Source organism: Herpailurus yagouaroundi, unplaced genomic scaffold (genome assembly GCF_014898765.1).
Source record: "Herpailurus yagouaroundi ecotype Mexico unplaced genomic scaffold, PumYag 139, whole genome shotgun sequence".
Lineage (NCBI taxonomy): Eukaryota > Metazoa > Chordata > Mammalia > Carnivora > Felidae > Herpailurus > Herpailurus yagouaroundi.
In genome coordinates, this window is record NW_024412394.1 from 74035826 (window position 1) to 74163879 (window position 128054).

General features: G+C 38.9%; 1 protein-coding gene, 1 long non-coding RNA gene and 2 pseudogenes across 4 annotated transcripts; 3 read left to right on the forward strand and 1 right to left on the reverse strand.

Moving 5' to 3' along the window:
• Positions 1–12261: 12261 nt before the first annotated feature.
• On the forward strand, positions 12262–16602 carry LOC121029198 (uncharacterized). The gene is made up of 3 exons (XR_005789637.1): positions 12262–12368; positions 13053–13138; positions 16011–16602. It is a non-coding gene; the product is annotated as an uncharacterized LOC121029198 (long non-coding RNA).
• Positions 16603–17511: 909 nt separating this feature from the next.
• LOC121030087 (amine sulfotransferase-like) lies at positions 17512–36518 on the forward strand (annotated as a pseudogene).
• Positions 36519–56183: 19665 nt separating this feature from the next.
• On the forward strand, positions 56184–121509 carry LOC121029953 (amine sulfotransferase-like). Of its 3 annotated transcripts, XM_040474455.1 has the most exons (8): positions 56184–56253; positions 96562–96587; positions 97568–97723; positions 107892–108100; positions 108981–109104; positions 110334–110428; positions 112425–112608; positions 121244–121509. In XM_040474455.1, exons 3-8 carry the CDS (start codon positions 97582–97584, stop codon positions 121363–121365), a joined length of 876 nt encoding a protein of 291 aa, XP_040330389.1. In that variant the 5' UTR covers positions 56184–56253; positions 96562–96587; positions 97568–97581; the 3' UTR covers positions 121366–121509. The 3 variants fall into 3 exon arrangements, with proteins under 3 accessions (XP_040330389.1, XP_040330386.1, XP_040330387.1); XM_040474452.1 differs by lacking the exon at positions 96562–96587; XM_040474453.1 differs by lacking the exon at positions 96562–96587 and having other exon boundaries at positions 97571–97723.
• On the reverse strand, positions 66771–70195 carry LOC121030088 (uncharacterized; annotated as a pseudogene).
• Positions 121510–128054: the final 6545 nt, after the last annotated feature.

Genomic DNA, 128054 nt, shown 5'->3' on the forward strand with positions numbered 1-128054 from the left:
TTGATCTTAAAAGCTGCCACCCTTCTATTAACACTTACACAAGAACAGATATGCTTTTTTCAGTTTCATACCATCCTAAAGTCTAAACTCATTCAGCCCTGGGTGATACACGGAAATGTTGAATGACTATGTTGTATGCCTGAAATTAATTAGCATTATGCTCTCGAGCTCCATTTACATCCTTGCAAATGGAAAGATTTCATTCTTTTTTTTATAGCTGCATAATATTCCATTTTATGTATATACCACATCTTCTTTACCCATCATCAGTCAATGGACATTAGGGATCTTTCCATAGATTGGCTATTGTTGGTCATGTTGCTATAAATAGGGGGATGTATGTATCCTTCAAATCAATATTTTTGTCTTCTTTGAGTAAATACCTCGTATTGCAATAGCTGGATCATATGGTAGTTCTATTTTTAACTTTCTCATGAACCTCCATACTGTTGTCCACAGTGGCTATACCACTTTTTATTCCAACCAACAGTGTAAGAGTGCTCTCTTTTCTCCACATCCTTGCCAATAGGTGTTGCTTCCTGTGATGCTAATTTTAGTCATTCTGACTGGTGTAGTTTTGATTTCTATTTCCATGATAATGAGTGATGTTGAGCATCTTATCATGTGTCCCTTAGTCATCTGTAGAGTTTAGAAAAAAAATCTATTCATGTCTATTGCCCATTTTTTAACTGGATTATTTGTTTTTTGGGTGTTTTGTTTTTATAAATTCTTTACATAGTTTGGACACTAACCCTTAACAGACATGTCATTTTCAAATATCTTCTCCCATTTCAAAGGTCTGGGGCAGCATCTGGATGTTATGACTCCACATTGATGTGGTTCAAATGGGGTTCAAGGAGTTTTAGAAGCTAAGGGACATCAATGGCTAACAGATGGGAGATTATTAAAGTAACAGACCCTCAGTGTGCCTGGGTAGCTCAGTTGGTTGAGCATCCAACTCTTGATCTCGGCTCAGGTCACAATCTCATAGTTTGTGAGTTTGAGCCCCACATAGGGCACTTACAGCATGTAGACTGCCTGGAATTCTCTCTCCCTCTCTCTGGCCCTCCTCCACTCACACTCTCTCTCTTTCAAAAAAAAAATCGAAAGTTAACAAGCCCTCCTCCTTGACACCCCTAATGTAACCCTCAGGGTGTGTTGAGGCTTAAACACAGTTACTCTACTGCGTGATAAAGACAATAAAGCTCTTCCAATTCACTCTTGTAAAGACACTATAAAACAGTATATTCAAGGAGGCCTGATTTAAAGATGAACATCTGCCTAATCCAGAGGCTGAATGGTTTACAGATAGAAGTAGTTGTATGCATGAAAGAATAAGAAAGGCTTGATATGCTGTTGTCAGTCTGCAGGATGTGCTCCGGGTAAAAGTGCCTCCCCATATTTTGGCACAAGTGACTGAACTAACTGCTTTAACTTAAGCACTACTATTAGGTAAAGAGTTAACATTCAACATATATACTGATTTTAAATATTGTTTCTTAATCCATGACCATTAGCTTTCTGGAAATATTGTTTCTTTGGTTCTGCTCCTACTCCACACTGTTATTTTTTACAAGTAATAATCATTACAATAGGAATATTTTTTTTTTTTGTGGTTGCAGATTTGCTGCATGGTTTCCAAATTTAAATATCCTATCCATTTAATGAGGCTTCATCTACTCTTGACAATGTACAATTAGGAGCCTTTCATTTAATCAGATAGGTTGGGATTTTTATGCCTCCTAATAAACAGGGTCCTCAATCCTTTTCAGCTTATAGAAGTTACAAAAGATGAGGCCTTCACTCTCCGACACCCCCTATAAGAATGAGGAGGATAAAAATCCCATAGCAGGGAGATGTAGTAGGGAAAGAAGCGACTTCATTTTAGAAAGGCTCCATCTTGTGCTGTTTTTCTCTAAAGCAACATTTACTCATCTTCTGTATTTTGCCTCTGAATAAGTCAAACAAGCTATGTTCCCACTTCCAGGGGAAAGCAAAAAAAAAAAAATCATTCTCTGAGTCTTTTCCTAACCTCTGTTCTGCAAGGAAAATGTTTGTATGACTTGTCATGAATTTCTGCCCAGAGCCACACATATATGGAGGGCTTAGTTGGCTTGAACTTCATGTCTTGCCTCAAGATCATAAATGTCCCTTCTGTTCCTGACACCAAGAGGGATTAACTTGCCTCATCTCCTTGACCCAGACCAGGCTGGCTCCCTGGAATGGATCAGGAGGGGAAGAGAAATATGCACATGCCCAGGCACCCTGTTGTAGGATACCATAAAGAGAGAGAGAAAAACATCTTGCTTGGGACTCCCCTTAAGCAAACTTAATGACCCACCATAAATCACACACGGTTAATATATATATTTCCCTGTTGGAAATAGGTAGTTGGAAGCCTCACCTAAGGAAAGGATGCTTGGCTCAGGGCCCTCAAAGGGTCTCCAACCTGGCTGTTCACTACGGGGCTTCTCGTAGTGAAGGTTGGAAGTTGTGACTACCCAATTTGATGTATTAAGCCTTCCCTGTTCTTCTCCATACTCTCTCCTTCTTTATGTTGATTATAATTGTTTAATCCCTTATATTCCCTTTCTCTGGTAATTAATAAAGTTTTCCTCCATGAAATAGTGCAGCTATTGTGAATTTCTATTATTCAGAACAACCCCTAACACTTAAGAACATGAAAGAGCCAGATCCTGAACATGTCCCAGCACATGGACTTCAAACAAAACTCAGTGGATGCTGGCATTAACACTCAGAAAATTATAGTATAGTCAATTTGAGACGCTGTTGGCAGATAATTGGTTAAATTTTTAAAAATTAATTGTGAGAGTGATTTCATAGAAAAGTAGAGACATAGTGACACACACACACACACACACACACACACACACACCAAATTACTACACCATACATGGAAGTCATTGATGAGCATCACCTAAAGTGTGACTATAGATTACTCAGAAATCACACAATTCTGGGCCTTCCTAAAGGCCTGCAAAATCAGAGTTTCTAGGGAGTGGGGCCATAAAACCTATATTTCACAAACCAGGAAATTTCTATATAGTGAAGGTACAAAAACCACTGCACAGGTAATGCATATCTTGTTTGAAATACATCCTTTGCCTCATCTCAGGGATGATCACTTGGGGAAGTTAAATGGGATGGATCTACGTGAAAGGCAGTAGAAAGATGTTACTCATGTAAACAGAAACATCTAAGTATATTGTTAAATAATTAAAGTAATTCACTGAGGTCTAATGGATTGTTTGCAGATTACCTATCGAAAATCTCAGTTTTCCCACTGATGAATTGGGGTTGGAATGTTCATCTTTCTTCTTAGAACATATGATGGTTCAATCATAATGTGCAAAAGAGCTTTTATGTTAATAAGAGAAATGGATCACTCCAGGAGAAAGTGGTTCAGAGGATTGGTTTATAAGCCATAGAATGTCCCAGCATCAGGAATCACTGGTACAACACGTGTGCTATGAACAAGGTCTTGCACAAGGACAACTTAATTCACTTCAGACCAATGTTGCCCCACAGTGGTATTTGAGAGGAGCTGCAGCTTAGGAAAGAAATTACATGTGTTTCTTGGAAAAGACGAACACAGCAATGAGAAAATTGAAATTGAATAAAGGCATTGACACCAGGCATGTGCCCCCAGCTGGGCACAAACATACAGAGATACACAAGTGGGTCTATAGAATTATGGATGGCAGCATCTACACCCCTATGGGCCCAGACTAACTGCACTGCTTTCACTCAGCCAGCTTTACTACAAGAAACCCAGATGATGCATGAGCAGGCAAAAATCCGTAAGCAAAGGAGAGCAGTTAGAAAATGTGACTCAAAAATATTCTCCTCCCAATAGTGACAGACACCATCTATGCCTATTCACAGGCAATGAACGAGGCTAATATAAGCACCTTGTATTTGTACCAAATAACTGGTTAGAAAACACAAATACAAGGTGGAGTATACAATATCTCTAAGTGGGAGCTCTCAGGGGTGATGCCAGTTTTTATGTGACATTTCAAGGTAAAGCAATAATTAGCAGAGTTCCAACACAACTCATCATGACAGTTTATTAATTTATGTTAAAAATTAAGGCATGATTATAAAAAAGAACAATATACCAACAGAAAAGATGTCATTTAACATAAGACAATTGATGTACATACAATTGTTTAGAAGAATATAGTGTCTATTTTAACCAGTAGGAAAATGATGGGAATTCTGTAAACAATCTTGGGCCAATTTGTTTTCTCCTAGAAAAGAAATAGACAGGTGTCTTACAACATCAGATAAATATTCAGATTCAATATAGATCAGATTTATGAATACATGAAAACATTTGTGAGAGCAACATTCTAACTTAGATACAAACCTTATGAGCCATAAAATGAAAGGTGGAGGAGAGGGGCCAAGATGATGGAACAGCCTGGAAGTTTTTTTTTTTTGCATCTCTTGTCCCTGAAATGCAGCCAGATCAACAATGAACCATCTTGCACACCTAGAAAACTGATTTGAGGATTAACACAAAAATCTGCACATCTTGAACCACAAAACTTGGCAGGTACCTGGTGCATAGAGGTGAACTGGGGGAGAAAGAAGCCACGGAGGGCAGGGAGCTATTTTTGCTTTTGGAGAGAGGACAGAGACAGGGGGAGAGTACTGGAAAGCACCCCACCTAAAGCAACTAGAGAGAAAAGGAAGAGTACACAAGGGACTGAACAAAACAAGGGAGAAAGGAGAAAGGAGAGGGTTGAAATTCACTTAGGACTCTATAAACAGGGGGAGCACAGAGTCTAAAGCTCCACAGTTTGATACCTGGCAGTGCTCTGGTGGGAAGCACGAATCCCCAGGAGCAGAGAGTGAGGTCCAAGGGGTCCTCGGGGGACATGGGGAGAGGTGGTACCCTTGCTGGGAGGACCTTTGGTAGAGGCTATTCAGCCTCCCCACAGGCAAAGGTCCCAGCGGACCCTGGAGAACAACCACATTTGCTGGTACTGAACAAGGATGTTAAGGGGGAAGCCTGGTGCCAGATATGTGTTGTGATTTTCCATAATCCCTGAAATGCTGCTGCCACACTATCCCGTGAACTTTTTCTGGGGTGGGCTGGCACCCAGCGGCAGTCTCTGGGGATCAGCAGCAGCACGGTCTTGTGAATGTTCCTGGGCGTGGGCTGGGACCTAGCCATTGCTTGGTGAGACCCTCCAGCAGAGGGGCAAATGGGTCAAAGCCGCAGCCCCTCAGGTTGGGATACACAGCTGCATCTGATATAAAACTCAGAAGGGAGGTGCTGCCTGGCAGCCTGATGGCTTGGTCACGGACAGTGTGAAAGCAGGGAGTGGATGGAAGCCGGAGACAAAGGAGGGTTGCTCGTTGCTGGTGAGGGAGAGCACAGAGTTCTGATACTAGAGACTGGGTAGCTGGTGATGCCATTTTCACCCCTCCTGCGCATGCACATACAAGCCTACGTGCGCCACAAAAATACACCCCAGTAAGCTAAGCATCACCATCTAGTGCAGAACGGAGCCGTTCCACTAAGCCCCACCCAACTGGGTCAACCTCGCTTTTCAATAATACAAGTCTCACCACCTGCTTAGTTTATGGACTATAAAGTGTTTCATAGTCTGACTCCTAGGGGAAACGAAGTAATTTCAGTCATATTTCAATCTGTTAGCAGGTCCATCTATTCAATTTGCTTTTTTTTTCTCTTTTTCACTTCTTTTCTTTTTCTTGAATACACAAAGAGAAAATTCAGTTTAATATTCAATTTTAATTAAAAACATTTTTCTTTAATTTTTCACTATATTTTTTACTTTTGTGTAAAGTTTTTCAAATTCTATTTTACTTCTATCATTTTATTTTAGTCTACTACAGGGTATTCGCTTTTTCCAATTTTCAAATGATTCCCTTTTTTGTTTCTTTTTTTCTCTTTTTCGTTTCTTTTCTTTTTCTTGAATACAGAGAGAGAAAAATTCATCTTTATTTTTAATTTTTATGAAAAATATTTTTCTTTAATTATTTTTCTATTATTCTTTGCTTTTGTGTAAATTTTTTCATATGCTATTTTACTTCCATCATTTCATTTTAGTCTACTTCAACGTATTAATTTTTTTCAAATTCTCAAATGATTTCCTTTTTTCTTTCCCCCCGTTTTTTCTCTAATCTATCAAACCATTTTCAACACTCAGACCAAAACACACCTAGAATCTAGCATCATTTATTCAATTAAAAAAATTTTTTTTAATGTTTATATATTTTTGACAGAGAGACAGAGCATGAGCAGGGTTGGGGCAGAGAGAGAAGGAGACACAGAATCTGAAGCAGGATCCAGCCTCTGAGCTGTCAGCACCGAGCCTGACGTGGGGCTTGAACTCACAGACCATGAAATCATGATGCTCATGATTCAGATGCTCGACCGACTGAGCCAAAGCCAGACGCTCAACCAACTGAACCACCCAGGCGCCCCATTTATTCGATTTTTTGTGTGGGTGTGTTCTTATTTTTTTACTTTTAATATTTTTTAATTTTAATATTTTTTAATTTTAATTTTCTACCTCATTAATTACTTTTCTCCCTTCAAAATGATGAAATGAAGGAATTCACCCCAAATGAAAGAGCACGTAGAAACAACAGCCAGGGATTTAACCAACACAGATACAAGCAAGATGTCTGAACCAGAATTTAGAATCATAATAAGAATACTAGCTGGAGTCAAAAATAGACTACAATCCATTTCTGTGGAATTAAAAGAAGTAAAAACTAGTCAGGATGAAATAAAAAATTCTATAACTGAGCTGAAATCACGGATGGATGCCACAGCGGCAAGGATGCAGGAGGCAGAACAGCGGTATAGAGGACAAAATTATAGAGAATAATGAAGCAGAAAAAGGGAGATTAAGGCAAAAGAGCACGATTTAAGAATTAAAGAAATCAGTGACTCATTAAAAAGGAACAATATCAGAATCATAAGGGTCCCAGAAGAGGAAGAGAGAAAAATAGGGGTAGAAGGGTTATGTGAGCAAATCGTAGCAGAAAACGTTCCTATCCTGGGGAAAGACACAGACATCGAAATCCAGGAACCACAGACGACCCCCATTAGATTCAACAAAAACTGACCATCAACAAGGCATATCATAGTCAAATTCACCAAAAACTCAGGCAAGGAGAGGGGCGCCTGGGTGGCACAGTCGGTTAAGCGTCCGACTTCAGCCAGGTCACGATCTCGCGGTCCGTGAGTTCGAGCCCCGCGTCGGGCTCTGGGCTGATGGCTCAGAGCCTGGAGCCTGTTTCCGATTCTGTGTCTCCCTCTCTCTCTCTGCCCCTGCCCTGTTCATGCTCTGTCTCTGTCCCCAAAATAAATAAACGTTGAAAAAAAAAATTAAAAAAAAAAAAAAAAAACTCAGGCAAGGAGAGAATCATGAAAGCAGCAAGGGAAAAAAAGTCCCTAACCTACAAGGGAAGACAGATCAGGTTTGCAGCACACCTATCCACAGAAACTTGGTAGGCCAGAAAGGAGTGGCAGGATATATTCAGTGTGCTGAATCTGAAAAATATGCAGCCAAGAATTCTTTATCCAGCAAGGCTGTCATTCAAAATAGATGGAGAGATAAAAAGTTTCCCAGACAAACAAAAATTAAAGGAGTTTGTGACCACTAAACCAGCCCTGCAAGAAATTTTAAAGGGAAATCTCTGAAGGGAGAAAAGATGAAAATATAAATAAATAAATAAATAAATAAATAAATAAATACCAAAAGCAACAAAGATTAGAAAGGGCCAGAAACACCACCAGAAACTCCAACTCTACAAGAAACATAATGACAATAAATTCATATCTTTCAGTACTCACTTTAAATGTCAATGGACTCAATGTTCCAACCAAAAGACACAGGGTAACAGAATGGATGAGAAAACAAGATCCATCTATATGCAGTTTATAAGAGACCCATTTTAGATCTAAAGACACCTTCAGATTGAAAATAAGGGGATGGAGAACCATCTATAATGCTAATGGTCGCCAAAAGAAAGCTGGAGTAGACATAATTATCAATCTAGACTTTAAAAAACAGACTGTAACAAGAGTTCAAGAAGGTCATTATATCATAGTTAAGGGATCTATTGACCAAGAGGATCTAACAATTGTAAACATTTATGCTACAAAAGTGAGAGCACCCAAATATATAAATTAATCACAAACATAAAGAAACTCACTGATAATAATACCATATTAGTAGGGGACTTCAATACCACACTCACAGCAATGGATAGATCACCTAAACAGAAAATCAACAAGAAAAAAAATGGCCTTGAATGACACAGTGGATCGGACAAACTTAACAGATACATTTAAAGCATTTCATCCTAAAGCAGTGGAATACACATTCTTCCCCAGTGCACATGGAAAATTCCAGAATACATCACATACTGGGACACAAATTAGCCCTCAATAAGTACAAAAAGATCGAGATCATACTGTACATATTTTCAGACTGCAATGCTATGAAACTCGAAATCAACCACAAGAAAAATTGTGGAAAAATAACAAATACTTGGAGACTAAAGAGCATCCAACTGAAGAATGAATGGAATAACCAAAAGCTAAAGAGGAAATAAGAAGGTACAAGGAATCCAATGAAAATTATAGCACCACAGCCCAAACCTCTGGGATGCAGCAAAGATGGTCGTAAGAGGGAAGTATATAGCAATCCAGAACTTCCTAAAGAAGGAAGTAAGTTCTCAGATACACAACCTAACCTTATACCTTAAAGAGCTAGAAAAAGAACAGCAAATAAAACCCAAAACCAGCAGAAGACAGGAAATAATAAAGATTGAAGCAGAAATCAATGCTATCTAAACCAAAAAACAGTAGACCAGATCAATGAAACCAGAAACTGTTTCCTTGAAGAATTAAAATAATTGATAAACCAGTTTGATCAAAAAGAAAAAATTGATAGCCAGTTTGATCAAAAAGAAAAAGGAAAAGACCCAAATAAATAAAATCAAGAAGGAAAGAGGAGAGATCACAACCAACACAATAGAAGTACAAACAATAATAAGAGAATATTATGAGCAATTATACGTTAATAAAATGGGCAATCTGTAAGAAATGTACAAATTCCTAGAAACATATATGCTACCAAAACTGAAATAGGAAGAAATAGAAAATTTAAACAGACCCATATCTAGTAAAGAAATTGAATTAGTAATCAAAACTCTCCCAGAAAACAAGAGTCCAGGGCCAGATGGCTTTCCAGGGGCTTTCCAGGGCCTTTTTAAACATTTCAAGAAGAGTTAACACCTATTCTCTTGAAGCTGTTCCAAAAAATAGAAATGGAAAGAAAAATTCCAAACTCTATGAAGCTAGCATTACCTTGGTTCCAAAACCAAAGACCCCACTAAAAAGGAGAACTACAGACCAATTTCCCTAATGAACAAGGATGCAAAAACCTTCAACAAGATATTAGCCAACTGGATCCAACAATACATTAAAAGAATTAATCACCATGACCAAGTGTGATTTATACCTGACATTCAAGGCTGGTTCAATATCCACAAAACAATCAATGTGATACATCACGTCAATAAAAGAAAGGACAAGAATCACATGATCCTCTCAACAGATGCAAAGAAAACATTTGACAAAATACAGCATCCTTTCTTGATAAAAACCCTTAAGAAAGTAGAGATAGAAGGATCATACCTTAAGATCATAAAAGCCATATATGAAGGACCCACCACTAATATCATCTTCAATGGGAAAAAACAGAGATTTCCCCCTAAAGTCAGGAACACGACAGTGATGTCAACTCTTGCCACTGTTACTCAACATACTATTGGAAGTCTTAACTTCAGCAATCAGACAACACAAAGAAATAAAAGGCATCCAAATTGGCCAGGAGGAAGTTAAACTTTCACTCCTCACAGATGACATGATACTCCATATGGAAAACCCAAAAGATTCCACCAAAAACTGCTAGAACTGACCCATGAATTCAGCAAAGTCGCAGGATATAAAATCAATGCACAGAAATTGGTTGCATTCCTTTTTACCAATAATGAAACAACACAAAGAGAAATCAAGGAATCGATCCCGTTTACAATTGCACCAAAAACCATAAAACACTTAAGAATAAATCTAACCAAAGAGGTGAAAAATCTGTACACTGAAAACTATTGAAATCTTATGAAAGAAATTGAAGAAGACACCAAAAAAAAAAAATGGAAAAGATTCCACGTTCCTGGATAAGAAGAACAAATATTGTTAAAATGTCAATACTACCCCAAGCAATCTACATATTCAATGCAACCCCTATCAAAATAACACCAGCATTCTTCACAGAGCTAGAACAAGCAATCCTAAAATTTCTATGGAACCAGAAAAGACCCCGAAAAGCCAAAGCAATCTTGAAAAACAAAACCAAAGCTGGAGGCATCACAATCCCAGACTTCAAGTTGTATTACAAAGCTGTAGTCATCAAGGCAATATGGTGCTGGCACAAAAAACAGACACTTAGATCAATGGAACAGAATAGAGAACCCAGAACCCAGAAACGGACCCACAGACGTATGGCCAACTAATCTTTGACAAAGCAGGAAAGAATATCCAATGCAATAAAGACAGTCTCTCCAGCAAGTGGTGCTGGGAAAACTGGACAGCGACATGCAGAAGAATGAACCTGGACCACTTTCTTACACCAGACACAAAACTAAACTCAAAATGGATGAAAGACCTCAATGTGAGACAAGAAGCCATCCAAATCCTTGAGGAGAAAGCAGGCAAAAACCTCTTTGATCTTGCCCACAGCAACTTCTTACTTAACATGTCTCTGGAGGCAAGGGAAACAAAAGCAAAATGAACTACTGGGACCTCATCAAAATAAAATGCTTCTGCACAGCGAAGGAAACAATCAGCAAAACTAAAAGGCAACTGACAGAATGGGAGAAGATCTTTGCAAACGACATATCAGATAAAGGGTTAGTATCCAAGATCTATAAAGAACTTACCAAACTCAGCACCCAAAAAACAAATAATCCAGTGAAGAGATGGGAAAAAGACATGAATAGACACTTCTCCAAAGAAAACACCCAGATGGCCAACCGACACATGAAAAAATGCTCAACTTCACTCATCATCAGGGAAATACAGGTCAAAACCACAATGAGATACCACCTCACACCAGTCAGAATGGCTAACATTAACAACTCAAGCAACAACAGATGTTGGCGAGGATGTGGAGAAAGAGGATCTCTTTGGCACTGCTGGTGGGAATGCAAACTGGTGCAGCCACACTGGAAAGCAGTATGGAGGTTCCTCAAAAAACAAAAAATAGAACTACCCTATAATCCAGCAATTGTACTACTAGGTATCTATCCAAACGATACAGGTGTGCTGTTTTGAAGGGGCATATGCAAATGTTTATAGCAGCAGTATTAGCAATAGCCAAAGTATGGAAAGAGCCCAAATGTCCACCGACAGATGAATGGATAAAGAAGATGTGGTATACACACACACACACACACACACACACACACTGGAGTATTCCTCGGCAATCAAAAAGAATGAAATCTGGCCATTTGCAACTATGTGGATGGAACTAGAGGGTATTCAGGGTAGTCAGAGAAGTATTGTGTATTCAGGGTAGAGGGTAGTCAGAGAAAGACAAATATCATATGACTTCACTCATATGAGGAATTTAAGATACAAAAGAGATGAACTTAAGGGAAGGGAAGCAAAAATAATATAAAAACAGGGAGGGGAACAAAGCATAAGAGACTCTTAAATATAGAAAACAAGCAGAGGGTGGCCGGAGGGGTTGTGGGAGTGGGGGATGGGCTAAATGGGTAAGGGGCATGAGGGAATTTACTCCTGAAATCATTGTTGCACTATATGCTAACTAGCTTGGATGTAAATTATAAAAAAAAAAATTAAAATTAAAAAAATTTATGTGATGGGGAATGTATCATTGAAGAGCAAACATTTTTGAGATTTTTTTGGATCTGTTTTAAAACTGCAGTTTGGCAGATTCATATGTTTACACTGTGCTGTGTCCCACCCAACTTGTAAATATTTGATAAATGTTACCTTTTAATTCCTGATAACATTATGAAAGTGTTAGGAAATGTTGTGGCCGATAACCTCTTTCTGAGCCTAAGATTCACATTTACCATGTGGTTATTGATTGACTAGAACAAAATGATTTTGTTTTCAGGGAAACAGAATCTCTCAGAGCCACATTCAAACTTTCCCTTCATTTAGTTGTATGTTTTCCAAGGACAGAGATAAGATTTTTCCCTGTTCTGCTTCTGAAGCAGGTCAACCTGGATCTAGTAAGACCAAATATTTATGGACATATGTGAGCATGCAATTCCCTAATGAAAAATGTGTGATAATATGTCAGAATGAAAGATTTTTGAGACAGTAATGCTGACTGTATGAGTTGGGCATTTACTTAAGCTGCGTTGCTGGGAAGCAGATACCTGGCCCTCCATCAAATAAAGCTTTCTCTAATAAAAAAATAATGGGAAAATGCTGGAAAAGTTTCAAGAAGATTGTAGGGGGATTTAAAATCAAATTTTAAATAACATTACTGTGGGGGCGCCTGGGTGGCTCAGTCGGGTAAGCATCCGACTTCGGGTCAGGTTATGATCTCGCGGTCCGTGAGTGCCAGCCCCGCGTCGGGCTCTGTGCTGACAGCTCAGAGACTGGAGCCTGTTTCAGATTCTGTGTCTCCCTCTCTCTGACCCTCCCCCATTCATGCTCTGTCTCTCTCTGTCTCAAAAATAAATAAACATTTAAAAAAATAAAAAAAATAACATTACTGTGCAGAGACATCTTGACACGTGAGGTCAAAGAAAATTTGGTAATATTTTAAAATTTGGACACTTCATTATCAGAGATTTTATCTCATTTGATACAATGAGAAGGGAAGAGGCCACTACTGCATTAAAATATTATTTACCCTAGTAACTGAATTGTGTGCCTCCTTAACTTTTGCACCCAAGATCAGTGCTCACTCATCTTGCTTTGTCCTTGTTAGGTCCCAAAGGCTTTCAGGGTTCTCTGGCCTCCATTCTAAAACTATTAGGAAGAAAGAGTTGGAGGTGGAACCATGTGGAATTTTAGGTAAGGGGGGCTTCTTGGTGTAAATGAAGGTGCTCAGGGAAAAAAGAGAATGAAGCCATATTATTTCCCCAAGAAGATAATTAAGCTTAAAGGAATTAAAGGCCTAGAAATTACTAGTTTGTGGGTTAGTGCCACATGCATAAAACGTTAAAATTTGGGTTACTTGTGGAACCATAGCAGTTCAAATATATCTACGTATGATATAATCATTAAAATAAAATAATTTATACTCCAGATTTGGTGATATCTTTAATAGATTGATTCTTGTGGAACTCAGTCTATTCAGAAAGTATGGATCCAGGATATTTTCAACCCTTACATTTGGTGGATAAAGCTTTTAAAATAACTTCTTGAAATGAATTTGGAAGTGTATTCTGACATTTAATTTACTTTTCAAAGGTCAGGCAGATACATCTCTGTTTATCTAAAGGCCCTGAAAACAGGATCTGTTACTACAGGTGTTTGTTTTAAAAAGTAAATATTGAAGCTCTGCCCTTGAAAATGACATTAAAGGAGAGCGTTAGGCACATCCTCAAAGATATGCATTAGTGTCTATCTGTTTCCTTGCTATTATCAACTAATCTTACAGAACTCTTTTGAGATCGACAGTATCCCTATGCTATGGTGGTTTATGAAAGGAGCTTGGGATTTCTCTCTGACATTGCTGCTCTTTTGGTAATGAAACAGCACGTGTTGAGTCACCACCTGAGAGCATGAACACAAGGTGAAAAAGTGAAGATTTAATATTTAGTACTTACTGTTTTAGTTCAGCAATGAACTTGGATGTTTTGGGTAGTTGAAAACACATGAGAAGGTTCTGGTGGAAACATGAGAACTGGAACAACAGAATCTCCTACTAACTGGGAGCTTCCACTCACTCAACCTCTGATCCTCAACCTCCTCACCTGTAAATGGGGGATCACAATACTTCCTGAATACAAAAGTTTTTATTAAAAAGCGTAACTAATAAACACGCTGAAATTGGTGCGTTACCACTGAAGTTACCCTTGGGGCTTTGTCTACAAATCTCCCCATGTTTCCCACTCCACCTTTTCCCCCTGCCTCACACAATGAAATTATAGGGAAGAAGTGTACTGCTTTGCTTGGACTGAATGTTTGTGTCCCCCAGAAATTCATATTGTGAAATTGTAGGGGATGATACTAGGAGGTGGGATTTGGGGAGGTGATGATTGGGATTAGCGCCCTTATATATATATATTTTTTTATTTATATATGAAATTTATTGTCAAATTGGTTTCCATACAACACCCAGTGCTCATCCCAAAAGGTGCCCTCCTCAATACCCATCACCCACCCTCTCCTCCCTCCCACCCCCCATCAACCCTTAGTTTGTTCTCAGTTCTCAACAGTCTCTTATGCTTTGGCTCTCTCGCACTCTAACCTTTTTTTTTTTTTTTCCTTCCCCTCCCCCATGGGTTCCTGTTAAGTTTCTCAGGATCCACATAAGAGTGAAACCATATGCTATCTGTCTTTCTCTGTATGGCTTATTTCACTTAGCATCACACTCTCCAGTTCCATCCACGTTGCTACAAAAGGCCATATTTCATTTTTTCTCATTGCCACGTAGTACTCCATTGTGTATATAAACCACAATTTCTTTATCCATTCATCAGTTGATGGACATTTAGGCTCTTTCCATAATTTGGCTATTGTTGAGAGTGCTGCTATAAACATTGAGGTACAAGTGCCCCTATGCATCAGTACTCCTGTGTCCCTTGGATAAATTCCTAGCAGTGCTATTGCTAGGTCATAGGGTAGGTCTATTTTTAATTTTCTGAGGAACCTCCACACTGCTTTCCAGAGCGGCTGCACCAATTTGCATTCCCACCAACAGTGCAAGAGGGTTCCCGTTTCTCCACATCCTCTCCAGCATCTAGAGTCTCCTGATTTGTTCATTTTGGCCACTCTGACTGGCGTGAGGTGATACCTGAGTGTGGTTTTGATTTGTATTTCCCTGATAAGGAGCGACGCTGAACATCTTTTCATGTGCCTGTTGGCCATCCGGATGTCTTCTTTAGAGAAGTGTCTATTCATGTTTTCTGCCCATTTCTTCACTGGGTTATTTGCTTTTCGGGTGTGGAGTTTGGTGAGCTCTTTATAGATTTTGGATACTAGCCCTTTGTCCGATATGTCATTTGCAAATATCTTTTCCCATTCCGTTGGTTGCCTTTTAGTTTTGTTGGTTGTTTCCTTTGCTGTGCAGAAGCTTTTTATCTTCATAAGGTCCCAGTAATTCACTTTTGCTTTTAATTCCCTTGCCTTTGGGGATGTGTCGAGTAAGAGATTGCTACGGCTGAGGTCAGAGAGGTCTTTTCCTGCTTTCTCCTCTAGGGTTTTGATGGTTTCCTGTCTCACATTCAGGTCCTTTATCCATTTTGAGTTTATTTTTGTGAATGGTGTGAGAAAGTGGTCTAGTTTCAACCTTCTGCATGTTGCTGTCCAGTTCTCCCAGTACCATTTGTTAAAGAGACTGTCTTTTTTCCATTGGATGTTCTTTCCTGCTTTGTCAAAGATGAGTTGGCCATACGTTTGTGGGTCTAGTTCTGGGGTTTCTATTCTATTTCATTGGTCTATGTGTCTGTTTTTGTGCCATAGCGCCCTTATAAAAGAGGGCTTGAACTCCATTGCTGCTTCTGCCATGTGAGGTCACAGGGAAGAGGCCACGAAGAAAGGGGATTCTCTCTAGACACGAATCTGCTGGTGTCATCATCTGGACTTCCCAGCCTCAGAACTGTGAGGAACAAGTGTCTGTCCTCACAAGCCATCTAGTGTATACTGTACTGTGATAACAGCCTGACTGGACTAAGACAAATACTCCCCCATCTTTTTTTTTTTTTTTGACATTATTCAGCAAAAAATCGAATCCATGAGAAAACCAGCCATTTAGCAGTGCATGCGGCACTTCTGTCAGCAGCAGTTACACAAATGTTACCTGCATTGACATCTGTAGCAGCCAAACTGCCTCAAGTTAAAACAATTTGAAGCACAGCTCCCTGTGATCACTCGTGGGTTTTGTTGCTGGTGCATCACAGTCCAACTTCTCCCTCTGCCCAGAGCACCTGCCTTCACTCCCTCACCGGCGTTGCTCCTCAGGGCACTTCCCAGTCCTCATGCAAATCTCAGTGTGTGTCCTGGGAGGACCCAAAGTAAAACACCTTATGAAATTATTTCAATTAAAGCAGCCTGGTGTCCAGTGGCAGAACAACACTAGACCAGAACCGGCTGAGGGCAGAGTTTGGTGGGATGGGTGTTGACTAGGGCCCTTGGTGGCCCACACACCCCAAGGAGTGTGAGGGAATTGGGTCCGAGTAGGCCCTGGAAATATGTGGGAGTGTTTTCCCTTGTCACAATATGTCAGATGGGAAGAACCAGTTTTTTTTCTCACAAGAAAAAAAACTGTTGCAGAAACAAAAGGTGTAAAAAGAAATAAACTGTAAACCTTATTTCCTGTACTAGCCTCTTGTTCAGGTTTCGTCTCCCATGCACTCTTTGGTATCTTCAGCTACTCCTGGGTTCTTTTTGTATTTGTCTCAAATTTATGGGGCGCCTGGGTGGCGCAGTCGGTTAAGCATCCGACTTCAACCAGGCCACGATCTCGCGGTCCGTGGGTTCGAGCCCCGCGTCAGGCTCTGGGCTGATGGCTCAGAGCCTGGAGCCTGTTTCCGATTCTGTGTCTCCCTCTCTCTCTGCCCCTCCCCCGTTCATGCTCTGTCTCTCTCTGTCCCAAAAATAAAAAAACAAAAACAAAAACAAAAACGTTGAAAAGAAAAATTTATAGATGTGTGAAAGATTGGCTGAAGGGGGTTTATGCCATCATCCTGGAACAAGAACTAGAGTGATAGAGTTTTGATCTCTGGGTATTAAATGGGGTTTGGGCAAACTATGATGTGTATTAAGCTCCTCTGGAAACAATGGATCTCAGATGAAGTCACGACTTCCCTGGTAGGGTTCTCACTGTTCCAGTATTTGTAATACAGTTGTAGAGAAAAACAACCACCTGTTCCTTGGAACCTGGCCAATCTTAGGTTCATTGCTTACCATTTCCTTTATGCCTGCTCTTTCCAGATAACAATTGTACTGCATTTAAACCTCATCTCAGTCCCCCTTTGGGTAAAATTCCAGATAGAAAAGAGTCCTCATTTAACATCTGTCATTCAACTCTATGGAAATGAGAGTAATAGGGGTAAAATCAGCATCTTGGCAGTGTAAGTTGTTCATTTTTGTCTCCCCTTCAGTTTGCGTTTAACTGGACATCCATGACTGAATAAAAGTGTCTCTACCCAGCATACAAGGATACAGTGTGATCCATGCATCCTCATTCAAAAGCAGGTGGATTGAGAAGCAGAGAGGCTATGGGGCCAAGGGAGGTGCAGCAGCAGGAGCGGCAGTGCTGGAACCAGCAGAGGAGGCAGAGGAGGCGGAAAGCACAGGTGGTAAGTGAAGTCCTCCCGACTGCTCAGGTGCAGCTGGAGGGGCCTGTTGCTCTTCAGCAGCACCTGGGTTTCCAGGAAGAGAACTCTGCGACTGGGACAAAGGACGGAAAGGGAAGAAGGCAGAGAAAGAGAATTGAAGGAAGAAGTGTTCTGCTGTCTGCCTTGGTATTTCAGGAAGAGGTCTGGGACTTCTGAGACTCCTCCCACCCACCCTAGAGTCCTTGGGCACACCCAAAGACCCAAGGGCTAAGCCCACAATTCTCTTGCTGCTGTGCTACCAGATTTTTTTTGTTTTTGTTTTTTAATGTCAACTCTATTTGGTGTGCTCCTAAATTTCGTGGAGAATCAGCTCCTTTAGGAGAAAGAAAATATTGTGCTATGTCATGAGATCTGTGAACCAAAAATAAAGTTTCTGATTGCCAGTCTGTTTAACTGTTACAGTCAATGTAAACAAAGCCTTTTCTACATAAGAAAGGTATTCAAGCCTTCAAGGGAGGTGAGAAAGGCACATTTCATCCACTGTGAAAAATCATAGTTATATGGTATCACACAGAAAAATGACAATTCTCCACCATCCAAATTCAAAGACAAAGAATATTGCAATCTTACTGATATACATAGCAAAACAGCTTTTATGAATTAATTCAATGAGCGCAAGAAAATTTAGAAGGCAGTTTTGTCAACTCAGGCATAAAAAAAAATGAACAGAAGGAGTACTTTACTAAAGGGAATGAACGTATAAAAAAGAACCAAAAAAATTATGGAGCTTACGTACTCAGTGAATGAGATGAAAAAAATTCATTAAGAAGCATTGGAAATATAGCAGGTCAGATGGAAGCAGGAATAAGCTATCTTGTGGACTGGAATTTAGAAATGATTCAAGTGATAGGAGGGGAACTAAGATTTCAAACAAGTGAAGAAACACTGTGTAAGTAATCAGCTATTATAAAAGGCAATATAAGAATAATGATTATACCAGAAGGAGAAGAAAGAATGGGAGCAGACTCTATGTAAAGAAATAATTGCTGAGATCTTCCCAAATGGGGAAGGAACTTAACATACAAGTCCACAGAGCTAATAGAATGCTTTATTATGTCAGTGCAAAAAGACTTTCTCAGTGGCAAATTATAATCAGTGTCAATGAGTATCAATCAATGCTAAAGAATTCTTAAGGTAGGGGAAAAAAAGAATTAGCCCACAAAGGACCTTCCCCCAACTTAAGATATCAGCAGATTTCTCAGCAGGAACTCTACAGGCCAGTAGACAATAGAGTGACATACTCAAAGTATTGAAAGACAGAAATGTCAGACATGAATACTGTATCCGCCAAAGGTGTTCATTTGAACACCTGAAGGAAAATAAGGACTTCCCCAGACACACAGAAGATGAGGGAGTTTATTACTCCTACACTTGCCTTGAAAGAAATACAGAAAGAGCTTATCAAGATGAAATGAAAAGACACTAGTGACATACAAAAAATAAAATCACACAAAACATGATAAAGGTGATATAAAGAGTCAAAATTAGAAAATTAACTCTAAGAATAGTCTGTTAATTAATTATAGAATAAATATTAAAGGAATAGAGCATTAAAAATAACAATGGGGTGCTGGGGTGACTCAGTCAGTTAAGTGTCCAACTGCGGCTCAGGTCATCATCCATGGTTCTTGAGTTCCAACCTCATATTGGGCTCCATGCTGACAGCTCAGACTGAACCTGGATTCTGTCTCTCTCTCTCAGATTCTGTCTCTCTCTCTCTCTCTCTGCCCTCCCAGCCCCACTCACACGGTCTCTCTCTCTCAAAATAAATAAACATTAAAAAAAAATAACGATAGGTGCTACAATTGGGTAACAAATTCATGGCATAATAAAAGGCAATTTGTTAAATCAAAAACATAAAAGGGGAGAAGTAAAAGTGTGGAACCATTGTAGGTAAATGGATATGATTTGGTAGCAGCAGAAAAAGACTAGCATTTTTATGCTAGCCTCAAAATAATCATAAAGCAAAAATCTAGATCTGATACAAATGAATATGAGCTGCTAGCAACAGAAAAAGGCCTAGCATGTTTTAGTAAGTTTCAAGGTAACCATTATAAAAGATCTAGAGCAGACACAAAACATTAAAAAAAGGAAGATTGAGCAAATCATGGTAAAAACCACCAATTTAGAAAGGTATACAGTATGAAAAATAAATGATATAGATAGTAAATAACCAGAAAGTGAAAGATAAAGAGCACTACTAATCCTTACTTATTAATAATCACCCTAATTATAAATGGATGAACTTACCAATCATAAGGCATACAGTGGCTGGATGGATCAAAAAACAAGACCATCTCCTACAGGAGACTTATATCAGCTCTAAAAACACACATAAGCTCAAAGTGAAGGGATAGGAAGATGACTTTCTAAGCAACTTAAAACCAAAAAAGGGTAGACAGCCTGCCATTTTATAGCAAATGAAATAGATTTGAAGTAAAAAATGGTAACAAAAGATAAGAAGGTCGTTATATAATGATAAAAGGGTCAGTACAATGAGAATATATAAAAACCCAAAGTATTTTACTCCCAACATTCAAGTGCTGAAATCTAATAAGCAAATACTAAGAGATCTTAAGGGAGAAATGTATAGCAATCCAGTAACAGTAAAGAATTTACCCCACCATCAGCAATAGATACATTACCCAGACAAAAATCAACAAGGAAACATTGCAATGGAAAATACCTTAGGAGAAATGGACCTAAGATTCCATCTGATATCTGTGAGGTGCACATTCATCTCATTATTCTGCATGGTAGATTATATAATGTGACACAAAACAAATCTTAGCAAATTTCAGATTATCTTCTCTATGTACGAAACTGATAATAGAAAGTGACAAGACCCACAAATATGTGCAAACTGAATAATGCATCTCTGAATAACCAATAGGTCAGAAATAAATCAAAAGGAAAATAAAACATTATCTCAAAATAAGTGCAATGAAAACGCAACGTATCAATTAAAAAAAAAACAACATATCAAATCTTGTGGGGTGCAGGAAAAAACGTGCTGAATGGAAATTTAATAACAATAATCACATATCAAAGGTTAGAAAGGCATCAAATAAACTACTGAGTTTTACAGCTTGAGGAACTAGAGAAGAACAAGTTAAGAGCAAAGTTAGCAGAAGGAAGGAAATAATAGAAATCAAAGATCAGAACAGAAATAAATGGAATGGAGTTCAGGAAAACAATACAAAGAAATAACAAAACTAAGATCTGGTTCCTTGAAAAGATCAACCAAATCGACAAAACTTGACTAGCTAAGACAAAAGAGAGATGACTCAAATAAAATTAGAAATAAAAGAGGAGGCATTACAGTTTACACTACATCAATATATAGGAGCATAAGAGACTACTGTGAACAATTGCATGCCAACAAGTAGTTATTTATAGTGTCTTGAGGAACCTCCATACTGTTTTCCAGAGTGAATGCACAAGTACGCATTTCCATCAACAGTATAAGATGGTTCCCTCTATCTGCATCCTTGCCAACATCTGTTGTTTCCTGTGTTGTTAGTTTTAGTTATTATGACAGGTGTGAGGTGATATCTCATTGTAGTTATGATTTGTATTTCCCTGATTATGTGTGATGTTGAGCATCTTTTTATGTGTCTGTTACCCATCTGGATGTCTTCTTTGGAAAAATGTCTACTCATGTCTTCTGCCCATTTCTTAACTGGGTTATTTGTTCTTTGGGTGTTGAGTTTGATAAATTCTTTATAGATTTTGGATACTAACCCCTTATCAGATATGCCATTTGCAAATATCTTCTCCCATTCCGTAGACTGCCTTTAGTTTTGTTGATTCTTTCCTGCCAAAAGCTCTGTCAAAGCTTTTATCTTGGTGAAGTCCAAATTGTTCATTTTTTTCTTGTTTCTCTTGCCTCCAGGTATGTATTTAGTAAGAAGTTGCTAAGGTTGAGATTAAAAAGTTTGCTACGTGTGTTCTCCTCTAGAATTTTGATGATTTCCTGTCTCACATTTAGATCTTTCATTCATTTTAAATGTATTTTCGTGTATAGTGTGAGAAAATAGTTCATGAGATAAGATGGCAGAAAAGTAAGGGAACCCAGGGCTTTTCTCATTCTTCGAACCCAGCTAGATCAAACAACATCAAAGAATTTTGGATACCCAGGAAATCTGTATGCGGGTTAACAAAACAATATGCAAAATTTCAGTGAGAGACTGCAGCAGGTACGTGGTATGGAGAAGTGAGTTTGGCAAGAGAAGAGGCCTGGTAGTGCAGAGGGTAGAGAACCATTTTTGTGGTAGGAGACAGAGAAAGGGGGAAAGAGTAGTGCATCCAGCCTATGTAAGAAAGCACTTCCCTTAAAAACAGCTAGAGAGAGAGTGCAGGCAAACACAGAGGACTGAACAAAAACACTGTTCCCCAAAACCACTGATGGGGGAAAAAGGAGAGGATTTCCATACTGCCTGTTTTTCATAAACAGCAGAGCACAGAGTTTCAGAGGTCAGTGCCTGGCAGTGCTGTGGCAAGGAAGCAGGCTAGAGCCCCGGGAGCTGGCAGCGTCGTCTGAAGATCTCCTGCGTCACATGGGGAGAAGCGGTTCTCCTGGTTGGAGTGCATTTAGTAGAGGTGCTACAGTTTTTCCTGGGGGAAAAGACTGAGTAGGCTCCATCCAGCCGCCACGTTCACCTGTATAGGAATAAAGACACTGGCTGAGGGTAGCAAACCCTGGTGCCAGCTGTGTGTTGAGATTTACCATAAATTCTGAGCTGCTGCTGCAGCTGGCCTGGGACAGGTCTGCCCTGGCCACAGGAAGGTGAGTCCCTCCCCCAGAAAACCACTGCTGGTCAGAACCATGGGGGTCTTTGAAGCATGGGATTTGAAACACAGCTGCGCCTGAGATGAAACTCTGGAGAGAGGTGCTGCCTGGTAGGCAGACAGCTCAGACACAGACCTGGGGAAGGTGGGAAGCTGGCGAAAGGGAGGACACAGGACAGGTAACTGATCCCTCTTCTGTGAGGGCAGGAACTTCCCTCTCTGGAGAGTAGAGAATTTTACCTATAGCCTACCTGCACTGATTGACCCCACTGAGCTAAACACCACCCCCGAGTGGAGAACAAAGCCATTACCCCAAACTCCACCCCCCTGTGCCTACCAGGCACATCTCCACTAGAGAAAGTCAGCATGAGAATCAGAGCAGCAGGCCACACCCCAAGAAGACCAGCACAAATCACTTCCAAGAGCTACTCTACTGATGATAGACTGCTGCAGTTTCAGCACTAGGGGAAACTAGATCTAGCTTCATTTGGGTTTTTGGTTTGTTCATTTGTTTCTGTTGTTGTTGCTTCTGTTTTCATTCTTGTTGCTTCTCTTTTGTTTCTTGTATACAGAAGAAGCAAAGTATTTATTCTTTTTATTCTTATTTTGTTGTATTTTATTATTTTTGAATTTGAATTTGAATTATTTAATTATTTATTTTTAAGTTTATTCATTTTATCTTGAAAGAGAGAGGGTGAGAAGGGGAGAGGCATAGAGAGAGGTAGAGAGAGAATCCCAAGCAAGCTCCATACTCTTAGCACAGAGCCAGATGAGGGCTCGATCCCACGAACTGTGAGATCATGACCTGAGCCCAAATCAAGAGCCAGATACTTAACTGAGCCACTCAAGTGCCCTTAACTTTTATATTTTTAATTTTTAATTTTTTTGTTTCTTTTCTCTTTTTTCTATCAAGCCTCTCTTAACAAGGAGAGCAAAACACATCCAGGACCTAACTTCCAATTTTTTTCTTATGGATGATTTCAAATTACATAGCATTGTGGTCTGAAAATATGCATGGTATGATATCGATGTTTTGTACCTGTTGAGGGCTGATTTGTGACCCAGTATGCGATCTATTCTGCAGTCAAATGCTCTCCCCCTGAGCTATACCTCCTGTGATCTATTCTGAAGTATGTTCCATGTGTTCTCAAAAAAGAATGTATAGTCTGCTGCCTTAGGATAAAATGTTCTGAATATATCTGTTAAGTCCATCTGGCCCAGTGTGTAATTCCAAGTCATTGCTTCCTTGTTGATTTTCTGTTTAGATGGTCTGTCCATTGTTGTAAATGGGGTGTTAAAGTTCCCTACTATTATTGGGTTGTTGTCGATGAGTTTCTTCATAATCGTTATTAATTGATTTATATATTTAGGTACTCCCAAGGTCATGGCATAAATATTTACAATTGTTAGATCTTTTTTGTTGGATAGACCCCCTTTATTATCATATATTCATGTCTTGTTACAGTCTTCTGTTTAAAATCTAGTTTGTCTGGGGGCGCCTGGGTGGCGCAGTCGGTTAAGCGTCCGACTTCAGCCAGGTCACGATCTCGCGGTCCGTGAGTTCGAGCCCCGCATCAGGTTCTGGGCTGATGGCTCAGAGCCTGGAGCCTGTTTCCGATTCTGTGTCTCCCTCTCTCTCTGCCCCTCTCCCGTTCATACTCTGTCTCTCTCTGTCCCCCAAAAAATAAATAAACGTTGAAAAAAAAATTAAAAAAAAAAAATAAAATCTAGTTTGTCTGATATAAGTATGGTTACTCGGCTTTCTTTTGATGTACATTAACATGATAGATGGTTCTCCATTGCCTCACTTTCAATATGGAGGTGTATTTAGCTTTAATATGAGTCTCTTGTAGGCAGCATATAGGTGGGTCTTGTTTATTTATCCATTCTAATACCTTATGCCTTTTGATGGAAGCATTTAGTCCATTACATTCAGAGTGAATATTGAAAGTTATGAATTTAGTGCCATGTGGTACTTGTAGAGTTGGTGGTTCTGGTGATGTTCTCTGTTCCTTTTTAGTCCTTGTTGCTTTTGATCTTTCTTTCTCCACTCAAAGTGTCCACTTTAATATTTCTTGCAGGACTGGTTTAGTGATCATGATCTCCTTTACTTTTTGTTTGTCTGGTAACTTTTCATCTATCTCTCTTTTTATTCTGAATCACAGTCTTGCTGGATATTCTTGACTCCATATTTTTCTAATTCAGCATGTTGAACATATCATGCCACTCCCTTCTGGCCTGCCAAGCTTCTGCGGACAGATCTGCTGTGAACCTGATTTGTCTTCCCTTTTAAGTTAAGGACTTTTTCCTTTGCCTTTACAGCATTCTTTCCTTGTCTGTGTATTTTGTGAATTTTACTATGATATATCTTGATTTTGGCCTGCTTTTGTTCATTTTGATGGGAATTCTCTGTGCCTCTTGGATTTGGATATCTCTTTCCTTCACCAGATTAGAGAAGTTTTCTGCTATAATTTGTTTAAATAAACCTTCTGATCCTTTTCCTTTCTCTTATTCTTCTGCAACTACTCTGATACAAATGTTATTATTATTTAAGGAGCTACTGAGTTCTCAGTCTACATTTGTGATCCAGTACCTTTCTTTTATTCTTTTTCTCAGCTTCATTATTTTCTATAGTTTTTCTTCTGTGTCACTGATTTGTTCTTCTTCCTCATCCAACCTTGGTGTCATTGCAACATTCAGTTTTGCATCTCAATTATAGGATTTTTTTTTATTTCAGCCTTACTAGTTTTTATTCTTTTATCTCTGCAGTAGGGATTCTCTAATGTCTTCTATGATTTTCTCAAGCCTAGCTGGTATCCTTATGATTCATGAATCTCCTTTGAAAACAGAGGTCATAATAGTGTGACCATCAAAATATGTTTAAAAATTGCTTGTTTCCCATTTTCTTACAATGATGCTCTGTCTGCACTTCCTGGAGTTGCTTTCCAATTGTGATTCTGAAGCTTTTATTTGTGAGATACTCCTGTTACTATCTATTTTGGGAAATAGAAAAAAAGGACACTTCAAAGTCATCTGGAACAACCTCCAAGTCAACTAAACCTCAGAGTTCAGAGTGTCAAAATAGATATTTCCATATGGCCAGTGACAGATAATAATGACAGACAAAATATGTACATAAATGATGACTCACCGGGTTTGGTTTGCACTTTCTATGTATGACACATTATTTGAATGTTTTATTTCATACTTTACTTCCTTGACTTTTCTTCATGCTTACCAGTATCCATTTTGTCATTATGGACAATTTAATTCCTCACAGCTATATAAAGAAAGCTTCTACAAACCTGCTAAAAGCTAAGACACTGTACTTGAGTTACAGGGGAAAAAAAAGCCAAACTGATGGAGTGGTTGGAGACAAGTGTTTCTGAAGCATGTTCACTTTTAATTTGTACATTTATTTTTACTTTATTTATATATATACACACATTTATACGTATGATTTCTTACTAAAGGTGTCTTTTGTAATTACAAAAATCGTTTTTAACTAGTTTTCTTGTAGCTACATAAGTGGAACACACACACATAAAACTAAGTCCCTGAACAACTGGTGCTTGGGAATTGGGCCAAACTCCACAGGTCTGGAGTCCAAGATGGTAGCTTTTAGAGACAGCTGGTTTTTAGGGTTTGTGAAGAAAACAAGAAATAAATTTCCTTTCTCAGTATATGGCCAACAACTGAAGATACATAAGGGAACACTCCACACATTTTACTAAATTTCTTTAAAATGATTTTGTCTGTCTTTTGCAGGTGACTTGCAAGGGTATTATTTTGGTTGTGAAACCCTTGATATTGGTTTTATAGAAAATTTAAATGATTTTGAAATTAAGGAAGATGGTGTCTTCATAATCACATACTCCAAATCTGGTGAGTTCTGTATTATAATAGCTAATGTGATACTTTTATAATATGGTAACTCTGTATTTTTACTAGTATTATACATGGACATATGCAGTTAATCTATTGGATATTATAGAGTTAACTGAATTTAATATCCTATAAAATAAGGTATCTTACAATGTAGCTGTAAGTTTTTGGTTTTGCTTTTGTTTTTTGAAAGAGAGAGGACACAAGCAAGGGAAAGGTAGAGGAAAGGGAGAGATAATCTTAAGTGGGTTCCATGCTCAGCTGGGACCTCAACGTGGGGCCCAATCTCACACTTGTGAGATCATCACCTGAGTCGAAATCAAGAGTTGGATGCTTGAACAACTGATACACCCAGGCACTCTGCTGTGTTATTTTTGATTTGGACAAGGAAATGGAGAAAGTACTGAAGTAGAAATTGAAGACACCCTATTAAACACTGAGTTGCCGAAGTGGGCTGGGAAAGGATGCAGAAATATTTACCATTTAGGCAGATACTTTGGACATACAGTTGAAGCTGTATTTAATAACTAAGTACATGAGAAGGAAGAAAATTAGGTTACACTAATTTTCATGTTTAATAAACCTTAAATTATCTGGGTAATATTTTGTTGTAGCACTCAGATCAGACTAAAACATATATGTGTGTGTATATATACATGAATGTCTATTCAAGACCTTTGTCCATGTTTCAATTACACTTTAGTTAATTTTTCTATTTGTTGTCGGAGTTCTTGATATATTTTGAATATTAACCCCTTGTTTAATAAATGATTTACAAATACTTTCCCTATTTAGTATGTTGCCTTTTCATTTTGTTAATAGTTTTCTTTCCTGTACAAAAGCTTTTTAGTTTGATACTCCCCCACTTGCTCATTTTTGCTGTGTTGTATTCGTTTTCAGTGTCATATACCCATTCCCACAAAAACAAACAAAAAAACAAACAAAAAAACCACATTGCTAAGATAAATGTCTTTTACCTAAATTTTCTTCCAGGAGTTTTATCCTTCGGGGCCTTATACTCATGTGTTAATGTGTTTTGAGGTAGCTTTTATGTCTGTTGTAATAGAGTGGTTCAGTTTCATTCTTTTGCATGTGCCTGTCCTATGTTGGGAAAATAGGACAAAGGAGCCATAAGTTCATTAACCATACATGGGTTGGTTACTTTTGGACTCTCTATTTTGTTCCATTGATCAATGTGTCTTTTTTGGTGCCAATACAATACTGTTTTGATTAGTGTAACTTGGTAGTATTATTTGAAGCCAAGAAGTCTGATGCATCAGGCTTTGTTTTATTTTCTCAAAACCACTTTGGCTATTTGGGCTCTTTTATGCTTACAAATTTTAGGATTGTTTGTTTTATTTCTATGTCAGATGCCATTGTAACATTGATAGGGATTGTATTGAATATGTAGATTGCTTTATGTACTATGGGCATTTTAACAATGTTGTTTCTTCTAATCCATGAGCAAGGAATGTCTTATCATTTGTTTTTGGTTTCTTCAATGTTTTCTAGCAGTGTCTTCTACTTTTCAGTATACAAGTCTTTTACCTCCTTAAATAAATTTATTCTTGCATATTTTATATTTTTTGATGCTGTCATAAATTAGATGTTTCTTAATTTCTCTTTCTGATAGTTTACTTTTATTGTACAGAAATGCAACTTATATTTGTATACTGATTTCATATCCTGCAACTTAACAACTTAACTGAATTTATTTGTTAGTTCTAACAGTATTTCTGGTAGAGTCTTTAATGCTTTCTAAATATAATATCATTATCATCTACAAATAGACAGATTTATTCTTCCTTTCCAATTTGAAAACCTTTTATTTCTTTTTCTTGCCTAATTTCTCTGGCTAGGATTTCAAATAAAACTAGTGAGAATGGCCATCTTTATCCTGGTTGTGATTTTAGATGTAAACCTTTCAGTTGTTTGCCATTGGGTATGTTGGTAGCTCTGAGCTTGTCATAAATGGCATTTTTTAAGCTGATATATTTTTCTTCCATACCCATTTTGTTGAGACTTGTTATCATGAATGGATGTTCAGTTTTGTCAAATGCTTTTTCTGCATCTATAGAGATATAAATGTAGTGTTTATGCTTCATTTTGTTAATGTGTTATATAACACTGAAATGTGGGTGTTGAATAATTCCTGTATCCCAGTAATAATTAGTACTTGATAATGGTATATTATCCTATCAATGTATTATTGAATTCAATAGTTTGCTGATACTTTGAGGGTTTTTTTTTTTTACATCTATGTGCATCAAGAATAATGGCCTGTAATATTCCTTTCTTATAGTGTCTTTGTCTGATTTTTATCAGGGTAAAGGAGGCCTTGTAAAATGAGTTTGGAAATTTTCTCTCCTTTTCTATTTTTTTTTGGAAGGGGTTGTGAAGGATTGATATTAATTCTTCTTTCTTTTTTATTAGAAAAAGTATTTTTAAATTTTTACCAGAGTAACACTTGTTTTCTTTTATTTTTCTATATAACAGACATGGTCTGCCTCAGGCCATTTGTACTCACAGATTCTTTTTCCTGTAAAATTCTTCCACCAGATATATACCTGGATTACTCCCTTCCTTCCTTTAGGTTCTTATTTACAAATTATATTCTAATGATAATATTTTAGGTGATTATATTTTAAAGTTCAGCTTCACTGGGAACTCCAAAGTTTTTTTTTTGTTTGTTTTTTTGTTTGTTTGTTTGTTCTTTGTTTTTTACTGCTTTAATTTCTCTCCACAATATGGTACTTATCACCTTAAAACATACCACATATTTTCATATTTAATTTCTTTATTTATTACAAGGTGATAGTTAGAAAACTAGTATTGTATTTGCACAGGAAAAAATTGGCCTGTGTAGGAGGAAAGACCCAAAATACAACTCTATGTGTATAAGAGGACTCAATATACATAAATTTAAGCATAGTCTACTTATTAATGGGGAAAGGATAGTATATTTAATGTTGGGAAATCTGGATCACTATATAGGTATCCAGAATACACAACTGGATACCTAAGACCACATACAAGAGTCAAATCCAAGTGTATTTGAGATACTAACATTAAGGACAAAAGTATACAACTATTTTTATCAGAAGAAAAAGAAGAAAATCATTGTGACTTAGGAATGGTGAAGAGCTTCTTAAACAAATGTCCCAAAAAGAAAATGGAGGCAAAACATTTGATAAATTCAATTACCTGAAACTTAAGGATTTTGGATTTTGCTTCACTAAGAATTGTCTGGGCAAAGTGAATAGATGAGAGAAAGAAAGAAAATATTTGCAATATCTACAATTAAAATATAATTAATATATACACTATATTAGGGCTACAAATCAAAAAGTAGGGGACAGGAATCTGAGTATAAAAAGAGGCAAATAAATGAGCTGTTAATTTACGGAAGAAAACCGCCCTCCACCAATACCATCAAAAAACACAAAGTTGGTAAACTATGATATGTTACTTTGCATCTATTAGACCAACAAAAATGAGAAAGGTGAGTAGCTCTGAATGCTGATAAGGAGGGCACATAAATTTGCATTCATTAGCATGTTACCCCTGGGAGAGTAGATTGAAGCAATCATTCTCTGGAGAGTAGTGTGGCACTATCTGGACAACTGAAATACAGACATACCAGGAAATTCCTACCCTAAATATCAGTCCCCAACAAAATCTCATACAGGTGCACAGGGAACATGAATAGGGTGTTCACTGAAATGCTGTTTGGGGCAGGGTGTCCTTTGGAGAAAGTAGACGGTCAGTGCATGAATGCATACCCTGAAACATACACAGCATCTGTAAGGTGCAATGGATCAGAGGTAGCAATAAATGAATGTTAAACCACAGTGCACAGCGACAAACAGAATGGAATGATGCACATGGATTGAAAATACAAACAGGCACAACAATATGTATTACATATGAACACATTACAGCAAAGAATGCACTTTAAACCTCAAAGCCTGCCTGTGTATGGTGGGGGAAGGGGTAGGAATGGAAGCAGGAAATAAGAATAAAAGGAATAAACAGATCAGGGAAGGCCTACAGTGAATCAGGGATGTTAATGTAGCATGAACTGAAGACAAAGTTTAGTATCTCATTATGCTAACACCTGACCACCAAGCAGGCCAAGAAAGAAGGAAACGAGAAAGGAAAAAAAAGAAAAAGGAAGGAAGGAAGGAAGGAAGGAAGGAAGGAAGGAAGGAAGGAAAAGAAAGGGAAGAAAGAAAGAAAGAAAGAAAGAAAGAAAGAAAAAGAAAGAAGCGGCAAAATGTGAAATGTGGAATGGAGGAGAAACTGAAAACAGATACTTGAATTTTTGAACCTCTGTAGAGGTTTTTGCATCATATTGTTGAATCTCTCAAGAACTGTGTTATGACTGATAATCCCTTGAATTATCACAGCTGCCCCCTGAAGCAGCTGTGATACCTTTGATACCTGTGATACCTGTGATACTTCAAGTGATACCTCTTGCAGAAGCAGTATTTGGGAAAAGTAGAAGGATGTAAGAAAGCTGTTTAGAGCTTTCTAACAATGAGTTTTCATTGAATTTGAGCTCCAGCTGTCATAACATGTAGGCACATGTGGTCTTGGTCTTCCGTGGTCAACACTGGAGGACTATAATCACCAATATTAAAGCATTTGGAGGACCAGATAAGGTGCATGCCACATGCAGCTGCCAGCAAGGAAAGTGTGCCCAACAATGATCTTGATGACCAGGTGCTGCTTAGCATGGGTGATTAAATGGTATTGGGATGGAAGGTTAAGATGGAAGGTTAGGATGGGAATTGATGAGGTGCCAGTGGGTTTTCTCATTTCAGAAGTTGTTTGAATCTTTCTGGGACATGTGACTTCTTGTTGGGCTACGTTTAAAGTATTGCCTGGATAGATCAGAAGCATGACCTCTATAGAAGTTGTGTTTTATCTTAATAGTTCCATATACGAAGCATGGAAATGAAGTGTAAGGAATCTGGAGTAGGCAATCACACCCACGTATTCTGTGGCAAATGTCCACTCTAATAGGAATTAAGAGAAATAGTCATCATAAGAATTTCTCACATCCCATTCACGGTAAAAGGTCCAAGTTTATGCATCATCTTTCTCTTCCTGTCTCCATGTAGGTGTCACAGGGCCTCCTTTAGGGATTTATAATAAACACAGTTTCCTTATGTGGACATCATGGGCACTGTAGGAAACATGGGGAAGAAGGGAAAGATGTAAAGTGACTCCTTCAGTGGAATATCTTTTTGTTTTTTTTCTTAGTCCAAGGAGTGGAGTTGCAGAAGGAAATCTGGAGGCAGGCATAGGAGTTAATTTAGAAGTCCCATGTATGAAGCAGAAGAAAGCATAGAAGAGTCAAAGAAAAATTTGTGGACAAATGCCCATGGAGTTTCAAATGGAGAATCTCCTGAAAAGAAAAACAATGGCAATGTTATTTTGTCTTTTATTCATGTTGTATTTTTTATACATTAAAAATCCATTCAGATGAAATTACCAGTATACTTATTTAATAACAAACTTTGATTTAAAAACTGATGGCACATCTATCTACATTTTGGAGAGATTTGTGCATCATTAAAACAACATTTTTGCTTTACAGGGACCATCTGGTTTCAGCAGATATTAAGCTTAATTTATTTTGAAGAACATCACAAAAGCACTGGGAATCTGGAAACAGTTGATCAAATCCCCTTCTTTGAGTACAATTTTCAAAAAATGGATTTGTTGAAAGGCCATCTCCTTGTCTCTTCTTTACCCACCTCCCACATTACTTGGTTCCTAGTGGAGAGGAAGAACAAAAAAAGCCAATGTAGGAAATAGATTATGGCTGCTGAAAGATAACTGCTCTTTTTCATTATTTCATTTTGTTTCATTAAATTGACACTGCATTCATCCAGGTGTTAGCAAATGTGACATTTGACATACTTTAATTTTCAATAGCCATTTGTGTTCTTATCTTACAGTATCTGATTTTTACCTTGTTCCCTTTGTTTTCTGATTATATAGGTAATACAGCCATTAAAAAATGAAAGAGTATATAGGTGTGTATTTTATTTACTTTATAGAGTATATTGTAATATCATATACATGACTTATTACATATCCTTTCAGTTTTTATTTGGCTACATTATTATGCATACATATAACACTAGCAATTCTTTCTTTGCTTTGTGTGTCATTTCAACTTCCTTTTCATACTTCCAGCTATTTTGATTGGGTACCATGGAGGTGTACCTTGAAAGGTAATTGGCAGCCACTAGGCCAATCATGAAGGGAGAGCCATTGCAGAAAAGGGGTAACCCAAAACACAAAGAAGCCTGAATGTATACATGACATGGTTAGGAAACTATAAAGATAAAATAACAGGCTTCATGCAATTGGAAGTTATTATGATAAAAATATGACAAAATGAGAGCATGAAAAATAGTGAATACTTCTTTCTTTGCAAATTACTCATGTATACAGAAATCCTAAGGTCATTATGTGCTCATATTTTCACTTTTCAAAGAATATGGCATTGGCAGTTACAAGTACCTTTGAGGGATTCATCAAATGTTTTCTAGAAATAAAATGTAAGTAAACTTACATAAAGCAAGTAATGCTTGCTGTCCTGAGGTGAGGGTTTTGCTTTTGTTTTTTTCTAAAGAGTGAGAATGGGAGAGAGGGATCAGGTAGTGGTAGAGGGAGAGGGAAACAGAGAATTTTAAGGGAGCTTCACACCCAGCCTGGAGCTAGATCTAAGTACCCTGAGATCATGACCTGAGCAGAAATCAAGAGTAGGATGCTTAACCAACTGAGCCACCCAGGTGCCCCTACCTTGGTGAGTTTTTAAGCTTATTGAATTTGGCTGAGGATACAAGAAGCTGAAGTAGAGTTGAATGGGGATGAGTAACCAACTTATCAAGCCAGGTGGTAGTGTTGTCTTGGAGGACCTTGTTCTCCCATGGCTACAAATTATGCTTCCCTCTCAGGAGACTCTCAAGAATACAAAGTCATATCACCAGGAAATATTTACGTTTAATCACGAAAGAGTGTTTCACAAGCTCAGTGAGAAGCATCACAGTTCAGATCACAGGTTTGGAGTTTTGCACTGCACATTGCAGGGGGCACCTCCCAGGAGCTTCAATTTGATAAAGTTTATTATTTTTCTTCTTTTTTATGGAATTTTTACTTATTTTTTGAAGTAATCTGTATACCCAACATGTGTGTCAAACTCACAACCCTGAGATCAAGGGTTGAATACTCTATCCACTGAGACAACCCTGAGATCAAGGGTTGAATACTCTATCTACCCACCACATTCTTTTCTGAGGAGCCACTATAGCTGGTTGATCAGAAGCCAGTTCTGCTCAAGTAGCATGATGATCTGGAAGAGGAGAACTAATATTAGTCTCTAATGCACTGTGTAGAGCTGAAGTGACTCATCTGGGAGGCTGTATGTTCCATGCAGCTATGTGCTTGGGGAGACCATGAGGAGAAGGATGGAGAGGATTCCTTCCTCTGTTTTCCCTTTTGGTTTTTCTAACCCTATGGTAAAGTGATTTTCTGTCTATATGAAATGCATTTTTAAGGGACTAATTTCTCTTTGAGTTCATGTAATTATTTACTGGTAGACGCTGGATGGTTCTCCCATAACCAGATGCTAGGAGAAATCTGGAATCCAGCAGGACACTTCCTTTTACTTCTTTGTTATTAAAGGTTCCTACATCTTCTAAGACTGTAGTAATTTTCAACATATTCAACATATTTACCTAATGGTGTATCTGTTTTGGGTTTTTTTGTTGTTAATTTTCATGTTTATTTATTTTTGAGAGAGAGAGAGAGACAGAGCGCGAGCGGGGGAGGGGCAGAGAGAGAGGGAGACACAGAATCCAAAGCAGGCTCTAAGCTCTAAGCTGTCAGCACAGAGCCCATGCGGGGCTCGAACCCACAAACTGCGAGACCGTGATCTGAACCAAACTCAGAGGCTCAACAGACTGAGCCACCCAGGTGCCCTATAACATATCTGTTCTTCCCAAAGTGTTAGGAAGTCTTTGGTTTGACCACATCAAAGGTTGGTATGAGCACAAAAGCCTCTTCAACATAGAGTTTGTGATATAGTAGGTGAGGAAGGTGAGAAACATGACGTTAGTGACTTCACCAAAGCTGTAAGCCAGGTTAGCCAGATAAATTGATTGTTCATGCCCAGAACAGCCAAAGGATGACATCAAATTTGAGTTCCCAGATTAAGTTTACCAGATGTTTTCCAATATCATTTCTGTAGTTTTGTGTGTGTGTGTGTGTGTGTGTGTGTGTGTGTGTTTTACCAGCTTTTCATTTACAACTAATACTGGAACTTTCTTTTCAAAATTGTCTGTGTGTGAAAAATTGCCTGTGTATGTATGCAGGCGTGCATATGTTTGATTGTTTTGAGTCAGATAATTAGTCTCCTTTATGGATCACTAAACCTCTTTTCTGTATTATTCATTTTCGTACCATTCTATGTTATGTTTACCACTTGGGGATGCCTCTCTTGGGACACTTAAATGTTGTTTGCATTGTGTATGGTTAAGCCTTGCAAGAAAAATTAAATGAAAATGACTGTGTATGATTAGGAAGAATTCAGTTCCCAGTAACAGGAAACTAAAACTTTTGTTTTTGCCTAAAATAAAAGAACTTCTACTGTCTGTTGACTGAGTCCCAGAGGCAGCTATCCTGATGCTAGCTGTAGCAGTCAAGCATATCCAGAACGTCCTAGAATTTTCTGTTTTCCCTTCATATCACATTTGGTGTGACAAAGGTGTCTCCATTGATAGTAGCAGGATGGTTGTTGTAGCTCCAAAGTCATGTCCTCAGATGAAAACATATATATCAGAAAGAGCAGGAACAGAAACAAAAGTTGTTTTTTTTTACTACCTTTGTTCCCACCTTTTCTCGAAGAAAAATCACTCTTAGAAGTGTCTGTTTGAATTCCTCTTTCTGTTTCAATGCCAAAATTGGGTCACATGACCACCCTAGACTAATCACTTATAGAGGACAATGGGATTCCCATGGAGGTCTTGAATCGATCAGAATCATTACCATAAAGGGGCTGGGCACTGTTGCCAGAACACCCCCAGGGGTCTCTTAGTGGAAAAGAAGAGAGAGCTGTAAGAAAGGCAAGACTAAGGGCTGCCACCTACTGAGTTTTTGTCAGTAGTTTCTGTGACATCTGCTTAAGGTCATAATACCAAGCCTAGAGTCTCTTGTTGAGTCCGCATCACTTACCTATGAGACATTCAAGTATCTAGCCAGGCTTGCACCTTCTTCACAATGTGGCCCCTCCATTGCCTCCAGCCTCATTTTCCATATTTCTCATCTGAGACCTGTTCCCATATAGCTCTGGGGAAACTCAACTTCTGATACTCCTGTGACCTGACATCTCACACCTTCCATGGAACCACAATACTTGTTCTTCTGTCCACACCCCATACGTTCAGGTTGTCTATCTAGAACATTTTTGATTTTGCTTTAGTTCCCAAAACATATTTATCATCTTTGTTGAAATTTTCTCTGAATTCTGTTACACAATCACTCTCTGCCCATAATGGATCTTTGTCCTGAATTCCCAGCACTGATCCTTTATTGTAGCTCAGTTCACTTGTACCATCACACAGGGCAATATCTGACATAATAGAGTAGCTACTCCCCCAAATACTTGCTGTTAGGACAGATAAAATGAAATATGAGTGTTCCTAAAATAAACCCAAATGTTCTCTAAAACAGTGGACAAGTGAAGGGTTAATTTACCAAGAGGGAATAAATAAGTCACTTCTCATGGTCTAACTCCATTTTCTAAGCAGCCTAAGCACTTACAATTTTCACTCCCATAATAATATTTAGCTGCACCTTCTGTGTAAGTCTTTTTATAACGTGCATAATTTATCATACTCTGATTTTTTGGTAGGATCTCAGAGGTTTATGTTAAAAGTCTGTAAATTTCTGGTGTAAGAACTGAGAGAAGAGACATGGATGCTGTAGTGAGACAGGTCACATTTGAGAACATGAAGTATGACCTCTGGAAAATTATGACATTTTACTGAGCACTGAATTTAGGATACAGGTAAAGGTCATTTCCTTCACAAAGGTGAGGTTGAACTGTGAATGGCTGTCCTGCAGTATGTTACAAATGAACCAAACTGTGGCTTCTAAGTTTCTTGGCTGATGTTCCTAACATGGAGCCCTCATGGCCCAGTGCCTTTCTTTAGACAAATGATTTTCCGTGATTTCATCTTGGTGCAATTCAAAAGACTATAATATTTGGTCCCTGAATGAATCTGATGAATAACCTAAAATCACAAGGCTTTCTCCATGGCCCCTGGAATTCTAACAACGCCTAATACAATGTCTGCCACAAAATGGATGTTCATTTAGTGTTAGACTGGTTCCCCCTGTTAGCATTGGCTCAGCACATGACGATGACGTAATGGTGGGCTGCTGGCCATCACTGGCAGCTCTTCTCTGTGATTTATCCTAAACATGCCCCAGGGCTGAATTAACAACACATAGTCACTGTTCTTTTGTTACTGGGCAGAACTAACATGGGCCCACAAGTAAACCAGAATCTTACATCACAAAATGTATAAGAATATCACATTTATCTCAGTATGTCCTACCTCTGGTGAGTGAGTTTTTGAATGAATGAATCCTCTATCTTAGTGACAAATTTGAGCATGTTAGAATATTTTTGTTATTTTATGCAATCTTTCTAAATTGTATTTTATGATATTCTAACTTAGTAGCTGGAAAATCTATAATACAAAATTATAGTCATAAATTTTGCTTTTAATCATAGGGTTCTGTGCCTCTATGTCAAGTAGCAATAATATTGACTTAGAGTTCTCTACATTAGTATCTCCTTCACTTGATGTCTTTGTATATCTTTACCCATTCAATTTAACAATATGAATCAATGAATCACTGGTAACTTGGAGCTGACCTGAAGCGGGGATATACCCTTCCCTTACGCTCAGCACACCCTATCATGTTGTAGACGCTATGACCCTTGTCAAGTGCCACTTTTATTGCACAAGCAATTTGTTTTCTTTGAAAAAAGAAAATTTTCTGTGCATATACATCTTTCACCCACCTGAAAATGAGAGACTCAAATGGCTAAGAAGACAAATAGGAGAAGCTCAATTTTCTTGTGGAAGTGATGCACATCCCACCTGTTTCTTCTGCACAGACGTGTATTTTTCTCTTACATGTAACAGAACGTTACTTGCACCGGCTTTACCACTCCTGCACCGTTTGGGTTTGTGTCTTCGGTTTTGTTATTATTTCAGTTTGCTTCAGTTATTTGTTTACAGTTCAGTTATTTTACAATCGGTGTTCCTTTTTTTTTTTTTTTTTTTGGCCTCTCCTTCTATCAGCCTCTATTTGTCATCACAACTCCGTGTCCCTAAGTTTAAAGTAAGACCAATGTAACCTACAGTGGGTCAGATAGAATAATTACAGGTGAGCCATTCCAAACTGTATGAGCTTGGGCTATATTTAAAAAAACCTTTCTGACCATCCATGTCTTCACCAGTAAGTACTTGCACAAAGACATCTGATTTTTGGAATTTTTAAAGGACTTCTATAAACTATAATAGCCCATTTAGCCTTGAAAAAAATAGTAAACAAGTTGCAGGAGTTTTCTTCTTTTCCAGGTAGCTGACAGCTGACGAATGAGACTAGTTATCTTAAATTACATCATAATTGCCATAATGAGTTTGTGTGCCCCTTGCCATAAGGTGGGACAGTGAAGAGCCCTAGCCATGTGCAGGAGCAACTGGGGCCTAATGGGGCGAGGGGAGTGAAAGTCCAAAAAAAAAAAAGTGTTGGTGTTTCTCCCAACACTGATGCATCACACCCTTCTTCCCAGAACTTTGTTGAAGTAATTTCTTTGCTTTTCCTTCCAGGTGCTTTTGGAGACTAGAAAAATCAGATAACTGTTGAACAGAATGAAAGGTTTGATAAGACTTTCCAAAGGGAGATGCAACATTTTTCCCTTGAAGTTCATCTGAGATATGAATGAAGAATAGAATTCTCAGCAGTGCAAGACTATTTTAAGAAAGCACTTTCAGAAGGAAATATATTGAGTTGCATACTTTCATCCTGGACAGTCATTGGCTCATTATTGAAAAACTTCAGTGATTAATAAACCGTAATATGCCACCTTTACATCATTTGCCGTCTGTGGCCTGTTTTCCATTTTCTGAGATTCCTCAATTTCAGATAAGGAGAGGATTCCTCCTTTGTTTTGCAGTATTTTTATGTAATAGTTTTTAATTTATGTTTAGAAATTCCAAAGCTCTAGAGCAACAAAAATCTTAACATGTTATTGATTTGACTTCTTAAAATAAAAAAACATTTTCATTTATAAAAAACTACATATGGTCTTTCTACATACTTTACATTTTAATTTTTAGGTATTTCATAAGCCAATCTTTCATTTTATGGTTTCTAGGATTTGTGTCTAACTTAGAGTGAGAGTGTTGCTATCACAAGTATTTTCATGTATTCATTAATCATATCTGTATTTAGTCTAAATATTTATCTTGTGCTGTAAGACAACTACCGATTTTTCTTAATAGGTAACAAATAAATAGGCCCAAGATTTCTTGGCCTGTGTCTTAAATAGCCATCATTTTCCTTTTGATTAAAATTATCTTGTTCCAAACAATTGTATACACATGAGTGGGCTTCTGTAAATGACATATTTTCTGTTGGTATACTTTTCTTTTTCATTACCATGTCATAATTTCTAACATAAATTAATAAACTGTCAGGAAGAGTTGTGTTGGAATTTTGGTCAGTATTATTTACTCTTAAAACGTCATTTAAAAACTGACATCACCACTAGCCGAGTCTTCCCATTCAGATGTATTGTACATTCACCATTTATTTATGTTTTCTTTCGGGTCTTTGGTAAAGATATATGGTCCGTTTATAAGTTTTGCTCATTTCCTGTGAAGATTATCCTAAGCAGACCTAGATGGTATCCGTAGCTATTGAGAGGAGGATATTTTTGAGTTACATTTTCTAACTGCTGACTGCTGCTCATGGTTTTTTGCTGACTTCAGCATCATCTGGAATTTTTTTGGTTGTGAGCCTGACTGAGTGAAAGCAATGCAGTCAGTCTGAGCCTGCAGTATTTGGATGCTGCCATGATCAGATTCTGTAGACTCACAGGTGTATCTCTGTGTGTTTGTGCCCAACTTGGGGGTGCTGGCTACCTCAATGTCTTTATTTCACTTTGCTCATTGCTCTCTTCATCTTTCTTAAGAAATGTCCACAGTTGCTTCCCTAAACAGTACTTTAAACAAGGATATATAAAAGAAAAAAAAATAAAAAATAAACAAGGATATAAAAAGCCCTGATTCTTGCATTGGGAGAGGATTTCTCACTCCCATGACCTGCCTTGTTCTACCACTTCTTGCCTTTCTGAATGCCTCTCTCGTAATTCCATAGCTGTGGGGTTAGTGAGTAATGTATATCTTCAGAGAAAATTTCCTTTTGTCCTCCTTGCTCTTTATTTATTCTCAAGCAAGAGTTTGTGTGTGGTAGAGTGAAGGAAACCTTGTGCTTAAAAATATATTTGTATGACACCTTCTTTATACAAGATATTGACTTTAGAATTACATATGCATTATCTCCTTTATTATTAACAAAATCCTTATAATGTTGGTGGTGTTTCATAACTGAAAAAATGAGATGTTGAGAATAAGTGAAATTTCCCTTGGGCAAATAGTGTTAGCACTCTTATTCAAACCTGCTCTGTCTGACTCTAGAAATGAAAGATCCTTAATTCCTTTCTCTTAGCCCTTAGTTTACAATTAGGGATTGAGCTTGATTGAAACTGAGTTTTCAGTTTAACATGACTCAAGTCTGTCTGGTTCATCCCATTCCAGTGAGAGACTGGGAGGTGTGTTTCTCCTTAGTCCTTAGAAATGGAAGTATTTAGCCCTTCTTTTCAGTGGTATGAATTTTAGTTCCTTATTCTCCTGCCCAAAGTTACAAAATCTGGCCTAAGCCCATAATTATCAAATGTGCCCAGAAAAGAAAACCTGCATACTTACCAAGAAAGGGCTCTTCCCTGTCTGGAATTTTAGTTTACCTAGTTCTTCCTGGTTCCAGAGATCTAAGGTGTTTAAAATATAATTGTACTTTAGTTGTTTTTTAAACTAATTTTAGCCAGGGGAGCATAGGCCTTTATGACCTACTCCGTCCTACTTAGGAGAAGTCTCATTCAGTGTCTTCACAACGATTTGACCAGTTTTGGTGGTTTCCTGCCAATATTGACAAGTTGTTGTGGTTTACTGTTTCAGTTGTAGCTGAAATATCAACTTTCACTTTGTGTTAGGAATTTAGCTCTTGGTACTTTCACCCTCAAATATATCTGCGGGGCAACATGGGTCTGACGTATATTAAGTAGTCTTGGTACAAGACATTGCTGATGGCACAGGTGTTGTATCAATGATTCCCGATTCCTGGAAATACTGTGTCTTATAAACCATTCTGTTGAACCACTTAATCCTGCTGTGCTCCATTTCTCTTATTACCATAAAAGCTCTTTTACACATTATATTTTTGAACTATCATGGGGTCTAGGAAAAGAGATAAAATTACCAACTTCAATTCATCAGTGGGCAAACTGAGGTTTCTCTAGGTAATCAGTGAACAATTTTCATTTTAGCTCAGTCAATCAACAGGCTGTTATTTCACAATATACAGTGATGTTTCTGTCTACATGAAGAACATATTTCTACTGCCTTTTTCAAGGATCCATCTCCAAATTTTCTTTTCTTTAATGATCGTCCCTGAGTTCAGGCAAAAGTTTTATTTCAAATAAGATACACAACACTATAATGCCAATTTTTTGGACATTCAGCATATGGAAAAAGCCTGGTTGGTGTGTTAAAATATAAATTTCAAGGCCTTACTGCATAGAACTTCAGATTTTGCAAGGTTTCAGGAAGGCCCAAAAGTCTTTGCTTTGTGGGCACCCTAGAACCACACTTCAAGTGATACTTATCTATGGTTTCCATGTATGTATCTGATGGAAATCTGGTGTGTGTGTGTGTGTGTGTGTGTGTGTGTGTGTGTTTCTGTCACTATGTCTCTATCTTTCTATGATATTATTACATGAGTTAATTTCTAAAAATTTAATCAGTGATCTGTGACTTCTTCTCAAATTAATTTCCTTAGAATTTTCTCATCTTTTTATTTTGGATACTCTGAAATATGTTTTGATGCCCCCAGACTACAGAGGACAGTTATTAAGTTTAATTTAAGAACAGGTTGTTTTTCTGGCATATGTGTTCTCTATAGTGATACTGATTTCCTGAATAAGATTACATTTCTAACCATAAAAATATTTATGATGAAATATAATGTGCATTATAGTATTTGAACAGCAGCTAGATGCATGCAGTTTGAAAAGATAAATCAGTGTCACTGTCTGAGTGAAATAAAATCGACATTGTGGACCCAGAATGCCAAGAATTATTGTTATTTATTTTCCTTGATTGATGATTGCATTGGTGTTCACTTTATAGATTCATTGTGATGTACCTATATGGTTTGTGAACACTGACAATTTATTTTACTTGATAATAAACAAATTAATTTTAAAGAGGAGACAGAACATGAGAAGTGATAAAGGCCTCTTTATTCATATATATGAAATTCAGCTGTAAAATCCTAAAAATGTTCTATGCATCTATGGTGCCAGGGTCTGTGGCATATATGCACCAGGGTTTCCTGCCTACATTTCAGGAAACCTAGCAAGTCCATTCTCCACTGTCTCCACTAATGAGTCTAAGTGAGACAAGCATTACTTGGGTCCTGAGACAATCTGACGGGAACCAAGCATCACATCGGGTTATTTAAGATCCAGAGAATGTACCAGTACTCAGATTGTTCCTACCCATTGGTAATAATAAGTAAACAAAATATTCAATTGTCACCTTCCAACAAGATCAGATCACCTGAGGACATTGTGGTAACTGGTCAATCATTCATTTCTCTCATATTTGTGTTCTGCACAATTTTTCTTCAACATTTACCAAGAGTTGATGAACTCTTTTAGTATTTGAAGGGCTACATCTTCTCTGCCAACAGAGAACTCCACTCAAATATCACAAAAATAGGTCAACACCACAGCGTATCATAGTGAAACTTGCAAAACAGAAAGATAAATAGAGAATTCTGAAAGCAGCTAGGTACAAAATGTCCTGAACCTACAAGGGTAAACACATAAGGTTAAACACATAAGGTAAACACATAAGGGTAAACACATAAGTGACAGCAGACCTGTCAGTGAAACTTGGCAGGACAGGAAGGACTGCCAGGAAACATTCAAAGTGCTAAGTAGGAAAAATATACAGACAAAAATTCTTTATTCAGCAAGGATGTCATTCAGGATAGAAGGAGGCATAAAGAGTTTCTCAGACAAATAAAAACTGAAGGAGTTCATAACTACTAAACTAGCCCTGCAAGAAATTTTAAGAGGGACTCTTTGAGTGGAGATAAAAGAAAAAACCAAAATAATAAAGGCTACAAAGGACCAGAGAACAACACCAGAAACCCCAGCTCTTCAGGTAACACAATAGCACTGAATTCATATCTTCAATAATCTCCCTGAAAGTAAATAAGTAAATGGAATAAATCCTTCTATCAAAGGACATAGGGTATCAGAATGGATTAAAAAAAAAAAAAAACAAGATCCATCTACATGCTCCCTATTAAAGACACCGCAGATTGAAAGTAAGGGAATGGAGAACCATCCATTATGCTAATGGATATCATAAGAAAGTCAGAGTAGCATACCTATATCAGACATTCTAGACTTTAAGAGTCGCATGCTCTACCGACTGAGCTAGCTGGGCAGTTCAGACAATCTAGACTCTAAAACAAAGATTGTAAGAAAAGATGAAGAAGGGCATTTTATCATAATAAAGCGGTCTATCCATATTTATGTCCCAACCATGGCACCCAAATATATAAAACAATTAATCACAAACATAAAGAAATTCATTGATAATAATACAATAATAGAAGAGGACTTTAACACCCCACTTACAGAAATGGACATATCATTTAAGCAGAAATTCAATAAGGAAACACAGGCTTTGAATAATACACTGGACTGGATGGACTTAACACATATTCAGAACATTGCATCTTAAAGCACTGGAATACACACTGTTCTCAAGCGCACATGGAACATTCTCCAGAATAGATCACATACTGGGTCACAAATCAGCCCTCAACAAGTACAAAAAGATTGATATCATAATGCTATGACACTTATAATCACAAGAAAAAATTTGGAGCCCTGAAATACATGGAGATTAAAGAGCATCCTACTAAAGAATGATTATTTTAACAATGAAATTAAAGAAGAAATAAAAAACATATATGGAAGCCAATGAAAACAAAAACACGACAGTCTAAACCCTTTGGAATGCAGCAAAGGCAGTCCTAAGAGGGAAGTGTATTGCAATTCAGGCCTATATCAAGAAGCACAAAAGGTCCCAAATACACAACCTAACCTTACACCTAAAAATGTAAAGGAACAGTGAATAAAGTCCAAAGCCAGCAGAAGAAGGGGAATAATAAAGATTAGAACACAAATAAATGATATAGAAATGAACAACAACAGCAACAAACTGGAATAACAAATCAACAAAACTAAGAGCTGGTTATTTGAAATTAAGAACAAAATTGATAAAACTCGTAGCCAGAGTTATCAAAAAGAAAATCAAAAGGACCCAAATAAATAAAATCATGAATGAAAGGGGAGAGATCACAACCAACACCACTGAAATACAATTAATTATAAAAGAATGTTATGAAATATTATATACTAGTAAACTGGGAAACCTGGAAGAAATGGTCAAATTCCTAGAAACTCACAAACTACCAAAACTGCCATGACTTGACCCGAAATCGAGAGTCCCACAATTGACCAAATAAGCTACCCAGGCACCCTAATATTTACTTCTATAAATAGATTAATTGTATATGAGCTAGCTGTTTCCAGCTACATACCCAAGATGTGCCAGACTGAAGCACTACTTCTTACCACGTGGTCTATACTTCTTGTATCTAAATCCATCACTTCCCTGTGAGATGGACAATGGGGGTTCTATGTTTTACATTAAGCTTTGTCAATGAATTGTAAAGTCCAAAATTTTCATAAAGCATTCTTCAGTAGATTATCATCAACTGAATCTGGTAGATCGTGTCATGAAAAAGTAAGTTGATTTAGAGGTATTTTCATGTTGAAAATTAAACTCTCCTAGTAAATATAACAGCTCTGATTGTACTTGTCTTTGTGTTTAAAAAAAAGCACTGCTTTGATCTCTTTATTGATATTCGGTGATTTCTTTCAGATGGAAGTGCCCATTGCACTTGAGAATAGAGCCAACTGAAGTTTCTTCTTCTTTTTATGAGATTGATAGTTATTCTTCAACACTGTATCCAATTAATTGATTTTAACTTCCTTTGAAGCATATGGGAGGGAAATAGAAGAAAAGGAGCATCTCTTAAGAAGTCAAAGGTTTGTAAGAGAACTGCAGGCTATCATGCACATTTTTGTTAGTGAGAATCCAGAGCTGAAGTAGACTCTCTACCTGCATTTGGGGGTAAAAGTCAAGAGGGTAATTTACTTTCAAATCTTGACTTGATATAAGGACCATAGGAACAGTAACCAATGGTTTTATGTTCTGAGTTGCATATCAGATAAGCTCACTCTAAGTTCTTTTTTTGACAGCTTTGTGGAGGGACTATTTATATACCATAAAATTAACCCCTTTTAAGTGTATGACATACTAATGCTTAGTAATTTAGCGTGCAACCATCACAATTCAGTTTTAGGACAAGTCTGTCAACTTCCCAAAGTCCCTTGTGTCCTTGAGCAGTTAATTTCTGTTTTTGTGCTCCAGACCCAGGCACACAATAAGCTACATTCTGCCTCCATTCATTTGTCTTCTCTGAACATTGAGGTTTATTCTTGTGGTAGCATTATATGTTTGCCATCTGCAGCTTGAAATAATGCCTCTACCTTCTGTGTTACTTCATATTTTTGGTCCAGTAAGGATGTTTTAGGAAAAAAGTGGATAAATACTGATCAAAGGCAAATTCAATTAAAAGGTTACATGAACATTCCCTAGTTGAGGTAAAACCAGGAAGAATGATCAATAACATTTCTTATGAATGCAAAGGATGAGTTCATTGACTATACTGTCACAACTCCAAATATATGTGCCAAGAAGCAAGGAGATGCATTCTTGGAATCCAGGAAAAATGAAAGTGTGCATTTTCAATATTTATGTGCTAGCCCATTGTTTTGCAACATAAAGTAGGTAAACCACCTCAAGTAGCTTGCATTGTTTGCCCTCTAGAGAACATACATATTGGGCGGCAAAGGTAGACATTGTACGAATATATATCAAAATGAGTCAGACACTTCCAGTAATGTAGGGAGTAATTTTTAGAGACCACTGAGTTCTAGCACAGTAAGGAAAGTTTTCCACAATTGGTACAATGGAGTACTAGTCCATATAAATATGTAAAGGGGGTGATATTAGCTTGATGCTACTCTAGGATATGTCAGGGTAACAGGGTAACAGAGACATAGAATGTTGTCAAAAAGGTATATGTGAAGTTTACAGACTTTTGTTTCATGTCACCTTGTCTGGGCAAAGCACGTGGGGGAAAAAAGGCATGAGGTGCATTGGGAATGCACAATTTAGGGCACCCTCCACTAATAAAAATGGAGAAATGCTGGAAAAGTTTCAAGGATATTGTAGAGGAACTTGAAATTAAAATTTTAAATAACAGTGCTGTACTGATCCATTTGACACCTAAAGAAAAAGGAAAAATCAGTTGTATCTTAAAATTTGGATATTTCAGGTGGCTCAGTCCGGTAAGCTATCAGCTTGAGCTTGGGTCATGATCTCATGGTTTGTGGGTTTCAGCCCCGCGCTGGGCTCTGTGCTGACAACTCAGAGCCTGGAGCCTGCTTCCAATTCTGTGTCTCCCTCTCTCCGCTCCTTCCCTGCTAACCCTGTCTCTCTCTCTCAAAAATAAATAAACGTTAAAAACATCTTTTTTCATTTTGGATATTTCACTTATCATAGATTTTACCTTAATATAAATTTTCACTACTGGTTTTAAAATATTATTTATCTTTTTCTTATGGCATTTTTTAAAATGTTTATTTATTTTTGAGAGAGAGACAGAGAGAGTGAGGGAGGAGCAAAGAGAGAGGGAGACAGAATCCCAAGCAGGATGTCAGCACAGAGCCTGATGTGGAGCTCTAACTGAAGAACCGCAAGATCATGACCTGAGCCTAAACCAAGAATCAGAGGCTTAACTCAGTCATTCAGATGCCCCTAAAATATTATTTTTCTTAATAACTGAATTGGCTGCCTCCTTAAATTATGCACCCAAGCTTAATGCCTCACTCACTTACCATAGTCCCTGAGTTTCAAAAGGCTCTCATGGTTCACTGCCTCCATCCTAAGAATATTGGGGAGAAAGGCCTTGAAGTGGAACCATGTGGAGTTTTAGGTAAGGGCAGGCTTCTTTGTGTATATGAAGGTGCTCAGGGAACAAAGAGAAAGAAGTCATATTATGGCCCCAGCAGATAGTTACACTAAAGCAATTAAAGGCCTGGAAATTACTAGGATGTGACCTAGTGCCACATGTCCAAGATGTTAAATAATAGGTAACCAGTTGGACCATACCAACCCAAACATATCTGAATGCTATATAATCACTAAAATAAAATGATTCATATCCAGATTTGGTGGTATCTTTAATAGATTGATTCTTGTGTTACTCTGACTCTTTAGAAAGTATGGATCTGGGGCGCCTGGGTGGCACAGTCGGTTAAGCGTCCGACTTCAGCCAGGTCACGATCTCGCGGTCCGGGAGTTCGAGCCCCGCGTCAGGCCCTGGGCTGATGGCTCGGAGCCTGGAGCCTGTTTCCGATTCTGTGTCTCCCTCTCTCTCTGCCCCTCCCCCGTTCATGCTCTGTCTCTCTCTGTCCTAAAAATAAGTAAACGTTGGAAAAAAAAAATTAAAAAAAAAAAAAAAGAAAGTATGGATCTGGGATATTTTCCACCTATACACTTGGGATAATGTTTTTGAAAGAACTTTTGATGTTAATTTGGAAGTATCTTCTGACATTTAAATTTTGTTTTCAAAGGTCAGATAAATCCGTCTCTATTTGTGTAAAGTCCCTTAAAACATTAGGATCTACTACAAAAGGTGTTTGTTTTAAAAGGTAATTATTGATGCTAAGGCCCTGAACATAACATTCAAGGAAAGTGTTAGGCACATTCTCAAAGATATACATTACTTTCCATCCTTTCCCTTGCTGTCATCAACTAATCTCATGAGATTCTTTTGAGATAGAAAGTATCCCTATTCCCATGTGGTTTTTATGAAAGGAGCTTGGGATTTCTCTCTGACATTGCTGCTCCTTTGATAATGAAACAGCACACGTGGAGGCAGCCCCAGAGCTTGAACACAAGTGGAAAAGTGAACATTTAATAATCGATACTTAATATTTTGGTTTACCACTGAATATTAATATCTTGTTTAATATGAAAATATATGAGAAGGTTCTGGCAGTAAGGGTGAGATTTGGAATAATAGGCTCTCTTACTAAATGTTTCCAATCATTCAGTTAATCTCTGATGGTGAATTTCCTCATCTATATGGTAGGGAATACAAAACTTTGTGAACGTGACAAATGTATTCAAAAAGGACAATAAACATGGTCAAATTGGTGCATTACCACTGAAGTTGTTCACAGGGCTTTGTCTACTAATCTCCCCATGTTTCCCACTCTACCTTTTCCCCTGCCGCACACTATGAAATTATAGGAGCAAGTGTATTCCATGGCCTGAATGTTTGTCTCCCCCCAGAAATTTATACACTGATTTCCTAACCCCCAAGGTGATGATGCTAGAAGGTGGGCTTTTGAGAGGTGATAATCGGGATTAGTGCCCTTACAAAAATGGCCTTGAGCTCCCTTGCCACTTCGGCCACATGAAGTCAAAGTGAGAAGACCATGAAGGAAAGGGATTCTTTCCAGACACGGATCTGCTGGTGTCATTATCTTGGACTTCTCAGCCTCAGAACTATGAGAAATAAGTGTCTGCTGTTTATAACCCACCCGGTCTGTGCAGCCTTGTGTTAACAGCCTGACTGGACTAAGACAAATACTCCTCCATCTTCCTTCTGCCATTATTTCATCAAAAATATTGACCCATGAAAAAAACAAAGCAGTTTTCAGTGCAGATTACACCTCCTTCATCTGCAGTTGCACACATTTTATTTGCATTTGCATCTGTAGCGGCAAAACTGCTTCAAGTTAAAACAATTTGAAGGGCAGCCCAGCTCCTTAGCTCCCTGTGTGATCACTTGTGGGTTTTGTTGCTATTGCATTGCAGTTCAACTTCTCCCTCTGCCCAGAGCACCTGTTTTCACTCTCTCACAGGCATTGTTTCTGAGGGCAGTTCTCAACCCGCATGCAAATCTTAGTCTGTGTCCTGGCAGAACCCAAAGTAAAATATTTATGAAATGATTTCAAGTAAAGCAGCTTGGGGACCCAATGAAAGAACAGCACTAGGGCAGAACTGGCTGAGGGCAGAGTTTGGTGGAATATGTGTGCAGCTGGGGCCCCTGGCTGCCCACCGACCCCAAGTGGTGCCAGGGAACTGGTTCTGGGTGGTGCCTGGAAATATGCAGGAACATTTTTCTTTGTCACAATGTATCAGGGTGGGAAGGCACCAAGGATCCTAGACATTTTCTGTTGTAATGATAGTTCCCCAACCCGAGAACATTTCTGAATCCTGCACAGATTTCTGATGTTACTGTAGATATTCATAGCTCTGAAAATTTGGGATAAGTATCTTATTGTTTCCTTGATTTCATGTGGTGTAACAACTCAAAAATTTTTAGCCATTTTAATAACCACTTACATGCATTTACCATGCACTTGAAAAATGATTCTATCCTATTTTGTTGTGTTCAGAAATTTATCAAGACACTTACAATTAAAAAAAAAAACATTGCTGATAACAATGCTTTATATACATGAATTACAAAGGCAATGTGTCTCCTGTATGCATACATAGTAGTTGCATTTGTGGTGATTCTGCTCAGAGAGGCAAGATTTGGCTACTTATTATGCTTTGTAGTAGTAGAATACCTGTTTGTTTCATATTTACATACACATTATTTTATTTTGTTACATATAATTCTTTATAATTAGGGAAATATATTAGTTTTTTTAATCACGTGTAGTTTTTTTCATGTTGTCTAAGATTTTTATCTCAGGAATATAAAGGTATTACAATTATCTTAAGTAAAAAGGAAATCACAAGGCAGTACCTTAAATGCACTAGAATGTCTAAAATTTTTTTTAAAATGCACCAAAATGTCTCAGTGTTGGTAAGCATGTGGAGCAAATGGGAATCTTTCACACTGCTCCTGGGAGTGTAAATGGTCTGAGTACTTCGGAGAACTCAAATTTCTTGTAAAGTAAGACTCAAGAAATGTAAACAATGAAGCGAATGATACATTTACTCTACGACCTAGTTCTTTTATTCCCAGGTATTATGCAAGAGATTAAAAACATGTATATCCAAAAATATCCAAATAAATATCCAAAAAATATCTTGTACAAATATCCAAAAAAAATCTTGTAGAAGAATACTCATAGCATCTTTATTTGTAATTGTCCCAAATAGGAAACCACTTAAGTGTCCAGCAACTGGTAAAAGGACAAATTGTATTATGCTTATAGAAAAAAAATACTAGTCAGTATTAAAAAGGAATGAACCATTGGTACACAGAAAATATGAATGAATCTCAACCTACTATGTTTAAATGTAGATAATTTGAGTAAGAAAATCAAAGCAATACTTGCCTCTGACGGATGGGAGATTTACTTGACAGGTAACTTGCAAACTTTCTGGATTGAGGAAAATATATAAATTTCACAAAATCCATCATCTACACACTTAACATGCATGAATCTTTAGTATGCAAATTACTCCTCAATTTGAAGAAGGAGTGTTGTGAAAAAAGAGGGGAAATAAACAACCAAACAGGGGAGGGAAATTATGGAGCTGAGAACTGTTTTCCTAAGATAAAGGAAGCTCCGCAACGTCCTGTAAAGGATGGAGAAACACTAAAGGAATCTACTCACAAGAAGAGACCTGGGGTGACAATAAGGAGGCTTCTGGGTCACAGAAACCTGAGACCTTAGGCAGAAGGAGATTCATGGTCACGAGCAGGAGTGGCCAATGTCAGGCGACAGACACCTGTACTGCACACTACACTGTTATGAGAGACGTGTTAGTGGAGGCCTGCAATGCCCAAGAAGGCCGATCATGGGCTAGACTGGGAGAATCTTCCTCCACCGACATATGGACACTTAGCTCCTGTGTCAGATGCCCTTTTGGGAAAGAGGAATAAGAGGGCAGATCTGTGGGAGGAAAGTAATAGCTCTAACAGTGATTTTAAATTATTTTTACCTCAAGTTAGTGATTTCACACTGGAGGAGACAAGTGAATTTTAATCCATATGTTTATTTATTTATGTATTTTGATAGTGAAAAGGAGGATTGAAGGATAAGAAGAGACTGGTTATAGAAAACAGAAAATAATCCTTTCTTTCTTTTTGGCACATACGGCAGGGTCATGGAGTGGAAGCCTTTTACTGAGTGGTAGGAGAATAAAGTATGATAATGTAATTAATGACTTTTCCTACAATCATACTTTAGAAATATTAAATGTTAGCGATATCCAACGGACATCAGCGTCTGTGCTGGAATAAGTGAGATTGATGCAGGCAGGGTCAGAGAACCCAATGGAAGGTTCCACAGAACCAGCCCTTGGCTTCATGCAGGATTGAATTCCAATGTGAACTAGAGAATGTGGAAACAGAATTTCCTGAGTAGCATGAGTTACAGACGGAGAAAACAGTTGGAGTGCCTGGGGGACTCAGAAAGGAGAAGAGAATGAGTCTCCTCTTTCTTTGGGGTTAGGAGTTTATATTAGAAAAGGACATAGGGGGGCGCCTGGGTGGCGCAGTCGGTTAAGCGTCCGACTTCAGCCAGGTCACGATCTCGCGGTCCGTGAGCTCGAGCCCCGCGTCAGGCTCTGGGCTGATGGCTCAGAGCCTGGAGCCTGTTTCCGATTCTGTGTCTCCTTCTCTCTCTGCCCCTCCCCCGCTCATGCTCTGTCTCTCTCTGTCCCAAAAAAAATAAATAAATGTTGAAAAAAAAAAAAGGAAAAAAAAAAGAAAAGCACATAGGGCTCACGTTCTTTCAGGAATTCAATCAATCGAAGGCGAGTGTCAGGTGAACCTTAGGTATTGTTGCATAAAGTACCAAAGGCAGGAATGTTGCGGCCAGTGTCAGCTGAGGTTTGTTTGAAGTTGATGTACTGGAACGTGTTCAAGATCTGGCTCTTCTTGGGTGTTATTAGGTGTTTGGGGCCTAGTACAAAACTCAGAGAATGATAAACTTTTTTGCTTCCCCCTGGAAGTGGGAATATGGCTTGTTTGGCATATTCAGAGCAAAATACAGAAGATGAATAAATGGGGTCTAACAGAAAAAAAATAGAGATGGAGGCTTTCTAAACTGAAGACCCTTCATTTCCCTACTTCATCTCCCTGCTATGAGATTTTTATCCTCCTCATTCTTATAGAGGGGGTTGGAGGTGAAGGCCTCATCTTCTGTAACTTCTTCAAGCTGAAAGGGGTTGTAGACTCTGTCTATTGGAGGCATAAAAATCCCGACCCATCTGATTAAATGGAAGTCTCCTATTTATAAGTTGTCGGTCTTGGAAGAATATATGAGGCCTCCTCACATGAATAGGATATTTAGATTTGGAAGCCGCACAGCAACAATAGCATCCACAGCAAAGGAAGATTCCTGTTGTAATTATTATTTGTAAAAAACAAGCCAGTTGGAGTAGGAACAGAAACAAAGACAATATTTCCAGAAGGCTAATGGGCATGGAGTATTAAGAGGCCATATTTAGAATCAGTATATATATATTGAACATTAACTCTTTACCTAATTATAGTGCTTAAATTAAAGCAGCCCAGCCTCTTGTGACAAAGTATGGGGAGGCAGTTTGACCTTGATCACATCCTACAGACTGACAAGAGCATATCAAGCTCTCGTTATTTCTTCATGCATACAATTGCTTCTATCTGTAAATCATTCAGCCTCTGGATTATACAGAGGTTTATTCTTTCAAAGAGGCCTACTTGAGTAGACTTGTTTTATAATGTCCTTAGAGAGTGAACTAAAAGGTCTTTATTGTCTTTATCAAGCAGTAGAGTAGCTTGGTTCAAGTCTTGCCACACCCCAAGGGTTACATCAAGGGTGTCAAGGAGGATGGCCTGATATTTTCACAATCTCCCTCCAGTTAGCCATTGATGTCCTTTGGCCTCTAAAACTCATTGAACTTCATGTGGGGTCATTATATCCAGATGCTGTCCTAGAATAAGTGTATTAGCTTCTTCAACTAGCAAGGCAGTTGTAGCTTTTACTTGCAAACATCCTGGCCACCCACCCTCTGCTACTGGGTCTAGCTGTTTGGAGAAGGAGACTACTTGACTGAGAACAGAGCCCAGCTTTTGGGCTAGGACACCGAAGTGATTCCTGTTCTATGCCCTATATATAGGGTAAAGTAACATTGACCAAGGCAACTTCTTACTAGATATGTTATTTTTTCCTGAGGCAAGGAAAAAAAGAGAGCAAAAATAAACTATTGGGACTTCATCAAGATAAAATTCTTCTGAACAGCCAAGGAAATAATCAACAAAATTCAAAGGTAACCTTCACAATGAGAGAAGATATTTGCAAATGACATACCTGATAAATGGTTAGTATCCAAAATATGTAAAGAATTTACACAACTCAACACTCAAAAACACAAATAATCCAGTTAGAAAAAGGGCAGAAGACAGGCATAGACTTTTTTCTAAACCTCACAGATGACCTACTGACACATGAAGAATTGTTCAACATCACTCATCATCAGGGTAATGCAGATCAAAACTACAATGACATATCACCTCACATCAGTCAGAATGGCTAAAAATAACAACACAGGAATCAACACATGTTGTGAGGATGAGGAGAGAGGGAAACCCTTTTCCACTGTTGGTTGGAATGAAAAGTGGCAAAGCCACTGTGGAAATCAGTGCAGAGGTTCAGGAGAAAGTTAAAAATAGTACTACCCTATGATAGATCTATCACACTACTAGGTATTTATGCAAAGGAGACAAAAGTACTGATTGGAAGGGACAAATGCACCCTGCTATTTATTGCAGCATTATCAACAACAACCATCTATGAAAATAGTCCAATTGTCCATTGACTGATGAATGGATAAAGAATGTATGTATAGACATACAATAGAACACTACTCAGCCATAATAACGAATGAAATTTTGCCATTTGCAACCATGTAAATACAGCTAAAGAGCATAATGCTAAGCCACATAAGTCAATCAGAGAAAGACAAATACCAAATGATTTCACACATATATAGAGCTTATTTTTTTGTGTTTAGTTATTTTTCTGCACTCTCCGTGCAGAGCCAGACATGGAGCTTGAACTCACACACAGTGAGATCATGCTCTGAGCTGAAAACAAGAGTTGGACACCTAACTGACTGAACCACCCAAGTGCCCTACATATGTAGAATTTAAGAAACAAAATAGATGAAAATAGAGGGATGAAAAGAGAGAGGCCAACTAGGACACAGACTCTTAAGTATAGAGAACAAACTGATGTTTACTGGAGGGGAGGTGTGCAAGGGAATGTGTTAAATGGGTGATGGGTATTAAAGCGTGCACTAGTAGTGAGAGCACAGGGTGTTGTATGTAACTGATGAAACACTAAATTTTACATGTGAAACTCACATACACTGTATGTGAACCAACTGGAATTTATATAAAAACTTGGAAAAAACAAAGTTCTAGAACAAGAGCAGTACTTAAGGCTTGGTGGCAGCTGTCATCCCATTCTAATGGAGCCAAATTGTTCCCCTGCGTGTCTTTATAAAGGAGCCTAGCTGTGAGGCTAAACCCAGGGATCCAGATCCAGTGATGGCATACCATTCTAGAAGCATGTATAGATACTTCTTCATGATGGCACCTTCTTTATGGAATCCCTTCAGCTTCCTCACATCAAGAGGAATTTCTTTTCTTTAAATTGTTCCATATATTTTATGATGAAAAACAAGGGAAAAGAAGCACATTCCTTACTTATCTGAAAGGGTTGTGAAAGGGAGGAGTGATATTGATATGAATTTTATTCTGAATTATCATATGATACACATATATTATTACCATTTTTTAAAATGTAGTCCCTTTTGTCAAGCACAGTGTATATTCCTCAGACTGTCTGTTCTAGTGAGTATGCATTATGTTAAATTTAAATATTTCTTTTGATCATGAAAGAACACTACAGCCCTCTTTCAACCTAATTGAGTAAATTAAGCTGCGCTTACTAGTGCCATCTGGAAATGAAAAATCTACTTCACTTTTAGCCACCATTACTGTTCTGCAATTGTGGCCGTCTCTGGGGACAAATGGGGCAAAAACAAAAACAAACAAAAAACATAAAAATTTATCCCCTCTCTTCCTGACCACTTCCTCAACTTTTGTCTCCCCTACACAAAATGCCTGATTTGCTTACTCTTTGGTATCCTCAGTTAGTTTTGAGGCTTTTTTTTTGTCCAGTGTTTTAAATGCTTTAAATATGGGCTTAAAGTGTTTAATGCCACCATACTGGAACCACAAATTGAATGAGAGTTGATTTATTTATCTTTTAAATTTTTACTTATTTTTTAAAGTTTTTATTTTAATTCCAGTTAGATAACATATAGTGCTATATTAGTTTCAGGTGTACAATATAATAATTCAACACTTCCATACATCATCTGGTGATAAATGAGAGTTTAGACTCTAAGATGTTATGGAACTTTCAGCAATCATTTCTGTTATTGAGGAAGCATTAACAATAGAAGAGTAGCAGCATTTAAGATCAATAACACAAGTATATATAGAGGGAATTTGAATAGAACTTAGATATTTATCCTTTATGGCCATTCTATTTAACCACAAACTGACTGGATAGAGTGTGAACCCCTGAAAAAGAGAACACAAAACTGATTCTGAAGAGCCAACCCCAGGACCTCGCTCTCCCTCTGTGATATAGTGGTATGAAAAGTTTGCAAATGGTGGCCTATTTCAGGGGAATAATAACAGGAAGTGTTGAATGATATTTGGATATGTATCAGATTTGTGTCAAGCATATGATGGTAGAATTTGGGAAAGTGTCTAATGTTGCAAAGTAAATCTATTTACTACTTACAGATGTGGATTTCTTCCCTCCACTTCTCAACTGTTCACACCAAACCTATTCTCAATACCATTTCTTAAGAAACAACAGCAATATTTAAAGACCCTACGAGTAGTACTAATGAAGTAGAAGCAACTGAGGCCATTGTGTTAGTGATCTATAGCCTTAAGAGTATCATGAGTGGGGCAGCAAGCAAATTCATCTTTGTTTTCTGATGTTACTGTAGACTTTGAACTCTACTCAGCAGCACTGAGTAGCACTGTAGCTCTTTAGAATCTAACACCCATTTTTTTGTGGTAAAATCCTCAGGGCTTATCACCAGTTTGTTGTATGATATACTGGTCAGTTACTGATTCTGAGTGAGTTATTGATTATGGCAACTCTGCTAATTGGTGAATCGTTGGATCTGTTCATGGAAACTTACCTTTGAACTGTTTCTCTCTCCATCCAGCAGCAACAATTATTCTTCTCACTGACATTGATACCAGAAGTTAACTCTTCTTTTTAACGAACTCCTTTTGGTGAGTAGTTTCAATCTTGATTGGGGGTGGACATTTTTTGGATTCTCTTTCTAGGTTCTTTGGCTGATATAGTAATTAAATTGGCATAAAACAGATTAATAGGTGAAAAACAAGTTTACCTGCGTATGGCAGCACCATAAGACAGGTAAAGTCAGAGACAGTCCTGCAAGGGGAATACAATTGAGCCTTGTATACCCTAAAGAGAAGGGATAAAAGGGTTAGGAATTCAGAGGAGGAAGACAATTCACAGGAACATGTGAGGAGCACATACTGGGTGAACAGATGTGTGTCCTGCCATGCAGTTGAGTCTTACTGACATAAAAATATATCTCTGGTAATAACTTTCTTCCTGGTACAGACTCCTTATGAAAATTGTTTTAAGCTGTTAAGGAAAAGATGAAAAGCTTTCTGAGTTTCCTATGTCTGTGTTACTTCCTGCTCAAAACAACTACCTGCTAGAGCAATACATTTAGGGGTGATGTACTCTGCTCCCCTTCATGTCTCTGAACTGTATTCATTATGCAGTCTCAGGTTTTGATGATTTTTCTAAACAATACGCTAGATATATAAAGATATCAGCTCATATACATGAAACAAAAATATTCTGTGTCTCTTTTTCTATGCTTGTCAATCAACTTAGCCATAATATGGTTCCAAAATATTTATTTAGAGATTTAAGAACATAATGACACATAATGAATCATGACTCTAGTGTTTATACTAGGTTCTAATATAAGAGGAATGTAAAAGCTTAGAATTTATAGTATTATAATATCTGAATGACAGATTAGTTCAGTTTGGGTTCCCTTGTACCAGTTTTTCTGATCACAATAAATTTTTCCATAAGGTCTAAACACTTTACTTCCCTAGAAAGAGACCATTGATGGTATGTCCCTTTTTGTCTTCTTGTTTTGTTACTTTATTTCCTGGTAACACAGCAAAATTAGAGGAGAAAGCGTGTCCTGTTATTATTATCTTCACATCTCTACAGAAGATCCAGCAGCCGGAGACTCTTCTTCATCACATCTCCTTCCCTGGTGTCCCTTGTAGGTGAAATCTTTTGGCCACAAAATTATTTTGATGTATTTTTCCCACTTTAAAGTATATTCACATCCTCCGTCCCATTTCCCAAGGGATTGTAATTGCAATGTCACTTCCTTTAGATATGAGAGTCCTTTCTCCTTGGCCACCTGGTCATAAAGGCAAATTCCCTTATTTTCAGTGTATTTCCTGGTACTCCTGCATATCAAGAATTAGGCACTGACAGATGTTTTAATCAACTTCGACTGAGTGTGTATCATTCTAATTCCACACCTATTGTGTAATAGCTTCAACATTCTACACTGGGTAAAGTTACACATGTCACATGCCACGGTTGCTTCCCATCCAATGTGCAGTCAGGTAGGGCTCAGATCAGGGCATATGCATCCCCCCTGAAGCCTTCTCTACCCATTTGTCTACACCAAGGAACATGTATGCCATTTGATTCACGGGAGCCGCTGGACAGCATGACCATGATGAATCTCCAATCCAGATGCATTTTTTACAATATTTCTCCCCAGGAACACAAAATAGAAGATACTGTTTTTTTCTACCTTTGTGAAAAGATGATAAGGAACCAACATTCACTCCCCAACATTCCTGTATCTTTCACACAAGTCTTTCATAACTTTTTATCTCACCATTAGAAGTCCTGTATTTTCCACATTTTTATTAGCAATGATCATTCCTCCATCTAAACTTAAGAACCAAATACGTATTTTTATTACTTATTTTTTAAAGTTGACTTATTTATATTTAGACAGAGAGAGCATGAGCAGTGGATGGGGCAGATAGAGACAGGGAGAGAGAGGATCCCAACTCACACTGTCAGTTTATACAGCCCAGCTTGACACTGGATCTCACGAACAGTGAGAACATGATCTGAGCTGAAATCTAGAGTCCCATGCTTAACCGGCCCAGCCACCCAGGCAACCCCGGGCATATGTATTTTTAAATGTATTCTAAACTGACCTCCCTATCTTTACTAACAGTTGATACTTAACTACCTGGTTGTTGATTAGATTTTCATGTGGGAATCACATAAATTCTGTTAGGCACTTAAAAATTTGTTGCACCTCACATCATATTTCTGGTTACATTTTAATAGCATCATGATGAAGTCATGCTTGTACAAAACATGTTTACTTGTTCTGATTGATTGTAATCAATGTTTGCTCTCTGATATTCCAAATGTCACCCTTTGGTCACTAGCAGTCCTCATTTTGATCTCTTTAAACCCTGAGTACCTCTTCTGATAGCAACGTAATCTTGTTTACTTTATTAGAAGATCATAATGTTACAGGCTTGGTTTTACTTTTTTGAAACTTGGAACTGGTTGTACTAATGAGCCAGCTTCTTTATATGCAAGTTAATATTACAGCCCAATGTGGTACCAAGGTGTAAATTGGGTTTTTCCTCTTGAACACTGAGGATAGTACCAAAGATACTCCTTAAATAACTCTTGTGACAAGAACTCATCTCCTGTCTCTTCCTCCACCCTTCGCTGTCTGTACCCCAACTTTCTTCCTTGTCTGTGAATTCATGTTGATGATTCCAACCAATTTTTACCTTTCAAAATTTCCTTTGTAAAGAGAGGCTAACAATTCTACGTATTCCAGTAAGAGTTGACTGTCAAAATATATTTTAAATATTATTTCCTTTTTTCTTCTTTTAAGCCATTTTTTTAAATGTTTATTTATTTATTTAAGATAGAGAAGATGAGCAGGGTAGGGACAGAGAGAGAGGGAGAGAGACTATTCCAGGCAGGAACCATGCTGTCATCTCAGACCCAACACTGAACTGTATTTTATGAACCTGAAGATCATCACCTGAGCTGAAATTATGAATGGGGTGCTTAAATGACTGAGCCACCCAGGCACCCCATCCCTTTTTCTATAATGATACTTGGCCCAGGCTTCCTGGAATTGTTTTCAAATTGTGCAATTCTGACACTCTTATTTTGTCAGCTATTGCTATAGCCAACTATTTGGGAAATATAAAAGGCTCACTTCAGAGTCATTTAGAAGAACTCCCAAGTCACTAAAACCCTGAGCTCTCAGTGTCAAAATGCATTTTTCCATATGTCTTGTGTCATATAATAAAGAAAGACAAAATATATGCATAAATGAGACTCACAAGACTTGGTTTGCACTTTCTATATATGACACACTGTTTATCTGTTTTCTTTCATACTTTTACTTTGTACCATTATCCATATTGTCATTATGGACAATTTAATTGCTCACGTACAATTTCTCAGGCTTCCTGGAATACATTCGTGTCTGTTACCTCATGCTTGTACTACCCCAAAGATGTCACAAGTTGTACTCTAAAGATGCCACAAGTTAGAAAAAAAATTGAAATTAAACATTGCCAAAATTATTACAAACAGATTATTCCTACACAGAAATTATATAAAGGAAATATTCTATGAACCTACTAAGACCTAAGCCACTGTAGTTTCTTTACAGGGGTAAAAAAGCACACCTGAGGAAAGACTGGCTGGTCTGATAGTCAAGTGTCTTTGAAGCTTACATAAATGCGATTTATATATTTATTTTGTGGTTATATATATATATATATATGCTCTTAATCCGAAATCATATATATATATATATATGATTTCGGATTAAGAGCATTATTTAAAAAAATATTACAGTAATTACTCTTAAACTATTTTACCCATGCACACATAAAACCAAGACCTAGTGCATAAATAGAGTTCCTGGGCATTGGACCAAACTCAACATGACCAGAATCCAGGATAGTAGCTTTCAGAGCCATCAGGTTATCAGTGTTTGTATGTGCTAACAAGAAAAAATATACAAGGGCAGACCATATAAAATTCTACTAAATTTCCCTCAAACAATTTATCTGTATTTTGTGAGCAACTGAAATATGGAAAACATAGACACATTCCTATTCAAATTTAAAGGACATTATTTTGGACTTTGTGTGTGTGCGTGTGCGTGTGTGTGTGTGTGTGTGTGTGCGTGCACACACACACCAACAATCATTTGTTTATTTATTTATTTAAATTTAAATCCAAGTTAGTTAACATATAGTGCAGTAATGGTTTAAGGAATGAATTTAGTGATTCATCACTTACATGTAACACCCAGTGCTCATTCCAACAAGTGTCTTCCTTAATGCCCCTCACCCATTTAGCCCATCCCCTCACCCAACACCCTGCCAGCAACCTCAGTTTGTTCTCTGTTTAAGAGTCTCTAACAGTTTGTCTAACTCTCTGTTTTTATATTATTTTTCCTTCTGTTATGTTCATCTGTTTTGTACATTAAATTCCACATATAAGTCAAATCATACAATATTTCTTTCTCTGAATGACTTATTTTACTTCGCGTAATACACTCTAATTCCATCCAAGTTGTTGCAAAAATGGCAAGATTTATTTCTTTTTCATAGGCAAGTAATATTCCATTGTGTGTGTGTGTGTGTGTGTGTGTGTGTGTGTGTGTGTGTTTGCACACATACACACCACTTCTTTTGTGTGTGTGTGTGTGTATGTTATGACCATTTTTTTTTTGTTTTTAAAAAAATAACATTTATTCCCATCACCCTCGGTTTTTAAGAGTCTCTTATGCTTTGGTCTCTCCCACTCTAACCTCTTTTTTTTTTTCCTTACCCTCCTCCATGGATTTCTGTTACGTTTCTCAGGATCCACATAAGAGTGAAAACATATGGTATCTATCTTTCTCTGTATGGCTTATTTCACTTATATCACACTCTCCAGTTCCATCCACATTGCTACAAAGGGCCAGATTTCATTCTTTCTCATTGCCATGTAGTACTCCATTGTGTATATAAACCACAATTTCTTTATCCATTCATCAGTTGATGGACATTTAGGCTCTTTCCATAATTTGGCTATTGTTGAGAGTGCTGCTATAAACATTGAGGTACAAGTGCCCCTATGCATCAGAACTCCTGTATCCCTTGGGTACATTCCTAGCACTGCTACTGCTGGGTCATAGGGTAGGTCTATTTTTAATTTTCTGAGGAACCTCCACACTGTTTTCCAGAGTGGCTGCACCAATTTGCATTCCCACCAACAGTGCAAGAGGGTTCCCGTTTCTCCACATCCTCGCCAGCATCTATAGTCTCCTGATTTGTTCATTTTGGCCACTCTGACTGGCGTGAGGTGATACCTGAGTGTGGTTTTGATTTGTATTTCCCTGATAAGGAGCAACGTTGAATATCTTTTCATGTGCCTGTTGGCCATCTGGATGTCTTCTTTAGAGAAGTGTCTATTCATGTTTTCTGCCCATTTCTTCACTGGGTTATTTGTTTTTCGGGTGTGGAGTTTGGTGAGCTCTTTATAGATTTTGGATACTAGCCCTTTGTCCGATATGTCATTTGCAAATATCTTTTCCCATTCCGTTGGTTGCCTTTTAGGTTTGTTGGTTGTTTCCTTTGCTGTGCAGAAGCTTTTTATCTTCATAAGGTCCCAGTAATTCACTTTTGCTTTTAATTCCCTTGCCTTTAGGGATGTGTCGAGTAAGAGATTGCTACGGCTGAGGTCAGAGAGGTCTTTTCCTGCTTTCTCCTCTAGGGTTGTGATGGTTTCCTGTCTCACATTCAGGTCCTTTATCCATTTTGGGCTTATTTTTGTGAATGGTGTGAGAAAGTGGTCTAGTTTCAACCTTCTGCACGTTGCTGTCCAGTTCTCCCAGCACCATTTGTTAAAGAGACTGTCTTTTTTCCATTGGATGTTCTTTCCTGCTTTGTCAAAGATGAGTTGGCCATACGTTTGTGGGTCTAGTTCTGGGGTTTCTATTCTATACTATTGGTCTATGTGTCTGTTTTTGTGCCAATACCATGCTGTCTTGATGATGACAGCTTTGTAGTAGAGGCTAAAGTCTGGGATTGTGATGCCTCCTGCTTTGGTCTTCTTCTTCAAAATTACCTTGGGTATTCGGGGCTTTTTGTGGTTCCATATGAATTTTAGGATTGCTTGTTCTAGTTTCGAGAAGAATGCTGGTGCAACTTTGATTGGGATTGCATTGAATGTGTAGATAGCTTTGGGTAGTATTGACATTTTGACAATATTTATTCTTCCAATCCATGAGCAGAGAATGTCTTTCCATTTCTTTATACTTCTTCAATTACCTTCATAAGCTTTCTATAGTTTTCAGCATACAGATCTTTTACATCTTTGGTTAGAGTTATTCCTAGGTATTTTGTGCTTCTTGGTGCAATTGTGAATGGAATCAGTTTCTTTATTTGTCTTTCTGTTGCTTCATTGTTAGTGTATAAGAATGCAACTGATTTCTGTACATTGATTTTGTATCCTGCAACTTTGCTGAATTCATGTATCAGTTCTAGCAGACTTTTGGTGGAGTCTATCGGATTTTCCATGTATAGTATCATGTCATCTGCAAAAAGTGAAAGCTTGACTTCATCTTTGCCAATTTTGATGCCTTTGATTTCCTTTTGTTGTCTGATTGCTGATGCTAGAAGTTCCAGCACTATGTGAAACAACAGCGGTGAGAGTGGGCATCCCTGTCATGTTCCTGATCTCAGGGAAAAAGCTCTCAGTTTTTCCCCATTGAGAATGATGTTAGCTGTGGGCTTTTCATAAATGGCTTCTATGATGTTTAAGTATGTTCCTTCTATACCAACTTTCTCAAGCGTTTTTATTAAGAAAGCGTGCTGAATTTTGTCAAAGGCCTTTTCTGCATCGATTGACAGGATCATATGGTTCTTATCTTTTCTTTTATTAATGTGATGTATCACGTTGATTGATTTGTGAATGTTGAACCAGCCCTGCATCCCAGGAATGAATCCCACTTGATCATGGTGAATAATTCTTTTTATATGCTGTTGAATTCGATTTGCTAGTAGCTTATTGAGAATTTTTGCATCCATATTCATCAGGGATATTGGCCTGTAGTTCTCTTTTTTTACTGGGTCTCTGTCTGGTTTAGGAATCAAAGTAATACTGGCTTCATAGAATGAGTCTGGAAGTTTTCCTTCCCTTTCTATTTCTTGGAATAGCTTGAGAAGGATAGGTATTATCTCTGCTTTAAACGTCTGGTAGAACTCCCCTGGGAAGCCATCTGGTCCTGGACTCTTATTTGTTGGGAGATTTTTGACAACTGATTCAATTTCTTCGCTGGTTATGGGTCTGTTCAAGCTTTCTATTTCCTCCTGATTGAGTTTTGGAAGAGTGTGGGTGTTTAGGAATTTGTCCATTTCTTCCAGGTTGTCCAATTTGTTGGCATATAATTTTTCATAGTATTCCCTGATAATTGTTTGTATCTCTGAGGGATTGGTTGTAATAATTCCATTTTCACTCATGATTTTATCTATTTGGGTCATCTCCCTTTTCTTTTTGAGAAGCCTGGCTAGAGGTTTGTCAATTTTGTTTATTTTTTCAAAAAACCAACTCTTGGTTTCGTTTATCTGCTCTACAGTTTTTTTAGATTCTATATTGTTTATTTCTGCTCTGATCTTTATTATTTCTCTTCTTCTGCTGGGTTTAGGCTGTCTTTGCTGCTCTGCTTCTATTTCCTTTAGGTGTGCTGTTAGATTTTGTATTTGGGATTTTTCTTGTTTCTTGAGATAGGCCTGGATTGCAATGTATTTTCCTTTCAGGACTGCCTTCACTGCATCCCAAAGTGTTTGGATTGTTGTATTTTCATTTTCGTTTGTTTCCATATATTTTTTTATTTCTTCTCTAATTGCCTGGTTGACCCACTTATTCTTTAGTAGGGTGTTCTTTAACCTCCATGCTTTTGGAGGTTTTCCAGACTCTTTCCTGTGGTTGATTTCAAGCTTCATAGCATTGTGGTCTGAAAGTATGCATGGTATGATCTCAATTCTTGTATACTTATGAAGGGCTGTTTTGTGACCCAGTATATGATCTATCTTGGAGAATGTTCCATGTGCACTCAAGAAGAAAGTATATTCTGTTGCTTTGGGATGCAGAGTTCTAAATATATCTGTCAAGTCCATCTGATCCAATGTATCATTCAGGGCCCTTGTTTCTTTATTGACCGTGTGTCTAGATGATCTATCCATTTCTGTAAGTGGAGTGTTAAAGTCCCCTGCAATTACCACATTCTTATCAATAAGGTTGCTTATGTTTATGAGTAATTGTTTTATATATTTGGGGCTCTGGTATTCGGCGCATGGACATTTATAACTGTTAGCTCTTCCTGATGGATAGACCCTGTAATGATTATATAATGCCCTTCTTCATCTCTTGTTACAGCCTTTAATTTAATGTCTAGTTTGTCTGATATAAGTATGGCTACTCCAGCTTTCTTTTGGCTTCCAGTAGCATGATAAAGAGTTCTCCATCCCCTCACTCTCAATCTAAAGGTGTCCTCAGGTCTAAAATGAGTCTCTTGTAGACAGCAAATAGATGGGTCTTGTTTTTTTTTATCCATTCTGATACCCTATGTCTTTTGGTTGGCGCATTTAGTCCATTTACATTCAGTGTTATTATAGAAAGATACGGGTTTAGAGTGATTGTGATGTCTGTATGTTTTATGCTTGTAGCGATGTCTCTGGTACTTTGTCTCACAGGATTCCCCTTAGGATCTCTTGTAGGACTGGTTTAGTGGTGACAAATTCCTTCAGTTTTTGTTTGGGAAGACCTTTATCTCTCCTTCTATTCTAAATGACAGACTTGCTGGATAGAGGATTCTCAGCTGCATATTTTTTCTGTTCATCACATTGAAGATCTCCTGCCATGCCTTTCTGGCCTGCCAAGTTTCAAAAGAGAGATCACTCACGAGTCTTATAGGTCTCCCTTTATATGTTAGGGCACGTTTATCCCTTGCTGCTTTCCGAATTTTCTCTTTATCCTTGTATTTTGCCAGTTTCACTATGATATGTCGTGCAGAAGATCGATTCAAGTTACGTCTGAAGGGAGTTCTCTGTGCCTCTTGGATTTCAATGCCTTTTTCCTTCCCCAGTTCAGGGAAGTTCTCAGCTATTATTTCTTCAAGTACCCCTTCAGCACCTTTCCCTCTCTCTTCCTCCTCTGGGATACCAATTATGCATATATTATTTTTTTTTTTTAGTGTATCACTTAGTTCTCTAATTTTCCCCTCATACTCCTGGATTTTTTTTTATCTCTCTTTTTCTCAGCTTCCTCTTTTTCCATAATTTTATCTTCTAGTTCACCTATTCTCTCCTCTGCCTCTTCAATCCAAGCCGTGGTCGTATCTATTTTATTTTGCATGTCGTTTAAAGCGTTTTTTCAGCTCCTCCTTAGTCGCTTGATCTCTGTAGAAAGAGATTCTCTGCTGTCTTCTATACTGTTTTCAAGCCCAGTGATTAATTTTATGACTATTATTCCAAATTCACTTTCTGTTATATTATTTAAATCCTTTTTGATCATTTCATTAGCTGTTGTTATTTCCTGGAGATTCTTTTGAGGGGAATTCTTCCATTTGGTCATTTTGGATAGTCCCTGGAGTGGTGTGGACCTGCAGGGCACTTCCCCTGTGCTGTGGTGTATAACTGGAGTTGGTGGGCGGGGCCGCAGTCAGACCTGATGTCTGCCCCCAGCCCACCGCTGGGGCCACAGTCAGACTGGTGTGTGCCCTATCTTTCCCTCTCCTAGGGGCGGGATTCACTGTGGGGTGGCATGGCTTGTCTGGGCTACTTGCAGACTGCCAGGCTTGTGGTGCTGGGGATCTGGTGTATTAGCTGGGGTGGGTAGGCAAGGTGCACGGGGGCAGGAGGGGCAGGCTTAGCTCGCTTCTCCTTAGGTGATCCACTTCAGGAGGTGTTATGCCCAGAATTCGTGATCCCCAAAGACCACTAGGGAGCCGAGTCTGATGCAAAAGCAAAAGAGCCTTTATTCGAGCTAGCTCGAGCTCAATCCCCTACCTGCACCAACGCAGCGGTGGGATACCAGGGAGAGAGAACGAGTTTCAAAAGCACAAAGGTTTTATAGGGGTCTAGGGGCAGTTGGTGAGGTAACGGCTGTGGCCTCAGCTGATTGGCTGGGAAGGGTCGTGGCCTCGGCTGATTGGCTGGGGAAGGGTCGGAGTCCTGTTACGCAGGTCGCTGGGAGTGTTTTGATCAGGAAGTTTGAATGGGTGAGCGGGAGGTTACTCAAGGGGAAGAGGCGCGGTCTGAGGTTTCTGTGATTTTCCTGGAAAAGGGGTCATGTCGGGGACATAGTCACTCAAGGTGGAGGACACAGAACAAGATGGAGTCGGCCGGCGTAGGCCCGCCCTTTCATTCCCCCCTGTCATGTAGCTTACGGACCCAATCATGGGACCGGCTGCATTTATGGTGACAAGGGGAACAGAGTTTGGAGGTTTACGCAAAGTTCTGGGAAGCAAGTGTCCCTGGGGTGGTCTGGGAGGTCTGATTAAGTATTGTCCCCGAGCTGGTGTCTATGATCTGCCAGGTCATGTTTTGGGGGGTGTGGGAACTCCTGGCAACATGAGCAATGACAAGCAGAGTTAACAGAGTTACCAATATTAGGTGGGTCAAATGCACTGTAGCTTCAGCTTGAGCGGGTTGTGTTGGTCCTGACTGATGGCCCAGCGCATGGCAAAGTCCTTCCAGATGGAGGAGGGGTCCGCCGGCCGAACGTGGGTTGATGGACCCAGGTCGCGATGCCATCTACTTTGAGAGTGGTGGGGGTTGTCAACACCACGATGTAGGGTCCCTTCCAGCGTGGCTCAAGGGTCTCTCAGTGGTGCCTCTTGACATAGACCCAGTCTCCCGGCCTGTACTGATGAGGTGTCGGGGTCGGGCCAGCCTCGTAGATGGCACAGAGGCGTGGCCAAATGTCCTCGTGCGCCCTCTGGAGCCCTCTCAAGGAAAGTTCTTGATCTTTAAACTCAGCAATAAGTTCAGCTCGAAGGCTGGGAATAACAGGGGGTGGCCTACCAAACATGATCTCGTAGGGAGTAAAACCCAGAGTGTAAGGAGTGTTTCTAACCTGGTAAAGGGCGTATGATAGGAGAGTCACCCAGTCCCTGCCAGTCTCCATGGTTAATTTGGTAAGGGTCTCTTTTAGGGTTCTATTCATTCTTTCTACCTGTCCTGAGCTCTGGGGCCTATAAGCACAATGTAATTTCCAGTTTGCCCCCACCGCCTTGGCTACTGCCTGTGTTACCTGTGAGATAAAAGCTGGTCCACTGCCTGATCCTACCATGGCAGGAAAACCATACCTGGGTAAGATGTCTTCTAGTAGCTTCTTAGCCACCGTCTGAGCTGTTTCATGCTTGGTTGGGTATGCCTCCACCCAGCCAGAGAAGGTGTCTGTAAATACTTTCCTGGTTTGACTTCAGTGAAGTCGGCTTCCCATTGGGCTCCCGGTCTGATCCCTTTGAGCCTGGTTTCTTTTTTATTTGATGTGGCTCTCGCGTTGGTGAGTTGGCAGATCTTGCAGGCAGATACAATTTGCTCTATTTTGGTGTCCTGTTGGTGAATCTTGATTCTGGCATGTCAGATTAAGTCTTTTAATTTTCAGGCCCCCATATGAGTAGACCGATGCATGTGCTCTAATATTGAGACTCTGAGCCGGTCTGGCAGCACGAGCTCCTTGTTAGGTGTATACCACCATCCCTTTATCTCCTGGTCCATGGGGAGTTTCTTGATTCACTGTAACTTCTCCTGGGAGTATTTGGTCTGGTCTGGTAAAACTGGGTCTCCCGGATCTGGTAGTTGTATGGTCATGGTGGGGACTGAAGTAAGGGCTACTGCCTTGGCTGCCTGGTCTGCCTTTCGATTACCTCTAGCTACTGGGTTATCAGCTTTTTGGTGCCCTTGGCAGTGGATAATGGCTAGCTTGGCAGGAAGCCATAAGGCCATGAGCAGGTTAAGTGTCTCTTGCTTATTTTTTATAGTCCGTCCTTGTGCCATCAGTAACCCCCTCTCCTGATAAATTGCCCCATGAATATGAGCTGTGGCAAATGCATAACGGCTGTCTGTGTAGATGTTAAGCCATTTTCCAGCTCCCAGCATCAGCGCCTTGGTGAGGGCTATGAGCTCTGCCTGCTGGGCTGACGCTCCAGAGGGTAGAGCCTCCGCCCATACGGTGTCCGTTTCGGTGACCACCGCTGCACCCGCATACCTGTGTCCATCTCGCACAAAGCTGCTGCCATCAGTGAACCAAGTAGCCTCGGCATTGGGGAGGGGCTGGTCGGTCAGTTCCGTCCGGAATCCATGTACTTGTTCCAGGATTCCCACACAGTCATGTAGTGGAGCACCTAGGTCAGGGTCAGGCAGCAGGGTTGCAGGATTGAGGGCTGCACTGGGGTGGAACCGCACTCGTGGAGGGTTGAGTAGGAGGCTCTGGTAATGAGTCACACGTGTGTTGCTCATCCATCAGGAGGCTGTTTCAGGACCCCTTCAATGGCGTGTGGGGTCGTGATCCAGATCTCCTGTCCTACAGTCAGTTTGTCTGCATCCTTGACTAGGAGTGCTGTCGCCGCAATAATTCTTAGGCATGGCAGCCAGCCGGCAGCCACTGGGTCTAGTTTCTTAGACAGGTAAGCCACTGGGTGGTTCCAGGGGCCTAAGGCTTGAGTTAGAACCCCTTTTGCTATTCCCTTATGTTAGTCTACAAAGAGGTGGAAGGGCTTCGTAATGTCTGGTAGGCCCAGGGCTGGGGCACTTAGAGGGCCTTTTTTAACTGACTAAAGGCAGTTTCTTCTTTTTCAGCCCATTTAAATGTTTTCCCCTCTTTGGTAGCTTCATATAGGGGCCTGGCAATCTCAGCAAAACCTGGAACCCAGAGGCGGCAGTAGCCGGCTGATCCTAGGAATTCCCTCACTTCTCTTCGGGAGGTGGGAGTAGGAATCTTTAGGACAGTTTCTTTTCTGGCATCTGATAACTGCCGCTGTCCACCCTCCAGGATATATCCCAGGTAACTTACCCTCTCCCTGAATATCTGAGCCTTCTTCGCGGATGCCCGGTAGCCTAAGGCCCCCAGGGTAGCCAGCAGGTCCTGGGTCCCTCGCTCACAGTCTTTGGCCGTATCAGCAGCAATCAGGATGTCATCTACGTACTGTAGAAGGATGAGGCCAGGATGCTCCCTTCTATACTCACCCAGGTCCTCGTGTAGTGCCTCGTCGAAGATGGTGGGTGAATTTTTGAATCCCTGAGGTAGCCGTGTCCAGGTGAGTTGCCCACTGTAGCCCTCCTCCGGATCATGCCACTCGAAGGCGAACAAGGGTTGGCTCTGGGGTGCCAGCGGCAGACTGAAGAAGGCATCCTTTAAATCTAGTACAGTATACCAGACCCTGGAGGGCGCCAAGGAGCTCAAGAGAGTATATGGGTTGGGAACAGTTGGGTGTATGTCCGCGACCCTCTTATTTACTTCCCGGAGGTCTTGTACCGGTCGGTAGTCGTTTGTGTGAGGCTTTTTGACCGGCAGTAGGGGGGTGTTCCAGGCAGACTGGCAAGAAACTAGTACCCCTAGGCTTCGTAGTCTCCGGATGTGTGGCTGGATCCCCTTCCGGGCCTCCTGAGACATGGGGTATTGTTTGATCCTTACCGGACTCTCTCCTGGCTTGAGCTCTACCAGGACTGGGGTCCTGTGAGCGGCTAGTCCCATCTCCCCCGTCTCTGCCCAAACCGAAGGGAATTCTTGTAGCCATCAGTCTATATTATCCTCTCTCGGGAGCGCCTCCTGGTGGAGGCGGTATTCATCCTCCAGTTTCATGGTCAGGACCTGGATGGGGTGGCACTTGCCATCAGTGACCTAAGGCCCCCCTTGTCTGAAAGTTATCTGAGCTCCAATCTTGGTCAGTAAGTCCTGTCCTAACAGAGGGTAGGGGCATTCTGGTATTACCATAAAGGAGTGGGATACTCGGCCTATTCCCAAATCTACTGTTCTTCGGGTAGTCCATGAATACTGGCTCATACCAGTTGCCCCTTGTACCCAGGACTTCTTGCTGGCTAGTTTTCTTTGTGGGGTGTGGAGGACCGAATGTTGTGCTCCGGTGTCGACAAGGAAGTCAACAGGGGTCCCCTCCACTTTAAGAGTTACCCTGGGTTTGGGGAGAGGGTCTGAACCCTGACTCCCCTAATCACTTAGTTCATCTAGCTCTAGGACTTTTACTCAATCAGTCTTGCTTCCCTTCCCGCCGGCCCTTTTTGGACAATCTCGGGCCCAATGCCCTATCACCTTGCAGTATGCGCACTGATCCTTCTGCAACCTCTGCTCCGCCCCCCCCCCCCCCCCCCGGTGGTTCCTTTACCTTTTCTTGCATCGTCTGCCAGCTGCCGGAGACGGCGGTCTTGTTTTCAGGGAAGTCAGCAGTGGTAGCTATTAGTATTCTGGCCAGGTCTCGAGTCTGCTTACTGCTGGCAGCCACCATGGCACGAGCCTGCTTGTCCTCAGGAGGCTCCCGGTTGTTATATACCTTTTCGGATACCACCAGTAAGTCCTGCAGACTTTTTTCTCCTAGTCTATCTATTTTCTGTAATTTTCTCCTAATGTCTATGGCCGATTGGTTTACAAAGGCCATGATAACAGCTGCCTTGCTTTCCGGAGCCTCTGGATCCATGGGGGTATAGGTATGGAATGCCTCCATGATCCGTTCTAAAATGGCAGCTGGAGATTCATCTTTCCCTGTTGTACATTTCCTACCTTGGCCAAATTGGTTGGCTTTCTAGCAGCCATTCGGAGACCCCCCCCCATTACAGTCTGGCGGTAGACCCGGAGCCTCTCCTTACCTTCTGCCATGTTGAGATCTCACTGGGACCGAGTTAAGGGGAAGGAGGCATCTATCTGAGCCTGGTTGGTGGTGGGATTCCCGTCTGTGCCGGAACTAGTTTTCAGGCCCCATTGAGGATTCTTTCTCTTTCTTCAGTCGTGAACAGGACCTGCAAAAGCTGCTGGCAATCGTCCCATGCGGGCTGATGGGTAAAAAGAACAGAGTCTAATAAATCAATAAGCCCTGCCGGTTTCTCGGAAAACTTAGGATTCTGAGCTTTCCAATTGTAGAGGTCACTAGTGGCGAAAGGCCAATAGTGATGGGGCTGATTCCCTTCCGCGTCTGGGGGTCCGGTGGCTCGCAGGGGCAGAATAGTGGAGTTGGCAGTGGAGGCAGATTGCTCCCTCTGAGCCCTTTGTCTGGTAAAGGGCGGGCTTCCCACTGGAGCGTTTCCGCCTCCCGCTCTCGGAACAGTGTCTGCCTCCCCCGGGGGGGAGTATGGTGTTCTTCCGGTCTCCTAGAGGGGCTATACGGGGGAGGAAAAATTAATTCTTCTTCAGTACCCCCCTGTAGGACAGGGTAGAGGGGTGCTGAAGGCTGGGTAAGACTTTTCTTGTTTTCCTTCTTTGTCCCCTGCAAAGCAAGAATGGGTTTGGTCCGGAGGGAGCGGGGCTAGGAAGGGCTTAAGCCAAGAGGGTAGGTAGAGGGGTTGTCTGAGTCTGTCCCATAACGTCTGTCCAGTAAGTCCACAGAACAAAACAGAGAAACACAGAAACAGAGGGCCCCTAGAAAGTCTTCCAACTCCATGGAAGCAAAACTGAAAGCTAGCTTAGACCTTTGAGGGGATTCCACGTCCCTCCAAAACCGATGAGGGGATTCCACGTCCCTCCAAAGACAACGGCCTCACACCGACCAGCGGGAGCGACCTGCCTCGTCTCAGACCTTTGAGGGGATTCCACGTCCCTCCAGAAGGGAGAATCGGAACGTCTTCTGAAATTCCCAGCCCGTGGTCCTCCTGTGCATCCACTTAGACTGCATCGGACACTACCAGAATTCCAGAAATGAGCTCACACAGGAAAGACAGAACAAACAGACAGACACTAACCGTGGCCAGTCAGGCTCTCCGGGTCGAGGGTCCCTCGGGGGTCTTGGGGATCCCAGATGAGCCCCCAAATGTTATGCCCAGAATTCGTGATCCCCAAAGACCACTAGGGAGCCAAGTCTGATGCAAAAGCAAAAGAGCCTTTATTCGAGCTAGCTCGAGCTCAATCCCCTACCTGCACCGACGCAGCGGTGAGATACCAGGGAGAGAGAGCGAGTTTCAAAAGCACAAAGGTTTTATAGGGGTCTAGGGGCAGTTGGTGAGGTAACGGCTGTGGCCTCAGCCGATTGGCTGGGGAAGGGTCGTGGCCTCGGCCGATTGGCTGGGGAAGGGTCGGAGTCCTGTACACAGGTCGCTGGGTGTGGTTTTTTTTTTTTTAATTTTTTTAACGTTTTATTTATTTTTGAGACAGGGAGAGACAGAGCATGAACAGGGGAGGGTCAGAGAGAGGGAGACACAGAATCGGAAACAGGCTCCAGGCTCTGAGCTGTCAGCACAGAGCCCGACGCGGAGCTCGAACTCACAGACTGCGAGATCGTGACCTGAGCTGAAGTGGGACACTTAACCGACTGAGCCACCCAGGCGCCCCTCGCTGGGTGTGTTTTGATCAGGAAGTTTGAATGGGTGAGCGGGAGGTTACTCAAGGGGAGGAGGCGCGGTCTGAGGTTTCTGCGATTTTCCGGGAAAAGGGGTCATGTCGGGGACATAGTCACTCAAGGTGGAGGACACAGAACAAGATGGAGTCGGCCGGCGTAGGCCCGCCCTTTCAGAGGGGCCCTGTGGCAGCGGGAGGGAGTCAGACCCGCTGTCGGAGGGGTGGCTCCGCAGAAGCACAGCGTTGGGTGTTTGCACAGAGCAAGCAAGTTCCCTGGCAGGAACTGGTTCCCTTTGGGATTTTGCCTGGGGGATGGGCGAGGGAGATGGCGCTGGCGAGCGCCTTTGTTCCCCACCAAACTGAGCTCTGTCGTCCCGGGGCTCAGCAACTCTCCCTCCCTTCGTCCTCCAGCCTTCCCGCTTTCTGAGCAGAGCTGTTAACTTATGACCTCCCAGATGCTAAGTCCCGCTTGCTGTCGGAACACACTCCGTCTGGCCCCTCCGCTTTTGCAAGCCAAACTCAGGGGCTCTGCTTGGCCGGCGGGCCGCCTCTCCGCCCCAGCTCCCTCCCGCCAGTCCGTGGAGCGCGCAGCGCCTCGCTGCCCTTCCTACCCTCTTCCGTGGGCCTCTCATCTGCGCTTGGCTCCAGAGACTCCGCTCTGCTAATCCTCTGGCGGTTTTCTGGGTTATTTAGGCAGGTGTAGGTGGAATCTAAGTGATCAGCAGGACGCGCGGTGAGCCCAGCGTCCTCCTATGCCGCCATCTTCCGATGATCCCCATACCACTTCTTCTTTATCCATTCATCGGTAAATTGACATTGGGCTCTTTCCATAATTTAGCTATTGATAGTGCTGTGCCTATCAGGTGCATGTGCCCCTTCGAATCACTTTATCTTTTGGATAAATACCTTGTAGTTCAATTGCTGGGTCAAAGGGTAGTTCTATTTTTAATTGTTTGAGGAAACTCCACGCTGTTTTCCAGAGTGGCTGCACCAGTTTGCATAGTCACTGGCAGTATGAAAGGGAAATCCCTTTCTCCACATCCTCACCAACATCTGTTGTTTCCGGAGTAGTGAATTTTAGCCATTCTGACTGGTGCCATTATGGTTTTGATATGTAGTACCATGATGGTGAATGATGTTGAGCATCTTCTCATGTGTCTGTTAGCCATCTGGATGTCTTCCTTGGAAAAGTGTTTATTCATGTCTTCTGCCCATTTCTTCACTGGTTTTATTTTTTAGGGGGTCTTGAGTTTGATGAGTTCTTTATAGATTTTGGATACTAACCCTTTATCTGATATGTCATTTGAAAATGCCTCCTCCTATTCTTGCCTTTTAGTTTTGCTGATTGTTTCCTTTGCTCTGCAGAAGCTATTTTACCTTGATGAGGTTCCAGTCATTCATTTTTACTTTTGTTTCCCTTGCCTCTGGAGACACATCAAGTAAGAAGTTTCTGTGGCCAAAGTTAAAGAAGTTGTTGCCTGTTTTCTTCTCTAGGATTTTGATGGCTTCCTGTCTAATGTTTAGGTCTTTCACCTGTTTTGAGTTTATTTATGTGTATGGTGTAAGAAAGTGTCCAGGTTGGTTCTTCTTCATGTTGCTGTCCAGTTTTCTCAACACCATTAGCTGAAAAGGCTGTATTTTTTCCATTAGATATTCTTTCCTGCTAGTCAAATATTAGTTGGCCATACATTTTTGGATCCATTTCTCTCTTCTATTCCATTGATCTATGTGTCTGTTTTTGTGCCATTACCATACTGTTTTGATGACTACAGATTTGTAATACAGCTTGAAGTCTGGAATTGTGATGCCTCCAGCTTTGGTTTTCTCTTTCAACATTACTTTGGCTATTCAGGATCTTTTCTGGTTCCATACAAATCTTAGAATTGTTTTTGCTGGCTCTGTGAAGAACAGTGGTGATATTTTGATAGAGGTTTCATTGAATATGTAGATTGCTTTGGGTAGTATTGACATTTCAACAATATTTGTTCTTCCAATCCATGAGTATGGAACATTTTTCCATCTTTTGTGTCTTCTTCAATTTCTTTCATAAACTTTCTATACTTTTCAGTATATAAATTTTTCATCCCTTTGCCAATTTTATTCCTAGGTACTTTATGGTTTTTGGTGCACTTGTAAATGAGATTGATTCCTTTATTTCTCTTTCTGCTGCTTCATTATTGGTGTATAGAAATTCAACCCACTTCTGTACATTGATTTTATATCCTGCGACTTTGCAGAATTCATGTATCAATTCTAGCAGTTTTTTGGTGGAGTCTTTTGGGTTTTCCACATTGAGTATCATGGTGTCTGCAAAGAGTGAAAGTTTGACTTCCTCCTTGTCAATTTTGATGTCTTTTATTTCTTTGTGTTGTCTTATTGCTGAGTCTAGGACTTCCAACACTATGTTGACAAACAGTGGTGAGAGTAGGCATCCTTGTCGTGTTGCTGATGTTAGGGAGAAAGCTCTGTTTTTTCTGGTTGAGGATGATATTAGTGGTGGGTATTTCATATATGGTTTTTATGATTTTCAGGTATTATTATCCTATCCCTAGTTTCTTGAGTGTTTTTATCAGGAGAGGTTGCTATATTTTATTAAATGCTTTTTCTGCATCTATTGAGAAGATCACGCTGTCCTTATCTTTTTTTTTTATTAATGTGATGTATTACATTGATTGATTTGTGGATAGTGAGCCAGGCCTGCATCACAGGAATAAATCCCAGGTGGTCATGGTGATTAATTCTTCTAAAGTATCGTTGGATCTGCTTTGCTAGTATCTTGTTGAGACTTTTTGCATCTATGATCACGAGGGAAATTGGTCTATAGTTCTCTTTTTTGTGGGGTTTTTGGTTTTGGAATCAAGGTAATGCTGGCCTCATAGAATGAGTTTGGAAGTTTTTCTTCCATTTCTATTTTTGGAACAGCTTCAAAGAATAGTGTTAACTGTTCTTTACTTATTTCATAGAATTCCCCTGGAAAGTCATCCTGCCCTGGACTCTTGTTTTTGGGAGATTTTTGATTACTGATTCAATTTCTTTACTGGTTATGGGTCTTTTCATGTTCTCTTATTTCTTCCTATTTCAGTTTTTTAGTTTATATGTTTCTAGGAATATCTCCATTTCTTCCAGATTGCCCAATTTGTTGGCATATAATTGCTCATAATATTCTCTTATTATTGTTTCTATTTCTGTAGTGTTGATTGTCATCTCTCCTCTGTCTTTTGTGATTTTATTTATTTGGGTATTTTCCTTTTCTTTTTGATTGATCTTACTAAGGGGTTATCAATTTTGTGAATTCTTTCAAAGAACTAGCTCCTGATTTTGTTCATCTATTGCTGTTGCTGTGGTTGCTGTTGTTGTTGTTTGGTATTGTTTATTTCTGTTCTAATCTTTATTTTTTCCCTTCTTCTGCTGGTTTGGGGCTTAGTTTGCTATTCTTTTTCCAGCTCTTTAGGTGTGAAGTTAGGTTGTGTATTTGGGACCTTTCTTCCTTTCTTAGGAAGGCTTAGATTGCTATATACTTCCCTCTTATGACTACCTCTTCTACTTCCCAAAGGTTTTGGGCTGTCAGTTTTTCCTTTTCATTGACATACATGTACTGTTTTAATTTCTTTGTTAACCTATTCATTCTTCAGTAGGATATTCTTTAATCTCAAAGTATTCATGGTCTTTCCATATGTTGTCTTGTGGTTCATTTCAAGTTTCATAGCGTTATGGTCTGAAAATATTCAAGTTATCATCTCAATCGTTTTTTACTCTTTGAGGGCTTATTTGTGTCTCAGTACGTGATTCTGGAGAATGTTCCATGTGCACTCAAGAGGAATATGTATTCTTCTGCTTTAGTAGGAAATGTTCTGAATATATCTGTTAAGTCCACCCGGTCCAGTGTGTCATTCAAAGTCATTGTTTCCTTGTTGAGTTTCTGCTTGGATGATCTGTCCATTGCTATAAGGGGTGTTAAAGTCTCCTACTATTATGGTATTATTATCAATGAGTTTCTTTGTGCTTGTGATAATTGATTTATATATTTGGGTGGTTTCATGTTGGGCACATAAATATGTACAATTGTTAGATTTTCTTCATTGATAGATCTCTTAATTACAATATAATGCCCTTGCTCATCTCTTTTTATAGTCTTTATTTTAAAATCTAGTTTGCCTGATATAAGTATGACCACTTCAGATTTCTTTTGATGACCATTAGCATGATAGGTGGCTCTGCATCCCCTAACCTTCAATCTGTAGGTGTCTTTAGACCTAAAATGAGTCTCTTGTAAAACAGCATATATATGGGTCTTGTTTTCTTATCCAATCTGATACCCTATGTCTTTTGATTGGAACGTTTAGTCCATTGACATTTAGAGTGAATGCTGAAAGATATGATTTAGTGCTATTGTGTTGCCTGTAGTGTTGGTGTTTCTGGTGATGTTTTCTGGTTCTTTCTAGTCTATGTTCCTTTTGTTCTTTTTTGTTTTGTTTTGTCTTTTCTTTACTCAAAGACTCCCCTTTAAAATTTCTTGCTGGGCTGTTTTAGTAGTAACAAACTCCTTTAGTTTTTGTTTGTCTGGGACATTCTTTCTCTCTCCTTCTCTTTTGAATAACAGCCTTCTGAATGAAGAATTCTTGGCTGCATATTTTTCTGGTTTAACGCGTTGAATATATTCTGCCACTCCTTTATAGCCTATAAAGTTTCTTTGGTTAGATATGCTGTGAACCCGATCTGTCTTCCATTATTGGTTAAGGACTTTTTTCCCCCCCTTTCTGCTTTCATAAGTCTTTCCTTGTCTCTTTATTATGTGAATTTGACTATGATATGCCTTGGTGATGGTCATTTTTTGTTGAATCTAATGAGAGTTCTTCATGTTTCTTGGATTTTGAAGTCTGTGTCCTTCCCTAGATTAGTAAAGTTTTCTGATATAATTTGCTCACATAACCTTCAGCCCCTTTTTCTCACTTTATCTTTTGGGACTCCTATTGTTCTTTTTAATAAATCACTGAGTTCTCTAAGTCTTGTATTGTGATTTTTTGCCTTTGTTTCCCTCCTTTTTTCTACTTCATTATTCTCCATAATTTTGTCTTCTATATCACTGATTCACTGCTCTGATTCATCCATCCTGCCGTTGTGGCAACCATTCAAGACTGAATCTCTGTTATACCTTTGTAATTTCATCCTGACTAGATTTTATTTCTTTTTTTCTCTGCATAAAAGGATTTTACGGTTTTTTCAATTCCAGCTAGTATCCTTATAATCGTGGTTTTAAATTCTAGTTCAGATATCTTACTTATATATGTGTTGATTTCATCTCTAGCCATCATTTCTTCCTGTTCTTTCTTTTGGGGAGAATTCTTACCATTTTGGAGGAATAAAGAAATTAATAAAATAAACATTAAAAATTAAAAACAAACAAAATTCAAATAAAGGAAGGTAGATACTAGGTGTGTTTTGGTCTGCATGTTGAAAGAAGCTTGATAAAATAAAGAAAAAAAAGGAAAGAAAATAAAGACAAAAAGGTAAGAAAAAGATTAAAAATTAAAAAATATTTATATAATAAAATAGAATAAAATGAAATAACGAAAATATAGGATAAAAAATTTTTAAAAATAAAAAATAAAATAAAAACAATGAAAATAAAATTTTCTTTTTCTGTATCTGAGAAAGAGGAAGAAAAGAAAAAAAGAAAGAAAATAATTTAAGCAAAACAGTAGCAAAGAGAATGCACAAATAAATGAACCAGTTAACAGTTGAAACCCAAATGAAGTTACATCTAGTTTCCCCTAGAATGGAAACTATGAAGCATTCTATTGTCCTTACACTAAGCAGGTGGAGTGACTTCTGCTGGTCTTCTAGGGGATGTGATTTTAAACACAGCTGGACGGCGCCTGGTGTAATGGCTCCATTCTCCAGTAGGTGATGCTATTTAGCTTATTGGGGTAGATCAGTGTGGCTCAATGAACATGTGCACATACGTGTGCATGGGAGAGGTGGAAATGGCTTCACCCAGCTCTCTAGTCTCTGGCACAGGATCTTCATGCTCTCACTGGCCTGTGATCAAGGACCCCTCCTTTGTCTCAGGCCTGCATCCACTCCCCACCTCTTTCCTGTCTGTGTCCAATCTGTCCACCTGCCAGGTGGCACCTCCCTCCAGAGTTTTATCTCAGATGTGGTTGTGTTTCAGAACCTCACACTTCAGAGACTCCTGCAGCTTGGACCTGCAATGACCCTCTGGAGGAGGGTCTCACTGAGCAATGGCACGTGACAGCTTGCCCCAGAAAATGCTCGTGCAATCACGCAGTGGCAGAGGTTCAGAGATTATGGAAAATCACAACACACAGTCAGTGTCAGGTTTCACTGCACTCTGGCATCTTTGTCCCAATACCAGAAAACGTGGCTGCTCTCAAGGGTCTGCTGGACTTTTGCCTGTGGGGAGGCTGTATGGCCTCTACCAAATGAACTCCAAGCAGGGGAACCACTTCTCATGTGGCACTTGGACCCCACAGATTGCACTGCCTGCCCCTGGGGATTTGCTGTACTTCCTCACCAGAGCACCATCAGGCACTGAGCTCTGGCACTTCAGACTCTGTGCTCCACTGTTTAAAAAATCCTGGTGGTATTGAAACCCTCTCTCCCTTTCAATGGTATTAGGGAACAGGTTTCTTGTTCATTCCCCTGCGACTGTTTTCACTCTTTCTCTCTCTTTCTGTCCAGCTACTTTCGAGTGAGTGCTTTTCTTGCATGATCCTGATGTGCTACACTCTCCTCCTTTCTCTTTCTCTGTTCCCTCTTCACAAAAATAGCTCCCTGCCCTCGTGACTTTTCTCTCCCCCAGTTCACCTCTCTGCACCATGTATCTGCCAACTTCTGTGGCTCATGTTATGCAGATTGTTGTGTTAATTCTCATATAAATTTCCTAGGTGTTCAAAATGGTTTGGCGGTGATCTAGCTGTGTTTCAGGGATGAGACAAGCTCAGGGTCTCCATGCTGCTCTGCTATGTTAACTCCTCCCCATTCTTTTGGACTTTTAGACTTTGAAATTGGCTTTTTAGATGATTTTGAAATTAGATATAATAATGTTTTCATAGTCTCTTTGTACTTTTACCCTCAAATACATCTGCAGGTCAATATGAATTCAAAATAAATTAAGTAGTCCTTGTTAAAGACTTCGTTGATGACACAGGTGTTGTACCAGTGATTCCCAATGGCTTGGACATATGGTGTATAATAATTCATTCTTCTGAAACACTTACTCTGGATGCGATCCATTTATCCTATTAACATAAAACCTCCTTTATACTTTTTGTTATTGAACTATCATGTGTTCTAGGAACAGAGATGACTTATCAACTACAATTCATCAATAGGAAACCTGAGATCTTTGATAGGTAATCTGCAAACAATTTTCATAGTATCTCAGTGAATTAACAGGTTTAATTATTTCACAATATACAGAAATGCTTCTGTCTACATGAAGAAAGTATTTCTACTGCCTTTTACATAGATCTATCTGATTTACTTTACCCAAATGATCATCCCTGAGGTGAGGCACAGGATGTATTTCAAACACGAGACACATTCCTGGTGACAGCATTTTTTGGACCTTCACTATATACAAATATCCTAGTTTGTGTGTGAAAATTTAGATTTCAGGCACCACTCCATAGAAATTTAGATTTTGCAGGCTTTCAGGAAGATACAGAGATCTGAAATTTGTGGGTAGTCTGTAACCAAACTTTAAGTTATATTCATTGATGGCTTTTATGTATTGATTTTAGTAGTAATTGGGGTGTGTGTGTGTGTGTGTGTGTGTGTGTGTGACTATGTCTCTATCTTTCTATAAAATCATTCTCACAGTTTGAAAAAGGTAGCCAATGATCTGGTCAACAGTTTCTGAAATTAACTTCACTAGAACATTCTGATCTTTTAATCTTGAATACTCTGAAATAGTTTTTGATAGCTCCAGATAATGGAGGAGTCTTAGAAAGTTTAATTTAAAAATGGTTGTTTTTATGGCATATGTGTTCTGTATATTGATACTGATTTCCAGAATCTGATTAGATTTCTGGCTATAAGAAACATTTGTGTTGAAATATAATTGGTATATTAGTATCTAAACAGCTAAATATTTACAGTTTTAAAAGAAAATCAGTGGGACTCTCTAGGTGAAATAAATCAAAATTTGCCAAATAAATCCAGAATGCCAAAAATTATTGTTTTTAAGTATTAATGGTTTCAAGGGCAACTGCCTTATAGATTAATTATGATGTACATATATTGTTCATGAACATGGATAATTTATTTCACTTGAAAAGAATCAAATTAATTTTAAAGACAAGAGAGAACATGTAGAGCGACAAAGATGGATTTTTCTCATATACTTGAGGTTCAGCAGTAAAATCCTGAAACTCTCTGTCCATCTATGCTGCCAAGGTCTGTGGCATTTCTGCACCAGGGTTTTCTGCCTGCCTTTCAGGAAACGGAGCAAGTCCATTCTCCACTGTTTGCTTTCATGAGTTCCTAAGTGAGACAAGCTGTATTGGGATCCTGAGACATTCTGATGGGAAGCCAAGCATCACTTTGGGTTAATAAGATTCAGAGAATCTACCAGTGCCCAGAATGTTCATACCTGTTGGGAAGAATAAATGAATAAAAGATTCAGCTCTTGCCTTCTGACACTGTCAGACCATCTGAGGATATTGTGGTAAAGGGCCAATTAGTTGTTTCCTACAGAATTTTTCTTAATTTACCAAGAGTTGACTAACTCTCTTAATTTTTTAAAAATGTTTATTTCTTTTGAGAGAGAATGACCAAGCAGGGGAGGGGCAGAGAGAGAGAGAGAATCCCAAGCAGGATGAAGGTTGTCAGTGCAGAGCCCAATGAAGGGCTCAATTCAAAGAACAGCAAGATCATGACCTGAGCTGAATTAAAAATTGGTTGCTTAACCGAGTCACCCAGGCATCCTTGACTCTCTTTCTTCTTCTTCTTCTTCTTCTTCTTCTTCTTCTTCTTCTTCTTTTTTTTTTAAATGTTTATTTATTTTCGAGAGACAGAGCGTGAGCAGGGGAGGGGCAGAGAGAGAGGGAGACACAAAATCTGAAGCAGGCCCCAGGCCTTGAGCCGAGCATCCCTGACTCTCTTAATGTGTGCAGTGCTAAAACCTTTTTCTCAACAAATTCCTTGACACATCATTAAAAAAATTACAGTGACAGAAATTCACTTTAAGATTTCTTTAGACATATTAATTAAGAGCTAGCTGTTTCTAACTACATAGTCAATACATGACAGGCTCAAGCACTACTTTCCACAAGCTCTGTTTTGCTTGTATCTAAATCCATAACTTCCTTGTGATATGCTCAATGAATATTCTCCTGTTTTACATTAAGCTTTCCCATGAATTGTAAAGTCCAAGTTTCTTGCAAAGATTTCTTTGGTAGATTATCATCAACTGAATCCCGTAGATTGTGTAATGAAAAAAACAAGTTTATTCAGAGATATTTTCATGGAAAAATTTACATTCTTCATCTCAATCTAGTAAATAGGACAGCTCTGACTCCACTTGTCTCTGTATTTTAACAAAGAAAGGCTCTGATTTCTCTATTGATATTCGGTGGCAACTTTTAGATGGAAGTGGTCATTGCACTTGAGAATAGAGCCAATTAAAGTTTTCTTCTTCTTTTCATGAAATTGTTACTTATTCTCAATCACTGTATTCAATTAATTATTTTTAACTTCCTTTGTAGCATATGAGAGGGACGTATAGAAGAAAAGGAGCATCTATTATGAAATAAAATGTTTGTAATAGATCTGCAGTTTATCATGCAATTTTCTCAGTTAGTCAGAATCTTGAGCTGAAGTAGAGTCTCTTATCATTCTACTTGACATGGATTTGGGGTAAAAGACAAGAGTTAAAGTAATTTATTCCATATCATGATCTGATATAGAGACTATAGGAGCAGTAACCAATGGCTTTAACGTTCTGAATAGCATATCAAATAAGCTTTCCATAAGCTCTTTTTTTGACAGCTTTGTTGAGGGATTATTTATATACCATAAAATTAACCCATTTTAGGTGTATGACCTACAAATACTTAATAATTTAAAGTTCTGCAGCCATCAACAGAATTCAGTTTTAGAACAAGTCAATCAACTTTCTAAGGTCCCTTGTGCCCTTTGCCACTTAATTTCTATTCCCATGCTCCAGACCTAGTCACACACTAAGCTATATTCAACCTTTACTCATTTTTCTTTGTCTGAACATAGAGGTTAATTTTTTTGGTGGCATGTATTAAATGTGGTTCATTTTTATTCCTGAATAGTAATTTATCATGTGGTTAGACCTCATTTTGCTTATTCACCAGTTGTTGGACATTTGAATTGTCTTCACTTTTGGCTACTGTGAATAACACTGTTATGAACATTCATGGATAAGTCTTTGAGGGAACATAGGTTTTCATTGTTTTTCAGTACACACCAAAAAGTGGAAATGCAAAATTGCTTTCCAAGGACTGTACCTTTACGTCAGCACCATTTGAAAGGATTCCCATTTTTCTAAGTCCTCACTAATGCTAGTTATTTTCAGTCTGTTTGACATAGCCATTCAGGAGGGTATGAAGTGATATGTCATTTTGCTAGAAAAAGTTCAAAAATATTGCAGATGGATACCAAATCAGAATTTCAAATAATAGCAATGTGCAGAAGCATATTGTCATCTGAGTCAAAAGCAATATCAGTGATTGTTAAAATTTGGATATTTTAATTAACATGGATTTTACTTAATTAATTTTTATTTTTTTAACTATTGCATTAAAATGTATTTATTTTGATCGATGAGATTTAAAGGTGCCTCTTTAACTATTGTGTCAGATGTTGGTGCCCTAATCACCTCTGTATAGTCCTTGAGACTTACTTCAAAAGGCTTTCGGGGGTTCTTGTCCTCCATCCCCCAAAACAATATATATTTGCCATCTGCAGCTTCGACTGACACCTCTAGATTTTGCATTCCTTCATATTTTTGTGCCATAAGTATACATTAGGAAAAAAGTGGATAAACACTGATCTAAGGCAAACTCAGTTAAAAGGTTACATTAACATTTCCTAGTCAAAGTATAATCAGGAAGAGTGATCAATAATATCTCTTACAGATGCAAAGGATTAGTTCATTTATTGTACTGCCACAAACTCCAAAGTTACATGTGCCAAGAAGCAAAGAGATGCATTCTTGGATTCCAGGAGAATGGTGTGTGGGTTTCAATATTCATGTGCTAGCCCATTGTTTATGTCACAACAGAGAGTAGGTATACTACCTCAAGTAGATCACTGTGTTTGTCTTTCAGAAATATACATACCAGGCAGCAAAGGTAGACATTATAGGATTGTATATCAAAATGTCAAAATGACACACACACTTCCAGAAATGTAGGGAATAACTTTAGAGAGACCACTGAGTTCTTACTTGGTAAGGAAAAATTTTCACTAATGACACAAGGAGTACGTGTTTATATAAATATGTAAATGGGAATGACATTACCTTGGTGCTATGTCAGGGTAGCAGAGATACAGAGGGCTGCCAGAAAGATACATGTGAAGTTATAGGCTTTTCTTTCATGTCACCTTTTCTGGGCAAAGCACTTCATAAAAAGGGGGGGAGGGTAAGGTGGCTTGGGAATGCATGATGTGCATTCATGAGAGCTTCAAGAAGATTGTAGAGGGATTTGAAAGAAAAATTTTAAATAACAGTGGCGCGCAGAGCCATCTTCAAATCAGAGGTAAAAGGGTAAAAAGGATAAATTGGTAATATTTTTAAATTTGGACGTTTCATTTAATATAGATTCTACCCTATAAATTTTGTTACAACTGCATTAAAATATTATTTATCTTAATAGCTGAATTGGGTGCCTCCTTAAATTTTGCAGCCAAGATCAGTGCCTCCCTCGCCTTACCTTAGTCCTTAGTAGGTCCAAAAGGCTTTCAGGGTTCTCTGGCCTTCATCCTAAGAATACTAAGGAGAAAAGCCTGTAGATGGAACCATGTGGAGCTTTATTTAAGGGGGGATTCTTTGTATAAATGAATGTGCTAAGGAAATGAGAAGGAAGCCATATTATTGCCCCAAGAGATAGTTAAGCTTAAAGCAATTAAAGGCCCAGAAATAACTTAGAATGTAGCCTATTACCACTTGCACAAAATGTGCCAGTGCTCTGCACAACACTGTGGACCATACCAACCCAAATATATATAAACACAGGTTATAATTATTAAAATAAAATAATTTATACTCTAGATTGGGTGGTGTCTTTAATAGGTTGATTCTTGTGGAAGTCAATCTTTTCAGAAAGTATGGATATTGTATATTTTCCACCTATATAGTTAGGGTGATGAACTTCTTGATATGAATTTGGAAGTATCTTCTGATATTTAAACTTTGTTTTCAAAGTCAGGCAGATCTATCTCTATTTATCTAAAGGCCCTTACAACATTAGGATCTGTTACTAGAGGTATTTGCTTTAAAAGGTAAATATTGATGGTAAGGCCCTGAACATGACCTTAAAGGAAAGTGTTAGGTACATTCTCAAAGATATACATTGGTGACTGTCCTTTTCCTTGCTATTGGTAACTAATTTATGGGATTATTTTGAGATAGAAAATACCCCTATCCCCATGTAGTTTTTATGAAAGGAGATTGTGATTTTTCTGGCATTGCTGTTCCTTTGATAATGAAAAGACACACACATTGAGCCAGCCCCAGAGAGCTTGAACACAAGGGGAAAAAGTGAAGAGTTAATATTTCATACTTAATATTTTGATCCACCACTGAAAGTTAATGCCTTGCATAAAATGAAAATATAAGAGATGCTCTGGTGGAAAGGTGAGAACTAAAATAATTGGCTCTCCTACTAACTGGGAGCTTTCAATCATTCACTTAATCTCTGATCCTCAATTTCCTCATCTGTAAGGTGGGTATCAGAATACTTCCTGAGCATGAAAAGTTTATTCAAAAGGAAAATTAATAAACACAGTCAAGTTGGTGAGTTACCACTGAATTTATTCACAAGGCTTTGTCTACAAATTTCCCCTTCTTTCCTGATTGACATCCCCACCGCCACACACACACAATGAAATTATACAGGACAAGTGTACTTCCATGGGCTGAATATTTGTGTCCCCCCGAAACTCATACGATGAAATCCTAACCCCCAAGGTGATGATGCTAGGAGGTGAGCTATGGGGAGGTGATGATTGGGATTAGGGCTCTTATAAAAGCAGACTTGAGCTCCCTTGCTGCTTCTGCCATGTGAGGTCACAGTGAGAAGACCACGAAGGAAGGGGATTCTCTCTAGGTACGAATCGGCCAGTGTAATTATCTTGGACTTCCCAGCCTCAGAACTGTGAGAAATAATTGTCTCTTGTTATAAGCCACCCAGTCTGTGCAGTCTTGTGACAGCAGCCTGATTGGACTAAGACAAATACTGCTCCACTTCCTTGTGCCATTGAATCCATGAGAAAACAAAACATTTAGCAGTGCAGGTGACATCCCTTTCAGCTGCCATTGCACAAATGTTGCTTGCGTTTATATCTGTGGTAGCAAAACTGCCTCAGGTTAAAACTCTTTGAAGGGCATCCCAGCTCCTTATTCCCTGTTTGATCACTTGTGGATTTTCTTGCTATTGCATTGCAGGTCAAATTCTACCTGGGCCCAGAGCACCTGCCTTCACTGCCTCACGGGTGGTGTTCCTGAGGGCACTTCCCATTCTGCATGCAAATCTCAGTCTGTTTCCTGAGATAACTCAAAGTAAAACATTTTATGAAATGATTTCAATGAAAACACTCTGAGGAAGGATTTAAGATAGTGGAGTAGTATGGAGACCCTTAGGTTGACTCCTCCCTGAAAGGCAGCGAGATCAGCACCAAACCATTTTGAGTACCTAGGAAATATATCTGAGGAATAACACAACAATCTTCATAACTTGAGCCATGGAACTTGGCAGGTACCAGGTACAGTGAGTTGAAATGGGGGAGAGAAGAGCCGTAGAGAGAGGGAGCCACTTTCACACAGAAAGAATAGAGGAAGAGAAAGGGGGACAGAGTGGTGCATTGTACCTTCACTTGTGGGGTTTTTGTATTTGTCCCAAATTTATAGATGTGTGAAAGATGGGCTGAAGGGGGTTTATGCCATCATCCTGGAACCAGAAGTAGAGTGATAGAGTTTTGATCCTAGGATATTAAATGGGGTTTGGGCAACTATCATATCCTTTAAGCTCTTCTCGAATGAATTGATCTCAGATAAATCATGGCCTCCCTGTAAAGTTATCACTGTTCCAGTATGAGTAATATTTTCGTAGCTATAAATAAGCACCTATAATTGTTCTTTGGAATCTGGCCATTCTTAGGTTCTTTGCCTACCTTGTCCTTTATGCCTGCTTTTTCCTACCTCATCTCTACCTCAGGGATGCATGGGTGGCTCAGTCAGTTGAGCAGTGGACTTCGGCTCAGGTCATGATCTTACTGTTCGTGAGTTCAAGTCCTGCATGGGGCTCTGAGCTGACAGTGTGGAACCTGCTTGAGATTCTCTCTCTCTCTCTCTCTCTCTCTCTCTCTCTCTGTCCCCATCTGTCTGCCTCTCCCCCAGGCGTGCTTTCTCTCTCAAAATAAATAAATAAACGTTAAAAATAAATGAATAAGTAAATAATTAATAAACCTCATCTCAGTCCCCCTTTAGGTAAAATTCCAAAAAGAAAAGCCTCCTTGTTTAACATTTTTCATTCAACCATATTGAAATTAGAGTAGTAGGGATGGCATCAGTATCTTGGCAGCGGAAGTTGTTCTTTTTCTCTCCCCTTCAATATATGTCTAATTGGACAACCATGAATAAATGAAAGTACCTCTACCCGGCATACAAGGAGACTGAGAGTTCCATCCAGGTGCATCCAAAATGGGTGGATTGAGAAGCAGAGAGGCTATGGGGCCAAGGGAGGTGCAGCAGCAGGAGCGGCAGTGCTGGAACCAGCAGAGGAGGCAGAGGAGGCGGAAAGCACAGGTGGTAAGTGAAGTCCTCCCGACTGCTCAGGTGCAGCTGGAGGGGCCTGTTGCTCTTCAGCAGCACCTGGGTTTCCCGGAAGAGAACTCTGCGACTGGGACAAAGGACGGAGGGGGAAGAAGGCAGAGAAAGAGAATTGACAGAAGATGTGTTCTGCTGTCTGCCTTGGTATTTCAGGAAGAAGTTTGGGACCTCTGAGATACCTTCCACCCATCCCAGTGTCCTTGGGCACACCCAAAGACCCAACTGCTAAGCTCCACAATCCCTTGGAAACAGAAGTAAAGTTTCTCATTGCCAATCTGTTTAACTGTTACAATCAAAGTAAACAAAGCCCTTCCTACATAAGAATGGTGTTCAAACTTCAGGTGAGATGGCAAAGGCATATTTCACCCACTATGAAAAATATACTAATAGGGTATCACACTGAAAAAAGGACAATTCTCCAGCAACCAAATTCAAAAACAAAGAATATTGTGATCTTATTGATATATAATTTGAAACTTTTTTTAATGAATAAATCAATGAGCTACAAGAAAACTTAGAAGGCAGTTAAGTGAACTCAGGCATAAAATTAATGAACTGAGGTACTTTACCAAAGAGACTGAAACTATAAAAAAAGAACCAAACAATTTCTGGAGTTGAGGGACTCAGTAAATGAGATGAAAATCCATCAGGAAGTATTGGAAATATAACAGGTGAGATGGAAGAGAAAATAAGTTATCTGGAGCATATGAATTTAGAAATGATTAAAGTGGAAGAGGAGAGAGAACTAAGATTTCAAACAAAAGAAGAAACCCTATGTGATGTATTAGAAAAGCCAATAGAAGAATAATGCATATATCAGAAGGAGAAGAGACTAAAGGGGCAGAGTTTATTTAAAGAAATAATTTGCTGAGAGTTTCCCAATCCTGGGGAGGGAGTAATATACAAGTTCACAGAGCTAATGGAACACTTTATTATCTTAGTGCAAAATGACAGTCTCAAAGACACATTATAATGAATATCTTTATTAAGATAAAGAACTTTAGGGGCAATGGGAAAAAATAATTAGCCCACAATGGATATCTCCCCCTCAGGCTATCAGCAGATTTCTCAGCAGGAAGTCTGAAAGCCAGGAAATAATGGAGTGACATATTCAAAGTATTATAAAATAAACAAGCCAGTCATGAATACTCTATCCACCAAAGGTGTTCAGATATGAAGGAAAATAAGGGATTTCCCAGACAAACAGAAGCTGGGGGAGTTCACCACCTATAGACCTACCTTGCAAGAAATGCAGAAAGAACTCTTCCAGCTGATATGCAAAGGCACTAGTGACACACAAAAAATGAAATCACACAAAACTCTGATAAAAGTGATACGGACAGTAAAAAATTGGAAGATTAACTTTGTTTAAGAATAATTTGTAAAACAATTATAGAATAAAAGTTAAAAGGAGAGAGCATTCGAAATAATGATAGACACTAAAATTGGTTAGTGAATTCATTGCATCATAAGAGGCAATTTGTGACATCAAAGATGTTAAAGAGGAGGAGGGAAAGGGTGGAACCATCATAGGTAAATAAATATGAATTGTTAGAAAAAGAAAAAAAACTAGTAAGTTTTATGTAAGGCTCAAGACAATCATGAAGCAAAAATCTAGAGCATACAGAAAACATTAAAAAAAAAGAAAGGAAGAAAAGCTAAGGGGTGCCTGGGTGGTTCAGCAGGTTAAGCATCTGACTCGGTTTTGACTCACAGTTTTTGAGTTCAAGCCCCTCATTAGATTCTGCACTGAGACAACTGGGATTCTCTAGTTGTCTCTCTGCTCCCTCCCGTGCTCATTCTCTCTCTCTCTGTCTCTCTCTCTCTCTCCCTCTCTCAAAATAAATAAAGAAATTTTAAAAAGAAAAAAAGGAAGACTAAGCAAGTAATGAGAAAAACCACCAAGGTACAAAGGTAGATAGAAAGAGAATAAAAAAGAACCAATATAGATAGAAAATAACCAGAAAGCAAAAGGTAAAAGAACACTACTAATCCTTACATATTAATAACTACCCTAAATGTAAATGGATGAACTTACTAATCATACAGCACACAGTGGCTGGTTGGATGAAAAACAAACCCAACTACATGTTGCCTAAAGGAGCTTTATATATCAGCTCTAAGGACATACATAATTTCAAAATGAAAGGATGGAAGATGATTTGCCAAGCAAAACACAAAAACAAAAACAAAAAACAAAAAACAAAAAACAAAAAAAAAAAGAAAGTAGGTACAATACATATATCTTATATCTTATATATCAAAAGAAATGGATTTCAAGTTGAAAGTGGCTGGGGCACCTGGGTAGCTCAGTCAGTTACATGTCCCACTCTTGATGTTGGCTCAGGTCATGATCTCTTGATCTTGAGATCAAGCCCCTCATCAGGCTCCATGCTGACAGTGTGAAACCTGCTTAGGATTCTCTCTCTCTCTCTGCCCCTTCCCCACTAGTGCACTCATTCTCTTTCTCAAAATAAATAAAACAACATTTAAAAAAAAAGTAGTAGCAGGGAAGCCTGAGTGTCTCAGTCAGTTAAATGTCAGACCCTTAGTTTCAGCTCAGATCATAATCTTACAAGGTTTAGGCCCATGCCATGCTCTGCATTTGTGGCACTGAGCCTGCCAGGGACTCTCTCTCTCTCTCTCTCTCTCTCTCTCTCTCTCTCTCAAAATAAATAAATACATATTTTTTAAATGTGGTAGTAACAAGAGACAAGAAGGTCATTATATACTGGTAAAGAGGTCAGTACATCAAGAAGATATAAAAACCACAAGTATTTGTACTACCAACTTTTAAGCACTGAATCTAATAAGCAAATACTTACAGATATTAAGGGAGAATTGTACAGCAATCCAGTAGTAGTAGGAAACTTCATTACTCCACTATCAGCAGTAGATACCTTATCCAGACAGAAAATCAAAAGGAAACATTGAAATGGAACCATACCTTAGAAGAAATGAACTTAAGAGACATCTATGGAACATTCCATCCAATATCTGCAAAGTACACATTCATTTCATTATTCTACAGCATAGGTTATAAAATAGGACAAAAAAAATCATAGAAAATTTCAGACTATCTTCTCTATGTATGAAACTGACAATAAGAAAGTTAAAAGATCCACAAATATGTGGAAACTGAACAGCACACTTCTGAGTAATGAATGAACCAAAAATAAACCAAAAGGAAAGTAAAACATTACCTCAAAACATATTAAATGGAAATAAAACACATGAAACTTCTTTTTAAACAACATATCAAATCTTATGGGATGCAGAAAAAACTGTTCTGAATGGAAATTTAATAACAACAATCACACATCAAAAAATTAGTAAGACATCAAATAGACTAATTTTACAGCTTGGAGAACAAGAAGTTAAGCCCAAAGTCAGAAGAAGGAAGGAAATAATAAAGACCAGAGACCAGAGCAGAGATAAATAAAATGTGTATAAGGAAAACAATAAAAAGAAAAAACAACACTAAGCTCTGGTTCTTAAAAGATCAACCAAATTTCAAAACTTTAGCTAGACTAGCTGAGAACAAAAGAGAGATGCATCAAATAAAATTAATGATGAGAAGAAGACATTTCAGTTGACACTACAGCAATAGATAGGAGTATAAGAGACTACTATAAACAATTGTATGCCTGCAAATTACAAAGCCTAGAAGGAATGGATGCATTTCTAGACACACATCACCTACCAAGACTGAATCAAGAAAAAATAAAAATATGAACAGACAAATGAAGAGTAACGACATTGAATCAGTAATCAACCCAATAATAATAATAATAATAATAATAATAATAAAACAGGAGCAGATGGCTATACAAGTAAATTCCACCAAACATGTTAAGCAACAACAGCGATTTGCCATAAATTCTTGCATAATATCAAAGAAGAGGGCATTCTTCCCGTCTAATTTTGTGAAGCCCGTGTCACCTTCATACCAAAACCAGATAAGGACACATCAAGAAGAGAAAACTATAAACCAATATCTCTAATGGAAAAATTCTCAACAAAAAAGCAAACCAAATTCGAGAATGTATTAACATATTATACACTTGGACCAAGTGGGATTTATCTCTGGGATGCAAGTTTTCTTCAACACACATAGCTCAATAAAGGTAATATGTCAGTAAAATCAAAGATAACACCATGATTATCTCACTAGACACAGAAAATGCAACTGCTAACACACAGCATCCTTTCGTGATAAAAGCCCTGAATAGATTAAGTAGAAAAGGGTTGTATGTAGAATACTAAGAACTATATACATGACAGCCACAGCTAATATTGTATTCAATAGTGAAAGGTTGAAAGTTTTTCCTCTAACATCAGGGGCAAGACATGAATGCCCACTTTCACCTCGCCAGTGATACTAGACATCCCACCTCAAGTAATTAGGGAAGGCATGGAAATAAAAGGCATCCAAATCAGAAAGGCATAAAATAGTCACTCTTTGCAGAAGATATGATTTTATATATAGAAAATCCCAAAGAGTCAATTATAAAATTGTTGACACTAGTCAACAATCTGAGTAAAACTGCAGAATACAAATCAATATATAGAAATCAATTTCATTTCTTCATAGAAATAATGAAACATCTGAAAAAGAAATAAAGAAAAGTATTTCATTCATACTAGGCATCAAAAACAAACAAAAAATCTTAGTAACTTTCACTAGGGAAGCGAAAGACCTTTACAGTGAAAACTACAAGACTTTGCTGAAAGAAATCAAAGACATAAGCAAACAGAAAGACAGCTCATGTTTGTGGATTCGAAGAATTAATTTCATTAAATATCCATACTACCCAAAGCTATTGCACTCCAGTTCAACTTCTCCCTCTGCCCAGAACACTTGCCTTCACTCCATCATGTGTTATCCCTGAAGGCACTTCCTGGTCTGCATGCAAATCTCAGTCTGTTTCCTGTAAGATCAAAAGCAACACACAGATGCTCACTCTCACCTCTCCTGTGGTACTAGAAGTCTTAACTAGAGTCATTAGTCAAGATGTAGAAATAAAAGGCATCCAAGTCATAAAAGCAAAAGTTAAATAGTCACTCTTTGCAGAAGATAGGATTTTATAAAGAGAACATCCTAAAGAATCAATCATAAAAGTGTTGAGACTAATCAACAATCAGTAAAATTACAGGATACAAAATCAATATACAGAAATCAGTTTAATTCCTTTACAGTAAAAATAAAACATTTGAAAAATAAAGAAATAAGGAAAAATATCTCATTCATAATAGTATCAAAAACAATAAAATCTTAGTAAATTTAACCAGGGAAATAAAAGACCTGTACAATGAAAAGTACAAGACTTTGCTGAAAGAAATCAAAGAAGACATAAACAAATGGAAAGACATCTTGTGTTTCTGGATAAGAATTAATTTCATTAAAGGTCCATACTACCCACAGGCAGCTACATTTTCAACGTAATATTCATCACAATAGCAAAAACATGTGTTACAGAAATAAACAATCCTAAAATTTATGTTTCAATGTTTAACTGTGATATGTATAGTTTAGACCTATTCATGTTTATCTTACTTATTAGTTGAGCTTCATGGATGTGTAAATTACTATTTTTCATCAAACTTGAGAAGTTCTTGGCCACAATTACTCCGAAGATTTTTTTCTGCTCTTTTTCTCTCCTTCTGTTGCATATGTTGATATGCTTGATATATTCTACAGTTCCCTGAGGCTATGTTCAGTTTTCTTCATTCTTTGTTTTTCTGTTCATTTCATTCTTTTCTCTATTGATCTGTCCTCATGTTCCATGATTCTTTTTTTATCTGTCAGGTCAAACTTGTAGTTTAGATCTAGTGACTCACAAATGAATGTATTTTTTTATAGCTGTTTTCTTTGCTAATCCAGCATGTGGGTCCATTCAGAGACAGTTTTTATTAATTGCTCTTTTTTTTTACTGAATATGTGTTACACTTTCCTATTTTTTGGAACATGGTACTTTTTGTGGAAAATGGAAATTTTTTGATAATACATTCTCTGGATTTTGATCTTGTTCAAGAAGTGGTTGTTCTGCTTTTTTGCATTGTTTTATTTATTTATTTATTTATTTATTTATTTATTTATTTATTTTGTATAGTGATTTACTAGAGTGAATTCTTATGAATTAGAATGTTTATCCTTTATGTCTATTCTGTTTAAACCACAAACTTACTGGACAGAGTGCGGAGCCCATGAAAAACAGGTCACAAAACTGTACTTGAAGAGCGAACCCCAGGACCCATCATTCCCCCTGATACAGTGCTATGAAGTCCTTGCCAACAGTGACTAAACTGAGGGGGATAATGGCAGATAAATGGTGATTGGTGCTTATCATGAGTGTTACACTTGTGTCAAGCATATAGTAGAATTGGAGAAAGTGTGGGGCGCGTAGGTGGCTCAGTCGGTTAAGCCCCTGACTTCAACTCAGGTCATGATCTCGTGGTTCGTGAGTCTGAGCCCCGCACTGGCCTCTGTGCTGACAGCTCAGAACCTGGAGCCTGCTTCAGATTCTGTCTCCCTCTCTCTCTGCTCCTCCCCCACTCACACTCTGTCTCTTTCCCAAAAATAAATATTTAAAAAATCAAAAAAAAAAAAAAAAAAGAATTGGGGAAAGTGCCTAATCCTTCAAAGCTTTGTATTTACTCCTTGTAGATATGGATTTCTCCTCTCAACTTCTCAGTTGTTCACATACACGTATTCTCATTTCTGTTTGATAAGAAACAACACAAAGACTTAAGACACCAACAGTAGTGCCATTGATGTAGAAACAACCTAATAATTATACTCCTTATCTATGGGGATTAGAGAATCATGAGTGGGACAACAAATAAATACATCCCTATTTTCTGGTATAATTCAAAAGCAGAGACTTTGATCCCTGCCCAATAGCTCTGAATAGCACCCAGCTTCTTGAACCATTTACCATCCATTATTTGTGGGAAATGTATCGATGATTTTTACTAGATTATTGGATGATTTACTGCTCAATATCAGCCTAATCCCTCCCTCTCAATGAGTTCCTGATTATGGGAGCTCTGCTAACTGTTGAATCATTAAATCTCCTCCTGGAAAATTTAGTCTTTATCTGTGTCCTTCTCCATCAGCAGCAGCAGAATTATTCCTCCCACTAGCTTTTTTTTTTTTTTTTTAATTTTTTCTTCAACGTTTATTTATTTTTGGGACAGAGAGAGACAGAGCATGAACGGGGGAGGGGCAGAGAGAGAGGGAGACGCAGAATCGGAAACAGGCTCCAGGCTCCGAGCCATCAGCCCAGAGCCTGACGCGGGGCTCGAGATCCCGGACCGCGAGATCGTGACCTGGCTGAAGTCGGACGCTTAACCGACTGCGTCACCCAGGCGCCCCCCTCCCACTAGCTTTTATTTCAGAAGTTAACTCTTCATTTCGAAGAACTAGTATAGTGAATTTATTTATTCTTTACTGAGAGTGAAAATCTTTTCCTTTCTCCATTCTAGGTTCTTTGGATGGTCTAATATTTAAAATGACATAAAACAGATTAACAGGAGACAAATTTAATTATATACGTATGGGAGCCCCACAAAAGCATACAGAGTCCAAAACAATATGACAATTGAGGCTTATATACCATCCTAAGAAGAATGAGGTAAAAGGGTAGGGTATTCAAAAAGGGGGAAGACAATTCACAGGAAGTTGAGAAGAGCTCACTTTTGGTTAACAGATGTTTGTCCTGCCATGTGGTTGGAGTTTTTCAGAAATAAAAAGTTATATGTGGGAGTAGCTCTCTTCATGGTAAAGGTACCCTCATCTAGATTCTTTTAAGAACTTAGGAAAATATAAAAAAGATTCTGTGTCTGCTCATTCTTAATTGCCTTCAGCTAAAAAAATTCATATGCAAAATTGGTACTTTTAGAGGTGACATAGTATGCTTCCTTTCTCCTGTCTGAACGGTACAAATCAAAAAATTTTTTCTAATGTTTATTTATTTTTGAGAGAGAGAGAGAGAGACAGAGCATGAGTGGGGGAGGGGCAGAGAGAGAGGGAGACACAAAATCTGAAGCAGGCTCCAGGCTCTGAGCTGTCAACCCAGAGCCCAATGCGGGGCTCGGACCCACGAACTATCAGATCATGACCTGGGCTGAAGTTGGATGCTTAGCTGACTGAGCCACCCAGGCGCCCCTGAACTGTACTATTTATGCAGTTTCAGATATTTGGCAATGTTCTAAACACTAGGCTAATTGTATGTAAGCTATCAGTTCTTATGTATGAAACAAAAATATACTGCAACTCTTTGCTTAGACTTTCAATAAACTGAACCATTATATTATTTTAAATATTTATTTAGAGATTTAGGAACATATACTAAAAGAAAGATATAATTCGCCATGATAGTAATTATACTAGGATCTAATAAAAGTAGAATATAAGATGATATAATTATATTTATTTTATGAAATGATCAAGATGTTACAGGCTCATAGTTCTAGTTTTGGTCCCAAGATATGGAATTGACTACTCTTAGGGAGCCACTGCTTCTTAACACTGGGGGTTAATATTAGAACCAATGGGTATGGAGGTATAAATTGGGTTGTTTCTTTAAACACAAGAGGGCAAAGAAGAGATCCCTTAAATAACTCTAGTGACAGAATAACTTATCTCCTCTCTGTTCCTCCATCCTTGCCTGTCTGGTCCCCGACTTCCATCCTTGGATGTGAATTCATGTTGATGATTGCAACTAACTTGCAGCTTTCATAAGTCTCCTTTGTAAATAGACACTATCAATCCCAGTTTTTCCAGTAACAGTGTGACTATAAAAATATATTTCTAAACAATCACTTATTTCCCTTTTACCTTTAATGACTCTTGGCCCAGGCTTCCTGGAATTGCTTTTGAATTGTGTGAGTCTGAAGTTCTTCTTTTGTCAGCCTTCCAATGACCAACTATTATGGGAAATAGAAAAAAAGTACACTTCAGAGTCATCTGGAAGAACCCCCAAGTCAACTAAAACCTCAGTGTTCATAAGTATCAAAATAAGATTTTCTCATAAGGCTACTGACTGATAATAATGAAAGGCAAAATATATCCATCAATGATGAGTCACAAAGTTTAATTTTCACTATCTACATATGATCCATAATTTGAATGTTTTCTTTCATACTTTGTGCCATTGTTCACATGGTCATTATTGACAATTTAACTGCTCACACGCAATTTATCAAGTATCCTGGAATACATTCATATCTGTTAGCTCATACTTGTACCTTCTCAATTACTCTAAACAAGTTGCAAGTTAGGAAATAAAACAAAGTTTAAATTACAAGTTACCAAAAACCTTATGAATAGATAACTCATACCCAGAAAGTATATAAAGAAAACTTCTATAAACATGCTAAAAGCTAAAATATTGTACTTCAGTTCCAGGGATGAAAAACCCAGCTGTATATGGAGTGGCAAGAGACAAATGTTTCTAAAGCCTATTCAAGTCAAGTTTGTATATTCATTTTTACTGTTTATATAGATATATATATATATATATATATATATATATATATATATATAATGTATGATTTCTGATTAAGAGCATTTTTTTGCAATTACATAATTAGTTTTTAATTATTTTTCCTGTGGTTACAAAAATGGAGCACACACACATAAAACTAAGACCCATCCCATGAACAGCTGGCTCCTGGCATTGGACCAAACTCCACACATCTCAAATCCAGGATAGTAGCTTTGAGAGCCTGCTGGTTATCAGTGTTTGTGGAGAAAACAAGAAATCAATTTCTTCTCTTAGTATATGACCAACAACTGAAGATACAGGAGGGAAGATAACATAAAATTTTACTAAATTTCTTTCAAATATTTTTTTCTGTCTTAGCAGGCAACTGAAATATGGAAGACATAGACTCATTTTTATTCAAATTTAAAGGATATTATTTTTGCCGCCCAGGACTTGATATAGGCTTTCTAGAAACATTAAATGATTTTGAAATCAGAGAAGATGACGTCTTCATAGTCACATACCCCAAATCTGGTGAGTTCTGTATTCTAATAGCTAATGTAAGAATAAAATGATAACTTTTTATAATATGGTAACTCAGTCTTTTTACCAATATTATATAGAGACATATACACTTAATCTATTAGATAGTATAGTGTTAAATGAATTTTGTATCCTATGAAATAATGTCTTTTATAGTGTAGCTATAACTTTTTTTTTTTGTCAAGGAAATGGAAAAAATGTTGAAGTAGATAAATTGAAGATGGCCTGTCAAACACTAAATGCTGAAGTGGGCTGGAAAACAATGCAGGAATATTTACCATTTAGGTAGCTGCTTCAGACATCATCAAGATAAAAAAACTTCTGCACAGTGAAGGAAACAATCAGCAAAACTAAAAGGCAACCAACAGAATGGGAGAAGATATTTGCAAATGACATATCAGATAAAGGGTTAGTATCCAAAATCTATAAAGAATTTATCAAACTCAACACCCAAAAAAACAAATAATCTAGTGAAGAGATGGGCAAAAGACATGAATAGACACTTCCCCAAAGAAGACATCCAGATGGCCAACTGACACATGATAAGATGCTCAATATCACTCATCATCAGGGAAATACAAATCAAAACCACAATGAGGTACCACCTCACACCGGTCAAAATGGCTAACATTAACAACTCAGACAACAACAGTTGCTGGCAAGGATGCAGAGAAAGAGGATCTCTTTTGCACTGCTGGTAGGAATGCAAACTGGTGCAGCCACTCTGGAAAACAGTATGGAGGATCCTCAAAAAATTGAAAATAGAACTACCCTATGACCCAGCAATAACACTACTAGGTATTTATCCAAGGGATACAGGTATGCTGTTTCGAAGGGGCACATGCACCCCCATGTTTATAGCAGCACTATCAACAATAGCCAAAGTATGGAAAGAGCCCAAATGTCCACTGATGGATAAATGGATAAAGAAGATGTGGTATATATATACAATGGAGTATTACTCGGCAATAAAAAAGAATGAAATCTTAGGGCACCTGGGTGGCTCAGTCGGTTAAGCGTCCGACTTCAGCTCAGGTCACGATCTCGCGGTCCATGAGTTCGAGCCCCGCGTCGGGCTCTGGGCTGATGGCTCAGAGCCTGGAGCCTGCTTCCGATTCTGTGTCTCCCTCTCTCTCTGCCCCTCCCCTGTTCATGCTCTGTCTCTCTCTGTCTCAAAAAAAGTAAATATTAAAAAAAATTTTTTTTAAAAGAATGAAATCTTGCCATTTGCAACTATGTGGGTGGAACTAGAGGGTATTATGCTAAGAGAAATTAGTCAGTCAGAGAAAGACAAATATCATGTGATTTCACTCATATGAGGACTTAAATACACAGAACAGATGAACACAAGGGAAGGGAAGCAAAAGTAATATAAAAATAGGATGGGGGACAAACCATAAGAGACTTTTTTTTTTTAATTTTTAAACATTTATTTCTTTTTCTTTTTTTAATATATGAAATTTATTGTCAAATTGGTTTCCATACAACACCCAGGGCTCATCCCAAAAAAAAAACAGAAGAAAATCACTGTGACTTAGGAATGGTAAAAAAAACTTATTAAACAAATGTCCAAAGAAGAAAATACAGGTTTCTTTCTGGGGTTAAGGTCCTGGAATAGTAGGAGGACCCATGGTTGCCTCATTTTTTGAACACAGCTAGATAAATATCAAATTATTCTGAATACCCAGGAAATTGTTCTGAGGACTGAGTGAACAAATTGCACAAAAGGGGGAGAAAAGAGGCCACATCATGTAAGGTAGGAGATGTGGAGACACGATTTGGGCAAGAAAGGTACTGCTGCTACTGCAGAGGGGAGGGAACCCTGATCAGGGAGAGAGAGAGAGAGAGAGAGAGAGAGAGAGAGGAGGGAGAAGGGCAGGGTGCAGGGCATTGCACAAGAAAACACTTCCCCAAAGCCACTGACAGGCAAAATGAGATGAGCTGATTATCACAAGTTTTTATAAGGTGCGAAGCTCAAAGTCTAAAGTTGCAGAAGTCCTCATCATCACCAGGGTGGATCCTGGTAGGTGTAGAAGTACTCCTGTGGAGAAGAAAGGCAGAGGCCCAGAAGAGGGAAAGCTTGGTGTGAGGATCCCCCAGATTTTACTGGGAGAGACAGTTACCCTTAATGGAGTACATTTGAGAGGCGGTGCTGCCTTTCAGGAGACAAAAGAGCCTGCAGGGGTGATTGCATTGCTCTTTCACTAAAATGTAAGCAGGGACAGTTGTTGAGGATGGCTTTTTGATGTGTTTACCATACACTCCAAGCCCCTGTGGCTTTGTGAAACTGCCCTTCTGGAACAAACCAGCACCAGCCCTGTGTGAGACCCTCACCCAGAGGATCAGCAGGGATCCACACTGCACCTGGTACCTAAAATTTAGAGCTTTAAAACCCAGTCCCTGCATGAAATAAAACACAGAGCACTGCACTGCTGGGTGGGCAGATGGCTGAGACGTAGACAGGATGAAGGCAGAGATTTGAGGGATGTCTGGGACAATGAAGGGAGATAGCTTGCTCTTCTGTGAGGGCTTCTGGAACAGCTTTGGGCATGAATTTCCCTCTCCAGGGAGGATAGAGCTAGCTGACTCAATTTTTGTCCCCACTCATCAGCACAGACAGACTACAATGAGCAGCACAGCACCTGCAGTGGAAATTTGAGCTGCTTACACAAAGACCAACTGCCTGAAGCCTGCAGGTGCTTCTGTATGAGGGCAAGTGTGCCTGAGAGCCAGAGTGGCAGCAGACCTCTTCCCCAGAACCAGCACAAATCCCCATATGCACCAAATCTACCCATTATAGAGTGCTGCAAAGTTTCAGATCTAGTGGAAATTGGAGCTAGCCTCTTTTAACAAGCAGACCAAAACATATCTACTTAAAACTCTCTACGCACTGGAGAAGATCGAAACACTCACACTTCAGGTAAACTGAAATTCTGCAGATGAATGACCTGAGGGAAAGAGCAGTCAAAATACAATAGCAGAGTGCGCACAGTATACAGCAGAAACATTTCTTGAAATGCCAGTCCTTGGTCACTATATGACCTCTTATTTACAAAACAATTACTCTCAGGAGCAAGAAAGATAACTGGCTTTTCTTTTTTTTTTTTTTTTTTCCAACGTTTATTTATTTTTGGGACAGAGAGAGACAGAGCATGAACGGGGGAGGGGCAGAGAGAGAGAGGGAGACACAGAATCGGAAACAGGCTCCAGGCTCTGAGCCATCAGCCCAGAGCCCGACGCGGGGCTCGAACTCAAGGACCGCAAGATCGTGACCTGGCTGAAGTGGGACGCTTAACCGACTGCACCACCCAGGCGCCCCAATAATTGGCTTTTCTAAGTTACAGAAGACAGATACCTAGACAAAATGCCAAGACAGAGGAATTCATCTCAAAAGAAAGAACAAGTGAAAGTCATGGCGGCCAAAGATCTAATCGAAACAGATATAAATAATATGGCTGATCCAGAAATTAAAACAATAATCATAAGAATACTGGGCTTGAGAAAAGCATAGAAAGCACCAGGGAGTCCCTTACTGCAGAGATAAAAGACCTACAAACTGGTCAAGCTGAAATATAAACTGCTATAACCAAGATGTGAAACTGATTGGATGTAATGACCATAGGAAGGAAGAAGCAGAGGAATTAATATGTGATATAGAAGATAATTATGGAAAATAATGAAGCTGAGAAGAAGAGGAAAAGGAAAATATTGGATTATAAATGTAGACATAAGAAACCCAGGGACTCTACAATGTGTAAGGAGTCAAAGAAGAAGAAGAAGAAGAAGAAGAAGAAGAAGAAGAAGAAGAAGAGAGAAAAGGGGGCAGAAGTTTTATTTGAGCAAATTATAGCTGAAACTTCCCTAATCTAGACAAGGAAACAGACACCCAAATCCAGGAGGCATAGAGAACTTCCAGAAAAAATCAACAAAAGCAGCCCAACACCAAGACATATCATACTAAAATTTGCAAAATACAATGATAAGAAAGCAATCCTAAAAGAAACAAGGGAAAAGAAATCCCTATCTTACAAAGATAAATAAGGATAGTAGCAGACTTATCCACAGAAAGTTGGCAGGCCAGAAGGGAGTGGCATGATATAGTCAAAGTGCTGAATGGGAAAAAATATGCAGCCAAGAATACTCTATTCAGCAAGGTTATCATTCAGAATAGAAAGAGAGATAAAGAGTTTCCCAACAAAATCTCAAAGAGTTCATGACCACTAAACCAGCTCTGCAAGAAATATTAAAGGTGACTCTTTGAGTAATTAAGAAAGACCAAAAACAACAAAGACTGAAAGGAACAGAGAAAATCTCCAGAAAAAACAAGTAATAAAATGGATGAAATTCATATCTATTAATAATCACTCTAAATTTAAATTGACTAAGTCCTCCAATCAAAAGAAATAGGGTGTTTGAATGGGTAAAAACAAAACAAAACAAAACAAAATAAAACAAAACAAACAAGACCTATCTATATGCTGCCTACAAGAGACTCATTTAAGACCTAGAGACATCTGCAGATGAAAGTGGGGGGAAGGAAAACCATTTATCATGCAAGCCAATGTCAAAAGAAAGCCAGAGTAGCAATATTTATATCAGAAAAACTAGATTTTCAACCAAGACTGTAACAAGAGATGAAGAAGGGTTCTAGGTCCCAATTAAGAAGTCTATCCAGTGAGGACATTTAACAATTTTAAATATTGATGCCTCCAACTTGGAAGCACCCAAGTATACAAAACAATGAATAACAAGCGTAAAGGAACTCATTGATAATAATACAATAATGGCAGGGGGTTTTAATACCCTACTTATATCAATGGACATATCATCTATGCAGAAAATCAAGAAGGAAACAATGGCTTTGAATGACATACTGGGCTGGATGGATTTAACAGATATATTCAGAACATGTCATCCTAAAGAAGTAGAGTACACATTCTTTTCAAGTGCAAGTGGGACAATCTCCAGAATAGATCACATACTAGATCACAAATCAGTCTTCAACAAGTACAAAAAGATTGAGATCATAATATGCATAATATCAGACAATACTATGAAACTTGAGGCCAACCACAAGAAAAAATTTGGAAAGACCTCAAATTCATTGAGGTTAAAGGTAATCCTACTAAAGCATTAATGGGTAAGCCAGTACATTAAAGAAGAAATTGGAAAAAAAATACATGGAAGCCAATGAAAATGAAAACACAAAGGACTAAATTTGGGGTGCAGCAAAAGCATACATAAGAAGGGATATATAACAAGAACCTCAATATATAAATACATCCAGCAACCATGAAAAATCTCAAATATTCAACCTAAGTTTATACCTAACGGAGCTGGAAAAAGGACAAGAAATAAAGCCTAAAACTATCAGAAGAGGGGAAATAATAAAGATTAGAGTAGAAATATATGATATAGAAAGAAACAAATATTTGAAATTCAATGAATGTGATATACTACACAAAATAAAATAAAAAATAAGAACAATATGATCCTCTCAGTAGATGCAGGAAAAAGTATTTTACCAAGTACAACATCCATTCATGATAAAAACCCACAACAAAGTAGGGATCGAGGGAACATACTCAACATCATAAAGGGCATATATAAAAGACCCAGAGCTAACAACATCCTCAATGGGAAGAAACTGAGAGCTTTACTGCTATGGTCAAGAAGAAGACAGGGATGCCCACTGTCACACTTGTTATGTGCCATAGTACTAGAAGTCCTAGCCTCAGCAATCAGACAGCAGAAAGAAATAAAATATATTCAACTTGCCAAGAGAGTGGTCAAACTTTCACTATTCACCAATGGCATGATACTGTATGTAGAAAACACAAATCTCTTCACCAAAAATTTTCTAGAACTGATACATAAATTCAGGAAAGTCGCAAGATACAAAATCAACATAGAAAAAAGTTTCACTTCTTTACAACAAAAATGAATCAGCAGAAAGAGAAATCAGCATTACACTTACAAAGACATAAAAACTCATAAGATACCTAGGGATAACCTAACCAAATATCTATATTCTAAAAATTTTAGAACACTTCTGAAATAAATTTAAGACAACATAAAGAAATGGAAAAATATTCCATGCTCATGGATTGAAAGAACAAATATTGTTAAAATGTCTTTACTACCCAATTTACTTTACTACTTCAATTCCTCTCAAAATAACACCAGCATTTTTCACAGAGCTACAGCAAACTTAAAAACATACAAAAAATTTGTATGGAACCACAAAATTTCCTGAAGAGTCAAAGCAATTTTGAAAAAGAGAAACAAAGCTGGAGACATCACAGTTACAGACATCAAGTTATATTACAAAGCTGTAATGATCAAGGTAGTATGGTACTGGCAGAAGAACACACAGAGAGATCAGTGAAGCAGAATAGAAAACCCAGAAATGGACCCACAACTATATGGTCAATCTTTGACAAAGCAGGAAAGAATATCCAGTGTAAAAAAAAAATACTGACTCTTTATCAAATGGTTTTGGGAAAACTGGAAAGGAACAAGCAGATAAATGAAACTGGACCACTTTCTTATACCATACACAAAAATGAATTCAAAATGCATCAAAGACTTAAATATGAGACAGGACCATCAAAATCCTAGAGGACAACACAGGCAACAACCTCTTTGACCTCAGCAGTAGCAACTTCCTACCACACACATCGGCAGAGGCAAGGAAAACAAAAGCAAACGTGAACTATTGGGGCTTCATCAAAATAAAAACTTCTGCATAGTGAAGGAAACAAACAACAAAACTAAAAGGCAGCCTATGGAATGGGAGAAGATATTTGCAAATGACACATCTGATAAAGTGTTAGTATCCAAAATCTATAAAGAACTTATCAAACTCAACACTTAAAAAAAACCCAAATAATCCAGTGAGGAAAGTAGCAGAAGACAGGAATATATTTTTTTCCCAAAAACATCCAGATGGCTAACAGACACATGAAAAGATACTCAATATTAATCATCATCAGTGAAATACAAATCAAAACCACAGTGAGATACCACCTGACACCTGCTAGATTGGCTAAAATTCACAATGCAGGAAACAATAGATGATGGACAAAGATGCAGAGAAAGAGGAACCCTCTTACACTGTTGGTGGGTATGCAAACTGGTGTAGCCACTGTGGAAACAATATGGAGATTCCTGAAAAAGTTAAAAATAGAACTACCCTATGACCAGCAATTGTACTACTAGTATTTACCCAAAGGATACAAAAATAGTGATTCAAAGGGGCACATGCATGCCAATGTTTATACTAGCATTTTCAACAATAGCCAAATTATGGAAAGAGCCAAATGCCCATAGACTGATGAACGGATAAAGAAGATGTGTTTTATACATACAATGGAGTATTACTCAACCATCAAAAAGAATGAAATCTTGCCATTTGCCACAATGTGGTTGGAGCTAGAGTGTATTATGCTAAGTGAAATAAGCCAGTCAGAGAGAGACAAATACCATATGATTTCATTCACACATGGAATTTAGTAAATAAAACAGATGAGCACATGGCGGGGGTGAGAATAGAGGGAAACGAACCACAAGAGACACTTCATGATAGAGAACAAACTCAGGATTTATGGAGGGAGGTGTGTGGGAAAAGGGGGAGATGGGTGATGGGCATTAAAAAGGGCACTTGTGGTGATGAACTCTGGCTGTTATTTGTAATTGATAAATCAATAACTTCTACTCCTGAAACCAATATTACTCTATGTTAAAAGATTAGAATTGAAATAAAAAACTTGAAACAAAAAATAAAATACAGGCAAAACTTTAAACTTGAATAAATTCAATTACATCAAAGTTAAGCAGTTTGGATTTTGCTTCACTAAGAATCATTTGGGCAAAGTTAATAGGTGACAGAAAGAATATACATGCTATGTCTATAATGAAAAAATATTTTTTATCTACCATATATTAGAACTACAAATCAAGTGTGGGGCAGCAATCTGAGAATAAAAAGAGTCAAAGAAATAATCTGAAAATTTACAGAAGAAAACCACCCTCCGCCAATACCAAAAAAACCCCAAGTTGGTAGACAATGATATATTACTTTACATCTACTAGACTGACAAAAATTAGAAAATGAGTAAATCTGAACATGGCAAGGAGTGCAGAGAGATGTATATGCATAAGCATTTTACCCCTGGGAGAATAGTTTAAAGCAGCCATTCTTTGGAAAGCAGTATGGCACTACCTGGACAACTAAAATACACCTATAACAGGCAATTCCTCTCCTGAATATTTGTCCCTATGAAAATCTCATACAGGTACATAGTGAACACGAATGAGGATATACATGGCAGTGTTGTTTGGGTTGGGGTTTCCATTGGTGGAAAATGGATAGGTCAGTGCAGGAATGCACACCCAGAAACATAGACAGCATCTATTAGGCACATTGGATCAGATGTAACATGTAAATGAACATTAAACCACAGCACACAGTGGCAAACAGAAAGAAATGATGCACACGGATAGGAAATAGAAACACATACAACAATACACGTTCCACAAGAACACTTTCCAATGAGGAATGCACTTTAAACCCCAACACCTGCTTTTCTGTGGTGGGGGTAGTAGTAGGAATTGAAACAGCAAATGAGAATAAATGGACAAACAGAGAGGGAGGGCCTTTGGTGAATCAGTGTTATTAATATAGCATGAACTGAAGAAAATAACTCGTATCCCATTACACTAATGCCTGACTATCAAATAGGCCAAGAAAAATAAAGAAAGGAAGGAAAGGAGGGAAGTGGGGGGAGAGAGAGAGACAGAGAGAGAGGGAGGGAGAGAGAAAGAGAGAGGGGGAGATTGGAAAAAGTGTAAAAGGGGGAGTGGCAGAAGAAGCTGAAAACAGATATTTGAATTTTTGAATCTCTGCAGAGATTTTTACATCATATTGTTTGAATCTCTGCAGAACTGTGCCATGATTGAAAACCTGTCAGCCCTCCTGAATCTGTGATTCCTCCTGCAGAAGCAGTATCTTTTATCTGGGAAAGCAAAAGGATGAAAGAAACCTTCCAGAGCCTTATAACAAGTTTTCATGAATTTGAACTCATTGAGTTACCAGCTGAGGTAACATGCAGGCACACGTGGTCGTGGTCTTCCCTGTGCAACACTGGAGGACTAAAACCACCAATATTAAGATAATGAGATGACCAGATAAGTTGCACCCCACCTGCACCTGCTAGCAAGGCTTCTGCACCCAAAAATGATCTTGCTCACCAGCTGCTGCTGCTTAGCATGGGTGATTGGATGGTCTTAGGAAGGAAGGCTAGGATGGGAATTGATGAGGGGCCAGTGGGTTTTCTCATTTCAGAAGTTGATTGGAACCTTTCTGGGACTTACGATTTTTAGTTGGGTAAGTTTTTTTTTTAGAACATTGCCTGGATATATCTGAACCATGACCTTTATAGAGGGTATGTTTTAATCTTATACCTTTAATCTTAATCTTTATATGAATCATGTAAATTAAGTGTAAGAAATCTAAAGCAGGCAATTACACCCAAATATCCTGAGACAAATGTCCTCTTTAATTAGAATTGAGAGAAGTAGTCATCAGAAAAATGTGTCACATCCTACATACAGTGAAAGGCCCAACTTTAGGCATCATCCTTCCCTTCCTGTCTCCATGTGGGTCATAGGGCTTTCCTTAGGGATTTATAATGAACACTATTTCCTTAGGTGGACATCATGTGCACAGTAGGAAACATGGGGGAGCGGGGAAAAATGGAAAGTGACTCCTTCAGTGAAATTCCTTTTTTTTCTTTTTGTTTATATTACCTGAAGTCCTAGGAGTGGGCTTGTGGAAGGAAATCTAGAGGCAGACATAGAAGGTAATTTAAAAGTCCCATATATGAAGCAGAAGAAAGCACAGAAGAGTCAAAGAATCAATTAGTGCGGCAAACGCCCACAGAGTTTCAAATGTAGCATCTCCTTAAAAGGAAAAATAAAGAAAATGTTTGTTTTCTTTTACTCATACTGCATTTTTAATATATTAAAAATTCCATTCTGACCAAATTACCATTATACATGTTATAATAACAAACTCTTATTAAAATACTGATGGCAATTCTATCTGCATTTTGGAGACATTTGTACATCATTGAAAACAAAAATAATTGTTTTACAGGAACCATCTGGTTTCAGCAGATATTAAACTTGATTTATTTTGATGAACATCGAAAAAACACTGGGAATCTGGAGACGGTTTTGCGAGTTCCCTATTTTGAGTACCCCAATGAAAACACGGATTTTGTTAAAAGACCATCTCCTCGTCTCTTCACTACCCACCTCCCATACTATTTGGTTCCAAGTGGCCTGAAGAACAAAAAAGCCAAAGTAAGAAAGAGACTATGGCTGTTGAAAGATAACTGCTCTTTTTCTTTATTTCATTTCCTTTCATTACACTGACACTGCATTCATCAAGCTGAAGCAAATGTGGCATTTGACATGCTTTTATTTTCAATAGCCATTTTGTTCTTATCGTGGAGAATCTGATTTTTATCTTGTACCCTTTTCCTGATCACATATGTAATACAGCCATTAAAAATGAAAGAGTGTATATCTGTGCATTTAATTAACTTTATAATGTAAATTATAATATAATACACATTTTAGATTATATATCCTTTCATTTTTTTTTTATTTTTTTTAACGTTTATTTATTTTTGAGACAGAGAGAGATAGAGCATGAATGGGGGAGGGGCAGAGAGAGAGAGAGACACAGAATCGGAAGCAGGCTCCAGGCTCTGAGCCATCAGCCCAGAGCCCGAGGCAGGGCTTGAACTCACGGACTCACAGACCGTGAGATCGTGACCTGAGCTGAAGTCGGACGCTTAACCGACTGAGCCACCCAGGCGCCCCTCCTTTCATTTTTTTAATTAGCTTACTTACTAGGTGCGCTTACAATGCTAGCAATTCCTTCACTGCTCTCAGTGTCCTCACCACTACCTTTTCATACTTCCACCTATTTTGGTTGGGTACCATGGATAGAGGTGTGTCTGGCGGAGTAATTGAGAGCCACAGGCCAATCATGGAGGGAGACGCAATGTAGAGAAGGGGAAACCCAAAATACAAAGAACACTGAATGTCTACAAGACATAGTTAGGAAACTATAAAGTTAAAAGAAAAAACATACTTCACCCAATTGGAAGGTATTCGGGTAAAAATATGATGTAATGAAAGCAACAGAAATAATGAAGACTTCCTTTCTTTGCAGATTATTTATGTATACAGAAACCCTAAGGACGTTATGTGCTCATATTTTCACTTTTCAAAGAAGATGCCATTACCTGCTACAAGTACCATTGAGGAATTCATGAAACTATTTCTAGAAGGAAAAGGTAAATAAACTTATATAAAGCAAGTAATAAGTTTGCTGTCCTGCAGTGAGGTTTAAGCTTAGTGAATATGACAGAGGGTAAAAAAGAAGCTGAAGTAGAGCTGAATGAGGGTGAGTAATCAATGTATTAAGCCATTGGTAGGGTTGTCCTAGATGACCATGCCCTGCCATTGTTACAAATTATGCTGCCCCTGGCCTCTCTCAGTGGACTGTCAAGATTACAAAGTCGTATCACAAAGGAATATTTACATTTAGCTATGAAAACAGTGGTTCATAAGCACAGGGGTTTCTGTTCTAGCTCAGTGAGAAGAATCTCAGTTCAGATCACAGGTTTGGAGCTTTGCACTGCATATTGCAAATGGCTGCTGCCAGGAGCTTCTATTTGATAAAGTTCTATTCCATATTTCTTTCTTTTTTATTAAATTTTTATATATTTATTTATCTGTAAATGTTTATTTTTGAGAGTGAGAGAGAAAGGAAGTGCACGCTAGTGGGGGAGGGCCAGAGAGAGGGAGACAGAGGATCTGAAGTCTGCTCTGTGCTAACAGCAGAGAGCCCTATGCGGGGCTCCAACTCAAAAACCATGAGATCATGACCTGAACCAAAGTCAGATGCTTAACCAACTGAGCCACTCAGGCACCACTTTTATTTATTTTTAAAGTAATCTCTACACCCAACATGGGACTCCAACTCACAACCCTGAAATCAAGAGTTGTATACTCTATCCACTAAGCAAGCCAGGACCCCACCCCTGCACTTCCTTTTGTGAGGAGGCACCACTGTAGCTGGTTGAGCAGGAGCCAGTCCTCTGAAGTAGAGGTGATGATCTGGAACAGGAGAGCTATGTTTAGTGTCAAATATACTGTGCAGAGCAGAAGTGACTCCTCAGGGAGCGCACATGTTCCATGTAGCCAGGAAAAAGTTCTATGTGCTTGGGAAGACCAGGAGGAGTGAGAAAGAGAGGATTCTTTCCTCCATTTTCCTCCTTGGTTTTTCTAACCACATGCTATGTTGATTTTGTGTCTATTTTAAGAGACTAATTTCTCCTCGAGTTCATGTAATTGTTTTCTGGTAGAAGCTTGATGGTTCTCCTATAACCAGGTGCTAGGGGAAATCAGCATCTCCTAAGACTATAACTCATTTTCTAAAGACTCCTGCATCTCCTAAGACTATAACTCATTTTCAGTGTGTTCAACACATTTGCTTAATGACTATCTATTCTTCTCGCAGTGCTGGGAAGCCTTTGGTTTGACCACATCAAAGGTTGGCATGAGCACAAAAGCCTCTTCAACATCGAGTTCATGATGTATGAAGAGTTTAAAAAGGTGAGAAAAGTGACATTAGTGACTTCACAGAATCTGTAAGGCAGCCTGGCTGAACGTATTGATTGCTCATGCCCAGAACACCCAAAGGGCGATATCAAATTTGAGATCCCAGACGAAGTGGACCAGGAGACATTTTTCCAGTATCACTTCTGTACTTTGTTTGCCAGGTTTTCATTTACAGATAATACTGGAAGTTTCTTTTCAAAAATCGTCTGTGTGTGAGGAATTATCTGTGTATGTATATGATATGCATACATTTGATTATTTAGAGTCAGACTATTGGTCTCTCTTTCATGGATTGTGAAATCTATTTTCTGCACTATTCATTCTAATAACATTCTAAATGTTATGTTCATCATTCTTGGGTGCATCTCTTGGGAAACTTCAATCTTGTCTGCATTGTGTATGATTAAAAATTCCCAGAAAAATTAAATGAAAATGCCTCTATATGATTAGACATAATTCAGCACCCAGTACAGTCAACTCTAATTGGCTTAAAATGTAGGAACTTCTGTTGTTTATTGACTGAATCCCAGAGGAAGGCTACCCTTATGCTGAGTGTTACCGCTAAGCAATCAAGAATGTCCCAGCATTATCTGTCTTTCTTTTGTATCGTATTTGGTGTGGCAAGGATGTCTCCCGTCATGGTAGCAAGGCAGTTGTAGTTGTGTCCTCAGATGATAACATGTAAGGCAGAAAGAGAGGGAACTGGGATAAAGGGGCCTTCTTGCCCTGCTTTATTTCGACTTTTTCTCTAGGAGGAAAATCATAGTAACTTCTCTTTGACTTCCTCTTTCTTTTTTAAAAAAGTTTATTTTGAGAAAGAGAGTAAGAGAGCATAAACAGTGCAGGGGCATAGAGAGAGGGAGGGAGGGAAAGATAGAGAGAATCCCAAGCAGGCTCAGATCAGTCAGTGTAGAGCCGGAGGCAGGGCTCAATTCCATGACCCATGAGATCATGACTTGAGCTGAAATCAAGAGTCAGGCACATAACCAACTGAGCCACCCAGGAGCCCCTTGACTTCCTCCTTCTGTTTCAATGCCAAAATTGGGTCATATGACCAATGAGAATAATCTCTTGTAGAGACAATAGAATTGCTTTGAGGATCATGGATCAATTAGAATCATTACTGAATCAGGACTGGGCACTAATGCCAGAACATCACCAGGTGAACTCTTAGCAGGGAAGAAGAGAAAGAGCTGAGAGGCAAGTTCTCCTAAGGACGTCTTCATCCTGAGTATTTGTCACTAGTCTGTTACACCTGCCCCAGAGCATGATACTAAGCCTAGACTTTCTTGTTGAGTCCATATCACCTACCAAATAGAGATTCAGTGTCTGGCTCACCTTGAAACCTTCCTCACGATATGATCCCACTATTGCTTCCACCCTCATCTCCCATATTCTCATCCAAAGCCAGTTTCCACTAGCTCTACGGAAATTGAACTTCTAACTGTCCTGTGACCTGTTATCTCACAACTTCTACACAACCACAATGTTGCAGATATTCTTTCATTTCTCTAGACTCCATATCTTTAGTTTGTCTACCTAGAAAATTCCCATTTTTGCTTTAATTTCCAGAACAAATTTCTTGTCTTTATTGAAATATTCTGAGTTCTGTTACACAATTAGTCTTTCCCAAAGGTCCTTGTACTGAATTCCTAGGATTCATCCCCAGTTGTGTCTCTGTTCACTCGCACCATCACACAGGGCAGTGTCTGTCATTTAGTAGCTACTCCCCAAATGCTTGCCGGTAACACAGATAAAACAAAATATGAGTGTTCTCAAAATGAACCCAAATGTGCTCTCAAACAGTGGACAAGTGATGGATTAATTTATCAAGAAGGAATAAGCAAGTCACATCTCAAGGAACAGCTCCACTTTCTAAGCAACCTAAGCACCTACGATGTTCACTCCCATAATGATATTTATCTATGACACTTGTATAAGTCTTCTTTGTGATAACATGCATAATTTATCATACTGTGATTTATTTCAGGATCTCAGAGGTTCTATGTTAAAAGTCTGCAAATTTCTGGGGAAAGAATTAAGTGATGAGGACATGGATGCTGTGGTGAGCCAGGCCATGTTTGAGAACATGAAGTTAGACCCACGGGCAAATTATGACAATATACTAAAGGACCAATTTGGGATACAAGAAAAAGGTCATTTCCTTCGCAAAGGTGAGGTTGAACAGTGAATGTCTGTATTGTACTGTGTCACAAATGAACCAAGTGTAGCTTCTAAGCTTCCTGTCTCACTTTTCTAACATGGACCCTTATGGCCCAGTTCCCGTCACTAGACAAATGATTTTCCATGATTTCTTCTTGTTGCTCTTCAAGAGACTATATAATGTTGTAAATGAATGTATCTGATGAATAGCCTAAAATCAAAAGGCCTTCTCCATGGCCCCTGGAAATCTACCAATGCCAGTACAATGTCTGCCACAAAATGGTTGTTCATTTACTGTTAGACTGTTTCCTTCCATTAGCATGGGATTGGCACATGATGATGAGGCAATGCTGGGGCTGTTGGCCAACAATGACTGCCCTTCCATTTCTGTGATTTATCCCTGAGTCTCCCCAGGGCTGAATTAACAACATGCATTCACTGATCTTTTGTTATTGCACAGGACTATCATGTGTCCTCTAGTAAGCCTCATAAAAATGTGTAAGTTTCTCTAATTTATTATAATATCTCATACCTCTGATGAGTGAGTTTTTAAGTGAATGACTCCTTCATGTAACTGATAAATTTCACCATGTTTTAATATTTTTGTTACTTGTATAATCATTCTAAGTTATATTTATGATCTTCTATCTTAGTACATGGAACATCTATAATACAGAACTATAGACATAAATTTTGCACTTAATCATAGGGTTCCATGCCTCTTTTTCAAGTAGTAATAAATATTGGCTTTGATTTCTCTCAGTATTTCCGTCACCTGATCTCTTCATATATTTTACCTGCTCAATTAAAAAATGTGAAGCACTGGTAACTCGGAGCCAACCTAAAGTGGAGACATTCCCTTCCTGTTATGCTCAGAACACCCTGTCTTGTAGTAGACCACATCCCTTCTCAACTGCCATAATCATTGCACTTGAAGTTTGTTTTCCCTTGAAAAAATAAAATTTTCTGTGTTTATACATCTTTAACTTACCTGAAAATGAGAGACTCAAATAGCTAAGAAGACAAGGAGGAGGAGCCAATTTTCCTTGTGGAAGTAAAGCACATTCCCATATGTTTCTTCTGCATAGACATGTACTTTTCTCTTACATTTTATCTAAAGGAACATCATTTGCACTAACTTTACCACTCCTACATGGTTTTCCTTTGTGTTTTCAGTTTTGTTAGTATTTCAGTTTGTTTCAGTCATCTGTTTATTTCAGAGTGCTTTTACAATCAGTGTTGCTTGTCTTGCCTTTCCTTCTATCACCACATTTGTCATCACATCTCTGTGTCTATAACTTTTTAAAATATAATTTATTATCAAGTCAGCTAACATACATTGTATACAGTGTACTTTTTGTTTCGGTGATAGATTCCCGTGATTCTTCGCTTACATACAACACCCAGTGTTCATTCCAACAGGTGAGATGCCCATCACCTATTTTCCCCTCTCCCCTGCGCCCCACCGCCCACCCATCAACCCTCACCTTTGTCTCTGTATTTAAGAGTCTCTTATGGGGGCGCCTGGGTGGCTCAGTCAGTTAAGCGGCCGACTTCGGCTCAGGTCACCATCTCGCTGTCCGTGGGTTCGAGCCCCGCATCAGGCTCTGGACTGATGGCTCAGAGCGCGGAGCCTGCTTCTGATTCTGTGTCTCCCTCTCTCTCTGCCCCTCCCCCGTTCATGCTCTGTTTCTCTCTGTCTCAAAAATAAATAAAAGTTAAAAAAAAATAAAAAAAAAAAAGAGTCTCTTATGGGTTTGCCTCCCTCTGTGTTTGAAGTTATTTTTTCCCATTGCCTTCCCCCATGGTCTTCTGTTAAGTTTCTCTCAAGTTCCACATATGAGTGAAAACATATTATATGTCTTTCTCTGACTGACTTATTTCACTTAGCATAATGCCCTCCAGTTCCATCCACGTTGTTACAAATGACCAGATTTCATTCTTTCTCATTGCCAAGTAGTATTCCATTGTATATATAAACCACATCTTCTTTATCCATTCATCAGTTGATGGACATTTTGGCTCTTTCCATAATTTGGCTATTGTTGAAAACATTGACTCTTTGAAACAGCATACTTATATCCCTTGGATAAATACCTAGTAGTGCTATTGCTGGGTCATAGGGTAGTTCTATTTTTAATTCTTTGAGCAACCTCAACACTGTTTTCCAGAGCGACTGCACCAGTTTGCATTCCCACCAACAGTGCAAGTGGGTTCCTGTTTCTCCACATCCCCACCAATATATGTTGTTTCCTGAATTAATTTTAGCCACTCTGACTGGTGTGAGGTGGTATCTCAATGTGGTTTGATTTGTATTTCCCTGATGATGAGTGACATGGAGCATCTTTTCATGTGTCTGTTGGCCATCTAGATGTATGTATTTTTTGAATAGACACTGGAAAAGTGTCTATTCACGTCTTCTGCCCATTTCTTCACTGGATTAGTTGTTTTTCAGGTTTTGAGTTTGCTAAGTTCTTTATAGACTTTGGATACTAACCCTTTATTCAGATATGTCATTTGCAAATATCTTCTTCCATTCTGTCAGATGCCTTTTAGTTTTGTTTTGTTGATTGTTTCCTTTGCAGTGCAGAAGCTTTTTATCTTGATGAGGTCCCAATAGTTCATTTTTGCTTTTATTTCTCTTGCCTTTGGAGACGTGTCAAACAAGAAATAGCTGCAGGTGAGGTCAAAGAGGTTGTTGCCTGTTTTCTCCTCTAGGGTTTTGATGGTTTTCCTGTCTCACATTCAGGTCTTTCATCCATTTGGAGTTTATTTTTGAGCATGGTGTAAGAAAGCGGTCCAGTTCATTCTTTGGCATGTTGCTGTCCAGTTCTCCCAGCACCATTTGCTAAAGAAACTATCTTTTTTCCATTGGATACACTTTCCTGCTTTGTTAAGCATTAGTTGGCCATACATTTGTGGGTCCAATTCTGGGTTCTCTATTCTATTCCATTGATCTACGTGTCTGTTTTTGTGCCAGTACCATACTGTCCTATTGATTACAGCTTTGTTGTAGAGTCAGGGGTTTTGATGCTTCTTGCTTTGGTTTTCTTTTTCAACATTGCTTTGGCTATTCTGGGTCTTTTGTGGGTCCATATAAATTTTAGGATTGTTTGTTCTAGATTTCAGAAAAATGCCAGTGCAATTTTGATTGGGATTGCATTGAATGTGTAGATTGTTTTGGGTAGTGTTGACATTTTAACAATATTTGTTTTTCTAATCCATAAGCAAGTCATGTTTTTCCATTTCTTTGTGTCTTCTTCAATTTCTTTCATAAGTTTTCTATAGTTTTCATCATACAGCTCTTTTACATCTTTGGTTAGGTTTACTCCTAGATATTTTATGGTTCTCAGTGCAGTTGTAAATGGGATCAATTTCTTGATTTCTCTTTCTGTTACTTGTTTATTGGTGTATAAAAATGCAACCAATTAATATACATTGATTTTGTATCCTGCGACTTTGCTGAATTCATGTATCAGTTCTAGCAACTTTTTGGTGGAGTCTTTCGTGTTTTCCATGTACAGTATCATATCGTCCGTAAAAAGTGAAAGTTTGACTTCTTTGCCAATTTTGATGCCTTTTATTTCATTTTGTTGTCTGATTGCTGAGGCTAGGACTTCCAACACTATGTTAAACAACAGTGGTGAGAGTGGACAGCCCTGTCATGTTCCTGATCTCAGGGGGAAATTAACTAACTTTGCTAGTTAAGGGTCTGTTCAAATTTTCTATATCTTCCCATTTGAGTATTGGTAGTGTGTGGGTGTCTAGAAAATTGTCCATTTCTTCCAGGTTGTCCAGTTTTTTGGCATATAATTTTTCATAGTATTCTCTAATTGTTTTATTTCTATGGTGTTGGTTGTGATCTCTCTTCTTTCATCCATGATTTTATCTATTTGGGTTCTCTCTCTTTTCTAATTAGAAGTCTGGCTAGGCGGTTATCAATTTTGTTCATTTTTTCAAAAACAAACAGCTCTTAGATTCATTGATCTGTTCTATTCCTTTTTTGGATTCTATGCTTTTTATTTCTGCTCTAATCTTTATTATTTCTCTTCTTATGCTGGTTTTGGCGTTTCTTTGCTCTTCTGCTTGTAGTTCCTTTAAGTGTGCAATTAGGTTATGTATTTAGGACCTTTCTTGCTTCTTGAGATAGACCTGGGTTGCAATGTATTTTCCCCTTAGGACTGCCTTTGCTGCATCCCAAAGGGTTTGGACTCTCATGTTTTCATTTTAATTTGCTTCCATATATTTTTTAATTTCTTCTCTAATTGCCTGGTTGATCCATTCATTCTTTAGTAGGATGTTCTTTAACCTCCATGCATTTGGAGCTTTCTAAATTTTTTTGTGGTTGATTTCAAGTTTAATAGCATTGGGATCTGAAAATATGCATGGTATGATCTCAATTCTTATGTATTTATTGAGGGCTCTTTTGTGACCCAGTATGTGATCTATCTTGAAGAACATTCCATGTGCACTCGGAAAGAATGTGTATATTGCTGCTTTTGGATGAAAAGTTCTGAATATATCTGTCAAGTCCATCCAGTCCAGTGTGTCATTCAAGGCAATTGTATCTTTATTGATTTTCTGCCTAGATGATCTGTCTATTGTTGTAAGTGGAGTGTTAAAGTCCTCTGCAATTACCGTATTCTTACCAATAAGATTGCTTTTGTTTGGTGTTAATTAATTTATGTATTTGGGTGTATCAAGTTGGGGGCATAAACATTTACAATTGTTAGCTCTTCTTGATGGATAGACACCATAATTATGATATAATGTCCTTCTTCAACTCACGTTACAACCTTTAGTTTAAAATCTAGTTTGTCTGATGTAAGTATGGCTACTCCATCTTTCTCTGGACTTCCAGTAGCATGATAGATGGTTCTCTAACCCCTCACTTTCAATCTGAAAGTGTCCTCAGTTCTAAAATGAGTCTCTTGTAGGTGACATACAGATGGATCTTGGGTTTTTTGTCCATTCTGATACCTTATGTCTTCTGAGTGGAGCATTTAGTCCATTTTCATTCAGACTTATTATTGAAAGATATGGATTTAGTGTCATTGTGTTGTCGGTAGGTTTCATGCTTGTGGTGATGTCTCTGGTCCTTTGTAGTCTTCACAGCATTTCACTCACAGAGTCCCCCTTAGGATTTCTTGCAGGGCTGGTTTAGTTCATGAGTTCCTTCAGTTTTTGTTTGTATGGGAAAGGCTTTATCGCATAAAAATTCTTGACTGCATACTTTTTGTATTAAGCACATTGAATATTTCCTGCCACTCCCTTCTGGCCTGCCAAGTTTCAGTGGTTAGGTCTGCTACTATCCTTATGTTTCTACCCTTGTAGGTGAAGGCCCATTTGTCCCTAGCTGCTTTCAGAATTCTCTCTTTATCTTTGTATTTTGCCAGTTTCACTATGATATGCCTTGCAGAAAACCAATTCTTGTTAAATCTGAAGGGAGTTCTGTGCTTCCTGAATTTGGATGTCTGCCTCCTTACCCAAATGAGGGAAGTTCACAACTATAATTTGTTCAAGTAAACCTTCTGCCCCTTTCTCTCTCTTTTCCTCTTCCAGAACTCTTATGATATGGATATTATTTTATGTTTCATTGAATCCCTTAGTTCTCTAATTCTCCCTTGTCGTCTAGTATTTTCTTATCTCTCTTTCCCCAGCTTCATTGTTTCCCATAATTTTATCTTCTATTTCACTTAATCTCCCCTCTACTTCCTCCCTCCTTGATTTCACTGCATCTAATTTATTTTGCACTTCATTTACAGCATTTCTTAATTCATCATGACTATTCCTTAGTTCTTTGATCTCTGCAGCAATAGATTCTCTGCTGTCTTTTATGCTTTTTACAAGTCCAGCAATAATCTTATGACTATTATTCTAAATTCTTGCTCAGATATATTGTTTGCATCCATTTAGCAATTCTCTAGTGTCATTTCTTCCTGGAATTTCTTTTGAGGAGAATTCTTCTGTTTTGTCATTTTGGCTAGTTTTCTGTCCCATATGTGTTTTAATAGTATGTCCTGCACTTGTGAGCACTTTTATATTAAAAAGGGGTCATACACTGTCCAGGGCCTGGCCCTTCAGGAGGTTTTTTTGGAGTATGTTTCTTGCTCTCTGTTGTGACTTTGGTTGCTTTATCTCCCTACTTGTAGTGATGTTTTGGACCCTCCACCAGGTGTGCTTTGATGTGTTCATTGAAGTAACTCTGGAAAAAATTTTAAAAAGGGTGGAGGTGGTGGAAGAAACCTTATCCCATACAAAGAGAGAAATAACAGGGGTGGGGAAAAAGGAAAGGAAAAAAAAAAAATTGACCGGGCAGAGAATCAGAGAAACTATACAGCCTAACCCAGAGAGAGAGACAGAGAGAGAGGAAAATAATGAAGAAGGAGATACAGAAGATGTATAAAAAGAATAGATTAAAAATGTCTGCATGAGGCATCCGGGTGGCTCAGTCAGTTAAGCATCCTACAATGGCTCCGGTCATGATCTCGGGGTTTTTGGTTTTGAGCCCCATGTCGAGCTCTGTGCCGACAGCTCAGAGCCGGGAGCCTGCCTCAGATTCTGTGTCTCCCTCCCTCTTTGCCCCTCCCCTGCTTGTGCTCTGTCTCTCAATAAATAAATGTTAAAAATTTTTAAAAAGAATTTCTGATTAAACAAACCAACAACCAGAATAACCAGAATAGACAAGGGAAGGAATAAGAGAAAGAAAAGGAATAAGAAAAAAAATTATACACACACACACACACACACACACACACACACACTTAAAATAAGAATTGACTAAGAACCGATTCAGAAAATGCAAAAATGCTGGACCTATATCTGCCAGTGCCTTGGGGCTGGTGGCTGTGCTGGTCTGGAGGAGGGGCGGTATGATTCCCTCCGGTGTCAGTCTTGCTCCAGTAGATACATAGTTACCAGGTGTAGAGGAGCATGGTTTCCTATAGGCAGGTCCTGCCTCCACTGTGGGCTCCTTGTCCCTTTCCTGCAGCCCCACCTTGTTGGTGATGGGGAGATAAATGGGATACCCCAGCCTCTCCCCACCAGACTGGGAGTCCCAAACCACTCTTTTCAGGCTATCCTCACAGTGCCCTGCCGGTGCAAGTGGGTCAGTTCGTTCAATGTCTTAAAGGATCCTTCTCTGCACAGCCTGGTTCCGGGGAAGTGCCACTCCGTCAAGCCAGCCAACAAAGGGCTTCTGAGTCCTCACATTGCCACATGGGCACAAGCCACTGGTTTGCCCTGCTCCACAGTCTCCTGTGCCTCCCAGGTGCTAGACTGGGATTCAAACCCCCATGTCTTAAAGGATCTCACTTCCTGCGTCCCGGTCCCAGGGTAGGGTCACTCCACCAGCCAGCTGACAAAGGGCCTCTGACCAGCAGGCACCTGCAGGCTCTTTTGTCCTTGGAGGCTATATGACTTCTTCCCACAGCACTATAGGGAGAGGATAGCTCTCTCCGACTGCACCTGTCAGCTTGAGAGCTGGGGCTGGCTCCACTTCTCCTCAGGTGCATGAGCAGGACAGCAGGCTCCAGTCCAGACAAAGCTCCGCAACCCTAGAATGAGGTAGAAATTGGTTCTTTTTCCTTTTTTTCCATTCCCCTGTCTGTGGTTTTGGGGTTTTTTAAATATTTTTTTAATGTTTATTTTTGAAGGAGAGAGAGACAGAGTGTGAGTGGAGGAAGGGCAGAGAGAGAGAGAGACACAGAATTAGAAGCAGGCTCCAGGCTCTGAGCTGTCAGCACAGAGACCGACACGGGGCTCGAATTCACAACAGCGAGATCATGACCTGAGCCGAAGTCAGACGCTTAACCAACTGAGCCACCCAGGGGCCCCCCGGTCTGTGGTTTTTCTCTTGTCCAAATTCATTCCTACACTTCCACAGTTTCTCTTTCTCTTCCTTTTGTCTCTCCACTGAAGGGGATCCCTCCCTCTGTTCCTACGCACCCCCCCCCCCATTTTATCTCTCCCAATTTGCAATCACACACCTGTGGCCTGCCAAGTTGTCCCCGTGGGCCTCTGGAGATGCTTCTGTCACTCTGTAGCCTGGATTCCTGGGATTCCCAGTCTTCTGGCCTCAATACTGCCATGTTTGAGGGAGGAGGGAACTTCGGGTCCCCCTACTTCTCTGCCATCTTGACTCCTCCTGTGTCTATAAGTGTAATGTAAAACTGTAATAAACCTTCTGTGGGTACAGATGGAAGAGTTGCAGGTGAGCCATTCAAAACTGCAAGAACTTGGGCTATATTTTAAAAATTCTCTGAGCATCCATGTCCTTATCAGTAAATGTTTGCCCAGGGACATCTGATTTTTGAAACTTTTAAAGGACTCCTGTGAACTCTAATAGCCCATGCTAGCCTGGAACAAAATAGTAAAGTAGCTGCATGAGTTTCTTCCTTTTCCAGATGGCTGACAGCTAAGGAGTTGGGCTAGTTATCTTAAATCACATCATATTTACTGTGATGAGTTTGTGTGCCCTCTTGCCATCAGGTGGAAGAGGAAGGGCATGCTCATGTGCAGAAGCAACTGGGGCCTTAGCGGGGAGAAAAATGGAAGTGCAAACAATGGTGTTTCTCCCAACACTAGGGGATCATGCCCCCTCATCCCAGAGTCTTCGTTGAAACAATTTGTTTGCTTTTCCTCCAGGTACCATTGGAGACTGGAAAAATTACATGACTGTTGAGCAGAATGAAAGGTTTGACAAGATTTTCCAAAAGAATATGAAAGATTTTCCCTTGAAGTTCATCTGGGATATGAATGAGGAATAGAATTCTAGGTGGTGCACAACTATTTTCAGAAATCACCTTCAGAAGGAAATATATTGAACTTTACATTTTCATCTTTGACTGTCATGGGCTTATTACTGAAAACTCTCAATGATTAATAAATATTAATATGTTGTCTTTACATCATTTGCCATCTGTGGCCTGTTTTCCATTTGCTGAATTCCTCAGTTTGTGATCAGGAGAGGATTCCTCTCTTTGTTTTGGTGTATAATTATGGAGTTGATTTTATTCTACATTCAGCAATTCCAAAGCTCTTGAGCAACAAAGGAGGTCTTAATGTATGATTGATTTGAAATCATAAAATAGAAGCCTTGTCACTTATAAAAAAACTATTTATGGTTTTTCTTCATATTTTAGAATTTAATTTTTAGGTGATCAGATGAGTCAACATTTCATTTTATGGTTTCTATGTTTTGTTTCTAACAGAGTGTTCCTGTCACAAGTATTTTCATGTATTCATAAATCCTATCTTTATTTAAATCTGAATATTTATCTTGTGTTGTAAGACACCTATTTTTTTCTAACAGAAAAAAAAAATTGGCCCCAAATCATTTAATGAATAGCCATCATTTTCCTACTGATTAAAAGAGACATTATCTTGTTCTTTTTTTTTTTTTTTTTTTTTAACGTTTATTTATTTTTGAGACAGAGAGAGAGACAGAGCATGAACGGGGGAGGGGCAGAGAGAGAGGGAGACACAGAATTGGAAGCAGGCTCCAGGCTCTGAGCCATCAGCCCAGAGCCCGACGTGGGGCTCGAACTCACGGACCGCGAGATCGTGACCTGAGCTGAAGTCGGACGCTTAACCGACTGAGCCACCCAGGCACCCCAGACATTATCTTCTTCTAAAGAATTTTCTGCCCATGAGTTGATTTACATAAAATGAGGTATTTTCTGTTGATATACTTTTCTTTTTCATAACCATGCCATAATTTCTAACATAAACTGTCATGATGAGCTTTGTTAGAGTTTTGTTAAGTATTGCTTTACTCTTAAAAAAATCATTTGAAAACTGACATCGACACTAATTGAGTCTTCCCATTCAGAGATTTTATACACTCACCATTTATTTGTGGTTTTTTTTCTGGTCATTTAGTGAAGGTACATGGTCCTTAAATAAGCCTTGCTCATTTCTTATAAAGTTTATCCTAATCAGGTATAGATGGTATTTGTAGCTATTGGGAGGAGGATTTTTTTTCTTTTTTCTTTTTAGAGAAAGAGAGAGCAAGAGTAGGGGAGAGGGGTGGGGGTGGGGCAAGAGAGGGAGAGGGAGGGAGAGAGAGGGGAGAGGGAGAGAGAGAGACAGAGAGAGAGAATCTTAAGCAGGCTCCATGCTCAGCAGGGAGCCTGATGCAGAGCTCAATCTCACAAATCTGGAATCATGACCTGAGCCAAAATCAAGAGTCAGATTTTCAATGGACTGAGCCACCCAGCTGCCCCAGGGAAACTCTTTAAATTTTGCACCAGATGTAGCTGTCTTAATCACCTTATCATAGTCCTTAGGAGTTCCATAATGCTTTCAGAGTTTCTTGGCCTCCATTCCCCAAAACATTAGGTATTTGCCATCTGGAGCTTTTAACAATGCTTCCAGAGTCTGCATTACTTCAAAATTTTGTGCCACCAATCATGCCTTAAGAAAAAAGTGTATAAATGCTGATGTAAGGCAAATCCAATTAAAAGGTTACATGAACATTTCCTAGTTAAGGGGAAACCAGCAACAGTAATCAATAATATCTCTTATGAATGACAAGGATGAGTTCTTGATTGTACTGTCACAAACTCCAAAGATATATGTACCAAGAAGCAAAAGGATGCATTCCAGGAGGAAAGAGATCGTGGACTTTCAATATCTATGTGCTAGCACATTATTTGTGTTATGGAGGTGCAGACAGGAAGTAGGTAAACTACTTCAAGTAGCTTACCGTATTTGTCTTTCAGAGAATATACATGTTAAGCAGCAAAGATAGGCATTTTATAATGATATATCAAAATGAGTCACACTTCTAGTAGGAAGTGACTTCAGGGAGACCAATGAGTTCTAAAGTGATGGGAAAAGTTTTTCATAAATGACACAAGGAGTACAAGTTCATATAAATACATGCATGGGTATAATGTCAGCTTGTTTGCTGCTCTAGGACCTGTGTCAAGGTAACAGACAGAATACTGCCAAAAAGGTATGCTGTGAAGTTTATAGGCTTTTGTTCAAGTCATGTTAGTTGGGCAAGCCACTTGGAAAGAAAAGGTAAGGGGGGGGCTTCTTTGCATAAATGAAGGTGCTCAGGGGACAAGCAGAATGAAGCCATATTATTGCCCCAAGCAGACAATTAGAGACCTGGAAATTACTACACTGTGAGCTACTTCCACATGCTCAAGATATTAATCAACAGGTTATTGGTTGGACCATACCAGTTCAAACATGTCTAAATGTGATGTAATCAGTAAAATAAAATGAATTACACTCCAAATTGGTGGTATCTTTAATAGGTTGATTCTTATGGAACTCAGACTGTCTAGATAGTATGGATCTGGAATGTTTTCAGATGTTCTAGACAGCTGTACTTTTTGGATAATGTTTTCTAAAAGAACTTCTTGATACAATTTGGATGGACCACCTTCAGCAACAGCTGCACAAATGTTGCCTGCATTTACATCTGTAGCAAGCCAAATTGCTTCAAGTTAAAACAATTCTTTTTTTTTCAAGTTTAAAAATTTTTTGATTTTATTCATTTTTTTTTCCAACGTTTTTTTAAATTTATTTTTGGGACAGAGAGAGACAGAGCATGAACGGGGGAGGGGCAGAGAGAGAGGGAGACACAGAATCGGAAACAGGCTCCAGGTTCTGAGCCATCAGCCCAGAGCCTGACGCGGGGCTCGAACTCACGGACCGTGAGATCGTGACCTGGCTGAAGTCGGACGCTTAACCGACTGCGCCACCCAGGCGCCCCAGATTTTATTCATTTTTAAGAGAGAGAGACAGAGTACGAGTGGGAGAGGGGCAGAGAGAGAGAGAGAGGGAGACACAGAATCTGAGCAGGCTCCAGCCTCTGAGCTGTCAGCACAGAACCTGACATGGGGCTCAAACTCACGAACGGTGAAATCATGACCTGAGCCGGTCGGAAGCTTAACCAACTGAGCCATCCAGGTGCCCCTCAAGTTAAAACAATTCTGAAGGGCAGCCCACTTGTTTCCATTTTGGGCTGTAATGAATAATACCGCTATGAACATTTATGTACAAGTCTTTGAGAAGACATATGTTTGTATTTCTTTTGGGTCGATTCCTAGAGGTGGAAATGTCAAACTGCTTTTCAAGGAGACTACCTTTACATCTCCACCATTTGTGAGGATCCCTATTTCTCTATACTCTTGCTAATGCTTGTTGTTATCTGGCTTTTTTATTACAGCTATTCTAGGGGGTATGAAGTAGTATATCATTGTTGTTTTACTTTTCATTTCCATAATAACAAAATGCTGTTGATCATCTTCTCATATGCTTATTAGTCACTTGGCAAGTATATCTTGCCAAAATATTTATTCAACATTTTGCCCATTTTATTTATTTGTTTGTTTGTTTTGGAGAGCTTGAGCAGGGAAGGGACAGAGAGTGAGGGACAAAGAGAATCTTAAGCAGGCTCCATGCCCAGGATGAAGCCTGAGGTGGGGCTCAATGTCATGACCAACTGTGAGATTATGACCTGAGCCAAAATCAAGTTGAACACTTAACACACTGAGCCACCCAGGGGGCCCCATTTTTCCCATTTTTAAAAATGTGTTGCTTATCTCCTTACTATCAAGTGTAAGAGTTCTTTACATAGTCTGGATACTTTTATTGGTAATTCACAAGTATTTTCTTAGTCTGCACCTTATCTTTCGATTTTAAAATGATGTCTTTTGAAGTGGTAAAGTTTTGAAATTTGATGAAGTCCAAATTATCAATTTTTTCATTTTATGACTTTGCCTTTTCTGTCGTCAGAAATTCTTCCTAACAAGGTCAAGAAAATTATTTCCAACATTTCTTTTACTAGTTTTTTCATGTGAGCTCTTGAATTAGGGTCTTCAATCTATTCTGAAGTAATTCCTGTGTCTGTGGAAAAGGTTGAAATTCATCTTTTTGATGTAGATGTCTAAATATCCCAGATAATTTATTGAAAAGACCATCCTTTTTCTCACTGACTTACCTTGGCACCTTACTGGAAAATAAATTGACCATAAATAAAAAGTTTGTTTCTAGAGGGATGCCTGATGGCTCAATTGGTTAAGCATGCAAATCTTCATTTTGCCTCAGGTCATGATTTCATGGTTTGTGAGTTCAAGCCCCACATCACAGCACAGAGCCTGCTTGGTATCTTGGTATTCTCTGTCTCCCTCTCCTTTTGCCCTTCCCTTGTTTGTGCTCTCGCTCTCGTCTCTCCCCCCCCCCGACTCTCATAAACAAACAAACAAACAAACAAACAAACAAACAAACATTTTTTTAAAGTTTGTTTCTGGAGGGGGAGGAGCCAAGATCATGGAACAGCATGGAAGCTTTTTGTGTGTCTCCCGTCCATGAAATACAGCCAGACCAACACTAAACCATCCTACACACCTAGAAAACTGATTGGAGGATTAACACAACAATCTGCACAACCTGAACCACAGAATTCAGCGCAGAGAGCTGAACTTGGGGAGCGAGAAGCCAAGGGAAGGGAGGTGCTTTTGCGGGCGGAGAGAGAACAGAGATGGGGGTGGGGTGGGGAGAATACAAGAAAAGCACGCTTCCCCAAAAGCAGCTGGAGAGAAAGTGGAAACTTGGAAACAGCCACAGGGACTAAACTAAAAAGGGAGAAGGAAGAAAGGAGAGGGTTTAAATTCCATTAAGACTGTAAACAAGGGGAGCGCAAAGGCTGCAACCCTGCAGCTCTATACCTGGCGGTGCTCTGGTGGGAAGGGCGAATCCCCAGGAACAGAGTGGGGTCTGGGAGGTCCTCGGGCCACACAGGGAAAAGCGGTTCCACTGCTGGAAGGACATTTGGCAGAGACTGTTGAAGCCACCTGGTTCCAGCAGACCTCAGAGGCAGCCACATTCGCTGGTGCTGGGGCAAGATCGTTGAGGGTGAAGCCTGGTGCCAGATGTGTTTTGTGATTTTCCATAATCCCTGCGACGCTGCTGCTACACTGTCTCGCAAACATTTTCTGGGATGGGCTGGCACGTGGCCTCAGTCTCGGGGCACCAGCAGCAGCAGGGTCAAGCAAGCGTTCCTGGGTGCAGCCGATATTCCGATATTCGGCCATTGCTCATTCGGCCATTGCTCAGTGAGACCCTCCCGCAGAGGGGCGGAACGGGTCAAAGCCGCAGCCCTTCAGAAGTAAGGGGCCGGGAAAACAGCCGCATCTGAGACAAAACTTGGGAGAGAGGTACTGCCTGGAGCCTGGTCACGGAGAGTGAAAAAGCAGGGAGTGGACAGGAGCTGAAGACAGAGGACTGGCGCGCGATTGCTGATCCAGGAGAACAGACTGGGTGGTTGGGTGGTGCCATTTTTAACCACTCCCACGCCTGTGCATACACACTTATGAACACCGCAACAATCCACCCCAGTAGGCTAGCAGCGCCATCTAGTGGAGAGCGGAGCTGTTACACTGAGCCCCGCCCAACTGGGCCAACTTTTCTCTTCAAGAACACAAGCCTCACTGCTGACTTAATTTATGGAGTATAAAGAGCTACAGAGACTGACTTCTAGGGGAAAACGAAGCAATTTCAGTCCTACTTCAATCTGTTAGCAGGTTCATCTATTCAATGTTTTTTTTTTTCCTTTTTCTCTTTTATAATTCTTTTTCTTGAATACAGAAAGGGAAAAAATTCATTTTTATTTTCAATTTTTATTAAAAATATCTCTTTAATTTTTATTACCATATTTTTTTACTTTCGTGTAAATTTTTTTCAAATTCTACTTTACTTCCATCATTTTATTTTAGTCTACTTCAGTGTACTCACCTTTTCAAATTTTCAATTTCCTTTTTTTCTTTCTCTTTCTTTTTGTCTCTTTTTCATTTCTTTTCTTTTTCTTGAATGCAGAAAGAGAAAAACTTCATTTTTACCTTCAATCTCCTTTAAAAATATTTTTATTTAATTTTTATTACTATAGTTTTTGCTTTTATGTAAATTTCTTCAAATTCTATCTTACTCCCATCATTTTATTTTAGTCTACTACAGTCTATTCACTTTTCCAAATTTTCAAACGATTTCTTTTTTCTTTCTTTTTTCTTTTTATCTTTTTTTCTCTTTTTTATTTCTTTTCTTTTTTCTTAAGTACAGAAAATTTAAAAAATCATATTTATTTTTAATTTTTATTAAAAATATTTTTCTTTAATTTTTTTCTACTATATTCTTTACTTTTGTGTATATTTTTTTCAAATTCTATTTTACCCCAGTCATCTCATTTTAGTCTACTTCAGTGTATTCATTTTTTCAAATTCTCAAACAATTTCCTTCCCCCTGCCCTTTTTTTTCTTTAATCTGTCAAACCACTTTCAACACCCAGACCAAAACACACCTAGGATCTAGCATCATCTATTCTATTTGTGTGTGTGTGTGTTTTTAATTTTTAATTTTAATTTTTTTTATTTTAATTGTTTTAATTTCAATTTTTGTACCTCATTAATTCCTTTTCTCCCTTCAAAATGACAAAACGAAGGAA

What these genes read in the sequence shown, in the direction of transcription:
- LOC121029953 (XM_040474455.1), top strand. Translation starts at nt 97,582, where the DNA reads ATGGAAGACATAGACTCATTTTTATTCAAATTTAAAGGATATTATTTT. An exon ending in TGAAGAACAAAAAAGCCAAA is followed by an intron (nt 108,101 to 108,980) that starts GTAAGAAAGAGA and finishes CTTTCTTTGCAG; the next exon opens with ATTATTTATGTATACAGAAA. An exon ending in TGTATGAAGAGTTTAAAAAG is followed by an intron (nt 110,429 to 112,424) that starts GTGAGAAAAGTG and finishes GATTTATTTCAG; the next exon opens with GATCTCAGAGGTTCTATGTT.